Raw genomic sequence first — 140,266 nt, 5'->3', positions numbered from 1 at the left:
GAAGAAATTATAAAAGAATGGTAAATTATACAATATGGGTAGATCCAGCCCAAATATTTCAAGGTGTCTGAGCAAACTTCTCCTGTGGCTACCTTGAGAATAAAAATAGCCAGCACTGATTGAGTCATTCCAGGCATGAGTCTCAAGATAAATACATTACATGCAGGCACTCTGTGGCTCACCACCACTCCATGAGGTGGGCACTCTCAGTGTCCCATTTTGCAGAATGGAAAACTGAGGTCTGGATATCTTACAACCAATAAGTGGAACTTACTAAGGCTAGAGCATTTTAAGGATCAATATTGCTTATTGATCACAGAGGTTCAGAGACTGACAGTCACTTGCCCCTGGTCCCACACTAGTCCTCAGCAGAGCTAGGGTTCTGACCCCACCGTGTGCTTCACCTCTTTTCTCTAATTCCATCCAAATCCACACCAGCTTTGATCCAACTCAAGTTCCACTGAGCCAGCTTTAGAGAAATTGAATTTCCTTAATAGGTTTTCCTAGACAAATCACTTGAGAGCCAGGAAAACTCCAAGAGAGAATTAGGTGGATGTTAGGAGTCCTCCATTCTACCTCTGACAAGGCTGTGCGGACTTGGGCAAATCGCTGGCCGTCTCAGAGCCTCACGGTGGGGTCTGGCAAACAAAGGGGGTTGTACACCAGGACCCCCAATGTCCCTTCTGCAGCGGGACTCTGCCATTCTAAGATGCCCAGTCTCCTGCAGGCTTCTGCATTGGAGCCCAGCGTCTTAGGCTGATACAATAAAGACTGGAGACAAATCCCATTACAGACCACTCTGTGAGTCTCCACTTTGTCACTGACTGTTATGTGACCTTAAATAGGCATTCTCCCCTAATCTCCCAGGGCCTGGCCTCTCCTATTAGCAGCTGGAGACAAGGATATTTACCTGTAATAAACCTCTTTGAGCTCCTCAGATAAAGAGCTTTGCATTAACAAAGCTCAAAGCGGATTTTTTTATTTTTTTATTTTTTGAATGGACAAGCACATTGGCTTTGTTTTGTGTTTTTTGTGTTTCTTCTCCCCCTTACACTCCAGAGAAGTGCCAAGTTGTGTTTGCCCTCCAGATTCTCTCCGGGTTAATTCGTTTGTTTGCTTCTGGGTTTGAATAGGTCTTCTTTTCTAGACTGGATGCTCCCAAACTTTCTCAGTTCACGGTGACTTTAGGATCTCAGCCATTTTTTCATTATGTCTTTAACAATTCTGTTGATGAAGTCATGAGCCTCAAAAAAGTTAGTACTTGTGCCCTAACAAGTTTGAAGAAGATAATACAAACAAATTTAAAGAAAAAAGTATTATTTCATACTTAAGTAAGCCCAGCTTCTTACTTATGGGCTACGTGTGTCTGTTGGACACTGCGTGATTTCTCAAACCTCGGAATCAGATCGATGGCTGCTACTTTCATTTCATCTTCCACGTTGATTTTCGTGATAATACTTGGTTTTTTTAGAACACATCCACCCTCAAAAACCCAGCTTCTCAAAGACATGGAACTGTTGAAATGAATGTCGTGAGACAAGATGGGGTGATCTCATCCCACTCTGTTCCTCCTGCTAATTACAACTAAAATCTCTGGGAAAATGTACAGAAGGCAACTATCAAAAGATTCTCAAAGGTAGGGGAAGACAGAGGACTCATATATGTTCACAATTGGGTATTAGAGTAACTTACAGCCCGGAAACCTTGGGATGATGTTGGTACCCAAGAAAAACCTACTCTTGAGTCAATGGACTGGGGAGATGACAGCCCTGCAGGACAGATCGCTTTTGACTATACCTGCTCTAGTCTCAGTGAACACTCTGAAGGAAGCCCCATCCTCCCTTTTCCCACCAGGTGGAGAAGATGCAGAGATGAAAGGGAAGAGCCCTGGTGACCATCCTCATCCCACACCAGAGTGGAAGCTCTTCTTCCCCCTTCCTGTTAAACATTGTGGTGACTGTGGGTGACGCCCTGTTGGTTATCCCCGAATAATGGCAAAGATGTGATACATCATCCTCTCCCAACTAAAGTAAAGAGGAATGAGGATTACAAAGAGAAGGGAGTGGAAGAAAGGGATTCTTTAAATCTGTACGTAAATTCCTGGGCATATCCTCAAGTAATTCATGCGTGAAACTCACCAGAATCAACACACATACGCACTTTTAAGAACTAAACTATAGTGGGGAATACCACTCAGATTTCAGAATGGCTTCTAGGTAGCACAGAGGTGTGGCATACTAGAATGGTGTTGCAGAGGCTTTGAAAACTAGATTTATATTCAGACCAGAGCCCCTCTCCCCAAAGTGGACCAGAATGTACATTCTGAACCTCAGCATTTTGACTGCTTGCTAAAGTACAAGATATAAGTAGCAATCAGCGTCATAGGCAGCTCAAAATGTTTAAGATAAAGTACAGAATCACCTAGCATACCAAGAGCCAGAAAAATCTCAGCTCAAATGAGAAAGGACAGTCAAGAGATGGTAACAATAGGATGAGACAGATGCTGGAATTATCTGACAAGAATTTTAAAGCAGTCAGCATAAGACATGCTGCAACAAGCAGCTACAAACAACCTTGAAACAAAAGGAATCCGGATAGAAAGTCTCTGCAAAGAAAGAGAAAGTATAAAGAAGAACCAAAGGGAAATTTTGGAACCGAAAAACACACTAGCCCAAACAAAACAAAACAAAACAAGAAAGCCTTACGGGGTGGGCTCAACAGCAGAATGGAGAAGACAGAGGAAGGACTCAGTGGACCGGAAGATAAATCAATAGAAACTAGCCAATCTGAACAGAGAGGGAAATAGATTGGGAAAAAATTAAAAAGGAATAGAACTTCATGGACCTGTGAAATAACAGCAAGAACATCAACAAATCTAACATTTGTTTTACCAAAGTCCCAGAGGAGAGGAGTGTAGGGCTGAAAAAATACTTCAGAAAATAATGGACAAAAACTTCCCCAGTTTTGCAGAAGACATAAACCTACAAATTCAAGGAACGAAGTGAATACGATACAGAATAAACTCTAAAGAAATACAAACTGAGATGCATTGTAGTTAATTTTATGAAATCTAATGAGTTTTTTTTTAAGCAAATTAAAAGCAATCCAGGAGAAGTGATGCATTACCAATAGGGGGGTGACAATTCAAATGGTGGTGGATTTCTCATCAGAAATCATGGAGGCCAGAAGGAAGTGTCATATTGGTGAAGTGCTGGGGGAAAAAAACGTCAATTCCAAATTCTGTGTCCAGAGAAAATATCCTTCAAGAATGAAGGTTGAATAAGACCTTCTCAGATGAAGGAAAACTAAGAAAATGTGGCAGTGGCACATCTGCTCTGAAAGAATTGCTAAAAGAAGTTCTTTACATAGAAAAGAAACGACAGAAGGAAACTTGGAGCATCAGCAATGAAGAAATAGCAACGGAAATGGTAGCATCTGGAAACATATAATAGATTATTCTCCTCTGAGTTTTCAAAACTGTGTTCAATGATTGAAAGCAAAAATTATAGCAGAATCTACTGTGGTTGTCAATGTATATAGAGGTAATATCTACAAAAACTATATTGTAAAGGGAGAAAGTTAAAGGGACATAATTGGTAAGATTTTGATGTTCTGTGTTTATTGGAAGCAGTAAAATGTTCATACTAGTAGAGTATTAAACATACATATATATTATATAACAATATATTCACTTAATACATGAATATGACAGTAATATATGAATATATTAAATGAATATGTTATTAATATATTCACAATTATAACACATGTGAATATTGAATATTATATATGTATATGTGTATATATATAAATTCCTAGAGGAAACACTAAAAATTTACACAAAGAGATATACAAAAAATACTACAGATCAATTAAAGTAGAATGCAAAAAATGTTTAAGTCCTACAGGAAGATAAGAAAGGGAAAACACAGGAGTGAAAAACGCAATAAACAGAAAACAGTAAGATGACAGGCTTAAATCGTAATATATCAATAATTACATTAAGTGTAAATAGTCTAGATACATCCATTAAAAGATAAAGACTTAAAATACAATGGGATAGATTGACTAAAAGTAAAAAATGGCACAAGAAGTATCATGACAACGCTGATCGAGAAAAAGGAGGAGTGACTATGTTAATATTGGAGGAGGTAGACCTCAGAGCAAAATGAATGTAGTGCAATCTAACGTTAAAACTGTACTTCTCTGATGGATGCAGGTCATGTGGTATCCGACAAATTTTAAGCATCTCTGTATCTCCATCAAAAATTCAAAATACGTTGTGCAAACCTTGTGAATTCTATGAATCATCCCAGAAGTCCTTGAAACACAGTTTGGGAACCACAGTTCTAGACCCAAATAAGCTGCACAGTTTTTACTTATAAGCTGACTCTGTTGGTCTCCATTCCTGGGGAAGCATGAGGAGGAGGCTGAGGAGGTGGGGCACTAGAGTAGGTGGTCAGCTAGCAGGGCAGTGCTGGCGACACTTCCCAACATCTTCTTTCCCCTCTCCTCTGATGGATTACTCTGCTCCAGCCCCGGTGTCCTCCTTGCTGTCTTCAGATATGCCAGGCACGCTCGCATCTAGTGGCCTTTGCATTTGCTCCTCTCTCTGCCTAGAACGCTCTTCTCCTAAATATCGACATGGCTTATTCTCCAACCTCCTTAAGGTTTTGACTTAAAGCTCATCTACTAGTGAGGCTCTGCTTGACCCTCCTATTTTAAATTGCCGTGCACCCCTCTCCCAAGCTCTCCGTATGAGCTTCCCATTCTTTATTTTTTTTCCATAGCATTTATCACCCTGGGACAGTCAACATGCTTGCTTGCTTATTTGGTTAGTATTTCTCTCCTCCCACTAATGTAATATCCACCAAGGCAGAGATTTTTTAAATGTTCAGAATGGTGATTGAGCCTCAAGGAAGGTCTCTGGCTCATGTAATAATTCCACACTTGGATGGAAGATTAAGGGAAAGGGGGAGTATTGGAGATTAATGAGTGAGGGGAAGATGAAGTGGGACTCATTGTCTTCGATGACTTGCTTCCTTCCTACCATGATTGATAGTAATAATAATAACCACCCTTGATGGAGTGCAGACTAAGTGCTCAGCATTTTCCGTACACGATCATCAGTTCACCTCCCTCATCACTTTTCCTGCAGTGTACCTATCACCTAGCAGAGTGCCAGACACGGAGTGGGCACTCAATGCGTATCAGCTGGATGCGTGAAGGAATGAAAGGTCACAGTTTGGGATCATCAGATTGCTCTTAAGTAAGGAAGGCACTTTATATGCTATAATATTAACCACATCCCTAGAACATCTTCTTACCTAAAAAGGTGCTTTGACCATCACCTACATTTGTATGTGGCTGTGACTCCACCCTGGGATGTGTTCATTGTTATCAACACATGTGATGGAGAAAGGAACTGAAACAGAAGAAATGGGACTGACTTAAGGTTATGCAGCTTCTAAGGGAGAATCTGGAACTTATTCTAGCAAACCATTTCTTTTTAACAGAAAATGCAGCCTATTTTAAATGTTGACACCTGGCACATGAAAATATTTACAGAAAAATGCAACACCAAACAGTCATGCTGTATACAAAATAACCAATCCTTATGTATAGCAAGTGTTTAGAAGAGGCTCTCCTGTTGAAGGTTATATGAAGTGTGTCTATGTGAGTCTATGTTGAACTTCAATTGAAGAAAATTTTAAAAGCCCACATTTCAGGCCTCTTTTTTTTTTCTGATTGAACTGTAATTACATCCAATAAAATGCACAGATCTTAAGTTTACAGTTTGATGAATTCTGACAAATGTATACACCCGTGTAACTAACATCCCAATCAACGTTTAAATCATTGCCATTACCCTGCAAAGTTTCTTCACGTCTTTTTTCTGTGTGTCCACTCACTTCTGCTTCCCAAAGGCAACTACTATTCTGATTTCTATCTCCATAGGCTAGTTTGCCTGATCTTGAACTTCATACGAATAGAATCATATAGAAAGTCCTCTTTTGTGCTGACTTCTCTTGCTCAGTATATCATATTGTATGAATAGTATGTATTTGAATGGTTATACTGTGTTTTAGTGTGTGTGGATTTCTCGATATTTATCACAGTATTACTCAAGAGAAGTCAAAATGGACTTAATGGAAAATAATATTAAGTGAAGTGTAGTCCAGTTGGAGCCCACAGGGCATGGGCACCTGGGAAGTGTTGAATTCTGGCGTGGTGCTTAAGAGCGTGGAGCCAACGGTCACAGTTCCCTGGGTTCCTGGGTCTCTCCCACTCACAGGATGAGTGACTGAGTAGGAAAACTAAAGCCTCAGTTTTCTCGTTTGTAAAATGCATATGACTTTACTCATCCTCAGTGGATTGCTGTGAGAGTAAAATAATATATTTAAAACTTTGAATTCAGTGCTTGGCACAGACCAATGGCTTAATACAGGGTAGTTCTTATTGGATTCAGGATGGTCAGGAGGTTAAATTATTAAAATTTTCTTTTTAGCCTTAGCCCTGAAACCACGAGTACAACAACTACAGACTACAACTTTCTTGGCTACTTCTTCCTGCTTCCCTTGGGGATGACCTCATAGCACCGTCAGCTGGAAAGTCAGAGGAGCATTAGAGGGGGATGTTCGCTCCCATCCTTCTCAGGGGTAGAGAAGTGATCTTTTCCTTAATTGTAGGCATTATTTTCATACCCAAGCTGTGAATGAAGAAGATATGGGGGCATAATGTATTTTTCTCGTGTTATACTGTGTAGGTTAAATTTCTCACTCTATCTAGGAGCCGGAAATCCAGTCTCTACTCCCCTTTACATCAGAAATCTCTCTCTCAGTTTTTCTGATGCGTATCCTCACCTCTCCTGCCTTGCATCTGGAATAATGTAGAAGTCTTTCTGTCTCAATCTTTTTTTTTTGTCTATATATATTCTTGTTGAAGTATAATCAGTTGACAATGTTGTGTCAATTTCTGGTGTACAGCACCATGCTTCAGTCATACGTGAACATGCAGATATTCGTTTTCATATTCTTTTTCACCATAGGTTACTATAAGATATTGAATATAGTTCCCTATGCTATATAGTATGAATTTGCTGTTTATCTATTATATGTAAATATATATATTAGTTAGTATCTGCAAATCTCGACCTCCCAATTTATCCCTTCCCCACATGGTAACCATAAGTTTATCTTCTATGCCTGTGAGTCTGTTTCTGTTTTGTAAATAAGTTTGTTTGTCTTTTTGTTTTTTAGATTCCACATATAAGTGATTTCATATAGTATTTTTCTTTCTCTTGCTGGCTTACTTCACTTAGAATGACGATCTCCAGGTCCATCCATGTTGCTGCAAGTGGCATTATTTTATTATTTTTCATGGCCGAGTAGTATTCCATTGTATAAATATACCACAACTTCTTTATCCAGTCATCTGTTGATGTTAGTTTGCCCTCTGATCGTCCCTACTACAACCGTTTGGACTTGGTCCACATGCAAAACTCATTGGTTCCTTCCTCTACTGAGACTTGTTTTAGGGTCCCAGAAAGAGCCATCCCCCCATGTGGTATCCAAAACCTTTCAGAGGCTTTCTCTCTGGGCTCATCTCCCATCACTCTGCCCCTAGAACTTCAAACTTTGTTCCACTCTCCATCCCCATTGCTTCTTTCATCTCCTGACATGTCCTGTTTCCTCTGCCTAGAAGCCTTTCCCTCTTATCTGTTCAGCAAACTCCACTTCATCCGTCACAACCCTCCTTAGCTGTCACTTCTGTAAAGCTCTCCCCACTGTCTCCCTCTTCCGTCCTTCACTACTTCTCCACTACTGATGGTTCGGTTATTGTCACATTTGGTATGTCTGTATGTCTGCCTCTCCACTGGCATTAATAAGAGCTCATTTTGAGCAGTTACCATGGATCGGGAACTGGTCTAAGCACTTTATAATTTTGCTTCATTTATTCCTCACAATATCTCTTTGGATTGAATTGCTTTTATTATCATCCCCATTTCACAGATGTGAAGACTGAGTTAAGCCACTTCTCCAGGGCTCCATGACTTGGCAGTGAGCTCCCTGACTGGATAAATATAATAAATATTGGACACCCACCCTTACTGATGTTTGGAAGGTGGGAAGTCTTTAGACTTCTGTTATTATTTTCCCCCTTCTGTTTCTTTCTTGGCATGTTTGGAGGAAAGAGAGTGGCAAGGCTGGACAAACCACTTATGGCACATAACTCAAGTTTCAGTCTTCCTCGGCTGGCTCTGTGGCCAAAAGCTGAAATCCGAATTCTTGGTCTCAGCTCTTCTATCTATGTGCTGGTAGGACTGTAGATTTAGCCAAAAAAAAAAAAAAACCAAACAAACAAACAAACACACACAAAACATAGGATGCCCAATTAAATTTGAATTTTAGATAAACAACATGTAACTTTTTAGTGTAAGTATGTCCTCAGTATTGCAGCAGCCATATGTGTGCAAAAAATTATTCATTGTTTTTCTGAAACACAAATTAACAGGATGTCTCGTATTCTGTCTGGTGCCCCTACACCTGAGACAATGCCACCTCCCTGGCTGGGGTGTCCCAGGGGTCACTAAAGGGAAGGCGCCTACTCTCATTCTGCATCTGCTTTTTGCCAAGTGTTCAGCATTGTGTTCTACAGTCACTGACGTAATCTTCCTAATAACCTTGAGGGGGTGGGTACTAGCCGCCCCATTTTACAGATTTTTTTCTAAGTAGAAGTTACCATTTATTGGCTTCCTATTACATGCCTGTGAGACTGATAAAAGGTGGCTGCAAATTCTTTGATTGTCCTTCTTCCATTGTGAGGTAGGGGTATACGTCTCCTGCTGTCGAATCAGGAGAGACTGGTGGTATGTTCTTGCCTTGACCCATAGGTTACGGTGGAAGTGATGCTTCCCCTTCTGGTCTCTTGCAACATTAATTCTGGGGCAAACCCACCACCATATAAGGAGTCCAACTGCTCTACGCCACCATGTTGTAAGGAAGCCCGAGGCAAATGAAGAGGTCCTGGAGGATGAGATGCCATCTAGAAAAGTAAAAGTGTATGTGGGTGCAAAAGACATCTTGGAAGTGGATCCCTAGCTAACGCCACATAGGCCATAGGTGAAGTACCGCACTGAGCCTTTCCCAAATTCTTGCCCTGCTCGTCATATGCAAAATGAAGTGGCGGTTTGAAACCACTAAGTTCTGGAGTTATTCGTCATGTAGCAAGTGGATCATGCAGTAATTGGACCAAATTCGAGACTATCAAATAAGTTCTGGCCACACCACTTATTAGCTCTGTGACCTGGGTCTCAGTGTCTTCACCTGTAAAAATGGGGATGATTTCCAGTTTGTAAAAGAGGAAACTGGGGTTCTAAAAGGCTTCGTAACTTGCTCGAGATCACACAGGTAGCAAGAGCGTCTAGAAAAGCCATCCTGTGCCCAACTCCAAAGCTTGGCTACTATTTCTCCTTTCCCTTCCCGTTCACGTTCGCTTTGAAATCGAAGCCTCAGTTTCCCCATCTGTAAAACAGGGATGCTAACAGTACCTTCTTTATAGGATGTGTTTAAGAAACCACGTGAAGGGCTTAGTTCAGTGCCTGGCACATAGTAAGCACCCAGTAAACATTCACGGCTAGTATTATTCATTATCTGTCCTGCTGATGCTGACAGCAAACATCCGTCCTGTGCCTGCCTGCTTTCTCCAGGTCTCTAACTTGCGGGAAACCTCATCAGGAGGGCATCTTTAACTGAACAGTCCAGAGCACTGCCTTTTAATATTTAATGAATTCCCGAGGCTCTCGGAGAGCAACGTGAGAAATATCCTATAAAAATCTATTAGTGTTAATAAAATACCACCCAACAGGTTGGCCATTACCAGCAATTACAGTTTTCAAGCAGGTCAAAGAATCCTGGGATGATTTGTGCAGCTCCCCCTTTCCGCCCACCTTTCTTCATTCTCCGGGAAGCGTGTCTTATTTCTCTGTTTAAGGTGCTGGACCCTGGGCTGTCCTCTCTCCCAGTTCCAACCAGTGGATTCAAACACTAACGAGGTGTTTGTGTTCCCTGCTCATCCATCACAGATGTGTGAACTCCAAGCTCCAAATAATAGCTGAGAAATTCAGAGTTGGCTGCCAAAAAGGAGACCCTTTCAAAAGGAGCTCTGTCACCTTTTCTGGGCTTCTTAAGATCAAGGGAGGCAAAAGGGGAGGGTGGAAAGTGCTCCCTCCCAATGGGAGGAGAGACGAGAACTCATGACTCCCTGGTGATTAGTACACACCAGGACCCATAGTGGGTGCTTTCCTAGACATCCTTTCTAAAATCTTCACAATAAGATGGAACGGCTTTATGGGCTCATTTGCCAAATGAAAAAAAATAGAGGTTCAGAGAGGTGAAGCTACTTGCCCAAGGTCACACAGCTAGGCAAGGGTAGTGTCAGGATTGGAACCTAGGTTTTTAAGATCCCAAAGCCTCCAGTGGTCATTAATTAGAGGCGCCCTTCAGAATCACCTGGGGAGCGTTTTTGATATTTGTATGTCTGAGCACTTTGCCAGCCAGACCTACTGAGTCAGAAGCACTGGGGTAAGTGTCTGTAGCTTGAACCGGCTTCTCTGGCGATCCTGATGCAGCCCTGCACCGTGAGGACAGTTGAGCTGCACCGAGCAGGCTCTGTCCATTGTCTGAGCTTGCATCCTTCCTTTCTGACGCCTAGCTGCGTGTGCCCCGTGATCTGTTTCCTAAAGGACTCCTTCACCTGCTCTTCTAGGGAGCTGGTCCCAGAGAAGAAATACTGGTGAGGGGGCTTGGACTTCAGACAAGCCTGGTTTTGAACTCACTTTCATCACTTGCCAGCCACCTGGCCCACTGACTTCCTCCACCCAAGCCTGTTCCAACATCTGCAAAGTGAGGACATTGATGCCTGTAAGGGTGGTTGTGAGAAATGAATAAAATAATATAAAGTTTGTAAAGAACTTTCCGAATATTCCTGATGCATAAAAAGTGACTAAAACATAGTAGCTGTGGTAACCCCGTTGACCTGTGCACTTTCCTTTGGGTCTATCCTCTTCCTTAGGAGAAAAGACTGTGTTTCTTAATTCCTTTCTGATATCTGTCACCTGGAAAGCATGTGCTTGCTTTTAGCGGTCAAGCTGAGTCACGTTGGAGGTGTTTGCTGTGTGAGGAGATGAGTCTCCTGGCCTGGCTTTCCTCAGGCTCCTGCAGTGCCAGGATCAGATACCATGGGGCTGCACTGTGGTGCCCTCAAGGGTGGGCCTCCAGCCATTTACCAAATCCAGCCACACTTAGAACAACAGAACTGGAACAGACCACCTAAGTCATTTACTATTCCCCTCCTCCATCCCATTATACAGGTGAAGAAACTGAAGCCAGAAATGAAAACCCAGGTTCTATTTCCAATGGATGAATCCTGTGAATTTGCAATCAGTTGTTTCTGTCCTTCCTCCCTCTCTCTTTCCTCCCTTTCTTCCTCTCTGTCTCCCTGATTCCTTTCCCTCCCCTTGCTTCTTTTCTTTTACACATTATTCATTCATCACATTGTATTAATGGAAGCCCTACAATGTGCCGTGTTAGTATGCTGGTAAGGTCCTTTGGTTGCAAACTACATAACTCAGTTTCAGCTAGCTTAAGGAAAATAAAAGAAAGACATTTACTGAGATGACAGGGAGGTATCTTGGATGTCAACATACAGCTGGACAGCCAAGATTCAAGAAAGGAAGGGACAAGGGCAGCTCTGGGGTCTTCAGTAGGAGGGGTTCGTGATCCTTCATCCACCATGCTTCCATCAACAAGCCTGCCTCTCATCTTTTCAGTCACCAGTTTCCAAGAAAGACTCTGATTGGCTCAGCTTTAGACAGGTGCCAATCAGCTGTGATCAGATGAGCAGGGTCATGTGATGCATCACTTAGCATTATCTTAAATGTAATGTCAGATGTTTCTAGGGAGGAGAGAACTGCCAGGAGCCTGGCATTAACCTCAAAAGGTGCCCATAGACATATACTGGGCCACCGGGATTGTAATGAAAGTCTGCCTTCAGGCTGATGAGTATCTGGCATGAAGGACAACCACAAGGTTGAGTCTTCAGCAGCCATGGTCAGTCTTCATTCATCCAAGCATGAGCATTTGTAGTCCCCAAGATGCAAGGTCCTGGAAGTCCCTGAGTGTGATTCCAGCTCAAGAATGTGACTGCTGAGCCTGGCACGGGGCCTGGAGTGTAGTTGGTACTTGTATTAGTCAAAGCCAGCTAGGTTCTGCCTCACAAATACACTTACCCTTTGATCTCTGTATCTTAAATTGACAAAGACTTATTTTCCACACACACTTCCTGTCCAATGCAGTCATTCAGTGATCCATACAGTGACTCAGGGATCCATACAGTGACTCATGGATCCATATAGTGACTCAGGGATCGATACAGTGACTCAAGGATCCAAGCTGAAGGAGGTTCACCACGTGGAGTTCATTGATTTCTGCGGCAGGGCAAGGTTAGCTATGGAGTGCCATCCAGGGAATTTTCCTAGTGGTGACATCTACCCCTTCTTTGGTCACAACTAATCATAAGATTGTTCCTAACTGCAAAGAAGATAGAAAGCACAGACGCCTAAAGGAACACCAGCCACCAATGATAATAGTCATACCTGCCACAGGAGTAAACTAATATTTGCTCCATAAAAGACTGAAAGTAGTCTTTTAGTAGATATTCTTGAGCCTCTACTATGCCCCATGCATTGTGCAAAATGGATGATTTATCGACCATCTCTGTTCATTCTCACGGCAACCCTGTGAGTTGGCGTGGTCATGGATCCTGTTTTGCAGATCAGCAATTGGAGGCACAGAGAAGCTAAGTCGATTGCCCAAGTTTACACAGACAGAAGTAGAGAAGCGAGGCTTCAAACCCAGAGCCTGTCCTCTCAGTAGCAGGTTACACACCCCGCCTACTGGGCAGGCACACTGGCTGCTCACTGTACCGCAAGGCAGAATGTTGTGAGCACGAAAGAGACCAGGGAAGCAGGGCTAAGAAGAATAGAGGTGTTTTTCTTTTCCCCAAAGGGGATGATCATGGGATAAATTAGGGGAACAGTCAAGGTCTTTGAGCTGGATCTTGGGTTCTTACAGGAAGAACCCATCAAGCAGATAAAGAGAGATGTGTATCTCGTTTGAGAAGGTCCACTCCACCAGGTTAAGGCTTTGCCACGTTCACTGCTGCATCCTCAGTGCCTGGACAATGCCTGGCACTTCGTACGTGCTCATCAAACACTTGCTGTCAGTGAGCCAGAAATGAACTGAAATGAGCCATGGTACAGCGTAAGCTGTTCAGCCTGCAACTGTCAGTGAGAGAAGGGGGAGATCGAGCCCTGACTAAGAAGGGGGCAAGAAGATGTCTTTTGGGAAAAGGTGCAAGAATGGTGATCCCAGATTCTTGGGCTGGCGTCTTGCTGAGAAAACGGTGACCTGGAAGAAAGCAAGTCAGACAGCCCCCAGTGGCATCCTCTTCTGGAGGTGCAGGGTTTGGGGAGCACCCAGCTGTTTCTGATCATGAGTGAGCTGTGGGTCTGCCCCGTCAGCGTCCTCCTGTTCTGCGGAGACAAGAACAGATGAACGGAATGCGGAGGATGGACGTGAGCACATGTCATGCTTGCAAAGCAATTGCTGGAGGGTCACTGAGATGGGAGCCTGGAACTTTATCTCAGTTAAATCCCACGGAGTTTTCTCCGATTAAAAAAAAAAAAAAGGCTTTCTTTTCTTTAGAGGCTTGTTTTCTTAAAGTTTGCCTTCCCTGCTCATGACATTCTGTAATAATAGTAATAAAAAAAGGGAATGGTGGGGGCTATCTCCCATCCTCCTTTTTAAGGGGAATTTTACAACATCCTTCTAAAATGTGACCTGGTAATTGGGTCACTGGTCTTTGAGATTCTTCCCAGGAAAATCAGTTGTTGTAACGTTGGGGTCTTGGTGCACAGCCCTCTTTTGGCAGGTCTCTTACAGATGGTGTAGCAGATAACAAATGTGTTCAGAGCCCACACACACCATCTCTTGATTTCTCAGACTCACGAACCTTGTGGACCTGCGGTCCTTGAGGCTGTGGTTCCAACTGGATCATACCCAGGAGCCCACGAATGGGACACCGAACTTTGGTTTAAGCTATTCTTTTTTTGCCTGAAGGTTCTTTATTTTTTTCTGTCTCTACACATGTCACCTGATGGAATCATCACCCCCCTTCAACGTGTGCCTCCTCTGAACAGGTGCTTAACTAAAGGTGGGGGAACTGAGAACCTTGAACGTCAAGGTTCAAGCTGATTCTGTCACTTTAACCACAGAGGAGTCAGAGAGAGTAAGACAGAAACTTGATGGTGGTTTTCTCATGATGTCACCTGTCAGTCTTGGCCCTAAGTGCCAGCCACTGCTCTAAGTGCTTTATGCGGATAAGCTTACTTAGCGCGGGGTGACCAGATGGCCGAGCTACTGGGCCATGTTATACTCAGTGCCCCAGAACGGTTATCTGCAGGGTCACCTTTCACTCTCACAGTCTTCCTGGTTTACAAGATGAATTTCAGGTTCACCTGCTTGACTTCTCACAACCGCTCTGGGAGGCAGATACTGCTATCAGCCTCCTGTTACAAGGGAGGGAAGTAGGACTCAGAGAAGTGACATGACTAGCCTCAAGCCACACAGCTAGGACGAGGCAGAACTGGACTTGGAATCCAGACAGATTGAATCCCTGTCATTGAAGGGATTACAGAATGCTCTGTATCTCCAAGAATTAAAGAAGAGAGGGTGATGTGTCATTAAACACTGGGAAACATTTGGACACCCTGAAATGGCTCTACACAAGTCAGAGTGGGATTGGATCCTTTTATCAGTGCATTTAATATGTATTTTTGAGTGTGAAAGTGTGCCAGCGTGCAGGTGCTGGGTGCAGAGTCGTGAGTCTGCACACACCCACACACACACACACACACACACACACACGTTCTCTCTGCCCTCAGTGAGTATGAAGTCTGGTGGGGAAAACAGATGAGAGACCACACTGATTACCACCAGAGCTTTCTCCTATATTCCCATCTTGCTCTAAAACAGAGTCTCCAATTGGCCTCTGTTTTAGATATTTGGGGGCCTACAGAATAATGTTTTTTTAATTTAAAAAGAAATTTTGGCAACAGTAAAACCCGGGAAATTTCACATTTAAAAATTACCCACATTTTTCATTTCTCTTGGAAAAAAATTGGTGGATGTGATAACATCTGGCTCACCTTCTTCTATGGCAGGAATTGGTTGAATGAAGTAGCAGTTCCCCTCTTTGAATGAGAATTACACTCTAGAGCTTAGCAGAAGCTCCATCTGGGCCACATGAATTATTATGTCACCTTCCTGGTTCCTTAAAGCATTTGAGTTTATAATTCCTATTTACATGTAGCTTCTTCTTAAGTGTTCTTATGGGCTCTTTCTCTTTGTTTAGGTTTTCAGCATACTTATTTTCTATTTATTCTTAACCTGTTGAATTCTAGGTATTTCTTTCTTTTTTTTTTTTTAATAGCTCTGTGTATGCTGCAACTGCCACCATACGATGCCCCAGGCAGACATTGCTAATCGATCACAACTCTCCTGCCCCTTGAGCCCAAAGATGCCTCCACTGCTCATTTCTTTCCCTCTCAGCCCCAGGCAGCCACTACTAATCAATCAGAAATGGCATGTGCAATGAAACCCTTTTTTTTTTTTCTAACTTTGTATCCATTGAAACTCCTTAAAGGCTGAGATATATATTTTGTTCTTCTTTGCTTATTCCCTGCCCCTCAAGGCAGGTCTAATGCCGAGAATTCCCTGGTGCAGTGGGGGAATTAAGTGCTCCACAGCAGGCCATGTCTGAGCCCATCTGTCTGCCCACGGGGTCTCCTTACTGGGTTCTGGAAAAGGGGCCAAGTCTTCTGAAGGGAGGAGAAGCAAAAGAAGAAAACAGCTCCAGGAAAGTGTCCCTTCCTCCTTTTATTCCTCTTTCCCTTTTGCAAAAAGGGAGAAAAGGAAGAACGATTCTACCAGCCAGCCAAAAGCTCATTAATGCACTTGACCTTCTGAAAGGAAATTAATTCCAACTTCACACCTGCCGGCTGTGTTGCTCAGCTTTGTCAAAATGTTGGCATCATTAGAGAGGAGATGACATGGCTTGAGGGCACCAAGAGTCTGCCACCTCCCCACGCTGGGCTGAGTGAGTAGGAGCTGGCAGGAAGCATGCAGAGGCGCCGGCCCTGTCAGCTTTTCACTGTGGATTAAGCTCCCTTCTGTTGGCTCTGGAAATTGTTATCACTGTCGAGCTGCCCTGCTGATTCTTACCAGGCTCCCTGACAGCGCAGGCCCGCCGACCTGGGTCTTAGGCTGGAGGGACGGCAGACCATGCGTGTGCGTGCGCGTGTGCGTGTGAGAGAGGAACTGCAGGAGACTGTGTGTCCGCGTGTGTCTGTGTCAATGTATGAACATGGGTGTATAAGTGTGTGTGTGTGTGAGAACGTGAGCATCTGAGTGTGTGCGTGTGGGTGCAGGGCATAGGATGTGGGAGAATTTAGGACCCAGCCAGTGTGCAGATGCTGGGGTGTGTACACGTGCACACACGTGCGTGTTTGTGCAGGTGTGAGTGTGTGTGTGTGTGGATGTGTACTGATACACTCAGGTGGGGACCACAGAGGGTGTGCTTGCGTATCTGTGTACGTATATTCTGGTGGATGTAGGTGTCCTCTTGTGCATTTGTGGGTATGCGTGCTTTGCCAAGTGCATACACGCATACAACACAAGGGGACACGTGCCTGCGTGTTTAGAGTGTGGGTGTTCGTATATATATGTAAATAGTGCATGGAGATTGCAAGCCTAGACGTGTAATTGTGAACATCTGTGCACGTGTGACGGTGCGTACGTTTCTATGTGTACATGTCCACACTCACGAGTATTTGAGATTGTTTTCAGTGCTACTTGATCCGCCAAGAGTCTCAAGACATGTTGGGGCACAAGGAAATCATAGACTCCAAATTCCCTCCTCCTTTTTTAATGATGTTGATATTTGATATCGAAGAAAAATTAAGGTAATTATTGTGACAACTGCCAGAACTTTTTGGACTTCTGGACCCTTATTATTTGGATTTAAAATTATTATTTTGAAGTTTAAGAGAGTTGGAGGGAACATGATCTTTTCATTGTCTGGGGCCTAAGCTGGCCCCATTTATACATAGGCTGTATTACATGGTGCATGGAAGTGTGTGTGTGTGCGTGCACACGCGAACATCCATGTTTGTCTGGGTATTCATCTGAACAGTAACCACCTGTGTACATAATTCTCTGTGCACATTCTTGATCAACTTTCAGTTGAATTTGAAAAAAATACGCAGACCTTCATCTTGTATCAGGTACCATTTTAGGTGCTGGAGAGATAGAGAAAGAGAGAGAGAAAAAAACCCTGTTCCTGCCCTTGAAAAGTTTCCTCTTACTTGCCAATTCTAAATATTTGGTAGTAGATCCTCGTGGCTTTATGTGGAGTTGGATTCTGAGGATATGTCCAGGCTCATTGAAAAGCCATGATTGATTAGTGATGTCTGCCACAGACATGGGATGTGGGGCTTGTAGCAAGTATGTCATTTATTTGCCAGAATCAGCATATTACACCCAAGATGGCTCTTTGCAGTTCCAGGTTCAGTGTCCTTATTTTATAGCTGGGTAAACCGTGATAGAAAAGGAAAGGGAGTTGTGTAAGCAGGGCTGAGTTTAGAGTGAAGGAAGCAAGGTGCCTAGGGTGCAAAACGTTAAGGAGGCGCTTACTCTCAGATCTGTGTGAATGCCCCCCACCCTCACTTGCCTGATCCTGAGACTGAGTGCCTCCTTAAATTGTGTGCCCTAGGGACACAATTTGTTTCACCTTAATCTTGGCCCTGACTCAAAGTCACTTTTAAAAGAATCACCATACACCTTAGGTGGAGACAAAGAAAGTTCAGTGGCTTTATTTATTAGTGTTTGTCAGACTGAAATGAATAGAAATCAACTGAAGCTTAAGAAAAATGGGAATGGGGTGTCAAAGAACCCAAGGGCAGGGGTTTAAGTAGGGTGAAGAAAGTTCTAGAACTGGGACCCTGGAGAGAATTCTACCTCTGTTACTCACACTTACTTTCATTATTCTTTCTGAGCTGAATGGCTTTCCCTGCTCCACCAGTTACCAACTCTGTGCATTTGGGAAATTGTCTTGCTTTTTTCATCTATACAATAAGAATATTATTAATTACTTCCTTACCTCCTTACCGTATAAGGTTGTAAGGAGCAATGTAGGTAAACCATCCAAGTGGCTGACATAGAGATATTGTCACCACCACACCACAGCCATCACCATTGTCATCACCATCATTACACTGGTCTACATCATCTTCATCACCATTATCATCATCACCACCATCATCATCCAAATTCCATGGAAAAGCACTCTAATTTGCCCAGATTGGGCTCATTCTGATCTAATTAATCATGGCCGTGTTAGGTGTGGACCTTCTGGGATCCAGTCCCTGTTGATTGTTGGCAATTGGTGGTTAAGTGTGTGAGCAAGGCAGACACTCCCAGAGTTCTGAAGTATTCTCTGGTTTGGTTTTGATGGCACAGCACTGAGGAGAGTGGAGGGTTCTCTTCTGCTCTACTTTGATCTGTTCCTCAACCCACCCCCTCACCTGTTGAAGACCCCAACAAGGGTTCAGTCTGCTCTCAGCATGCCTGCCTAGCTGCAGGTTTTGAGGTTCGAGCCCACTCACTGAGAGCTGCAGTCTAAGGGGTGCCACTGAGCCCACTTGCATCCAGGTATAGGTAGGTTTTTGTGGCAGGGGTCGCAGGGGTGAAGGGACAGCAGGATCGGGGAAGGTCTGAAGCTTTGAGTATTGTTGAATCATGATGGAGGTGGGGGAAGAGGAGAAACCCAAAACCTCGGGTAGAATGAGGACCCAGGAGGGGAAGACGGCAACAGAATGTAGAAGGGAGCCTGGAATCCAGTGGCTTTGGCTGACGGTGAAAAAGAAGGAGAAAAAGGAGGGAGGAAGAGGAGGAGAAGGGGGCAGTGGAAGAGGAGGAGGAGAGGCGTGAAAAGGAAGCAGTAGCAGTAGCTGATGAAAAGAAAAGGGTGATGAAGCTGTGGCCAATGATGATACATCAGTGATGCTGACAATGATGAGGATGAGGATGGAGATGTTTCTGAGGGACTCTTGGCTCTGGGGAAGCCACGTTCTAATTAACACAGACTTCTGGAAATGGCCTCCTTTCCCCCATCCGGCTGTATGTATAATACACACCTGCCGTCTGCCCCATCGCCCAGTCCCCCCTCCCTCAAGAAGAAAAGAAAGGACACTGAGACCCTCCCCAGCAACAATTCCAGAGTTCTGGTTCAAAGGAGAGTGCTCGGGCTTGGAGAGCTCTGCCCTGCGGTGGAAAGGGGAGGGGGCTTAGGGGCAGCTGGTAAATCATTTACCCGTGTGGCTGGATGAAGGAAATTACTGATCCCCTATCACCCTCCCCTGGAGGTGGGGATGGGGCCCCCATGACATGGGCTTCCCAGGGCTGGAAGACATGGTAGCGGTTTTACTTCTAGTGCTGATATGAATAGATCTTGTTTCTTCCTTCGTCCAAGAAAGCCGTGGGGAAGATAACTAAAAACTAACTCCCACGGACTGAGGGACTCGTGTTTACCGGGTGCTCTGCACAGCTTTTCCGGAATGTATTATTCTCACAGGAACTCTATGAGAAAGTTGCTTTTATTGAACTGAAGCTAATGAAATCACTGACATTCAAACATCACTGAAGTGTGAAACTGGCACCTTCATAGGATTCAACCTATTGTTGTTATTATTATTGTTGTTGTTGTTGGAATCTCAGAGAGGTGAATTAACTGACCCCAGCTATCCAGCTCCAGTGTTAGGATAAGCCCCTTAGCACATCGGGAAGCTCGCATACCCTGGATGATGTTACCTCCCTGGTCTCCTCTCATAGCTCCTTCCCTCCCTCCCCTTCTCCAAGCCTCAGTTTCCTCACTTATCATGGAGGCTATAACAAAGAAACTGCCATTTCTTAAGCATTTAGTGTGTTACCGCACTGTGCCAAGCACTCTACCCCGTCGTCTGAATTTCTGCTCCCAGCCCCACTCCGATACAGGAGTTACTCAGTGCTGATGCCTGCACGGGTCTGAGCTCTGTGTCTGCACATAGTAGAAGCCCAGCTAATGTCGGCTTTTTTCTTGTGACCCTTCTTTCAGGAGCCACTGCATCTGAGCAGGAGGGCACAGTACATCCTGCCACCAGGAGTTAAGCCACCTTCCTCCTGGCCCAGGGAACACAGGCGAGGCAAGAAGAAAACCTTCCTGTGGCTCAGTCCTAGGGAACCAAAGGCAGGAGGGGAACTCCAGGCTTCCAGAAGTCGCGTTGGGAACCATCAGCACAGTCTCCCTTGCAGACACGGATGACCCCTCACGATGGGTGAGTCTGATGAGAGGTTACGCCAGGACCTCTGACTACAGCACGTGTGTCGGGGAGGGAAGGGAGGGGCCAGAAAGAAGCAAAGGCTTGTCATGCACAGTTGTGTTATTCTGATCGCTTTGTTCTCTTGTTCTTTGGTCAAGCAGTTCACTCACTAACCATTCATCGAGCAGGGATTGTTCGACGTGCATCCAGCCGCTTTTGATCTCGCCGTTTTGCACGTTTGTGTGTCTTTTGACTGTTTGAAGGCTGCTGCCTGGGACAGACCCCCGAGCAGCCACTCCTCCACCAGCAGCTAGTGGGGCTCCCTGCGTCCTGTCGGTGCTTGGACACTGACGGTTGAAAATGATCAGGTTGCACTGAGAAGGATGGTGTTGACCCCTGTGAGTTCCTGTCCAGGCGCATAGTAGGCACATTGAAAATGCTCCAAAAACCTTGGTCAGATGGAAGCAAATTGGTGCATAGATGTTCGCATTTAATTCCCAAGTCTGGCTGGGGTTTGGGGAGAGGAGAGCTAAGCTCTGTTTTTATTTGCTGTCGCTTTGGTTTGATTTTCACCGTATCGACTTCCCTGCAAGGGAAGGGGCCCCTCAGGTGAATGGCGAGGAACCCCAGATCAGGCCTGGCTTATATTCTCATAACTTTCTCATATTACCAGCTCTGGATACCACCGCACAGGCGGCCTCATTGTGTAAAGGTCCCCCAAGAATCCTGTGGACCCTGCAACCATCCTAACTCCCCCCAAAACAAATCCCCCAAGCATAACAGCCAGGCATTCTCTAAAGTGAGTGACCCCAAGCACACAAAAGGTGCACAAAAGGCAAAAAATAATAGCCCTCCTTCATTCTGCCGGAGGCCCGCGATGCAACGCCATAAAGCATTTGATTTAGGATATTAAATGCCGTTGGTGATGAGAACGTCGTGTAAGATTTGCTTTGCGACGTCTTGCTTCTCGAACTGTCATTAAAAATGATTTATAGGTGAGCCCCAGTCTCAGAAACAGCACGATTAGAATTGAGGGCTGGGGAGATCGGGTTTCCCCAGGCCGCCTTGCTGCGCTGTCCAGAGTCCCAGAGACCAAAAGCCTGTGAGAGAGACCGCAACCAAGTGTTTTTCAAAGTCAAGTGCGCGCGCGTGGAGGGAACACGTGTTCCCCGCCGAGGGGAAAACAATGAAGCCTTGTGGGACGTTGTAAACTGCTGGTTTCGAAAGGTGGATTCCAGAGGGCTGGGCTGGGGGAACGCTCCTTCAGCACAAGCCCACGGATTGAGGTTTCACCTAAGGCCAGATGTGGGCCGCTGGCCAAACCGGACTTGAAATGAGGTGTCGCTCTCAGATTTTTACATAATAAGGACATGAAGGTCTCATCTGTGTTTTCTCTTTATTGTGTGCCTGGCACTTGTCACAGCAACTCTAGGAATCACATGCTATTATTATTGTCATGTTATCGTTCCTATTTTACAGCTGAGAAAACTGAGGCTCAGAGCAGGGAAGTGTCTTACTCGTAGTTACACAGTTGGAGTGAGAGGATTTGTACCCAGGCAGCCACGCTCCAGAGCCCATCGGCTTAACTCACTGTCGCACGCTGAGTTGTAGCTTGTAACTTAAAGTGACTCCAGATACCCCTTCTGCTTCGTTTTGTCCATCTCTTCCCCCAAAAGTTGCCATTAACTTAGCACCAGCTATGGGCCACCCTCTTGGCTACTTGCTATATGTTATGCTTGAACCTCTTTATAACTCTGCCAAATTGGAGGTGTACTGTACTGTGTTCAACAGAACATCAGGGCATAAAGTCACACAGCTAATAAGTGGCCAAGCAGGGAATAAAATCAGGTCAGCCCGATTCCAGAGACAACCTGCTTGCCACGAGTCACCCGGTTCTGCAAAACGAGACGCAAGCATCCTTTTGGGATCTGAGAGTAAGCATGATTCTTATAGATCAGAGTCTGCTGGAAATCATGGAAGCATTTAGAAGTTAGGGTGGGTTGGGGGTTGGGGAATACTCTGGAGTCTGACTACTTTGGGGTCTGGATTGCCTCTGCCGGTTGGACCAAAAAGGGTGAGCTGCGCTGGATGAGCTGGTGGTCTGAGGACTGCAGCCTCTATTTTATAATGATTGCTGTTATTGTTGTTGTTGCTATGGTATGGTTGCTATGGTATGGTTAGAGCAGTTTTCCCTTTATAGAAGTCTTCATAAATGTTTGCTGGATGAGCTGAACTGACAGAGATGATGAAAGAAGGAAATGTTTGAAACAAAGGAAGTGAAAAAGAGGAGAAAAACAATTCATCTGAAAGTGCAGATCAGAGAAATAGCCACAGACTTGTTTTGTGTCATCTCTATCGTGTTTGTATCAGTCACAATAAATTTGATTGTGCTGCAGTAACAAACAGCCCCCCACATATTTTAGGAGCATAAATAACAAACATTCCTTTTTTGCTCTTCCAACGTGTTCATCCTGTTTCTGCTGGTGGGATCCGTGGGGGTTACTTTGCTCATTTGTTATTATAATAACTCGAGAACCAAGGCAGAGTCCTTATCTCTTTTTGTGCTTCCATTGTAATTGAGGAAATGAGGAGAGTCTGAGGGGATGGTGTGCTGACTTTTACAGTTTCTACCTGGAGGTGATGTGTGTCACCTCTGCTGACATTCATGGGCCAAAGTGAGTCACGTGGCCATGACTACCTTCAGTGGAGACAAGGAAAGTGCATGTCCATCTCGTTCCTGGGCAGGGGCGGCTCTAGACATATTTGGTAAATAACACCCGTGAAAACGACAGTGTTTACCTAGTTTTTAACTAATTGCAAACACGTTGTAACCAAATATTTTGTATGAATTTAGAGATCTAACTTCTCTGCACAGAACTGGAAGATCTGGTAGCACCAGCCCGACGGGGCCAAGCAGTACTGGCCCTTTAGAAGAGGCGTACACTCTTGATTTTGCCGCTGGCCCCGCCTGGCCCGCTTCGCTCATTCTGGTTAGGTGCCTGGCTCCGGGGAGCATTTGGTGTGCAGACGTCTGGTTTGGAAGGATGAAAGTAGCCGCCCGAACTTGCTCCAGCCAGCATTTTGTTTCCATCACCAGATGCACTTGTAGTCTGTTCCCGTCCCAGAGACGAGTAACGCTAATACCCCAGAAGTGCCTCGCGGCAGCCCGGGGCTCAGGCCCACTGGCCGCCACACTCCGGCTTGTTGGCAGCAGTGGGAGTCCACAAACCCATGAAGGGAGTATTTAAGGGGTGCTGAAGTTGGGGAAGGAAGGGAAAGCGTGCAGGAGGAGTGGCAGAGCCCCCCCCCCCCGCCACTGGTGAGGGTGTGCCGGGCTACTGGGAGCTAAGGCCGGCGGCTGCTTTTCCTGGAATCTCCTATTTCATTTGAGCTGCCACCACATTTTGCAGAGGAGGAGACTGAGACTCAGAGATGTAAAATGACTTTGTAAAATGACTTACCAGAGCCGTAACTGGAAAACAGCAGAGTCTGTGTTTAAACCAGGGTCTGCTGCAACTCTTGTTCCTACCGAGGGCCACGCTGGCCCTCGGACGCCAGCTGTTTACCTGGGTGTTGGGCATGGGGCCAAGTGCTTACGGGAAGGAGATAAGCTCCAGTTCATGGTCTTTGCCTTCTTTTCAGCCAAATTCCACTTTACAAGTCTAAGGGTTCAGTGACTCCATTTATGTAGTATTTGATTTACAGGTGGTAGTGGGTTGAATGGTGGACCCCCCAAAGGGTACGTCCCCATCTTAACCCTCAGAACCTGTGAGTGGGACTTCACTCGGGAAAAGGGTCTTTATGGATGTGATTAGGTTAAAGAGCTCTAGACGGAGTCGTCCTGGGTTACCCAGCTGGGCCCTGACCCCAAAGACAAGCATCCTTGCAAGAGACAGAAGAGGACAGACACAGAGGAAGGTGGAGGCAGAGACCAGAGTTTTGCAGCCACGGGCCAAGGAAGCCAGCACCGCCGGGAGCTGGGGAGACAAGCAGGCGCTCTCCTCGAGAGTTTGGAGGCAGTGCAGCCCTGCTGGCACCTTGACCTTGGGCTGCTTCTGGCCTCCAGACTATGAGAAAAGACATTCCTGCTGTTTTTCAGCCACCGAAATGTGTGGTAATTTGTAACAGCAGCCCCAGGAAGCTAATAAGATAGGCTCGTATCACAGATGTGAGGAAGTTGTGTGTTTGGGGCATTGGCTTTGTATGAGTTGGAACCGTCATAGCTTCAGTCCTTTGCCCACCTCCTTAGCTGTCCCTCGCCCCACGCTCACCCGTGTTCTGATGTCCTGTGCCTCCATCCAAGGCCAGGCCCCACGGTCAAGTGACCTCGTCGGGAACTCGGTACCTGCTACCACGAAGCCCTTCCCAGCCTTCCCCTCCACAGTCTGCCCACACTCCCGCCCAGGATCAGCGCTCCATTAGAAGTCTAGCACCGGGCCAAAGTATAAGATACAAGCGAAATCCAAGGAAGTCTGTAAGCGGGAATTGCTTCAAATCCCAGCTCTGCCACTCGGCTGCATCTTGGTCTCCTCTTCTGTAAAATGGGCCCATTGTTAACTTCATAGGGTTGAGATGAGGCATCTGTGGGCCGGTGAATGTAAAGCTCTGAGCAGAGGGCTGGCGTTCAATACATGCTAGCAATTATTGCTATTATGGGACCAATTTGAGAAATACAATTATTGGAAAGCTACATTAACTCATCCGACTCAATTTAGTTTAATAAACTCTGCCGTGATGCTGAGGGGATATGGAGCGAGGTGGAATGCTGCATGTGCTCTGGAAGAAATGGCCAAGATGTTCATCATAAAGTAATTATGCTGGGTTAAACGGTGCTGCTTAAGGAAGGACCGGAGCCTTGCCAAAATACCCAAATGGCCTGTTTGGGGGTGGAAATCTGGGTTAGAGTCCAGTTGAGTGAAAAAGAAAAAGGCCACATCTTAGACTAAGCCCCATAAGAACCATGTAGAGAATAAAAGTACTTCCATATTTCTGTTCAACAAACCAGATGGCAAGAAATGTTAAATCAAACCTATTAGGGGAAGACAGAAGAAACACATTTAAATGACTGTTTTCATCTACGTGCAGCATGACATTGATGAAAATGTGAATTATAGTCGCTAAAAGGAAGACCTTTCACCAAGAGATGTCTTTGGTTACATGGTTCAGCATTCTTTTTTTGGTGCAATGCTAGAAGAAAGTGCATGTGACTTGTTAGTGTCTTGATCAATCTTTGAAAATTAATGGCCGGATCAAAGGCTGTCAAAAGGCCCTTTTCTCCTCTTGGCCTGGAAAAGAAATTTATTAATTTGCACATCACGTCAGTTCCCAGCATTCCGGCTGCCAGCTACCATTCTCCCGCAGAAAAAGAATTCTCCAGAATGACCACAAGTGTGAGCATCACTGTCATGTCTCGTTGGGTTGGGTTGGTTTGTTTCCGGCGGTACATGTCCAAGATGTGTAATAGAGATTTAGTGCCTTCTCATTAATAAACCCAGCCTTCAGCATGTGGCAGTTTCAGTTCTCGCCATCCTGGGAGCTATCCAAAGATGCCTTCCACTCTTCTGATTGGTTCCCATCGACCCTCCAGCTCGTTAGCCTGAGTCCCGCCTCTCTCCTCCCCAGGCCCTTCATCCCTCTTCCTCTCCACAGTCTGGGACAAACTCTCTAGAGAAATCCTGTTGTCAGGCCCTGCAATCACCGGTCTCCTCAAGCAGAGTTCTGCCTGAAATGATGGGATGTGTTTTTCATTTGAAATGAGCCCACATCTGGGACTCACTTAACTTGATTTGGGAAGTCCTGTGTTTCTGATCCAAAAACACACACACACACACACACACACACACACACACAAAATTTTTCGGGGGAGGCGGCGGTGCAAGGGAAAAGCCTGATTTTTTGTTTTTTTCCCTTCTCGGTGTGGATTGATTCGTCTTCCATTAGATTTAGCTTAGAAGGAAGAAAAGACGAGAGGAAGAGAGGAAAACAATGAACACTGAGTCAACTCGGCACCCTGACTGCCTTCCCCTGCTGGCTGATGAGGCTCTGTGTATGTGGACTGATTGAATTATTCCCCTTCCACTGAAAGGGAGAAGGCAAGGATGGAATCCTCTTCCTGATTGCTGTCCCTTTGGGTTTCCTGCCCAGAAAAAAAAAAAAAAAAAAAAAAAAGGTGCAGGATGAAGGGAAGGCTATTAGAAACCACAAAGAATCAAAATCAACGTGTGTATTTGGCTGGCCTGAATTACCAGGATATATACTCGGAACTTCATTCCATCCTACTGCAGAGCCCTGGAGGTACAGAAAAATATGTAATGAGTCCTGTCGTCCTAACTCATCTGTTTCCCAGGATGTGTAGACGGTGTGCTCAATACAAGAAAATCCAAATGTAAAACTCAGATAGATATGTGTGGGGTGACATACAGAGATGATTATTCACATTATAAAAAATTCACTTTCCCCACAGGAATGCACTATAACTTTAAAAAAAAATTAGCTAAATCTTCCACTTAAATTTTCACCTAATTTACAAAAAATGTGAGTGATACGAATTTTTTCACTATCATTTTTTTAAATAGCTGAACTTTCTACTTGTATTTTCATTTACTTTTCCAAAAATGAGTGACACATGTTCTTTTAATACAGTTTTTAAAAGAGCTAAACCCACTACTTAAAAATCTTAATCTAATTTCCCCCCCCAAATGCAGAGTTTTTAAAGAAATTTAAGGTGGAGATGCATCTGTGATTCACAGCAACTGAGTCTAACCTTTGATTAAGAATAAAATAACATGGAAATAGCAAATGTGTGAGAAAAAGGAAACACCCACATGCTTTGGGGTATAATCTGCCTGAGTTGTGATGGTCAGTCCCCGTCACTCTCCAGCAAGTCATAGATAACTTTTGAGTATGAAGTTTATGGATTGCTATTGCATAAATCAGGATTTACATTTTTATTATGATTACATAAGCAGGATGGAGAGGGGAGAGCTGGAGGCACACTTTAGACTCTGGCATCAGCCATCCCTGGATTCAGATCACAGTTCCACCAGTGACCACCTCTGTGATCTTGAAAAAGTAAACCGGTCTCATACGTAATAATAACGTCTTACTTTATGGGGCCCTTCCAAGGGTTAAATGAGCTAAGAAACTTAACACAATAACTGTGGCTTGATACATTTTTAAAAATGATTATTTCAGAATCAGGATTATGATTAAATATGGTGAAATAAAATAATGTATTTAAGCATTTAGTAGAATTCCTGGAACCCAATAAATATTCAATACTTTTTAAGGACCTAGCCAAAGAAATAATCAACCCAGACATTCCTGAGTACATTTAATGGAAAACAAGGGTTACATCAGCTGAAACAAGCCTGTAATTAGGACAGGAAATAGCAACGTTTAAGCTCCTTCACTGGGAGAACTGAATTTGATTTTTGTGGCAGAACCAAAATTTCAAACGGAGTTAGATCAGCTTTGGAAAGAAAGTCAGCCAGTCACCATGCCCTCAGGACTCTTCAAATGTTACTGAAGAGTGCTTTGAGCTAACATTCCTTAAGTGCTTAATGTATATCAGGCTGTGGTTCTAAGCTCCTGACATGTGTTAACTCAGTTAAAGTTCACCAGAGCCCTATGAGGCAGGCATTGTTATGGGCCCATTTTACAGATGAGAACACCGGTAGCATAAAGAAGTTCAGGTACTTGTCTGAGACCACACACTTAGCAGAGCTGGAACGGACCCAGGAGCCTGCATTTCACTATGACCTTTTCTTCCTCCCCCGTATCTTCTCTGTGTTAGATTCTGGCCGAGGAAAGACTATCTAAAGATGAAAATGCAGATACCATAAACTGGCATTCTAAGGCAACTGAAGATGGAAAAAGAGAACTTTTTGTTTAATATCTTGGAGAACTCTTTTACTAAGAAGTGAACCTTTGAGATGAGTTTGAGGAACTTGAAGTAAGTTGGTGGAAGGGCATTCCTGGCAGAGGGAACAGTCTTAGCAGAGGAAACAAAAAGGACACGGATGCTTCCAAGAAAGAGGAAGGAGGCTGCTGTGGGTGGAGGGAAGAGAAGAGGGAAGATGGTAGCCAGAGGGAACTCTGGTTCTCAGACCACCCTCTGCAGGACTTTGAACTCACACTTGCATTCGCCATGTGGTCCGTGTTCTGAAGCCCAAAGTCTCCCTCTGGCTGATGAAGACATTACCATCTCCTATGACAAACTCCCACCACTGCAGACCAGCTCCTCAGCGCACGGACCTGCCTGGTACAGGGAGGCTTGTTGCCTCCCGGGGTCCGGAGACACATGCTCGTGTGACCAAGGGACCTGCTGGTTCCCTCAAAATCCTGCATTCTTTCTCCAGTCCCTCCGCAGGACTTTCCCCAGCCCCTGCAAATCTTCTCAGACTGCTAAGGATGAGGAAAAAGGAGTGGTGGGAGACAGCAGTTCTTGCCTTTTTTTTGCTTCAATTTTCAAGAGATACCAAGATGGGAAAACGTGCCTCTGATTATGACTCCTCTGTGCTTCCTAAAAGCTTCTTTCTGAACTTTCAAGTCTCCTCAAGTTTCAAGTCCTTTCTTTTTCTTTCCCCTGTTCTTTTTTCCTCTATTTAAACTAATCTAAAAAAGCTATAAAAAGCCTCTGACACTATAAATCCCCCTGTAAACCTTGGTTTTATAGGTTTAATTGCCCCTTTTTACAATGCTGCGTGCCTGGGTCCTGAAACACTTCAGTTTTGCAGGACAAGTTCAAATTCATAGCGAGAGTCTGGGCCACCCCATGATGGGGTTTTGAACTCTGGGAGCCCACGAGGCAAGTGGTTCTGGCCTCAGCTGAACCGTTTTTTTTTTTTTTTTTTTCAGGCAGCTCCAAGTTGCCAAAGGGAGGCTTGTTCCTAAGTCAGAAAGTTGCCACATCCTTAGAGAATGCCAAGTCCTCAGAAGTCCCCTGAAGGCCCAGAGTTTGTTCTCGTTGGAGAGAACTCCTATAAAAGCAACATCAATACCAAGGCAATATTTACTAAAGCAATCACCATATATCAAGCGCTAGTAATTGTGCAAATGGCATTTTATGAGGGTGATCCTTACTACAGCTCTGTCAGTTGGGACCACCATTACCGCGTGTATTTAGGCTCAGAGATGGAAGTTATTTGCCTGAGCTCACACAGTAGGACCAGGACTCCATTGAGAAGAGGGGGGCGCTTACCTTAGATGCAAAATGTAAGCAGCACGCAAAACCTCAGTAATCAAGACAAGTAAGAGTTTAATGCAATCGTTTGGCAAAATGAAATGGACAAGCTGTGTCCTGTAGGCTGCCCACCTGACTTTGTCAATAAAGTTTTATTGGAACCAGGGCCAGGATAGGGGTGAGTCAAGCGAGGCTGAGTTGTACACAGGCAGGGTTGAAGCCTGTCTTTACTGAAACTTTTGAAATTGTTTTTATTGTGGACTCTTGGCATCCGTTTTGATTTTTGAAATACTGCGTTAAAATATTATTTCTCCCAATTATGGTGGGGTTTTTTTCCCCCACCCCAGGTTAAATTTCACACCCAGGGTGAGTGCATCACTTGCTTTACCCTAGTCCTGGCCCTGTTACACAGTGAGGAGCGCTGATCCCAGGGCAGCAGTCTGTCCATCCAGCTGACTTCCAAGGTGATTAGGTACTGTGGCCAGGATGCCACAGTTTCTCGCAAGGGTAGTCACCGCGGCTTTGTGCAGAGGTGACGAGTTGGGTCAGGTTTTCTCTACAGATGTGCGCTACGCAGGCCAGAGAAGGGCAGTGCCTGGAGCACGTTTCCTCAGGAATGCCCAGTGGCCTGAATTGTAATCACCTTGACAGTCCCTTGTAACACTGAGTGCTCATCAGTGCCTTTGGTGGTGAAGAGGGGAGTGGGAAGACCCTCAGGGAAAGCTTTCTCATCTCACACATTGATGGGGTCCACCTTTCAGTTTTCTCTCTGCATTTGCTTCCCCTCTGTCATTAATTGTATCCCAGGTAGGAGCCAGGGGCCTTGCATTTCACTTCTCGAATGGCTCTTGAGTTCTCCTGGCCTCATCTGTTGGCATCTCTCTTCCAACCATGCAGGTCCTTCTCTGGTTCCTCTATGTGGCACCCCTTCCTGCCCCTGGACCTTTGCACAGACCATTTCCTTGACCTCAAATACCGCCATCACCTGGCTCCCTCTCCCTCACGTTTCTGTTCATGCATCTCTCCTTCAGGAAGGCCTTCCTTAAAGACGCCCCACTGCACCCCAGACAGAGACCCCCCTTCCAGCCCCTACAACCTCTCCCTGGCTGCCCTGTGCACATGGATATCGATTTACTTCATTATTTTAATATTTCGTTGAATTTCTGCATTTCCTACCAGCCATTAAGCTCCAGGTGGCAGGTCCGGGGTCAGGCTTGTCCATCACCTCGAGGGCGATGCCCACCACGGACCTGGTACCCAGCAAGAACTCAGCACACGTTACTTAACCAAACAAGTGACTCTCTAGCCTCTGATGCTGCTCTTAACCTCCCGGAGCCGAAGGGATCCCACATGTAGAACAAGGGCCATTTGATTTCAAAGGGGCCTCTGATGTCCTAGGGTGAGTCTGCGATACCATCTGGGGCCCAGATAGGACACACCGCATTGGAGTTTGTCCAAGGCCTGGGGCTCCCATGGCTCCTGTGAGATGAGATGCATTCTTACTGACCACTGAGCCAGGGAAATGGAGACCGGTCTGGTCTTTTCATCTCCGCTCAGAGATCGGAATCTCCGACAATACCAGAGGTTATCCACCCTCCCTGATTAGTCGGCCTCAGACCTGGGGGCCGAGGGAACAGCTTGAATATTACCCAAACCCACGGAGGTTTCCCCGAGAAGTCACTTTTCCAACTCAGAGCCTGATGCTGCTTTAGGAAAGAGGATGATGTCATTGTTAGGAGTTAAAGGCATCGAACGATAATCACTGACATACACAAGTGGTTGGAAATAAACTAAGACTCCTTGTGTTTGACAACATTTCAGGATGGAGTCGCCCAGGCTGGGAAACTTCTGTGTGGACTGAAGGTTCACAAAGACTTAATAGCGAAGCCAGGCTTGTGAGTAGTGGAGCTCAGGACCCGACAACATTGGGTGGAGGGTTTCTGCGTTGGGCCTGGGTCCCCCACTGCTGTCCTCCCGCCCTGTTGGAATCTCAGGGGAAAAAACCAAACACACCCCCCCCAAACACTTTTTCTTGGTGTGGGAGGAGGGAGATAACTAATGAGGGCTGAGGTCTCACCCAGATCTTTTTGAAAGCCTTGGTCAAGACTTTTCCCTTCCGTGGGCTTTTTCCACACTGGCAAGGCCCGTGAGCTGCTTTGAAGGTTTAAGGGGGACATTGTACAGTATTTCTTTGTCAGTTAGACAAAGACAGTGTTTCTTCCTTGACCTTTACAGATGAGGCATCATTCTAACCATACTCTGAGATTTGTTCTCATGCCAGGAGACTGACCTGGGGGTACCTTTTGAATACCGTTTGGGAGTTCCCCATTGCCTCCCCTCCAGAAGAAAGTCAAAGTGTCCTGGGGCCCAGTGAGTGGGTGCTCGAAGTCGGCAGCCTCGGGCTGAGTTCTGGGTGTCCTGCTTGCTGGCCTGCATTGGGTTACTTATGTCTGAGAGTCTGTCTCTTCCACTGTCCTGCAGGCATGGTGACGAGAGCTGTGCCTCCATCCTGATGTCTGCCGTGCGCCTTAGGGGGGCTGCTGTAGGTCAGGGCCTGGCCCCCAGTTCACTGATTCACACACGTCCGTCACTGTGACTGCTGTTTTCCACTGTCTGGTTCTTATTTTCATGCTCCGCTACTATTTTCTCCCCTTCCTGCCCCAAACCCCCATGCCCACTCCCTTCCCCCCCCCCCCGTGACTCCCTTCCTAGCTGAGAACTGCAGCCTGTTCACAGAGTGCCTCTCCCCGCTCTGTACACCCTTCCTATCTTTTCAAAGGCCGGGGCTGAGATCACTGCGGGGAACATGCAAAAATGGCACTTACTCAAGCACCTGGCATGTATTAGGAGCTTAATAAATGGTTTGCTGAAACTGTTGACTCAGAATTAAATGCCTTAAAAGAAATCTGTAGCTATAAAAGGTTGCATTTCCTGTGTCTTCCCACAGCAAAACCTCTATTTTGGAAATTCCGTGATTGAAGGTTTGTTTCTTTGGGAGAAGCAAACATGGGATGAAATGCAGATGCTGGTTTGTGCTTGATGACTAATGCTGCAGAATGCGTTGAGCTGCCTTTAGTCATTTGCACCTTCCTGTGAGTTAGTTACTCCTTTCCTACTTACAAGGAGCTGAGGTTGAACTTTCAGATTGTGGGATGTGTGGTCGAGGGAGATGAGGCCAGAAAGAACTGAGAACTTGGTGAGGTGAGAGGGAGAGAAATCAGGAGACCATACAAATGTGGTGAAAGAGGATGTAGACAAGGCCCATCTTTTCCCACTTCACAATATGGCTAAGACTTAACTCGTGTGTTTGTCGAATGAATAACTGATTACTTTCAAACTTATCCTTTACTGTCTCTTCAGTTTTGTTCTCTCTAGAACTTTGTGGCTAGATTTTTCACTTATGTCAACAGGTATGTTCCTAGGTTTTCTATAAGGTTGTCCAAATTCTAGTTACCTCCAAATTTCTCCATCAGATCTAGGCCCTCAAAGAGCAAGGGAGACCGTGTGTCTTATTTACTGTGCTGAACTCAGCCTGTCACACAGTGACTGTCATATATACAGTTGACACTCACTCAGTATTTGTTGAATTCAACCTGTTCTGCCACCAACTTCTGCTGGAGTTTTCTGCTTTAAAGCTCGGGTCCCCTCCTGCATGCCACCCCTACACCAGAACCACCAAATTAGCTCTCCTCATTGGCTGCATCTTAGGTCTAGAATTTTTCGGCTTAAAAGTGAACGGTGCTTCTCAACATGTGTTTTCTGCAATGTCTTCGGAAACCTCTGCTTGCTTTTGTGAACAATCACTTTGGTTCTACAAATGATTTCATGAGTCCGGGCTCCTTCGTTATTTGATATTTGATCTGACTTGCTCCGTGAGTTTATGGTTTATGGGGAGTTTGCATCCAGTTTCTTTCCTTTCAAGAGCAAGAATAGAGAGAGAGATTGGAGAGTGATCATGGAAGCAGTTTCTGTGGGAATTCTTTTCTCGCTGCCCAGATCTAAATGGGGTCCACTTTCCCACTCACTCACTGCCTCCCCCTTTTCTTTTGGACTTTGTATGAGTTCTTTTTCCTGCAAAGCCCTGAATACCTGACAGGTGAGGGATTGGCGGGATGAGGTGGGATTTTGGTCAGGCCGCGGGTGGGGAACCGGGTGGCTACCACCTTGGAATATATTCATTCATTCACTTTATTCAAGAAACACTTTTGGAGCATCCATTCCTGGCCAGGACCTGGACTGGGTTCTAGGGACCCAGTGAATGGGGGACTGGGTGAAACCCCTGTTCTCCCAGAGCTTACTGCCTGTGGGGTGGGGGATTCAGGCAGTTGAACAAGCAATGACAGTACACCACGACAAATGGGATAACTCAGGATCTTAGAGAGGACCTAATATACTGAGTTTCCCTGGGGGCCACAAATCGTGCACAATACTTTTTGTATGTATGCGTGTATGTACGTATGTATGTATTTTATGGAAATGTAGTTGATTTATAATGCATAGTACTTTTTACAATTTCTGTGACTTACATTTTCTCATCTGCCAAATGGGGATCACCATAGGGCTTGTTCCATAACAAGTGAAGAGTGAGAGTTTTCATTGTTAAAGCACTTAGAACAGTGCCTGGCACCTTAACCCCATTTATATATGACACATCCCCATTTTACAGATGAAGAAACTGAGGCTCAGAGCACTTAGATTTGTTGGCCTTGCATCCTGAAGGCGTCTAAGCACCGAGGAGCAATCTGGGAGATTGCCGAGACCTGCCTTCACATGATACAAGCTGAGAGAATTCGTTAGGCTCACAGTTTGTGACCTCAGATCTAATTTCCTCAGATCAGGCTTGTGGAAAACTTCTACAGAACACACTTTTCAGGAACTATGGAAAAAAGTCAGATCTAGTCCAAGGGGGGAAAAATAACTCTATGCAAGCTAATTTCAACCCCAGCTATATTTTTTTGTTTTTCTTTCCCCCCTTCTTGTGAGCTCTCTTAACTCGGAAAAACCAGAAAACTCATTTACTAAGAATAGATTTTCTTCTGATTTCTGGATGCAAGGTAGGTAGAAAACAGGAGAGAAATAAATGATTCAGAGCCCCCACACGCCATCATTGGGCCTGTGGTTTGGGGCGGATTTAACAGCTCTGAGTGAGACCTCAGACTCCTGCTTGCAGTTTGGCGAGACCACAAGTGCAATTTATCTGAAAACTCGGGACGAATCCTCCTCGTCCTACAGCCAACTGGGACCCCAGCAATGGAAATGCTGAGAACCGGCCTGATCTCCCAGCCCTTCCAGTCACGCTTGCCGGGCCACGAAGAGCAAACAGGAAAATAAAGACTCTGATGCCTTCCATTTCCGGGTGACCCCTTCTGCTCTCAAAGCAAAACAAAAGAATGAAACGAAACCAACTCGATTCTCTTATGGTATAGAAGCTCTGATTCCGAATAATGAAATATGGGGTGAAAATAAATAGCCAACATAGGGGAGGGGCTGTTATTAGGCAAAATATTACATCCATATGGCCAAATATTAGACTACCATTGAACTGATGTTTTTTTTTAAAAATGCTTCTGGTATAATGTTATCTTATTTTATTTTTTTAATGGCAGAAACTTGGGTGAGGTCAATCACATAAAAAATATAGAGCGCGAGGGGGAGAAATGACCAGAGGGAAATACTCCCAGTCAGTCACTGCAGAGCATTTGCCTTGGGGTGGGATGAGTCTTTGGTGATTGCTTTATTTATCACCAACCAACTTCACTGCACAGCTCTTCTCCCAGCACACATATGCTGGGAGTAAATCCCTGTAGTCATAGCATCATTCTGATTCTTCGCAGTCTGTCTAATGACAGCTGACCTCTGAGACGGGGCCAGGGAAGAAGGAACTTGCTGGGAAGCCTCCCCTTTTATCTTTCCCACAGAATGACGTATCTGATGCAAATTAGCATGAGTTACGTTATCATAGCAGTAGTTCCCAGAATACTTTTTACAGCACATGAATTCTGGGAGATGTTCCCTCCAAAGGAACAACCCATTTGGGACTCTGGCCAGCACTGGGACTGCCTGCCATTTCCCACTCTTGAAGGTTCACCAGGTACCTTGGTGATTAAAGGCTCTGACAAGTCCTGCATTAAAGCTGTTGAGATCAATTTTTCACAAACTCTGTGATCACACATTCTGTTATTTCCTGTAATCCCCATGATCCTCTCATGGGACTAGAGTTCCAGAGAATGGCAATGGCAAATAACCTGTGTTAGATGGCAGAAATGACCGCACTCTTTCCCTTTCCCAGAGCCCACGCTCTTTGTGGTGTGACGGCAGCATTTCCCATCGAGCCCTGGGGAGGGTTTCCCCATCCTTGAACCGAAGCTGCTCTTGTGATTTCTTTTTGACTTGGCCAGTGAGATAGGAGGGTGGCAGTTCTGGGCCTTGGCTTCAAGGGGCCTTGCTTTCATTCTCGCTTAGAAGGCTACCAGCATCATGAAAATGAACTTGAGCTGTCCTGCTGGAAGTAAAAGACCGCCTGAAAGGCTGGCAAGGAAGTCCCATCAGAGGCTCCCTTGGATCAGTCGTCACCCAGCCAGCCTGGCAGCTGGCTACAAACACATCTGTGAGTCCTGCAAAGACCAGAAGTGCTGCCCGTTGAACTCCAGCCCAAAAGCTGGATGGAAGAGTCACAAACTAAATAAATGGTGGTTTTGGTAGCCACTGAGTCCGAGGGTAGCTTGTCACGCAGCAAAAGCTGACCTGTACACACTCTACAATAGGGATCACCTTGAATTAAGAAATTTACATTTTTTTAGCAGTAAACAGTCTGCAACTTTTAGGACTCAGATAACGATTCTGATACACATGTGTGTTTCAGTCAGTCTGAGATGGAGAATCTACTCTCGAAGACACAGTCAGGGGGTTGGGGCCATATCTATGCTTTTTCCAGAAAAAAAAAAAAAAAAGTAACCCCTGCTTCCTACTTCTGCGTGCCTACAGGGCTGTCTTCCCAATTCTCGTCTCATTCAATGGGCTGCTTTTTCACTTCCAGCTTCGTGAGTTCCTGCAAACCAGCCCCCTGTCTCCCCAGAAGGCAAAGTCACTTTGCTTCACCTGTATGAAGCAAATGGGGAATGGGGAAAGGGAGCAAGAATAGATGACAGTGAGGATTTGCCAAGGGCAGGGGCTGAGGCTGGAGCTAAGGATGGGAAAGGAGGCTATCCAGAGCTGTGGGAAGCTGGAGTGAGCAAGACAGTTGCAGAGCGAACTGGAAAGGAAGTATGTTAACAGGCAAAGAAACTCACGAATGAACTGGTTGTTGATGGAGTCAGTCTTGCACGCAGCCCTGCCATCTTGTAAAAAGGCTTTTATTTGTCCTTTCTTTGTGAGAGCCCTGGGAAGTGATCATTAAAGGAACAGACCCGAGGCAGTCGTGCAGATCTTGGGGGGGGTGGGGGGGGTGGGGGGTGAGCCTGTGCGCGCCCCTGCCTGGCCTCTCTCTGGCACCCACCCCCACTTTTACAAGAGCCAACTGGGTTGCAAGGTTAAAGCCAGAGGGGACCAATTGGTGTTGTGGGGCTTTTTATACAAAGTGCAAAGGATCAAAGTAATTAGCAAAGGGCTAGAGACCAGGCCTGTTAGAGAAAGAAGCCAGCCACCCAGAGCCTTCCACGAGCCCGGCTGGTCTTTCCCAGGTCTGCTGTTAATGTCTCCATGCAGCGCGGGGAAGCAGTGCATCTCAGCCCAGCAGGGTGCTGGAAGGGCTCCTTTGGAACCAGGCAGGAAGTGAACCCAGAAGGCGCCAAGTCTGAGCCAGGAGAGCTTTGCGGGGTGATCTCTAGGTAGCCTAAAAGGAAGGTGTGAGCCTTGAGTGAGAGCTTCTTGAGGAGTCTGTCTGAGACATTTCATTGCTTCCTTCCGATGGAAACTTGCATGGCCAGAGCCAGGCTGGCTGTGGGAGCGCTTCCAAAGCTTATCAGCTGTAATAACGGCCGGGCAAGACTTACCAAGCAGGGCATTGTGCACAGAATTATTTTAAGTGGCCCATAAACAGGATTAGAAATTATACAGACTCACTCAGCAAATAGCTCCCTCCCTTCTTTTTCTTCCTCCTTCCCTCCTACCATCTTCTCTTCCTCCCTCCCTCCTTCCCTCTCTGATTCAGCGAAGAAGAACGTCTCTGGTGCTAGTATGCTGTGGGAAACAGAATAATGGGCCCAAAGATGTCCACACTTGTGACTGTGTTACCTTGCCTGGCAAAAGGGACTTTTAATCTAATCTCTCATGCATCCTTAAAATCCAAGAATTTGCAAGTGGAGTAGTTTACTTGTATGGTGAGCTACACAGTTACCTTTTAAAGAAATGTGTATAATTAAAACAAGTTAATGTAAAGAAAAAAAAATCCAAGAACTTGCTTTGGCTGCTGAGAACCAGAAAGGTGGCGAGTGACCTGTGGCCAGTCCTGAGAGAGGAGGACATGTGTGAGGACCGGACAGAGGCCTCCTGGAAGTACGTGTGGTCCCCAGCTGGCAACCAGCAAAGAAATGGAGACCTCAGTCCTCCAACCACGTGGAACTGAATTTTGCCAACACCCAAAAGAACAACGAAGTGATTCTCCCCAGATTCTTCAGCAAAGAACTGAGCCCTGCCCCACCCGAGACTTCCGATCTGCAGATTGTAATGTAACAGTTTTAATTGACACGTATTCCATTTTTTACAAATAAAACAAAAAAGAGAGCAAAAGTGAGAGTGAGTGAGAAAGGCCTTCCCCACTCAAAAGCTTTGGGCAAGTTATAATATCCAGGTAGGATTTAGTACCACCGTAGGGTGGTCATTGGTTTTTTTGTTTTTGTTTTTTTTCCTCTAGGTTTTATTTCTATTTGTGGCAAGTGGTAATCGTTTCCTCTTTATGGTTCTAATTTCAGTTTTCCTCTTTTGGAGCAAATTTATTTAAGTAAAGAAAAATAAATCAAGTTTAAAAAATATTAGCAAGTAATAATGTGGATTTTATGAATTGACAAATGGCATTTAAATATCTAAAATTTGGGAAATGCCAGTCCAGAGTCTTCCAAGTCCCTTGGGGGTTCGGAAAACTGACAGGCCACTCTGCATGTGATTTGCATGTGATTTGCATTCACTATACTGACCCACACAAGGGCCAGTGAGAAGCAGGGCAAGGTGGCCTTGGTGTTCTTTCAGTGGCTTTGCTCAGTGATGACTTCTTTCTCAGCTGGCCCTTGGTATTAGGACAAGAAGGAAAAAAGTGTTCAAAGCAGCCAAGCAGGTAAGACCTTGTAGCATGGATTAACAACCAGGCTTTGGCTTTGAATCTTGGCTCTGCCCCTCAAAACTGTGTGACTTGGGTCAAATACCTTGACCTCTCTGAGCCTCAGTTTCCTGAAGAAAAAAAAAAAAAAAAAGAACCAATGAGAAAGCCCTTGTTGGAATGAAGTGAGGACTAAACAGGGTGTTTTTTTGTAAAGAGCCCAGTTCATAACGTGTAGTAAACAATACCATCCATTATGATTACTCTTAGCTGCCCTGCCGGCGGCTAGCCCGTCCGCTTGTTGCTTGGGATCTCTGCCTCTGGCGTTGGAGGCCTGCCCTGAGGGTGTTCTGGGCAAGGCTGGGGCAGACAGTCTCCAGGTCCGCCAGGCCTGGGCTGGTCTCTGTCACCCTGACATACAGAGAAAGGCCGAGAGGAAGGAATCTCGCAGAGCGTAGAAGGCTGGGTGGCCAAGCCCATCTGCAGATGCTCTCCCCCCTCTGCACACAGGCTCTGGCCCATCTCGGGGCGGGGGGCTGAAGAGAAAACATGCCCCAGCTGGGAACAGAGCGATGGAAGGCTTCTCAGCCCCGACCAGGGAGGTGGCATGGTGGGGTGGTTGTGCCTGGGAGAGACCGGCGGGGGGCTGGGGTTGGGGAAAGAGGGCACAGAAATAAAGGGCCTCTTTCCATCTCTGCTGCTTGGGTTGTGCTTTGAAAAAGTGTGGCTTTTGGGATCAAACAGGCTTAGGTTGGAATCCTGCCTCTGCCCGCTGTGTGGCTTTGGACAAGTTGCTTACCCTCTCTGATCATAACCATTACTAACATTTATTAAACCTGACTTTGTGGTAGGCTCTATTCTAAGCACTTCACAAGCATTGAAAAATTTGATCTTCACAACCAGCCACTGAGGTGGGGATGAGTATTGTCATCATTTTCCAGATGAAAAGGCACAGAGAGGTTCTGCGGCTGGACCAGAGGCACACAGCTGACACATGGCAGAGCCATCAATCCAAGGCAGTCTGGATTCTGAGTCTATACTTTGCTGGTCTTTAGTATTTTTCAGGTTTAGTATTTTAAAGACTTTTATATTTGCGATAGCCTGCTTAAAGGCTGTTTTCTGAACCTGATTTTTCAGATTCCAACTGTCGTCAGACCCTGAGGTCATGCAAGCGTACTCGCTCTGTGATACAGCTCAGGGATCCTGACTTGACAGCCAGAGAGCTTTTCTTTCTCTTTCTCTTCTTTCTGTCCTCATTTTTCCCCCTTCCTTTCTTCTCTCCCTCCCTTCCTCTCTTCCTCTGTTCATTCAGCCAGCACACACTTACTCAGTGCCTACTGCATACCAGATATCGTGCATGCATTATGTTCCTCCTGTCGCTCCCTCTTGCCCTGTCCCATGCCCTGGTCATTGGCATGCTCTGTCACCCCCTCGCCCCCACCCCTGGGCTCAGGGGGCCAAGCCGTCCCCAGACCAGAACTCCAGGCAGACAAAACTGCTGGCAGAGTTTCCCCTTCCTTTGTGACCCTGTCAGCAAGCCTCAGACCTGCTGAGAGCCGCCTTCTCAGCTGAATTAGTGGCAGAAGCAGCCGCTGCTTCAAGGAGGCCTTGCTGAGCCCCACCCTGGCCCCGGACAGCCGCCAGACTTCTGGGGGTCTCAGCTAAAAGGGCAGACCCCACCCAGGCAGGGCTCCTGGGCTTACATGCTGTCTTAAAAGAAATCCATTAGACGTGGAGCCAAGGAGGAGGCTGGAGGAGGGGGTACTGAGCCCCAGACAGCGGGGTGGGAGGGGGTGGAGCCATTCCCAGGGCAGGTTTTGCCAATAAACCTCTGAGAGGGAAGAGGGCCCCGCATTTGGGGCCTGCTCAGCGGAGGGTGGTGGCCGAAAGCCCGAGACAGCCTATAGATGGCTCCGGCTCCTGGGGACATGGTGGTGGTGTTGTCTGCATTGTCCTCTATCCCCTCCCCTTCCCCTGTGTACCCGGCGGTGCTCTTTCCCATGTGCAACCGTGACTTTGTGCTTCCAGGCCCTTCCTTTCAAAAGGAAAACCATTAGTGAGTTTGAGGGCACTTTGGAGGGTGTGATGGTTGAATTGCAGCTCAACTGCCTAATTCAGTAATGGACTTTGGGTTTGTTAATTTCTCTGAGCCTCAGTTTTTGCGTCTGTAAAATGGGCATGCTGACAGCCTTCCGTTCACTGCTAAGTGCCTTCGAAGAGGAGTCTGTGCTCCATTTTTTGGCCTCCGCATGCTGCCCTCAATCCTTACCTTCCTTGAGTCTGGTCTCTCCAGACCACTTCATCCTCGTGTATACTGACATTCTTCAGGTCTTACTCACTTTTTTTTCTTTTTAATCACTTGCTTCTCCCATGATAACCCACATGCTATCTCCTGATGCCTGTGTTTCTGTTTTTGAGCCTCTCTCCTTCCTCCCCCTGCCATCTATACATCTATTCTCCCTGCCTTCTTGTCTTAGCAGAAGTTATTCTTTCCACCTGGAAATCCTCCCTTTATGAATCGCTGCCCACCTAGATTCAAAATCCTGCTTGGCCTTCCAGCCCCTTGATGATGAAATGATCTTTTCTTCAAGAAGCTCCCTTTGGTCCTGTCCCCTCTGTGGTTCCGTGGCATCTCTGAGTACCTGCTGGTAACAGTCACGGCAGTGACCACACCCCCAGGAGAGCAGTGGCTTCACTGGTGATCTGACCTTTTACTTTTAAAAGTTTCTTTTACTCTTTGTGCCTCAGTTTTCCTAATCCATACACTAGAGATGGTAACAGTTACTATGGTTACAGGGTCATTTCACGGAGACTGATACAATGTTTGCAGATTGCTAAGGTCAGTGCTTGGCTCATAGTCAGCACTCAGTAAGATATCAGATAATCCATTTCTCTTTTCTTCCTTTTTCTTGTTTCTGATAACCTGGTGCAGGCAGACCTCAGAAATATTGCAGGTTTAGTCCCAGACCATTGCAATAAAGTGAAACTTCCAATAATGAGTCAGACCCAAGTTTTTTTGGTTTCCCAGTTTATATAAAAGTTACGCTTACACTATAGATACGGTAGTCTATGAAATATTCAGTCGCATTATCTCTAAAAAACAACGTACCTGAATTTAAAAAATCATTTCTTGCTAAAAAATGCTAAACATTACTGGAGCCTTTGGTGAGTCATAATCTTTTTGCAATAGTTATGTCAGAGATCACTGATCACCCTAACAAAAACAGTCATAATGAAAAAGTTTGAAATATTGCAATTACCAAAATCTGACACAGAGACATGAAGTGAGCAAATACTGTTGAAAAAGTGACACCGAGAGATTTGCTCGATGAAGGATTGCCACAAAACTACGATTTGTGAAAAATACAGCATCTGGGGAGGGGAGCAAAGTGAGGCGCTGTAAAGCGAGGCCTGCCTGTATGTTTATAGCTGTCAGTGCCTAGGTAGCTGAAGGCTCCTTGAAGGCCGAGTCTGTGTCTGGCTATTCTAGGTGGCCCATCACAGTGCCTTGCCCAGAATAGTTGCTTAGCAAATATATACTGAAAATCTGTTTTGACTCATTGCACTGGAAAATAAAAGTGAACTTGGTTTCCTCAGGAGAGAAGGATGAGATATAGCTGTAGCATGAAGGCTGTAAGTTAGACTCGGAAAAGAACTTCCAGGGACGGTAGAGAAAGAGTGATTTTATTTTTTCCAAAGGAAATGTCCTGCTTTTCCCTAGAGTTCTCTGCGTACACACTCGACGAGGCATAAATTTAGGTCTGTTCGGAGACTAGGGGTGGTACTGAGAACAGAGACCCCCGATGGCCTTGCTCACTCCTGAGATCCTTCTGAGACTCCTGGTGAAGGCAGACAGCTCTCCTGCCTGCTCCTTTCCACTATTTTTCTTTGCAGCTGTCTCTGCATTTCAGAGTTCACGTCTCTGCCAGGGACTCTATTTTGGGATTTGTGGGAACGGGCTGGTTTCGGCAACTAGGAAGCTCTGGAAATCTCAGTGAGCTTGTTCCCCTGGGCCTCCCAGCCTGCTCCGAGGGCAGGAGAGATTCACGGAGGCTGCCCCGGGGTTCAGTGTCCCAGACATGTGCAGACTGGAGGACAGGGTGCCCTTTTCCAGCCAACTCCGGCAGCGGGGGGCAACCCGCATCTCTGCTGGAATCAGCCGACTCCCAGGCTGGCTGCCCTCAGGGCCAAGGAGCGGCTGCGGGGGCAGCAGTCCCCCTGCAAGCCTGCAGACTCTGAGCTGGCCTTCTGTGACCGCTGCCGCCTAATTCCCACCACATCCTCGGTCTCTTTCCACACGGAGAGAACTAGCAGGTGGGGAGGGAGCCCAGCTCAGACACTCAGCGTAGCACGTGGGCCAGCGGCCTTAGGGTCGTGTGTCTGCGTGTCCGCACGCAGGTGGGCGTGAGGGTTGGTGGGTCTGGGCGTCCGTGTGGACATTGGGAGAGCTGTACTCGCCATGGTGCGTGGCCGTGTGCGCGCGTGGCTGTGCTGTGGACGGGCATATCTATGTTTTCACGGAGATGAGCACGAGTCCTTTGATCTGTGTGGTATTTGTGTCTGTTTCCATCAGTCTGGGGGCTGTTATCTTTAAACCTTTACTTCCCTGGATTTGCATAATGCTTGTTCATTGTTTATAAAATCCAGAAATCAGAGAGAAGCAATATATATCTGTATAAAAGCTAGAAATCAGAGACACAACCTTTACACATATATACTTGGTTACATATAATATAATAACATAGTATCATAGTATATAATACCACATGTAATAATACACTTGTATCTAATTCACATATATGGACTATATTATTTTATGGATGTAATGATGCATGGACCTATCACCCAGAGATAACCGCTGTTAATCTACTGTGTATTTTTCTCTAGTCTTTTCCCATTCAAACAGGTGTCCTAAAATATAAGCTTCACGAGAGCAAGAATGGTTTAGGTATTAGCCACCACCATGAACTCTGTACCCGGCAAATACACGAACACATACCCGCGTGTATGCGTGTATATGTATATCTGCAGATATATAATGTATTATTTGAGTGACTGAATAATGACATGACATCAGTACATATTACAAACGAATGCTTGAATGTATTTCAAAATATCGAAAGTAAATTTATCAGAGTGGGAGTACAAATTTTCAAAGTAAGAAATTTACCACAGAAGAGCCATAAATTACACACAGTTCTGTACTTTTTTCCCCCTCGCTATATCAATTATAAACCCTCCCTCTGTCTTCAGATAACAGCTCCAGTCTCAAACACTCACTGGCACTGGCTGCAGAGTATTCCACTGTATGGGCAAACCGTGGATCATCTGACCTATCCCCCACTGGCGAACATGCAGATCCTTTTTGTCCATCGCAAACAAAACTGTCATATGCATCCTTTTAGCCAAAGTTGTATGCATGTTTCTTTGCCTGAAGGAAGAGAAGGAATAAATAAGCCAAAGGGTAATTCACATTTTGTTGGCTTCAGCCACCATTTGTGTTTGCACACAATAGGTGCTCAATAAATTGTTGAATGAATGCACTGGTGACCAATCGATCGTCAGTCCAGCTCTAGAACAATGGGCACCCACACATTGAGAATCTCCCTCCTTCTAGCTGTGGAAATCTCAAAGGAAGTCACAGGGCTTAGGAAAGAAGATGTGGAATAGAATGCCCCACTGAGGACCACCTTCTGCTGATGCTGAGAAGAGAGTCAGTCTCTGAGAGCATGTTCCCTCCCCAGGCACCTGGCTCCATCAGTGCACGAAGACGAGGAAGGGGGACTCCAGGTGTGACGTCCTGGCTCCCACTGCCATCCATCAAAGGCTTCCTAATGAACTAATAGCCCTAATGTGTGAACATTGATTTCTGGGGTGACGCCAAAGCCAAGGTGATTTACATTCAACTTCCCATCGGTGATGCACCATTGATCTCCACGGGCACTCAAATATTTATTAGGAAGAGCAGGACTGGAAGGGTCCTGACTGGGGGAAATGACTAAGTGACCCGTGGGTGGGAGATTCAGGAAACGAAGCATCTTGCCTGAGGAGGAAAATCTCAGGAAGAAGTTAAAGGCAGTCCAGGGACCTCCTGGAGCCTGGAAACCACGCTGGGCTCCAGGCCAGAGAGGGGGAGGCCAACCCAACCCTTGAATGTGTCCCCTTGTCCTTGGAGATGCCTCCCCAGACCCCCCAGCTGAGACAGCCCTAGTCACTTTGTGTCACACCACACTGCTGGCTCCCTCTTTTTTACGTTATTGAGTTTTGATGTCTATATGGTAAAATCCACGCATTTAAAGTGCACTGCTGAGTGGGTTTTGGTACTGGCCCCAGCCACCTCACCACAACCGCAGTAGGAATATCAAATAGTTCCCTCACCCTGAGCTACCCCCCCCATCCCCCAGGCTCCAGGCAACTGCCAGTCTGCTGTCTGTGAAGAGAGTTTTGCTTTTTCTAGAATTCCATATAAATGGAGTCGTGCAGTGCATCCACCTCTTGTGTTTGCCTTTCAGCGTGATGTTTTCGAGATGCATCTGTGTGGTTGGGGGTTGGGGTCGGGGTCGGGGTTCGGGTTGGTCACGTGTTTGTTCCATGTTGTGGCTGAGTGGCGTGGTGTGGTGTGACTTTATACAACCTCTTTATCTGTTCGCCAGCTCTTGGACGTTCGGGTGGCTCTCAGTTTGGGGCTTCTCTGAACAAAGCTGCTGTGAACACCTGTGTGCAGGTTGGTCTTGGTATGGATGTACGCTTTCATTTCTCTTGGATGGAGACTTAGGGCGGGGCTGCTGGGGCGTACGGTACGTGTACCTTTCAAGGGAACTGCCAAATTGTTTTCTAAAGTGACTGTCCCGTTTTTACCTTCCTGTCTGCCACGCATGACAGTCTCAACCGCTGTGTCCTCGTCAATGCTGAATATCCCCCCATTTCATTCTCTGCAGAGTACTTATCGGATTTACTTTTCTCTATTATGTGTGTAGGTGGGACACTGAACCCACCCCCCTGCTGGAAACTGTCCTTGGCTTCCCATCTCCTCCACCTTCAGGCCAGACTCCTGAAACTGCTTGTAGGGTTTCCTGACCTTGTTCTTAACCCCCGTCCTGTCCCATCTCCCAGCCTTCCTCCCTTCCCCTGTGGAATGTTCACTTGTCTGAATTGTTTTTCTTTTAGTTGAAGTTTAGTCAGTTACAGTGTGTCAGTTTCTGGTGCACAGCACAGTGTCCCAGTCGTGCGTACACACACGTATATTCGTTTCCATATTCCTTTTCATTAAAGGTCATTACAAGATATTGAATATAGTTCCCTGTGCTATACAGAGGAAATTTGTTTTTTAAAATCTGTTTTTATATATAGTGGCTAACATTTACAAATCTCAAACTCCCAAATTTATCCCTTCCCACCCCCTTTCCCCTGGTAACCGTAAGATTTTTTTTTTTCACTATGTCTGCAAGTTTGTTTTTGTTTTGTGGATGAGTTCATTAGACGATCTGGAAAGGGAGAAATAATGATATTCAAAGTAACAATCATAGTAATTTCAAACATTTATTGAGCCCCTACTGTATACCAGAAACTACTCTAAGTATTTGCACATGTAGATGAAAGAAATAATAAAACAAACAAACAGTAACTCTCATTTACTGGGTGCTGCGCACTCTGCATATATTCTCTCATTTTGCTGTGGATTAAGTACCATGACTGACCCATTTTATGAATTAGGAAAGTGAGGCACAGAGAGGTGAAGATATTTACTCAGGAACACTCAGCTCACAAGTGAAAGAGTTGAACTTCGCACCCAGCTCTGGCTGAATCCAAAGCCTGCCTGTGGTATCTTTAGGGAATTCATGGGCTCCGGCAGTGGAGGTTCTTTGGAGGGTGAGATGAGGGTGTATACTCTCATGAGTGCCATTGGTGGAGGACTGGCATTTTGCTAGAGATGGCTTACTGGTCACCTCCTGGTAGCCCAGCAGGTACACCCACTGTCCTCACGTTACAGGTGAGGTCAGCACTGCTGAGAGGGTGATGTGTGCTGCCCAAGGTCACAGACCCAGTAGTGGCAGCGTCAGAATGTGAACCCTGGGCTGATTCTCCATCTCTTTTTCGCTCCCACTTCCTACCATGACCAAAGGCTTCCAGCTAATGGACCGTCCCTGTCCCGTCCTGCCCTCCGGGCCTCACCACTCTTCAGAAGGAAGCCAAGTCAGCCCCCTCAGAGCCCATTATGGAAGGACACAGCCCATCTGCATTCAGGCCAATGACCCCCTAAGTCCCATCAGCCCTCCCTGAAAGGTTGGCCACCCCACACCAGGCTCCTGCCCCCCAGGTGCATTCACGCACGGGTTGGGGGGCTGCACACAAACGCACCTGCGAATCCACACACTCCTCACACACCCCTACATAATGCACCTGTATGTGCGTGGGCACTCATGTTCACGTTTCCCCACAGCACAGCTTTGGGTGCACATTACAGACGCATCTCCAATCTGATGCAGCTCATACACGAATCTGCTCCCACAGGCAATGGAATGTGGCATAAACACCCAGCTCATCTACCTACAGACTTATCCAAACACTTTCACAGTCATGCAAACTTACACACATATTTCCTACATAGACATACATACCTGCACATGTGTCCACATGTATAAAACATCACTGCACACCCTCACTGGTGCCATATGTATGTGTAAACACCCACACACCCCCGACAGAGAGAAAGATGTTCACATACGTATCGTCACCCGTGCACACCTGCACACATCTGCACTCAGATGCACAGGCACGCTGGGCCCATGCAGAGAGACAGGCATCTCCTCTGGGCTGGGCCCATGCAGAGAGACAGGACAACATACATACACAGCCCTGCACACAGAGACAGGTGTAAAATGCACACATTTCTGGCAGCATGGACCCCACACCCAGACACTTGCACACACGTCCACACTCATATGCACATGTGAACACGCATGTCTAAATACGTCTTGACACATGTGCATTGCCAGGCATGGCTATCCGTGTGAAGCCACACGTCACACGGGTGTGCCCATATGAAATGGACACGTATCTCCTCCAAACACACACGGCTGTGTCGTGTTATGTCCCCTTCCCTTAGCTGGCCTTGAATTCTGGAATTTTTCAATTTGGTTGGAAAACCCAGCATCTTTGTGGACCTAATCGTCTCCCGATACGTGGTCCCTGTGAAACTCTCATCCCCTGCTTGGGATAGCCTAGCTAAGTGTCCCCTCATGACACCTCATTTTTTTGAAAACCCTCGATACTGTCTGGAGACAAGTGGAAGGCCCTGGCGTACCTGCTGGAGATCCAACAGGACCCGAGCCGGGTGAGATCTGGAGGGTGTTGGCATCCATTCAGTAGCCTCTAGTGAGATGGATAAATGTTTATTTATTTTCATAAAAAAAACCACACCTCCTTTCAGGGCTGTTTCTCCCCAGTCAGAAATTCTCTCTCCCTCTCTGCCCTCGCTCTGCGCCTTATCTGTACTCTGCGCTTTGAAGCCCAGCTGCTTTGCCTTGTTTTAGAGTCTTCTGGAGACTCTGAGCTCCCAGCGGGTGGACAACACGGCTTGGTTTTCCCCGTAACTGAGGTTGCACTTGTAGGTGTTCGGTAAAGCAAACTGAAACGCCTGCTGTTCTGATGCTGTAACGGACGAGCCTGGATTGGTGACCACGTGTCAGTCAGCCCTTAAACGAGCAGGCTGGCCGACCAGCGCCTTCCGGGAGATGGTCAGTTAACCATATTCCGCCGACCCTGAGGCACCACTGGCCGTAGATTACTTCCTGTCCCACTAAGGAAAGAGGAACAACGCCGTCACTCAGCTCTGACTCGTGCCTCCTCCATCACTCAGCATTCTTATTTCAGACTCATCGAAAGAGCTCTTTTAGACTTATTTTGACATGTCTTTTCATCACATATCACTCGGGCACAAACTGAAGAAGGGAGATCTCTAAGCAAAATAAATTGATTTGGGCTTTCCTACGACTTTTCCAATTCCGAGGCCAAGTCTTCCGGATCACTCTTTAAATCAGAGCTGCTGACATTCTAATTTTTCTTAGGGTTCAATCCTTGATGGGCACAGCGGGGGCGTGGGTGTTGCAGCACGTCTTAAGAAAGCGCTTCTCCATTAGTTCTAGTCTTTTCCTCCACGGTTCTGACACCCATCCTGCAAGTCTGGATGACAGTTCTTTCTTAATCTTACCAGAAGGCGCCAAAGGAGAACTCTCAGACCACCACCAGGGCACATGCTGGATTCCAGCTGCCTGTCTTCCTGCAGGTCTGCCTCTGTAGACGGGGAGAGGACTGTCTAATCTGCTGTCTTTGGCACATCACAGTGGCTCAAACTAGAAAACGTGCCGAGGACAAGATAAGGGAAGTGGTGGAGAGTTTTGGAACTCTACCACGCATTCTGAGAGGTTCCCTGGGCTGGTGGACGCAGGGAGAGAGGAAAACATCGGTGTTCTGGAATAGCAGTCAAATACCCAGATTCTGCTTAGCTGCAGCCTGAGCTACCCTCCTTTTGCAGCATGTGTCTGCGTGAGGACAGGTGACTGCGTCTCAATTTGTTTGTCTGTTTGAGGGATGGAGATATGTCCACGTCATAGGCATGTCCTGAGGGTCAGCTATGCTTTTATTTCCTTTTTTTTATCTGACAGATGCTCACTCCATCACCTACTAAAACCCAGGTACAAGAGATATAGGGATGAACAAAAAGACGGAGTGTGTCCCAGCATAGGACATAGCAACCAAGACAAGGTCCCAGCCCTTAGTGGGCATCAGAATCCCCTAGGGAGATTAGGCAAAATCCTGGTGCCGGGGCCCCGCCCTCCAGAGTCTGAAGTAATTGGCAGGCAGTGGGACCCACTTGGGGGCATGTGTGACAAGGCTCAGGTGGCCCTGCGATGCCTCAGGGTTTAGGATCATGATGCGTAGCTCGTGCATGCAAGATGCTTTAAAAAACACACAATGTCATTGTTATCTTTTGCTTCCCAACATTCATCCCTTAATCCCCCCCACCAAAATTCCCGCACCCATAACAAGTCAGTGAAAAACAGATTCAGGACAGGATGCTGTTCGTTAAAAGGGCTAGGATTTGAAACCGGGTTTGTCTCCCATCTCTCTCATCTCCCTTGCCTTCCCTTCCCTGCCTTTCCCAATGAAATATTGCAAGCAAATAAAATTATAGAGAAAAACATAAGGGCGCTGTGTATCCGACACCCAGAAATTGCAAGTTGATCATTCATTCATTCAACAAATATTTATTAAGCTCCTTCTGTGCACGAGGCTCTGTGCTTGGCATTGAGGGTAAAGCAGTCACCCAAACAGACAGCGCCGGCTTCGCGGAACTTCCACTTTATCGTATTTGCGTTACGTTTTTCTCCCCTAAGAACGACATCATTACTAACATAGTATAAACCCCCTATGTAGCTCTGGCTTCTCCCATTTCTCTCCCTCCCCGTTGGGACATAAACATAACCCTAATTTCTGCAGTTACTTCCCGGCATTTATCTCACATTTATTCGCTGACACCGTGTATAATGTTGCTCTGTATGTTTTAGAACTTTTCATACACGATGCCCTTATCTATATATATGCGTGTGTATATGTATCTCCTTCGTCAACAACTTTTCAAACTGTTCTGTCCTCCACGCGTCCGCGTGGATACACACAGCCCTGTTGCTCCACTGTCGGGCGGGATTTTTTCCCACGATGCCACGGTGATGAAGGTAGCCATTCTCTTCGTGACGGACACCCGGGTTGCGCACACGTTTTCCGCCCTGGAGCCGATGCTGCAGCGGGCACCTCCGTCTGTGTCTGCGGGCACACGTGCGTGAGAGCCTTGCGCGTATATTCTCAGGAGTGTGATTGCTGAGTTACCCAATGTTGGTACTTCACATGGCGGTTCTAAAGGGCTCTCCAAATTGAGCTTTCGGGTAGCAGAGCCCGACACCCTCTGTTGTTCAACTACATTTGGTTTTCAACCTCTGCCAAGCAGATGCGTACGGAAAGCCACCTCTCCTTTGGGTTCCCGCGGACACTTACTTAACTATCGGTGAGAACGGACATCGTTACGCGTATTTATTGGCTATTTGGATTCCTTTTTGCTGTGAAATGCCTGTTCGGGTCCTTGTTCCGTATTTAAAAATCAGTCTGGTTATTCTTGGGTCTGAGCTCTTTACCTGTGCACCCAGCCAGCTTCTCCAGCTCAGAAAAACAAACAAAAAAAACGCATTTGATAAAGGGAGTTGGAGGCATCGGCCCGCTTCCTCCGAGGGCTGAGAAATCAGCCCTTATTGAGTGGCTTCTATCACTCATCTGATTAAAGGTACCACTTACTTCCAAATGCTCAGAGCCGGGGCTGGGAGCCATTCATAAAACTCATATTGAACGATCAGCTTTCACAAAGTTTGCCTTAATGTTTCTGCGTGGTATTGATCTGTGGGGGGAACTATAAAAATTGACACCAGAATAAACTTTGAAAGACGGCTCTCGCTCAGCTGAACTGGGATCAATGCAGATCGACCGGGGCGGGGAGGGAGGGGAAGAAACAGCCCCTTCTCCATTAGCTGGTCCCCGCTTGACCAGCAAAACTCTTCTGCGTCTTTCTTGGCCGCGCTTAGGGATGCAGACGCAGACGCGGTGGTGTTCAGGGTAAGTGCTCAGAGAGAGGAGAAACTCCTCATCCTGGGATGAGAAACTCCTCTGTTCTTAGTTATCAGCGCCTGAGGAATTTGATTTTCTTTTCGAAGTCACTTTGCCCCGCCCGCCGGGATGTGAGTGATGGGCGGAGGAGTCCTGGCGCGGGAGTGGGGCAAGCGGATACTGAGCACCTGCGGTGCCCCAGGTGTCCGGACTGGGGACTTCGCAAACACTTGGGAGGCAGCGTTGGGGTGGCTCCACTAATAAGTAGCTGGTGACAGGCAAGTGACTCAACCTTCCTGAACTTCTATTTCCTCCTGTAAAATGCAGCGCATTTGACACCTACCTTACAGGACTGTCTTCCAGTTTCAAGCACAGGGCGCCTAAAGCAGACTCTCAGCCTCTTGTGAAGTGTTCCCTACTATCTCAGGCAGTCCTAACAGCAGCCCTGCCATTTGAACCCCAAAGTAGACTAGAGCTCAGAGAGGTTAAGTGATTTTCCCAAAATCACACAGCTAGTAAGTGACAGGATTTGAACTCAGGGCTCCCTGACTCCTGTCTCTGCTCTCTCCCTGAGCGCACACTCTATCACTGTCAGTCTGGGGGATGGGCAGGGAGCAGGACAGCTGTCGATCAAAGACACGATAGCTCCCATGGTATGCATGAACTGTGGGTGACTAGAGGTCACAGTTAACGCTCCTTCCTGCACTCTGTCACCCTGGGATGATCATTATTAGCCAACCCCGGGAGCATCACCTCCAAGTAACCTCAAATAGAGGACGCTGCCTTTGCAAACACTCGGAAGTAGACTGGGGGTAGCTGGGCGTTGCTGGGGTGCATTGTGGGAAGTCGGGGTGGAGAGATGAAGGTGTCCTACCCACTGATTCATTCCAGGAGTACTTACTGGGGCCCTACTGTGTGTCCAGCACTGGGCTAGGAACCAAGGAAATAATGTGGAACATCGCTGCTGTGATGAGATGCATACGTATGTGGGCACAGAGTAAATGATAAACTATGACAGAGGACCACGCAGAAGGAACATGGACACCCAGGAGAGGGCTCCCCAACCTGGTCTCCGAACTCCAGGGAGACTTTCCCGGAACAAGGGACACCTCCGTTGAAATCAGAACCACCCACAGAACATCTCAAAATGCAGACTCCCAGGCACTTCCTCTAAAGATTCTGGCCCAGGATGTGGAGGGTGGGGAGAACGAACCTATCCCAGGTGACAGCCAGGTTTGGCAACGTCTAGGCTAGATGACTTCTTAAGATATCTTTCTCAGCCCTGGTTGCGTGTTAAAATCACTGGGATGCTCTGAGGACATTCCAGCGGCTGGGTCCTTCTCCAGATCAAGTGAACCAGAATTGGGGAGTGGGGGCGGGAATCAGCAGTTTTTTAAGGTCCTCAGTTGATTCTGATTCAAAGAGAAGGTTGGGTTGGGAGCCGTTGCTTTACGAGGCAAATGCAATGTTTGGACAAGGGAGTATGTTGGGGAAAAGTCAGGCTGCCTTGAGTTTTCCTTGGGTAAGAGGGTTAATAGCGTGTATTGATGTATACCAGCCCCTTTCCAACCCGTAAGCGAGTTCACTTAATCTTTACAACATCGGAGCACTGACGTTCATTCCCGTTGCCTAGATGAGGCCATCGAGACTCAGAGAGGTTGAGTTACAGCTCCGAGTCACACAGCAGAGGCTAATCCCACCCAGGGTATCCCCTCGACATGTCCCCAGACGTGTGTGGCCGCAGAGGCTGTAAGAACATCCTGGAGCAAGTGAGAAGTGGGCAGTGGCTTCAGCAAACATATTTCTGGGCCACTGGCCAAGTATGGCAGTGAATAGGTTGCTCTGGAAATACGGGGTGTCTTAGAGGAGGCCGGGGGGGTTGTCCAGGAGGGAGCTTCCTGGGTGCTAATGGATGCCGCAGGAGCTGGAGGAAAAAACCCCATGATAAGAAGAGGCATTTATTATCTGTCTCTCACACCAGTAAATTTATGACTGGTTCCAGTCCTAAGACTTCAAAACACAGCACAAAACCAGCGGAGGCCGCTCCCCCTCACCCCGTCTCCTTTTTATTTACCCATCGATCGATCGATCGATCGATCGATCTCCTTTATCTTGCGTCTGTGAAGTTTGCTTTCTTCAAATACCTTTCTTTGGTGGAAGCAAGTCCATTGCCAGGAGAGAAAACTTCTCTCAGGCTGGCTGTCACTTCTCGGGGAGAGACAGGAGCTGAAAGCTCCTCCTACCCCACGCTGTAAATAACTTCCCTCCCTCCCCAACCCACAAATCGCTCCAGAGTTTTGGGATAAATGGTAATTGCTGTGCTCTCCCCCATGGGCATAGCTGAGGGTGTATGCATGTGCGTGTGTGTGTTTCATTTAATTTTTTTTTAAGCCTTGTAAAAAGCACCTCGTGCTCCACCCTCTTACTCCCAAACACTTTTCTGAAGGGATTACCACGCTCTGCCTCTGGAGTCGGGGGCTCAGAAAGGCACTCACGGTAGCTCTGAGATTTACTGTGGCTCCAGGGTGCTGAGAGACATGCCAGCTCAGTTCAGGACCAGAGGGATGTTTTTCTGTTGTTTTGTTTTGGGAACAGAAACGTGGACGCTCTCAATACCTTTGTTCTGCCCGTCTCCCCTCCCCTGGCTCTGTCCTGGGTTCTTCCTCTTCAGGTTGCTCCGGAGAGCCCCCGGGCTTGTCCCCTCCTCTCACTCCACGTCCCTCTTCCCTCTAATCCAGCTTCCATGCCGGCCACCCCTGGAATGACCTTTCTGAGCCTCTGATCTGATCATCATCGAATACGAATCATTATTTCTGGTTCCTGCCTTAAAACCTCCCAGTGTCTCCTTGTCTTTGGTTTCCTCGTCTAAGCAGATCTGGAGACAGGGATCTGGATGCAGGTAGTTTCTCTGAGAGATGCTAGCAGGAAAGCGAAGTGGAGGAGTAGAACAGGGAGCCCCAGGAGGGAGGGGAGGTAACAGCGTGTGTGAAAGTGCGGGCTACTCCTGCGGGCACCCGGGGCGCGGTCCCCCGGGGAGTTGAGGAGATCTGCGTAGAGCACGCCTCATGCAGCTGAATTTCCCCACTGGAGGAGACGGCATTTATTCACTGGTAGATTTCTCCCATCCTCTGTTTAGCGTCGCCTCCAAGGGTGTTCACTTCTCTGCCTTCCTAGGCTGAGCCTGTGCATGGCTGGGCAAGCCTTCTGCAGCTTTGGAAAATGCAAAGCAGAGACAAGGCGATGCCTGATGGACGTGGGGCGCTGACATCAGATCTCGGGGATGCGGGGTAGGGTGTGACAGGCTTCCGCCACGCCTCCTGTCACTCTCAGGATAAATCCCAAAGTCCTCAGCATGACTCAGAGCATCTCCAAGACGTGACCTCGTCCGATGCTTCCAGCCTCATTTCTTTCTCTGTCCCTGTCTCCCATCGAGCACCTTCCACTCCAGCTGCACTGGACTCTCGCTGCAGCCCTGGATGGTTGTAGCCATGGCAAGCCCCCGTGTCTGCCTGGACTGCGCTCTCTGTCTGGAATGACCTTCCCAATCAGTCCTCCTTGAGGACAGTTCCCCTTGTGTCTGGACTCAGCTTTAGCATCGTCTCCTCCAGGAAGCCCTTTCTGACCTCCGGGTAGAAGTGTCTGCCTCTCCTCCGAGCTTCCCCCACTAGACACTGTCCACACTTGTATCATAGGAATTATTCATTTTAAATATACACCTGTGCCTACTCGTCTGTCTCCTCCACCAGAGTCGAAGCCCTGGGGACGGGGTTCGTGCTCTATGCATCATTACCCGGTAGGTACTCGGTAAATGCTGCAGACGGGGAGGGACTGCAATGAGCTGTCTTGTATCAAAGGCTCCTTTGGTGGGGTCTTGTCTTTCCCAGCTTGGACACCAGTCCTTTACCCGTGGTCTCAGTCCCCCTCACACCTGGGTGACAGATTACAAGGGGGTGCAGTGGCAAATGCAGAGTTTGGGGTCAGAAGACCTGGGTTCCAGGACTTTCTGGAACGAGAACTTGCTCCCTGTTGGCTCTGTGACCTGGAACACGTCCTTCCACTTTGCGTCTCTCTGAGGGCGTCAGGCTTGACCATCGGCCCCCCATGCCGTTCCCTCTGCTCCCGCAGGGGAAAACAGCGGCTGCATGCTGTGCTGGGCGTTTTCTTGGTCCCACCTGTGCTCTGTGCTCTGCGAGGCTGACCTGCACGGTCCGCACTGATGGACCTCCATGCCCTGTGGGTTCTGGGCAGGCTCAGCCAATGGAGAACACTGGCGAGAAACCAGAAAGAGGGAGAGAGCCAGGTCAGGGTGTCGGGCGCCCCGCTCCCTCCCTGCAGGGTTGCTGTGGGTTGGCTGTGTCTCTTGTTCAAGGACCGTGGCTCCTATTAACAGCCCTCTCCCAGATGCTCACTGTCTCTGTGTTTGGATAACCTCTCCCTCCTCTCACCTCTTCTGGCCCAAGAGTGTTAACAGCTCCCACTTCGCCAGCCTCACGGTACTGCACCATCCCTTGTGGCCGCCGAAACCATCCCCATGCCTCTGCACCTAGTCCTGCACTTGCCTGTCCTTGAATTACCCGGGTTAGGAGTACCATCTCCTTCCAGCCAGCATCCCAGCTGGTGGTCCAGGTGGTGACTATGTGTTATGGAGAACTGACACACAAGATGATCACTCGCTGTCACAAGGACCACCCAGGCCCATTCTAGCTGAAATAGTCTTGGAGACTAAGCTCATCAGGGCGTGGGATGGAGCATGAAGGCAACGCAGTGCAGAGCAGGGTGGTGTGCCCGCTGGGGGCGCAGGTCTAGGGTCGGATGAATCTGCATTCGAACCCAGCTGCACCGCAGAGAACCAGTCCCCACATCTGCATCGTGGGGATGAGCATCGAATCTCCCTTGCGCTGTCGCAGTGAGAGTGAAGCCTGCACGTAAAGCATTCGGCACTGAGCTGGCCCATATCATTGCGGGACATACAGGGTTACCGTTCTGCTCACAGTGCCCACTGGCCACATTATGGCTGCCAATCTGCTTTGTGTGGCTTTGTCCACTCTCCCCAGTTTCAATGCCACAAAGGTAAGGTTTATGCTTTTTCTATTTCTGTCTCCCTCCCAGCGCCTAGCTCCAGGCTGGGCAGAAGGAGACTTTCATGATAAGTGGAAGAAAACCAATATGCACTGACCTCCTACCCGAGAATCAGGTATGATTCTCATTTTGAAGATAAATTAATAGGGACTTGAGTGGTGAGTGAATTTGACCAAGGTCACACAGCGTGGACTTAGAACTTCTTTGACCCAAGTGACTCCCACACTCACATGTGCTTTTTCACCCTGAGCCACTTCCTGATGGTTTGACCCAGAAGAGAAAATACCAGCCAAGAGCTAGTGATAATGTTTTACCGGCTGCAGAGAGGTGATGGGAAAAGGCACGTGGTAAGGTTGTGGCAGTATGAAGGAGAAGAAACATCCTTATGGTCAGGACAAAGGCACCGTTGACAGGTGCTTCTGTCAGGTTACTTGACTGCAAGCAACAGAAACCTATTCCGCTAACATACGTGGAAATGGCATCATTGGAAGAGTATCGCGTAGCCAGATGTCGGAAGGGACGGGGAAGTTGTCTGAGTAGCAGGAAGTGATAGACAGTCCCTCCCAGGAACTGCTTTCAGGGTGAATAAACCGCTAATCTTTGGCCTGAGAGTAACTCTGCTTCAGATTCAGATTCCAAAGAGAGAATGTCTGATTCTCTTACCTTGAGTCACATGGCCCCTTGGCCAAGGACAGGCGGTGACGGATGGACTGTCCCATTGAGACTGCATGTAATGGGAGTAGGTGGGGGTGGTTCCCAGAAGGGGAAATCAGAATGCTAAGAGCAGAAGGGAAAAGAAATAGATACAAGTTGGCCAAAGCAGGGACGCCCGCTGCAGTGACGATATGGGCTGTGTTTTCACAACAGAGGACACTGACTGGAGCTCTCCGTGGGTCAGGCAGGGCTGCTCTGTACGGTGGTACAGGCTGCATCCCGTTCGGGGAGAGCTAAGTCTCTGCCGTCTCTGCCGTCTCTGCCAGCCGGATGGCTGTACCTACCCAGAGGAAGGGGTGTCTTTATGTGCAAAACCACACCAGGCACTTCGTGTAAATCATCATACGTAATCCTCTTAACAACCCTGAAAGGTGGCCGTGGTGGATGAAAGATGGCGACAGACGGTGCCTCGCCAGTGCTCTCCATTGGCTCAGCCTGCCCGTCCTCCTGTTGTGGAGACAGTCAAGTCCTTGGGAAGTGGGCCACATGCTACTTGCGTTATTGAGAAGAAAAGCCTGTTTCCCCTCCTCGTTAATCTGGAATGGCCTCAATGACTTGCTGGCCGATCAAATACGGTGGAAGTAATGTCCTAGGATTTCCGAGGCTAGGTCATAAGAATCCTTGCTACTTTTTTTTTCCTGGATTTCTTGGAGCCCTGAGCCACCATATATGAAGTCCAACCACCATATTCTGTTGGTTATTTGCAGAGGTCAGGTTCAGGAGAACAAATGAAGACATGACCTCTTAATGGGACACGTGTCGTAAAGGGTTTACCATCACCTTCAGGCTACCAAAATGTTGACTGAATACATTCAACAAATATTTATTTGTGAGCATCTGCTTTGTACCAGACACTAGTCTAGGTGCTGGGGGATAGAGTGATGAACAAACCAGAAAAGCTTTCTGCTTCCATGAAGCCTGCATCCTAGTGAGAGTCTGCACTTTGGCTTGAATACACGGGTTCATGTCCTGGAGAGGAAAAGTGAGAATGTCAAGTCTCTTAACTTCCAACCTGATGCCTGTGTCCCCTTAAAAAATAATCTCACTGTGACATTAAGGTTGGATTCGTCCTTTCTGAGTCCATTCCTTAATCACTCATCATCGATATTCATCCTCGAGGCGACACTGGAGGAATTCTGCAGCAGCAAGAGGCAGCTTTTGCGTGCCCTGCTTTCCCTGAGATGCTAGCACATTGGAGGGGTTTGGGAACTAGATGCTGCCTGGAGCTCTTGCGGTTGACTCAGCCCTCACTCCCTGCACCCCACCATCGGCTCTGAGTCTAGGAACTTGACCCATGGGACTGACAAAGAAGGAGGACTTACGGGAGAACAAGGAAGCGGGGTTTGCATCATCGTGACTCAGACCAGCCGGTGTCCACACTGGAGCTGGGCTGCGAGCTTCAGAGTTGGGATGAGAAGCACTGAGCCTGAGGGCTGGGCCTGGGTGGCACTGAGGAATTTCACACGTGGTGGGGCCAACCTGGGTTCTGTTCTGGAATAACACCCGCAAGCAGCAGGGTAAACCGCTGAGTCATGGAGCTAATCTGCGCTCTCGGAGATGAGCAAAGTCCTGACTCCAGCACCATCAGAGAGGTTATATGGCAAAGTCAACAGTTTCAGCAGGGAGCAGAAAGGAGCAGAAGGCTGAATCACCCAGGCCGTCGCCTTCCCCTGGCCTGACTCAGGCGTAAAGGATTAAGTGTGCTATTTTGGGGAGCTCCTAAGAGCTCCCTCGGAGAGCTTCCAGCAGAGGTGTGTGGGTTCCCATTAACTCCCTCACACACCTTCCCAGCTAGAACCCATTTATTTTTCATTTCCATTATTGGGCAACCAACCCATTACTATTTATTGAGCTCTGACTCTGAGGCATTTTCTATCCATCACCTAGATTTATTTTTTTTCTCAGAAGGTGCTCTGCAGCACACTAATGTTCAAGCATGCCTCACAGGCAGCTGCGATGGGGACTTCTTTGCAGATTTTTCATCACCAAATATAAGATACACTTGGGAAACAGTTAAATTTTTCTTCGACATAGCAGTTTTAGATCCTTTCGTATGCTACTACACATTGCAGATCTCCAACAGGGGTTTAGAATGTTAGCCTTTCCCGACTCATTTGGGCCCTGGGACTCCCTTTTGAAAAAAAAAAAAGGGATTGTTATTAGACAAAATGGCTTTGAGAAATGCTGTCCTTGAATTACCAATTCTGAACGATGCTTTCGGAGTATGAGTGTAAGGAATTAACCAGAGAGCTCGTTAAAAATGCAAGTTCCCACCCCAGGTGTTCTAGTTGAATTATGTCTTCGAGGAAATATTTATTTAATAAACATCGCTGGTGATTCTGATGTGGCTGCTCCATGGCACCCACTTTAGGAAACGCTGCTTTAGAGCAGGTTAGAGTTGGAAGGCACGTTAAGTTGAAGCCCTTATTTTATAGATGGGCAGCTGAAGCTCCAAGAAGTGACTTGTCACGCACTGAGGTTTGAGTAAAGGCAGAGTTGGGTGTGAACTTCCAGCTAAGAAAAAAAAAATCTCCCCGTCACCTAATAAGACTCGCAGTGCCTCACGTGCATCAGGGATTTCTATAAATAATAGCGAGATTAAGTATTAAGTGTTAAGGTGTGGTCATTCATGGACGGATACGGACTGGACAGGTGAATGAATCAGTGAATGTATCTCCCTTATCCTAGTCCCTTATGCCTCTCCTGATGCAATCCAAGAGCGTCAAACGTATTTCGGTTGGTTCCTCTTACAGCAAAGAAAAGTGAGGTCCAGAGAAGTTAAGTAATTTGCTCAAGGTCACACAGCAAGTTCATGGTAGAGTCATAGTGATAAGTTATTCTGATTCCAGATTCCAACCCTGATTCCAGGATTGTCATTCCAACCTTGGATTCTAGAGTCAGAGGTAGATTTGCTTGTCCGCTCTGCTACTTATTAACTGTTCAACATCAATCAGGTCTCATGACCTCTCTGAGCTTCAGGGGTAGAATGAAGATAAGAGGCACTTGCTTTGCCACTTTGCAGACAGGATTAAGTGGGGTACGTATACTTGTGGCATGGTGCCCAGCCGTGTGGTAAGCACTTTATAAAGATTAACTACTACCAGTAATAATACTGGTCACCTTGCCTAGTATCTGAAAGAGAAGACCACTGTGGGTTGTGAAGGACAATGAATCCCTTTTGTTGAATAACAGTGTAATAGTCATGAGCGCATGGGGTTTGGCTTTCCTTGTCCGTGCAGTTGAGTCTGTCTCAGATGCCAGAGCCCCAGAGCTGGAATGGGCTTTGGAATTTGCCTAATCCAACATCCAGCCCTCAGCATAGACCCCCTCTGAGAAAGCCTGGTGGCCCTGTCTACTTCCATTTACCATCTCCACTGACTGAACTCACTGGCTCCTGAGGAAGCCCAGTCCTTTCTAGAAAAATAGCAGTCATCTTCAGTGCCGTGTGTCCCAAAGTCTTGTCCAAGTACCACTACTTCCAGAAAATGCTCCTCAAGAAAGGAGTTTGACATGCCCTCATCTTCCCCTTCCTTAGGGATATTTGTAACGCCCGCCGCCCTGTCAAAGGCTCTGAGAAGTCCTGCAGTTGGAAGAAGAAAAAAAAAAAAGTTGGGTCTTTGTTGAACCCAAGACTCTCCAAACTCATTTGGCCAAAAACAAAGCAAAACAAAACAACAAAACAAACAAACAAAAACCCCTCTTGACTGCCTTGTTGAGCTTTTGTTTTTTCCCTGTGGAATCACCTTGGGGACTTTGGTGTTAGACCGTTTTCTCATCTAGTAGTTCATAAGTGATTTTTTTTGCCATCGTGCTGAAATGACATTAGTCTAGATTCCTTTGCGTGCCAGTAGTGCTGCTGTCCCTTTAGAAAAGAGACGTTTTCCAACCTGCAGCGCTGGCTGGAGGCAGTAGGCACAGTTTACAGCTGACACCTGTCCAGTCGGCCTGCGTCTGTGCCGTTGTTAGATATTTTGAATGTCACTTCTGCTGACCACTCCCTATTTCTCGACTGTCCTGTCTCGAAACCCATCACTGTCCTTCTCCCAGTGCCGAAGCCCAGCTCTTCTCTAGGGGACCCTCTACGCAGCTCAGACCCTGTCCTAGCCGTCAGCTGGCTTCTCATATTAGTCCGTGACTTCAGTATCTCTCCTCTGTCCCCAGAAAATGTGCCTGAAGGGAGAGGATGGTGATGAGCCGCGAGTTCCAGCACAGTGCTGGGGTTCTGAAATTGCTGTTTGACCTTGAGATTCAAACACACACACACACACACACACACACACACACACACACACACACACACACACCTCCCAGGCTCCCCCAAAGCAGACACCCAACCATCGCCTCTTCCCCATTGCAGGGTCCCCCTTCCCTCCAGGAGGCGAGTCCACGGAGAGGACTTCCAGAACCCTCTCTCGGGGAGGGGAGGAAGGTTAAAAGTGTACGTGGGGCATTCTTTCTGGCTCCGCTCAGAAGCCGTCAGGGCAAAGGGAGTGGGGTTTCTGGTTTCAAAGGGAGCCCGAGCAAAGCTACTTCTTTTAGCTGCAGCCCCTCTTAGGGAAGTGGAGAGCTTTTTTCCCCCTTCTGCAAGCAGGGTCATAAATCATGAGCGTTCCTCTGGTTCTGTGAGTGGGGGTGGGATTAAGGTTGTTTGGCTGGATTTGTCTGAGTGTGTGTCTTTTGGTCTTCATCGCCCTCCCCCCGCATAAACATCACCTTGCACGCTCTCATCCTCTAGAGGACACACCGAAGGCAGCGCGTTAAATATTTAGAACAGGAAACCACCTTCCGCGGCTGGAGGGGAAAAGCCATCTCAGGAGAGGCGCTTCTGGGGGCCTCCTGTCTCTGTCCTGACCTCACAAAGGAGAAGGCACTCTTCGTTTTGATACCCAGGTGTCACCCCAAACTCTTCCTGAGAAAACCGGGAGGCTTGGCATGTCAGCCAGTGAGGACTTGGCTGGGAAAGTGTTTCTCCTTGGAGCAAGGTTTTGTAGGCCAGGGATAATCGATAAAATACATTTTTAATAGCCTTTTTCTTGTGAGTAAGGTGGTTATGTGGCTCAGCGAAGGGAGAAAAACATGGGAGGAGGAAGAAGTCTGCCAAACCAGCCGGAGCACCTCTCACATCCAGGTGCCTGTTTGTGCTGAAATGCAGTCCCACTGCTGGTAGTCTCTGTACAGAACCTTCTACGGCTCCCTACTGCCTAGGGGAGAAAAGTCAAGTTACCACCTAGGGAATAGAAGACCCTTCAGAACTTGGCTCAAGCATTTTTTTTTTGAATCTCCTGCTTGTCCTTTCTTTCATCCACAGCTCTGATCTCATCAAAACTCTCATCTCTCTTTTTATCATCCATGTATGTCACATTCCACTGCTGTCTGTGCCTAGGAGGATATTAGCTCCACCTCTCCTCTATATCCCTGGAAGGGTCCAGCTTGACTTATTAATTAAGAATGTTTTAACAGTAGATAGCAGTAACCTGCAGGGAGGATACATTGGCTTATGTAACTGGGAAGTCAAGAAACACATGGACTTCAAGTAAGGCTTGATCCAGCAGCTCAAACAACAGCAAAGAGGGCCCAGTTTCCCTTCCTCTGTGTGTCAGACATCACGTGACAACCCCTTGGTAATCTTAGATCTCCCATAGACTAGCTGTAGTTAATTCTAGACCTCACATCTTCAGCCCATACCATCCAGGAGAAAAGAGGCTCTCTGTAGATAGCTCTTATACAAATCTTGGGAGTCAATCTTTTAATGACCTCTTTTAATCTTGTATCCATCTCTGCACCATTAGCTGGGACTTGCAGAATCATATCTGTTTGCCTCTGTACATGTCATTTCCTCTGGATAGAATACTTCTCCTTGAAAAACTCCTATTTATCCGTCAAAACCTGGGCCAAATGTCCCATATCTCTGTTAAGCTTCCCACTCCATTCCCACCTCTCTTTAGTGAGTTAGCAACTTACTTTGCTATGTTGCCAATGCACTCTGTTTCTTTTTCTTTGTGCACATAATACATTGCCTTATTGTCACATACAGAAGGAGGTGAATCCTTCTAGGATACCGACCACGCTGGATGCGTATCAGTAGCCTGTATGTTGACTCATGTACTGCTGGGCACACAGAAAGTCTAGAAATATCTGTTGAATGAGTGCATGTGCACTGTGTGTGGACATCCGCTGTCATCACACCTGGGTTCTGAGTCATCCAGCAAGACAGAGGCCCTTGAACCCTCAGAATTGGGTTTTTTTTTTAATTTTACAGTTATTTCATTTAAATATCTTTCCCGGCTTACAGAACACTTTCATATTTACAGTCTCATTAATAAAGGCAAAAGGGAACATAAAGGTATTAATGTTCACAAGTGCTGCTTCAGCTTTTGGAGTCCTGGGAATTTTTAGTAAAGACTTGATTAGCTTGAGAAAGCTACGTGGGCGGGTTGTACTCTTCATCTATAGGACCGTCCTGCCCCAAAGTGAAACCCATTAATTAACTTAAGCCTCTAACCTTGGTCAAGCGTCCTAACCAGCAGCCCCTGGCACCAAAGAAGAAGAGCAGGAGGTCAGTCCCAGGAAGGCCTTCTCCTGGTGCCGCCTCTACAGGTCCCTTACTCTATAAAACACCCTGAATGTTTCTGCAAGACTCCGCAGAGCAGAGCACGACATAAGTTCCTTGTTGAAACTTCCAAAATTCCTCTAGAAGAGAAAGTGCAGAATGAGTTTTGACTTGAAGTTTGATCAGGTCTTAAGCAAAGAGATGATACCGCTGACCAGCACCCCACTTTCGAAAAAACAAAACAAAACCACACACTGCTCAAGGACCATCTCCAGGATATACCCAGTCCTGAGAGACTAATCCAAGGCTGGTTTGAAAAATGGACAGAACGTAGGTCAGACGCTTAGCAGTGCACACAGGTGGGCCACATAATGGGGTAACTTAAGGTGAGTTTCATACAGGAGCCACCTGTAAAGGTGTGACGGAGTAGAGGGAAGCAGTTCCAACCTGGAGGAAAGCCAGAGGGGGAGATCCGAGTAGACGGAAGCAGAGGCTTTGGAAGAGGGGGACGGACCAACCCCAGCAGCCTGGCAGGGAGGAAACCAGGGAATGAATCCCTGACCCCCTTCTTCTCCTGCAGTGCCTCCCACCGCTCGGCGTCAACCGGACTCCAGGAAGCGAGGGGGGCGCTGATGGGGTCCATGGCGGTCAGCCTCCCGAGACAAAGAGGAGGAAGGGGAGTGGAGGGAAAACACGGGAGGCAGCCATAGTGTGGGATCAGGCAGGTCCTGGCAAATGAAGCAGTGGCTAGCAGGGGCCCTGCGGGGTTTCTACATTCTGCTAAACTGGCCTCATTTCTTCTCTTTGGATCTCGGGGGAGATGGCAGACTGTCCACTTTGATTTCTGACGAGCTGGTGGATGGGTTTTCATAACGTGTTTTGGAGAAAGATGGGTCGCGGCTACCTGTCTGAACCGACCCCAGGCTTCCTTGTGGGTTGAATAACGCGAAGGCAATGGCAATGACCAAAGAGTCGGAAACAGTCGGGAGGGTGATTGTGAATCTGGACCATGGGGGCCTTGCCTGCTCACCAGGGTATCAGTGAATTGGTTAAAACCAGAATACACTTTGTTGTATCTCCTGGGGCCCAACAGTTGGAAGAACTAGCTGGCAGTTTGGAAAACAGACCAGGATAGCAAACAGACGAAAGGATGAACTGAGTTAAGTGGCCTACGTTGAGCGAAGTTTGTTGCTCAGAATGTCAGGTGCAAAAGCCCAAGGTCAGGGGTAGCGTTCAGGGGTGCAAGCAAGTGGGCCAGGTAAAGGGGACGAGGGCCCAGTTGGTGTGGGTGTGAAGTAACGTGCAAGGAGGGCGCGTGGGGGTCTACAAGCCCCGGGGGGCTGTTAACGGACGTACCAAGAGGCAGGAAGTAAACAGAGGTGATGCGGGAGAGAGACAAAGATCGCTGCCTGTTCAGGGCTTGGGGAGGAGCATAAAATTCACCCTGTAGGTGACTGGGATTCACGCAAGGATTTTTAGCAGACAAGTGAATGGACCAGATTATTTATTTATTCCCTCATGCGTGTATGTGTGTGTTTGTTTAGTTAGTTCAACATAATCAGTTGCATGGTTTGGTTTTATAGCCTCAAAATTTTGTCATGAGAATCTTCAAACATACAGAAAAGTTGGAGTAAGTCTACAGTGAGCATCTGGGTACCCCCTGCCTAGACGCTACAGCTGACGCATTGCTACACGAGCTTCACACATCTGTCCACATTTCTGTACCTTTAGTCCTCCACCCATCCAGCTTTTTTTTTTTTTTTTGATGCACTTCGATATAAGTTGCAAACCTTGGTAAGCTGTTCCCCTAAACCCATCAGCTTTCCTAGCCTAAACCACAGCTCATACTTGGTCAGCACAAGTTTGGTTTTCCGTAGGAAATCACTGCACGTCACAGCTGGTGAACAAATCCAAACACGGAATCTGAGTCCAGACCCAGGGCTCTCAAATGCATCATCGCACGGCATCTAGATGGAGCCACCCGAGTGTTTTAAGTCAAGGACTGAGCTCAGAGGTGATGGATGGATTATGGGATGGAGCCTTAATAAACGAATGAGACATCCATGCAGGCACATGGGCAGGTACCTGCCCAAGGTGGCATGAAACCAAGACCATGGAGAAATGATGCTCAGATGTGAGCGATCAAGTTTTTCCATCAACCCACTGGCCCAGGTCTTGGACCTTCTGATTCGTAACAGTGGACTTGGAGGGATCTTTGAGGACAATCGAGCTTTTGGATGCCCTGTCCCTCCTAGTCTTCCGTAGGTCCGTGACCGGCCCAGGGCACTTGCTTTGGGAGAGAATGAGCAGGGCTCTGAGTCATAGGTCAGAGCTAACACACTTCCTGAACATGCTGAAGAAAATGAGATAAACTCTGGGGAATGTTCGTCCCAGAAACATGACAAAACCACAGTGGAAGATATGAGGACAGAGTGTTAACACTTGGGGTTGGAGTTCTTACGCTTTCGTGTCTGGCTGCATGATCAAACCCCACTCATTCGTGCGTGTTTGGAAAATGCTCATTTCCTTTTATGTTGGCCCAGATTCCTCACGTCACTGGGGGCTCTCCCTGGGACTCACGGGAGTTTAGACAGGGCTCCGATCAAAAGATCTCTTCACAATAAATTAGGCTACTTCATCTGCCGTCATCAGCCATCAGTACATGATTAACTGGAAACAGCAGGATTCTAGTCAATGAATAAAGATCAGCTAATTGGGAAAAAAAAGCAATTAGTTAATTCTTGAATTAGTATTCTCTTTGGCTATCAATTATCAATGCTAATTTTTTTTTTTTTTGGTGGGGGTTTGTACTTTCTGATCCAGGGTAAAACTGTCTTACCCAATGATAAAATAAGACTGTATCTGAATGTCCACGGGCACCTTTGCGTCACGTAGATGCAGACTCAACAAAACGTTAAAGACTAAACCTTTGTAGTCAACATGTGAATTCTCGCTGAAACGTGGGAGGGATCAAAAGAAGAATTTCAAGGAAAAATTTCATTTGTTTTCTTCTGAGCCTGGCCTTCATAGGAGAATGCAATTTGGCTAATGGAGTTTGTGTTTTTTTCATTAAATTACACAGACATTTAAAAGATCTCTAAAACAATAGAAATGTTCCAAGGAGTTAATTACTCTTGGAGTTGCCATCCTCGCTCTGTTAAGCAAAGCCCCATAGAGTCTCTCCGGTATGAGTAAGAAAAATGAAGGCGAACACTTTTATCATTATAGGAGCTGTGACTTGGGCCTTTGAAACATTCCTGGAACAGTATGTTTGGAAGGTTCTCAGGAGAACATCTTGCTTAACATTCTTATTTTGGAGAATATTTCTTATTTCTGAAACACAAGCACACTGAAGTGATTAGATTTTATTTTCTCCAAGAAGGAACCTATATGATGCGGGTAGGAAGAACACATGGAAGAGGTACCAGCGGCCCTCCATCATTTCTTCATTCCTTTATTCCACATATTCTGTATATTCTGAGGTCCTACTGAGTGCCGTGGACCCTGTAGGTGAGAGCTTCTCCCCGGAGTGAGGGAGCAGAGCTCCATCATGCTTGTGAAGTCAGGGACATCTGATACCAAAATAGTCTGGGGTCTGGGAGGAATGCAGCCTGTTTACCATGAAAACTTAAGATGAGCTGTGAGGCATCCTTGAGTTGAATTAGGCAATGACTAAGCGAGCGTTCCTGGCTCCTGGGTGTTTAAGCCAGTGGTTTGATCTAGGACAGAGTTTCCTCATCTCTGCCCTGCAAAAGTCTAATTTGATGAGTCATTAATAGACATTTACTAGATGTTGCAAAAGCACAAATGTCCCACGGCCAAATCAGTCTGGAACTCCTGCACAGCGTGTCTCCTTTCTGGCGATATTCAGTGCACGTTAGTGTATGAAAGCCCCTAAGAAGTCCTGCAATAAAAACGTCTGTTTAAGCTGGTTAAGCCAAGAGTTCTCAGACGGTATGTGAATACACACACACACACACACACACACACACACACACACACCCCACGCTGCATCCACAAGCCTTTTTATTTTTCCCTGTTTTCCTTCCAGAGAATGCAATTAGGTATTATGCTGAACTGAATATACCAGCAACCAGTGAACTTGGCCAGAAAAAAATCAAACACAGCAATTCAGGCATTTCTGAGCACAGATTCTTTTGCTTCCATTGGTATTCCACGGGGTGTCTGCCTTCAAAACGTAGCAGAGGTGCGGCTGTCTGGCATCATGGATGGTGCCTCCCGGTTATGGGAGGCTTGACTTCTGTCTAGCTGATGCCTAGCTCTTTCGGAGTCCTCTGAAGGGGAGGGCAAAATCCAGGATAGTGAAATTCAAGATAAGTTGTGGGAGATCTATAACCGGGAAGCCGATAACAGCTCACATTTATGGAGTACTTACTGCATGCCTGGCCCTAAGTATTTCACGTGTATTGAACCACTTTGTAAAACAGTCTGATGAGCTGGATGGGCATTACTATTATCTCTGTGTTAGGGAGGGGGAAACTGAGTCTCAGAGAGATTAAAGCCACTTGCCTAGGTCCCTCAGGAAGCGAGCAGACAGGCTAGACTTGAAATCCGCCAGTCTGGCCCCAGAGTGTATGTTTTTAATTCCTTTCTGTTCGGCCTCACTTTTATAGCAATCACTAATCGTTCTGAGGGCTCACTATGTGTCAGGCACTGTGTGTTAAGCACTTGATAAGCGCTGTCTCGTGTGTACACCTGGTGTGATGAAAATATTGTTATCTGTTTCACAAATAATGGCATTGAGTTAGGGCGAGGTTTAGCCACTTGTCCAAAGTTGTGTAGCTAAGTGAGCGGTGGCGCCAGGATTCAAACTCCAGTCTAGCACACTGTGGAGTCCACATTCTTAATTGAACCGTGAAAGCAAAAGAGAATAAAATGATGGACATCTTCAGGAAGGCAGGTTCTGAATTATTACAAGAAACACCTTTCAAATAGTCAGGGTTGTCCAACAATGCGAGTCCTGAATGCTGAGATGGCAGTTGTCTGTGGCTTGGCAGTGCTGAAGCAGAGGAGGGGCGACTGTCTGCGTGGCTTGTTGCATTGGAGTCCCTATTCCAGGAGAGAAAGTTACTTGGACTCCTTCAACCTAAGATCCTATTACCATGTGAGCATCTTTGTTAGCATGAAGGATGAGAGGATCTCTGGTCATCAGAGATTGGGAGTGTAGTAGAAGACGGCACACACTTTCTGGATCCATGGGCACTGTTTGGTATTGTAAATGGTTACCTTACTTATTCATGCATGTAATAACTAATATTTACTGAGCACCTTCTGTGTGTCAAGCTCTGTGCTAGGCACCAGTGAAGATCTTACAGAGTTCACAATTTGTGATGGAGTCTGAATTTTAAAACTGAAACAAGTAAACAAATAAACAAACCATTGGCAAATGACATGAAAGTTACAAAGAAAGAAACCAGAATCCAGTGATGGAGAACAGCAGGGTGTGGGGGAAAGCATCCTGCTCCGGATCGGCTGGCCAGGAAAAGACTCTTCAAAGAAGTGACATTTAAAGCTCAGGTTTGAGTTATGAGAAGGGAACAGCCACAGGAGGGTCTGGAAGAAGAGCATCTGTAGACAAGGGAAGATCCTGGGTGCAGGAAAAGTTTGATCAAGCAGCTGACCAGAGACCGAGGTTGGAATCACGGAAGAGGAACATTCTTGTGGGGGTGGTGAAGTGGTAGTTTGTACACCAGACAAAGCAGTTTATGCCGGCTGCAGCAGGAAGCCATTCAAGGCTTTTAGAGAATGAAGGTAATGCTGTCTGATTTAGGATTTTAGAATACTCCTATGGCTACTGAGTGGAGAAAGGATGAAAAGGGGGCAAGATTAGAAACAAGATTAGGAAGGAGGATGTGGCAGTCAGCTAAAGGGGACATGATGGTGGTGGCTTATAACAAAGTAATAGTGGCAGGAAGACAGAGACACAGGAATGTGTGACACATATATTTGTTATATATTAGAGGTAGAGCCACGAGGACCTGTTGATGGGTTGGAGGAATCTGGACTAGATTCCTGGGGAGGAAAAAAAGCAAGAGAGAGAGGATAACCTCCAGGCTTCCGACTGGATGACAGTCTTGTTCACTAGGATGGAGGCAAACTCTCTGGTGGATATATTGGCCTATAATTGCCAGTCCTTTTGACTTGATTGCCAAATTGTTGGCCCTGAGAGTGTTGAGAGGAGCAGCACTGATATATTTGTAGTAGCTGAATCTGAAGGAACACAGGCCAAGGACGGTCTACCAAGCTCTCGGGAATAGCAAAAGGCTCACGACCATCGGGGGTCCGTCGTCATCCCCGTACCCGAGACAACTTAACACACACACACATACTCCCAAAACGTCAGGGCTCTGTCAATTACCGATGGTAAACCACATGCTGGAGCTCGACCAATCCCAGGCTCCCACAAAAGCCAACAATTAAAAGGTGTACCCTCAGCAGATGACCAGCCACTCTGGAGACCCTGGTCTCCCTGGGGGTTGTCTAACAGCTTTTCAAGAGTACGCCCCAGCTCAAGCTCCCTGAAAACCTGGCCCCGGCCCTAGGAAGTACTTCAATAATGAATGATCACCAATGAACAGCCAGCGATTTGCTGGAAATTATGAGCAATAAATAATTGAGAGGGAGGGAGGCTGACCAGCGGTACCCTTGTCTCCTGCTGATTCTCCTTAATGCATTTCCTTGATGCAACTCCCAGCAGTGTAGGGTGCGGACAGCAACGCGTCCATCGGAAGATGCTGACCAGCAAGCTGGGGGAGTTATAAATATATGGGCCTCTCCACATTTTACTACGGGGTAACAGCAGGCAGCGGCTAGCAAGGATGTGGCTTGGCTACCCCTGTTCTACCCTCCAGGGACCCCACTTGCTGTGGTGTGACACACAGCTGTCCCCAGAAGGCAGCCAGCCTCTGAGAGTCTTGAGATGGGCTGCGGGTTGAAAACCTACGCAAGTTTCAGGAGAGGTGAAAGGGGTTGAGTCATCATCCGTGAAAAGGAACTGAAGGAACTTTTGAGATTAGTCAGTTTCCCCCATCGTGAAGAACCCAAGCAGCTTTTTTTTCCTCCATCAGGACTCAATCCTGCCAATATCGGCACGGTTCTCGCCACTTCTTACAGTTTCTGCTGCTCTGATCTGGAGCTAGCCACGGCCATCTCCCCGTGTTACTGCAGTAGCCTCAAATAGTGCTTTCTCCTCCAGTGTAGTCTTAACGGAACAGCCCACGAGGCCCTGTTAATGACTAGATCGCACCCTGTCTCATCTGCACAAAGCTCTCCAGTGGCTTCCTTCAGCGTAAAACTGCTTCCCGACCTGGGCGCCGTGTGAGTGCTCTGGCACCACGTCCTGTGCTTCTCTCCACTCCCCGCTCTGTTCCCAGCGCCCCGGGCTCCCCGCCGTGTCCTCGCCCACGGCAGACACGCTCCCACCTGCGTCACTGTGCTTGCTGGTCCTTCTTCCTGAAAGGCTCTTCCCTGAGACATCAGCGTGGTATTCTACATCACTTCAGTCGGGTGTTTGTCCAAACGTCCCCTTCCCCGAGAGGCCTGGTAACACTGAATTCTTGTCTGCCTACCTACGTGCTGTACCCCGGTAGCCAGCTTCCTTTGGGGTTTTATTTTTCCATCGGCGTATGCTGTCACCTGTATTCGTTTTCTATGAGTGCCCTAACAAATTACCGTAAGTGCAGCAGCTCAAACAACACAAGTGTATCACCTTGCAGTTCTGTGGTTCAGAAGGCCGACGCAGGTCTCGGGGGGGTATAGTCGAGGCGTCAGCAAGACTCTAGAGGAGAATCCATCCGCTTGTCTTTTCCAGGTTCTAGAGACCGCCCAAATTCCTCGTGGCCCCTTCTCCATCTTCAAAGCAGTCTTCCGTCTCTGCCCATTCTCTGGGAATCACATTTGCCTCCAGACTCTCTTTTCCTGCCTCCCTCTTCTGCTTTTAAGGACCCTTGTCGATACACTGGGCCCCATCCGGAGAATCCAGCCAGAATCATCACCCTAGTGTAAGATCAGCTGCTGAGCAAATGCAATTCCACCTGCAGCCTTAATTCACCTTTGCCATGTAGCTTAACATAGTCACAGGTTCCAAGGATTAGGATGTGGACATCCCTGGGGGCTATGCGTGTCCAATCTGATCATTCACTGTGATGACTGCCTCTGCCAACTGGAACGTAAGCTGCAGGAGGGCAGGGCTTTTGCATCAAGTTGGTTCATTGCTGCGTCCTCACCAGGCATCTACCATGGTACCTGGCACATGGCGATCACTCAAAATATACTTGGTTTTTTTTTTTTTTAACAAATGCATGAACACATGGTGCTCTCGGAGCATTCTCCACCCTTCTCCACCCACCTTCAGGTCCTGGGAGGCTGGTCTGTACAGTACTGTGTGCCTGCTCTCCCCTGTCTGGAATGTTCTCTTGCCTGTCCTGTAAGTTTTTCCACTCTCAGTCATTCTTAACACCTGACACTTTGACACCCTTTGGTGAACTTTCCCAGTTCTCCCAGGAAGAATGAGAACTACCCTCCCCTGTACCTGCTCACAGTGCCGCTGGCGTCCTGGAACCGTGTCTGTCTCCTCCTCTAGTACGCCCTATGAAGACTGCAAAGTCTTTGGGTTTTTTTTTTTTTAATCTTTGTATTCTTGTATCAAGCATATAGTAAGTATCTGATCATTTTTTATCTAATACATTTATCTATTTTAGTGGAAAGGGACTCTCGATTTTAGAATTCAGTAGTGACTGCGGCGTGAGGCTCTAGAGACAGAGTGCATATTGCACTTTGGAAAATAATAATACTAAAATTGCTCTGAGTGCTTAGTGCTTGCCAGGAACCGTGTCGAGTATTTTACATGCATTATCTTATTTGATTCTTAAGACAAAGCTATTCTGATGTCAGAGTCCATATTCTTCAAGTGGGGCTAAAATTCCATGGACAGTTGGGATCAGAAATAAGTCGTGGTATGGCAGCTAGAGAGAGAGGATGTGAGTTCTAACACATACATTTATATGGTCATGTCTAAATACAGAGAGAGAGGGAGAAAGAGAGACAGATGAGAGGGAGAGAGGGAGGGGGAGACAGAGCAGGTTTAAATGCCACAGCATAACAGAAGTAAGAAAATAGTGGGTGAAGCAGAAGGCGAGAAGTAATGGGTGTCCCCCAGCTCAATGCGATATTTCAGATGTTCCTTTGGTGGCAATTATGCCCAGCACAGCCTAACCTGGGCATTGATTTCTGGGCCGAAACTTGATCGAGGCTAATAGAATGAGACTGATGCTCGGGAATTATGAACTTGACTTTAAAGTCAGAGACTGACTCGGGAACTCTGGACATACTGGCAAGTTCAGCAGAGGAAATCTTTTGAGGTGGGGCGGCTGCTGTAAATCCTAAAATAACCTGGGAATATTTGGTTCGTGTCCAGGAAAACTCTTTTTGTAGGACTTTTTAACTTTTAACCCCAAGGGGTGAGGGGATTGCTAGGAAGTGGGGACCTTGTCCTGACACCCCACCTGAAGCAGAGCAAACCACTCTTACATGTTCACCGTGACTGTTCACATTCACCCTTTACGGGGGACAGATTCCATGCTAGGATGAAGGGTTTGAAACCTCTTCATTTGTCAGAGGTGGGGGTTGACAATCAGAGAGGAGACGGGTGTAAGACATCTCTGTCTGCCCTCGTCCCCCCAATCCAGGGTCCTCTCTTCCCCACCAGCTTTGTGCCCTGAGAAACATCCTTGTGGGAACCGCATCAGTAACCCCACCTACCCCACGCCTTCTGGTTTCTGGCTGGATTTGGCCAGTGGGAGCACTCGCAGGTCAGAGAGAGCTGGGTGGAGGAAGGAGAGGATGGCTGGAGTGTTTAGTCCCCCTGCTCCCTTCCTGTGGGGTCAGTGCAGGCCTCTGATCCCTCCACCAAAGGGCACAGGTCCTGTTGGGTGACCCTCTCAGTGCAGTCATCTGACTCCAGGTAATACACCTGCTCCCTCATCTTAGCCCCTCAGGTCTGGGCCTGGCAATGTGCCCCCACCCCCACCAGCTCCCTGCGGGGATTCTGCCCCATCCTTTGCTCTGTTCCCTATAGCCTGCCCTTTGCAAACAGGCTCTTCATTAAATTCTCCCCAGATTATCCTGACTTGAGTGTGTTCTTTGCATTTTGCCAGGACCCTGAGACATGTCATGTGACTTGCCCAAGATCACATGAGAGAATCAGGCAAGAACTCCAGTCCCTCTGCCCTCATAGGCAAGTAGCCCTTTGGTCAAGAGGGTCCCAGTGGACACTGCCTCTCTTTCTGGTGGGAGCAGTTTGGGGGAGGGGGCTCTGACATCAGCCAGGCTAGAGAGACAGAGGTGAGAGGATCCCATGGATCATGCCAGGATGATACAGTGTCTACCTTGAGCCATCTTGGAAAAGAAGAATGAGAAATGTAAGTGTCCAGGACCCTCCACCAGCCCCAGGACCTGGGAAGACCTCAGTTCCCCCAAAAGTCAACAGACAAAATATCAGTTAATACTTGCAGAGTGCACACTGGATTCTGTGCTCTGTACAGACGTGAAACAATCAGATCTTCTTAACAGTCCCGCAAGGAAGTGAATCACTTGAAGTAGAAAGCAACACTGATTGTAACACATCCTGTATCCGGAGATTTTTTTTAGATGAGTATATCAACATCAAATACAATAGATAATATTTCCATTTTGCTAATGGGGCATTGCCTCCTCCTCCTTGTCATTAACGTGATTACAGTGATCTGTATTATTACCGCCATCGGTATTATTTTTATACCCAGACCACGCATCACAGTCTCACAGAACCCCCCAGGAAGGACAGGTGCCTCCATGAGGTCTGCTCCGGGCAGGTGCAAGTCACACCTGACCCCGTTCTTAAGAGGTCGCTTCATGCATGAGTGTGGCTTCCGGGCCACAGCACGTACTTAGTAACCATGTCTCCACTGGATGAAGGGAGGGAGGGTTGAGTGAATCTGTGAGATCACGGCTTTTGGGATGCCGAGGCCAGCTCCAGCATCCTCAGTTTAGCTGTCTGACTTCAAGTTCCTCATCTGTAAAAAGGGGGATAGCAGCGGTCTCCCATGATGGTTGTGTCACATGTAAAGTGATCGACTCAGCGCCTGGTAGTGAGTCCTCCCAAAGTACCGGTTCCCCATTCTCCTCTGTTTCTGGTTAAGAAAGCCATCAGGGCTGACTGAACAGGAGGACCAAGTTCACTGCCTCTGGATGCTTCCCCCAGGGCCACTGCCTGTGAGCCCCATGAATGCGGCCCCAGGTGGTGGTGGCTGAGAAGGGGGGGCACGGGGTGAAGTTTAAGGAGATTCATGACCTTGGCTGTCCTCTGCGGTCTGATTTATGGGGCAGTGCCGTCGCTTGGATGAGATGTAGACGCTGTGAATGAAAGAACTGTAGAAAACCTTAATCCCCAAATGGCAGAAAGAGATACTCTCAGGTCCGGGATGTATTTGATCAAATATATCAAGTGGGGCATGATTTTCCCACAAGGAATCCAATCAGCTGTCAGGCCTCTGCTGGTCTTTCTAAAGTAGGAATGAAATATTTTCCCACTTAGCCAACAAAATCCTTGGCTGAGTTTGCTCAAAAAAAAAAAATCTGGACTCAGGCTATTACAGTCCCGTCATTGAACCAAGGCCAGCACAGAGGGTAAGAGGCCGGGGGAAGGGGCACTGGAGGAAGAACCCCCCACCTCAGAGAACAAATAGCCAGGCTCCTTAGGGCTGGTGAAAGGGGGCTTGGGCAGAGCCTCGATGTATAGGCTTCTGGGAGGCCAGGCTGGGAACATGGAAGAGAAGTTGCCATTTGCCTCTCGTCTTAGGTGAGGCTGGCAGCTGAGCTGTTTAAGGGCTCCTGGGAGCAGAGGGGAAGCAGCTCTGCTGGCAGAACCGACCCTGTTCCATCGCTTCCCCGGGTCTGCGCTCCTGGCCGTGGGGCTGGCAGACCTGTTAAACATCCAGGGAGGATAATGGGCTTCCCAGAAGCGGGAGGTGGCTGGGATTCAAGGCTGTCTGATGGAGCAGGGCTGGGGGAGACATTCTGACTCCCTCATTCTCAGACCTGCCTCTGTTGACCCCACCTCTTAGACCAGCTCCTCTTGAAAGTCTTTGCCTCTGGGGAAATAATTCCTTGAACCCCACCCCCACCCCGCCTTGGTCTTCCTTGGGCACTTCCTTCACAGAAGGCAGGATGGGAACTGAGAGTCTAGATGCAGAACAGACGGTAGCGTCTTCTCAGCATCCAGGCTGCGGGTTCTTTTGCCGCACCAGCGTTCTGAACTTTAGCGCATAGTAGGTCTAGCTGTGGTGGCTTCCTACGTGTCCCGGGCCTTCCAAGCTTGACTCCTGCTGCCGTAGGATGTCCAGCCGCTTTCTGTTTGGTGAACATGAGCCCATCCTAAGAGCCAGTGGAAAGGTCAGCTCCACCGTGAAGTCTGATGCGGCTCTATCCCCCAGCCGCCCAGGGGCGTTCTGCACACCCTCTTACTTTTCCTGGTTTGTACGCTGTTTCTCGTTGTGCCCATTCCCACTAAAGCGGGGGTGCTGTGGGCTCAATTGTATCTCCCCCAAATTCATATGTTGAAATCCTAACCCCAGTCCTTCAGAATGTGAGAGTATTTGGACATAGGATCTTTAAAGAGGTAATTAAGGTAAAATGAGGCCGTCGAGGTAGGCCTTACTCCAATGTGACTGGTGTCCTTATAGGAAGAGGAAATTAGGACACAGAGGCATGTCAGCCTTGCAGCCTCCAGGACTCGGAGAGAGCAACCCTTGGCGTGGCAGCCCGAGCGGGCCAATTCAAGGAGTTCAGCAAACTTTTTTTTTTTTTTTTTTTTTGGTTAAGGACCCAGAAAGCAAAAATTTTAGCCCTCCAACCACACGGTGTCTGTTGAAACTGCTCAGCTCTGCCACTGTAGTGTGAAAGCTCACGGTCACGCCTGGGTTCCCACGAAACTTACTTACTAAACAGGCAGCTGGTTGGCGCTGGCCCGCAGGCAGCAGCTGGCTGACCCTGGAGGGAGATGAAGGCTCCAGGAGGCCAGGGTTAACCACCGCTTCATTTTGAGTCTGTTCCTAAAGGTGGAGTGTAGGGCTGGGCACCCAGTAGGTGTTCAGCTGATTTTTTTTAATCAACTCAAAAAGTTTATGTATTGAAAAAATGATACAAGTTGCAAAAGCAGGACAAAGAGTTCCGTGTTCCCTTCACTGTGTCCGTTTCACCCATGACATCGCATTGGTGCAATCAATGCACAGCAGCTAGTCTATAGATCTTAAAGCCAGAAAACTCTGCTCTGCCTGTTTCCAGCTGTGTTTCCCTGGGCACGTCACTTAACTCCTCTGATCCTCAATTTCCTCATCAGTAAGATTGTACTGAGGATAGAACCTATCGTTGGGCAGCAAGAACTGAGAAAATACATACCAGGAAGTTCGCACAGCATTCAGGACTTTGTAACTGCTCAGTAAATACAAAGATGAAAAGTATTAAGTGTTTCCCTTTCACTATTTCTCTGGTGTTTCCAGACCCAAACCCCTCATTCTGGGGCGTAGACATCTGTCTTCCAGGTGACCCTTGGAGAGATCAGCTCAAAACTTTCCCTAGGGACACCCCCTGCAATGGGGGCAGAAGAACCGCCTTGTTATGGGAGCATCTCTAGGGCTCTCCGGTGAGGATGAGCAGGGGAGAAGGGGATGGTTTCAAAGAGCATGAGGTCAGAGGAGGACCACAAAATGTACTTGACATCACATTTTGTAACAGGCCTATTGAAAATAAACTGCAACTTCATTCATGCATTGACAGCGAAGAGAGGGTCCAACCCAGAGGCGTTCCTTTCGCGAATACAATCCAGTGGTTACTATTTCTCACCGCTCGATCCGGCCATCCCCTCCCTCCTAGAAAGGCTTGGATGAGGCCAGTGATAAAAATGGCAGAAAGGAGAAAGCCCCAAACCCTGAGCTGGGAAAGAGAAGTGAATAGTGGCTAACTCCACAGAGCGGGAGGAAGAGCTCCAGCAGGAGCACAGGCGGGCTCAGCTCCACCTGACAGGTCGCTTGGACCAGGCTTTTCAGAAGACGATGACAACGGTGATGAGGAAAGAAGGAGTTAACGTTTAAGTCGCCCTGTTTTCAGGCGTGGTGTTCTGAGGGCTTTATGTTTATATCTGTTCACTTACATGAACGGACTCTCTGTAGTTCGCCAAGGGAAGAATTATCGTTTCTTTTCATTTCACAAATGCGCAAAATATGGCAAAGAGAGGTTAAGTGACTTGCCCAAAGCCACACAGCCAATACAAGGCAGGGCTGGGATTTGAACCCAGGCCCCGGCTCTGTAGTCTGTGTTCAGCCACCAAAGCCACCCCGTGGCTCCGCCTCATCAAATAGTCCTGCCAGTGGATGTGGGAAAGTTCCCACAGTTGTTCCTCTAGCCCAGGAGTGAGCAAAGTTTCTATAAAGGGCCAGGTTTACTTTCTGTAAATCTGACTATGTGGACAAGAGGCCAAGCTGAGCGTATGCTGTAGGTACACAGAAAAAACAAGTTTCCACCATGATTTTATTGACACTTTTCAATTAATAGTACTGACTGAGAGCATTTTTTGGAATACAGGCCTGATAATGAGAAAAATGGGTCTTTTCTGGGGGTTCACTTGGCATAAATGGGGAACAACATTCGTGTTTCCTACCACCATGGGAGAACCATGGCCTCATTCTACAAAGCTTTCCCTTCCTCCTCTGAAACATTGTTCCTCCCTCCTGGGAACTCAGCAGAACACGCAGCCGGTGGGGTTTCTCTCTGGCACCCCTCTACCTCCATCCTAGGGTCAGGGGACTTCTTATATGGGGCAGCAGTTTGGATCGAGACATTGGGCTAAGACTTCCTGGGTCTTGGAATTCTAGGTGGCCTGGCCGTTAGCTGTGTGACCGTTGACGACTTACTTCACCCATCTAGAACAGAGGCGGTTGACCAGCGCTGAGTTTTGTCCCCCAGGGGATGGTTGGAGATCTTTCTGGTTGTCACAACTTGGGGCCGGGGAGACTGCCGGCATGTAATGGGAGAAGACCTACAGTGCACAGGACGGCCCCCTACAGCCGAGAGTTACAGCCCCAAGTGTCAGAAACCCCATTCTAGAAGCTTCCGCTTCCTCACCTCTAAGTTGGGCTGTGCCACCTAACTCTACAGGAAGATTAAATGAGCTGCAATAAATGCAAAGCCACAGAGCGAGGCAAGCCAGGTTGTAAAGCACACGTGGTAAATAGTATTCTTTTTCCGATTTGTACTCAAAGATTGAAAAACCTAAGACCATTCTGGGAGGTGGAATCGGGCTGCTCTCGTCCAGGGCTGGAGCGGGGGCTCCCGGAGGGAAGAGCGATTTTGTTATTGTCTGTCCTCCAGGCCACCCCTCCCTCCCCCTACCCCCTCAGCCAAGCTCCGAGACTGGATGCAAAAGCCATTATTAAAAAATGAACATGAGTTGTTTTTTCCCCTTTTTGATCAAATAATCCAGTTTGCTGCCTCAGACAAATCATTATTCATATGGAACCTGCCCGCGGCGCCCCTGAGGAGGAAGGCCAAATTGATTTAACATCTAATCCAGTTTGTACCTTCTGCTAACCCCGGCGGTATGCTAACTGCACCCTCGGAGGGTGGGGAGGGGGGCTGGGGGGCAGAGAGAGGCGGCAGGAGCTGAGCCGAGGCGCAGCTCTAAGAGCAGCTCTGTGCAGAAGCGAGACGGAGACACAGCGGGTCCTTGCGGCACCCACCCTCCTGCCTTGGCCTTTCTCATCCCCGGAGCTAGCCTTCCTCCTCCCGTCAGCTTGTGAGAGTAACAGCGACGCCACGCACACGAGAGCAGCCCGGTCTGTGCTGAGTGAAGTCCCTGACAGCACCCCGGGCAGGAGACAAGGCAGGCGCATATTCCAGCTGGAGGAGCTGCAGCTCAGAGAGGTTGAAGACCCTGCACAGGAAGTTCGAGGGCCAGGACTCAGAGTCATTTTGGCTGGCTCCCAAAGCTGTAGCTAGTACATCAGCAGGCTCCTGGTGCAGGGAAGTGTTTAGAGGAATTCTATAGTTTTTTCCCAAAAGGTCACCCAAGTAATACTCCTGGCACATTTGTGTTGCCGGTGGGTGGTGGTTGCAGGGTTATCACCCCAACTCTGAATGTCCTGCTCCTCACTACTAAGTCCATCCGTCCTCTCCCTGGGCTTCAGGGTGGAGGTGGGGGATGTAAAAACAGCTTCAGACAGCCTCTGGATGGGACAGTGGCCCCCTAGGGTACCTGGCAGGGTCTTCTGGCTCCGTATCGAGGTCGAGGGGATAATGGGGATGGACAAATGGCTGGCTGTGTCCCTCCTTTATACAGTGGTACATCCTAGGACATTACTCTGAACCAATATATGGCAGATTCAGGACTCAACTCCAGGTCAGTCTGGCTCCAAGCCGGGGTGTTCTTTCTTTTGGGCGGCACCGTGCCCCTTCCCTGGTGTTTTATACCCTCTTCTGCTCCCTGTGGAAGCTTCCTCTTGGGAGGTGGTGTTGTGCCTGAGGTGGGTGCTTCTGAGAAACAGGTGGGGAGGAGAGGGGTAGGCAGGGGTGTCTCTGCCCTAGGTCAAGTATAAAGAGGGGGGTGGGGAGGAGAGGAAGTTGGTGGGAAAGAGACAGAGACAGAAGGAGAGAGTGAGAAAGAGAGAGAAGGAGCGGGAGAGAGAGAGAGGGGAAGAGGAGGGGAGAGGCAAGGACAGGAGGGGAGAGAGGGTGCCATGTATTCATAAGGACTTTGAGAGAAGGGCCGTTGCAGCTATGCTAGGAGTCCAGGCATCAGAGGGACTCAGGAATGGTTTGCTCCTGGCTTTGTCCGGCCCAGCAGAGCTCTGATGATGAGGGTCCATGGCTGAGGCAGCATCATTTGGCACTTCGAGGGGCTGGCAGCTTTGGGAGGATCAAGAAACAGTCCTGACAGAGAATTAGCATCTTTGCATTGGATTCTGACCTCCTGATGGTGGGAGACCCAGGCCTTGGAGGCAGCCCCTCACTGGCAGGTCATCTTCCTGGGAAAACAGATTATTCTTCATGAGCACCTGTGAGGCGCCCTCTCGGGGTTCCAGAACATCTGCAAGAAACTAAACATGGGGACCCCAAGCTGTGCAGGCAGGAACCGGTGGATGGTGGCATTTGAGAATCAGCGTCAGGGGAAGGAATCTCCCTAAGCGCTTCTTAGTCAAACATCGGGCCCCCATCTAGGGAGCTGTGCCGGATGCACTTAATCCCCACCAGCGGGGTGTTGTTATCACCCCCGTTTTGTGGGACGAGAAGTGGAGGTGGGACTCATGGCACCGCTTAGTGGCAGAGCTGGGACTGGAACCCTTGCAGCCTGGCCGCCCTAGGTGCTCTGATCCCGGCGCTCCGCGCTCCGGCTGCACGCATCACCTTACGGGGCTGGGAGGCGTGGGTTATCGCGTCTTTCCTGCAGGATCTAAAGCCCTGGAAGGACTTGCACCAAGGTAGCAATGGCATCCTTGGAGGGTGCAGGTTCTCTGCCTGACTGCACACAGCAGGATGTGTGTCTGCGTTTCTGTGTGTGTGGTTGTGTGTCTGTGTGCGTGTGCGTGTGCATGTGCCTTTGTAGGCTTTTGTGTTTGTGTTTCTCTGTGTATTTTTATGTGAGTCTGTTTTGTGTTTCTGTATGTGTACGTGTGTGTTTGCGTCTGTGTTGGTGTTTATATGGGTGTTTCTGTGTGTATGTCTTTTGTTTGCATGTCTATATGTGTTTGTGTGTGTGTTTCTGGGTGTGCTTCTTTCTGCAGTAGGGTGTGTGAATGTCTGTGTGCGTGTGTTTGTGTCTTAGCACTTGAAGGCTGGAGGACAGAGAAGAGGGTTAGCACAGGAGAGAGACTTGCCGAAACAGCATCCCCAACACGCAGGTGACCGATGGAGGGAGACCGAGAGAGTACAGCATCCATCCTTGCTGAGAACGGCAGCTTGGTCCTGGCTCCCGGCCCTGGTCCTCTTGGGTGTGGGCGTGGCGGCCCAGGCTCCTTTCTCGTCCCCCTCGCAGCAGCCCCTCCCTGTGGCCTCGTCACCACCGGTGCCCGCGTCCACCTTACTGGGTGATGCTGGTGGCCAGTGCCTTCTCCTCGCCCCGCCTGCTGCTGCTCCTCCACCCAGAGCTGCCCGTCCTCACAGCACAGGGCTGCATCCGCAGCCCCACAGTCTGTGGGGACAGTGTCTCCCGGCCTGTGACATTTGTGACCTCCCTGAACAGCCTGTGTCGCTCGCTCCAAGCCTCTCACCCCTGCCCAGGTTCCAAGCCTGTACCTTCCTGTGGGCCCTTGGATAATTCCCACAGGAGACTCACACTGCAGACCCAGAGGTCTGGTGACACTGGGGGCCAGGAGGGGGCTGGGACATGGCATATGGAGTGTGTCCCTTGGGCTCTGGGTGACAGATCCCCTGACACCAGCCTGAGTCTTGTAGCAAAATCCACCAGCTCTGGGACGTCATCACCATCGATTCAGGAAGCAGATGGGCTCTCTGACCCCTGACACGGCCCAGAGCACAGGCTCCGAGGAGGGGACAGAGTGGGGCTAGCAGACTAACACTCCGAGCCTGGGGCATTTTGCAAAGAAAGCAAGAACCACTTGCAGTGAGATATTTCTCCATCTGCCTTGGGGGAGGGACCCACGGGACTGGAAGGTCCCTGGCAGGGTCCAAATGAGACACAAGGCTGTCCCCTCTGCGTGTGACGTCACTGGCTGCACAGCTGCTGACCCGAGCTGGAGGGAGCGGTCTCTGGACAAAAACAGACAGGAACAGGCCACCGCCGGCCTGCGAGCCCACTGGGGCTAGAGTCAGAGCCAGTCACCGGGGGTCTGTGCTGCCTGGACCTGGGCTCATCCCGAAGCCGACCCCAAGACTGGGATTTGGGGCCAAGTAGTTTCTTTGGGAGGTGAGCCCAGGAAGCAGTGATGAGTGAGGGGGGCAGAGGCAGAAAGGGAGGAAAACCAACAGAAGGGGCATCCTGGAGCAGGGGACCTCGAGAGGCCCCTGGAAGACTGCGCGGAGCTCGGCCAGCCCAGGGCATGGGCCGCAGCGCTCACCCTCCAGTTCCCGCCCATCGCGGGCACTTCTAGGGGGCTGAGCAGGTGTCAGTGAAATGCACAGAGGCAGGCCCTAGAGGGAAGATGCCATCACACAGGGGGGGTTGCCCTTGAAGCGACAGGTGGCCTCGCTGTGGCCAAGGGGACACGGGAGGACACTGATTGGGTCTGCTACGTGGATGAACGGTGCCACCGTCAGCAGGTCCTCCCCCGTCTGTTGCCCTGGTTTCTGTCCTCTGACACAATCAGCTTGTCTTCTTGCTTGTCCCTGTGACTGCAGCATCCGAGCCTCAGCTCAGGGAGAACTCTCCATTCCTTCCCTTCCCACGATCCCCCTCTAGGGTAGGACTCTGCACCCCTGCTCTGCTGGCATCTGGGGTTGGCAGAGTCTTTGTAGGGGGCATCCTGTGCACTGTAGGAGGTTGAGCAGAGTCCGAGACCCCTACCACTACATGCCAGGAGCACCCGCCCCCAGTTGTGACAACCAAAAAAGTCCCAGACATTGCCCAGTGTCCCCTGCATGGCAAAATCGCCCCCAGTTGAGAACTGTCACCTTGCATTGTCTTCTTGAAAGCAACACATGACTCTCTCTACTTACTGCGCTGTTCATCCATCCACTGGTTTTCCGTCTGCAGCCCCGTCTACTCAGTGCGTCGCCCCATGAGAGCTGGTCTTTCTCTATCTTGTTGCACCAGGTTTCTTTTCTCCCCAAATCCCGCTCGGCCCAGAGGAGGCCTTGGATAGAGAGCTGCTGCAGTAAGTCCAGTTGTCCCTATTAGTGAGGCGGCTCTATTGGTCCCTTTGGTTTTCGGGTTGTTTGAAGGTTGGAGTGAAACTCCACTTGACCTTGGCCACTGTGGAATCGAGTTGCCCAAGTCCATTCCTCTGTCTTAGTGGGTAGAATCTTGCCAACCAGGTGGGACTTTGATGGACACCAGAGAAGCCTGCAGGGTCTGGGGATAGCTTTGGGGAACACCAGTCAGTGCTGACAGCAGGGGGTTGGGAGCGGAGGTGTAGACGGTGGGTGAAGTCAGTTGAGATCACACCCTGGAAGCTCTCATTGTTGAAGAAATTATCAGATGACAGCTTGTTTTCTTTGAATTGTATCTTTCTTCTAAAAGCAGATCTCAGAGAAAAAGAACGGAGGAAGGGAAGAAGAGAAGGAGGGAGGGAAGGGGGAGTTAATTTAGATGGTGTGAAATCTCTTGTTCCCTTTTTTTTTTTTTTTGACGTATTTTAAAACATAATTTTTAAAATGGGCTTTAGAATATATAATTTTATCACCTGGCTTATGATGAAATATACTGTGAACATCATGAACCTATTCCAGGGTGTAGATGCCCATCTTCTCGTGTCTCATTACGGAAAGAGCAAGAGAGCTCTCCGGGGTCCTTTTTATAAGGGCACTAATCTCATTCATGGGGGACTTCAGCCTCATGACCTAAATACCTTCCAAAAGCCCCCATCTTGTAATACCGTCACGTTGAGGGTTAGGATTTCAACATGTGGGTTTTGGAGGGACACAAAACATTCGGTCCACGGTGCATAGTTGTAGCTGATACTTGCCTGGAGGTATGCTAGCAGCTTCAAATGCCTTATTTCGTTTAATTCTCACATGAACGTTACATACTTGGTAAGATTATTTCTCTCTACAGTTGAAGACTCAAAAATTCAGAGATCATAAGTAACTTCTCCACAGATTGAATGAATGACTGAAGGTATGAATGAATTCAAGAGGTGTGCCCGTGGCAGCTCTGATGACCTATTGTTTCACTTACATCAGGGGTCAATGAACGCTTCCTACCAAGAGCAGATAAAGAGTAAATATTTTAGGCTTCTGGTGGGACTTATATCACCATTTAAAAAGTAATCAATTAAAAATGTAAAAACCAGTCTTAGCTTGCTGGCTGTACAGAAACAGGCAGCAGGCTGGATGTGACTCAGGCCCCTAGTCCACCCACCCCCTGCAGCGTGGAGGTAGAGGAATGTCTGATGACCAGAGGTATGCAGTTGAGACATGGAAGGAGAGGTGGGTGTTGGAGAAGGGGTGGGGGAAAGGCGGGCTTAGCTTCCTTTTATGTGCTGGGGCCGGTTCTGCTCCCTGTGAACTGTTCGCTACTGATGCTCCACGCCGCCCAGAGCTTCTGACGTTCTGACTTAGAACCAGACAAGCAGCCAGGTGGGGACCATGACCGAGGTGGCTTTGAGTCCCAGTGCCTCGCATCCTGTGTGTGTTGGGAGCCGTGTCAGGCATTTTGGCGGGGCGTTGTCACCACCATGCCGGCAAACCCAGTTGCAAATTCAATCCGTTGGCAACTTTCTTTCTCTTTTGACGCTTCATGCCCCCCCACCCCGGTCCACTCTTTGAAAACTGATGCTCTGGGGTTAAAACAAAGCAGGATACATTTACAAATAAACACAACACGGGAGCCCAGACCCATGAGGATGCTAACCATGCTCACGAAGAGGCCCTCCGGAGACCAGGGGCCCCGGAGATAGGGGAACGTCAGACCAGGGCGGTGCCGCTTCTCTGACTATCCAAATCCCGCAGCAGCACCCATGGCAGGTGGAGGCTAAATGCAGCTTCCCCGATTTCCCACCTCTGGAGAATCCAGAGCTAGCCAGCTCTGGGAGGGCAGGCCTCCTGGCTTGTTTTGACGTCGATGGAGTCACAGGGCAGACAGAGATCTCTCATCACTGCAGCTCCTGGGTGAGGTGGTCATTTAGGAGAATGGTGTTCTTTCTGCTTTCTCTTGGGACATCCTGATATAATGAAAAGCGACTGGGCAGAGTGTCCGAAGGCCTGGCTCTTGGCGCCAGCCTAATTCCCGACTTCAGTGTGACCTTGGGGCAGTCACCAGAGCTGCCTTCTCCTCGCTCTTCTCATTTGTAAAGTGGGAACGAGCACCAGCTCGCGCTGGGTGCTGCTTCCAGGCGGCAAACTGCCGTTACAGCTTTGTGGATTTTTATTGGCACAAACCCTCCGCTGGGTTTTGGATGGAGGTGAGGTTCAGCTCAAGGCTGGAGTGGTTTAAAGCCTGCTGAGGGCCATGCAACTAAGGGTTGGCAGAGATGGGGAGGCAGTTCTGGGGTTTCTGACTCCAGCTCCAGTGTCCTTTCCACCGCAAGAAGAGTGATCCCTGTAAGCTCTCTTGCCTGCCGATGCTGTGTGGAGTTTCAAAAGCACGTGCGAGCAGGCCGAGTGGTGCAGAGCTAAGCCACGGCCAAGGCTGTTGCACTAGACAGACGGCATAGTGGTGGACAGAGGCAGGTGAGGAGCTGGGAGTGGACTTTGCAGCCTCCTTGCCTTGGTTCAAATTTAGGCTCTCAAATGATAAGCTGGGTGAGCTTGGAGAAGTGAATTAACTTCTCTGTGCATCAGCTTCAATATCTAGAAAAGATGATAATAGCAGCCTGCCTTCCAGGCTTGTGGTCAGGGTTAAACGAACCTCGTGCGAAGCCAGGCACGAGGCCTCCCATCGGTATCGCCGTCACTCATGCTCTTGCTGTTCGGTATCAAGTGGAGATTTCTTCAGTGACTGACCCTGCGGAGGCCAGGACTAGATGTCACTGCTCTAGCAAAGAATGCAGAGAAGGATTTAGACTGCAGATCCCCCAGTGCTAACCTCCTCCCCCCGGAAGCCCCAAAGGCTTGACACCTTTTACAGGCCCTAACACTCTCACCACCAGAATCCAACAAACAAAAAACTCACAGATGCTAACAAGCAGCTGACCTGGAGGGAAGGCCCAACTCACCCCCAGCAAACGCTGAGCATCTACGGAACCACTTTTTCATTACAAGGAAAAGTTCTTTTATTCTTTTCTTTTTAATATAATGCCATTGCATCATATTTAAGAATGATTTTCTTCCTGTTGACTCATACTGCAAAAGAACTTGGCATCTTAGGCCCTCCAGGTTTTTCTCCAAAGAGCAAGAAGGTAGAAAAGGGAATGAAAAAGTAAGTGCCCGGCTGAGTGCAGTCGGCTTCCATCACCAGTCCACGCAGGCTGAAAGTCTCACCAGGGGCCAGCGGGAGAGGAGGCAGTAGAGGGGTCTGCCTTGTCTGAAAATGATGGCCGCCCACCCAGCAACCCCACTGCCTGCACGTCGCACCCTGTACCACATCCTTACATCATCCTGTACCAGATGGGCCTGGGTTTGGGGAACTACACTGGGCTTTTGATTTATTCCAAGTCATTTCCTGTGATACATTTTCACTTCCAGGGGATTGATTTCTTGGGGGAGATCAATGATCGAGTAGCCCTACTAAGGCTGAGAGGGGCTTGCGGGCAGGAGAATGGAAGGAGTCTGCGTAAACCAATCCAGCAACTGTCCTGCCAAGTACAAAAGAGGAGAAGTAGAAGCAACCTAAATGCCCAACAAGGGGGGATCGTTTTAGTCAGTGTGCTCCAGTATGTGCTCTGAACGGTTTCACTGGAAGTCTTATGCAATAAGATCCTAAGTTGGTACATAGATAAATAAATCATAAAGTTTTGTGTTCAGCTATGTATGGGAAATACTAATACGTCTGTCCTAGCTTGGCTGCACGTGGGATTTCCATGCTAATGTGTCAGCCACTCACTGGCCTGCTTGCCTTCAGATCCATTCCCCACCCTTCCTCTCCTCTGCTCTATACTGGAGGGAACTGGTCCCTACAAACTACATTTCTCAGTCTCCTTTGCTACATTTCCCAGCTTCCCTTGGTTTCTAGCTAGTTTCAGCCACTGGAGGCACCAGTGAAATACTAGAGTGTGAGAATAAGGGAGGGGCCGGGGTGTTTCTCCCCCGACCTGCCACACTCTGGCAGGCGTCTCGCTGAGGTAGTGGCTTTGTCTTCTCCTTGATTGCAGCTCCCACCGACAGCCTCTCCCTCCATGGTCCCAGTCCCCCCCGGGCAGTCCCTGCTCTGGTTCTGGATCTGACTCTTGATAGCTGAGCCGTGACTTGCTGCTGACAGGGAAAGGTGATGTAGAAGAGGAGAAAAAATTCACTCCATCGGCCCCAGGGCATTGTGAGTGACAGTGGAAAGAGACAGTGGAGAAGGAAGTAACCAGAATAGGAGCATTCAGAGGGGAGAAGGAAGATCAAGGGAAGAGGGATGTCCAGCCCTATTGCAAGTTGGGTTCCCTGCGACAAAGACGGAGCTGGAGCTCAGCGTGAGGATATTTATTACGGAGTTCCTTTAGAATCAGCACCTGTGGAAGGCAGGGGTGGGAGCAGGATCGGGCAGAGGGAAGCACTGAGCTGTGATGCAGTCCCTGCATAGGTCTCAGCTGACCCCATGAGAAGATGGGAATCCTGGGCCTTTGTACTCCCAGTTGACCAGCGGTTGGTTGCAGGTGACCCTGGAGGGAAGCATGACCTTGGGCGGGCAGGCAGTTCATTTTTTCAGTCCTTTGACTACTGGAGGGATAAACCCTGAATTCCTGAAGGGAACCTGAGCAGCTCATCGTTGTTCCCCAAAGGCATTATTCCCACTGGGGATTCTAGGAAGAGATGCTTCTGGGGCTACCCAGGACCAGCTGGGGAAAAAGCTACATCTAGGCCGACTCCGTGACCAGTAGAATTGGGCTAATGTAGACCAAGAGGTGTTCCTGGCTCCAGGGTGGAGAGACTGGGACCAAAGCACTTGAGGGCAAAGAACACAGATGAATCGTGAGCCTGTGGAGTGGGCAGCACTGCCTGCTGGCGAGGGGAGGGTGGGGAGTGGGCGAATGCAGACTCATGAGGTCTGCAGTGAGGCCACGTCTAGGGACCAGGAGCTGACCCAGTCCCAGATCACGCTAGGGCTGGCGGCAGGCTTCGGATCTCAAGGTAAGCAGGGCGCGCAGCAAGCAAGTCGTCCTAGGCCAGCCTGGGCCTTTGACTTTCTTTTCCGCCAGGAAGTCCTGTGAGCCACACCCGCCTGCCTCCTCAGCGAGACCACCTTGGAATGGAAACGGGAAGGGAGAGATGGAGTATTCTACTTTCCAAGGAACTGAACGCTACCTGAGGAATTAGTACGGGGAGAGGCATCTTAGTAACAGACAAAACAGAAATGCTGAATTTCAGTGTCAGCTAAGTTTGTGGCTCTTCTAAAAGATCTAGCTTTGATGAGTAGGCCAAATGCTACGTGAATGACCCAGGGTCAGGGACTGGCTGCTAGTGAAAGAAAACTCCCAGTTATTAGTGGCTTTAAAAGGAAAGGGTGAGATTCAGAAGAACGGGTATGGGCATTCTGATGTCGGGACCTCATTCATGGGTCATCTCTGTTCCAGAGAAGGACAAAGAAGGGGCCAAGACCATGCGTCAGCTGTCTTTTAAGGGTAGGTCCTGGAAGCTACTGCAGGGCACTTTCTTTACACCGCAATGGCCAGAACTTAGTTGTATGGCCATATCTAGCTGCAGAGGGAGCTGGAAAATGATATTTATGCTAGGAAGTTGTGTGCTAGGTACAACTCGTAATACAGAGCTATTCAGGAAGATGAAAATGGGTATTGGAAGCAGCTAGCACCTCCTGCTACAGTACCTAGAGCGTGTCTAACTTAATCCTCACAATAATTCTAAAATGTGGGTTATTCGCATTATATAGATAAGCAAATGGGACCCAGAAGCACCAAGGCTGCATAGTTACCATCAATAGCACCAGTTTTCAGCCCTCTCTCTCAGGGTCTCTCCCAGCTACAGGTAGGATATTCTGCTTGTTGGGGGTAAATTTTTCCATTTCTCTGGGGTTTCAAAAACAATATGTAGGCAAGACAGCCAGCTCGTCCTGGCCGCCCCTGCTCCTTCTCCAGAGCAGTCGCCGCTTTGTAAGACCTCTGAGCTCTGTTTGTTGTGCAATTACCATGGGTTAAGGGGGCCCTCTATGACATTTTCATAGGAGGACGGAGCAGGCACAAGTCCTCACCCTTTCCCAGGTTCTTTGTCATTTCCTCTACCTTTAAAGGAAAATTGCATAATGGCCATCATTTAGGCACCTTCCCAAAGTACTTAAACTACTTTAATGCAAAAGGGCCATGTGAGGAAATAGCCCCAGATGTCACACGCCAAGTTACAAAGAGAAGAAGAGGACTCCGAGCCCCCTGTGTTGAGGTCCCTTGGCTGAACAGTGCCACATGGGCACATGACTTGTGGTTATTACCCATCCTCCAAAACCTGTAGCCAACTCAAACAGCATCAAAGGCATTAATGAGACTTGGCCCCATTAGGCTCACGTGAACACTTGTACTGAGTCTTCAAAGCCTCTGTTAAAAAAAATCTACATGTGCATGTGTAAGCATATGTGTGCATATTTTATGAGAATTGGAGCCATTAAGAGTGACTAACCACACACTTTTACATCTGCCCTCCCAACCCCCCTTAGGGCTGCTCTGGGGCCAGGAATGGTCCAAAGGGAAAGGCTTTGGTCTAAACTAGAGGTGGAGTGCTACAAAGTCAGGGATGTCACTTGTTGAGCGACAAGCCAACATCTGTCTGCTGGTTTTATAGGATGAGCACTCACTGTGCTTTCTTTGGTAATGGCTTCTCATTTTTCACTGGGGGACTCACCCTGCCTTGCTCTCAGTCTGTGTGCCTTGGGCAAGGTGGACTCTCTTCGCTTGAGTCTCCCCCCAGTTACAGTGCTTGATTCAAGGAAGGGCAGAGGACCTGAGTTAGTGCAGTGAGATTTAGTCCCAGGACTTTTGCTACAACGACAGGGAAAGGGGGTCCTGCTGGCGTCTCATCGTATCTCCCTTAGTAGGGATTGTGGCCCTTCTTGCTGACAGCTCCTACTTCAGGGGCTGGAGACCCTCCTCTGCGGGTTTTCTCTAGTGCTGTCAGCCCCGGCACAGGGAGAACAGAGGTGCTGGAGGTAATGCCCCTGGGAGCAGCCCTCAGCCAACCACGGGCAGGGGTCGGAGAATCAGTGCCGCGGCTCCCTCATCCCTAGAATGGGACACGTGTTCTGGTCTATCCCCAGTGGGGTGTGGACTGAATTATCTCCCAGAGGTCTCAGTGGCACTGAACGTCAATTGTCCACAGTGATAGCCTGCTCATGATTGCGCCTTCCCTCCCTTCCCTATTCCTCCACCAGAGTGCATTTAGCCACTTTCCAAATAAACCACCTGCACTTAAATCCTACCTCAGAATCTGATTCTGAGAGAGAGACCCACGTTGGCACGATCAGGCAAGGGTCTGCCTCAGAATTCAGGCAACACAGAAGATTTAGTGCAGAGAAAGAGAGGGAATGAGATACACATTCTTGACGGCATCATGTTAGGCATCTGGATCCAGCAGTGCCTGAAGGTTGCATTTCCCTCCGATTTGCCCTAAGACCAAGTATGTAAGAGCCAGGGTTCCAAGGTCTTTGTTGTGGCTCTTTTCATGTTTCCTTTCCGTGCTTTCCTATATGGCCCCAAATATCCATTCCCACTCTCCTTACATCAGTTCATGTGGCCCAGTGATAGGAATTCATTCCAAGGGCTACTGGAACTTGCCTTAACTGAGAGATGGTTAGAGCCGTCAGGGCGGCAGACAGTTCAAATCCCTCACTGCAATTTCATGCAAATAACCTTCTGGCAGCTTCCTTTTCACTGCTGTGCTCTTGTCTGCCAGCCAGTCTCAGGCCTGGGCATTCCCCAGGAGATGTTAACTCATCTCCCTTATCTGCTTGACTGACTGTCATCTTGACGCATCACTGAGCTGGTGACGAAGCTCTTAATTAGTACATGTCTCCAGGCCTCACGTTTTGCCACCTCTCCTACTATTTGCCCTCCCTGCGCCTCTCTCGTCTCTGTTTCTTTGACTTTCCACCCCTCAGTTTACCATCTTCTTCCCAAATCACATGCTTTCTTAGCTGGAGTCACGCAGGCCTGGGTTTGAAGCACAGCTTGGCCATTTCAGACCCGGCTCGCCGCAAATAACTTCCGTTCTCCAGATTCTGGGTTTTACGTCTGAAATGGAGATAACAGGACATTGTACGTTGCCATGCTGTATCTTAATCATAATCTGGTGCTTCACAGAACCTGAGCAGAACGGTGGCTGACACAGTCATCATTATTAATATAAAGTCTATATTGTAACTGTAATTATTAGCGTCCATGATGGTGGCAGAGCCCACTTGGCTATTTAGGTAGCTCTGACGTGACTCGGTGGAAGATCTGAGTAAAAGATGTGTGAGGAAAAGATAACCACCAGCTTTGTGCAATTATCTATTCAAAAACTAATTATTTATCCTCCTGTTGTGTGCCCGACACCAATCTAGGAACTGAGGACACAGCAGTGACCATGACAGACGAGGTCCCTGGCCCCACAGAATTTTGAGGCAGTGTGAACAAAATGATAGACAGAGAAACCATGAAGCATGTAAATACTGACCATATCGGGTAATGATCAGCTCTAAGAAGGAAGACTCTGCAGGGTAGGGAAGAAGGTGATGGAGAGATAGGTGGAGATGTGACTTAAGTAAGTGGTCAGGAAAGGTCTTTCTGATCAGATGACATTTGAGCAGAGACCTGTAGGAAGCAAGTGAGTGGCTGTGTGGATATCTGGGGGGAAGAGCATTCCTGGCAGAGGGAACAGCAAGTGCAAGAGCCCTGAGGTTGAAGGGGAAGAAGCAGGAGGCGAGTGGAGCTGAGGCTGTCTGGGGAAGGGCTCTCACACAGCACAGTATGCACTGCAGGGTAAGTGCACAGTTCACTGGTTTTAGGGTCAATCTCAGAACCCTGCTTGAAGCACTGCACTGGAAGAACAGTTCTCAATATTATATGACTTAGAGATCCCAGCTAGTGGGCCTTCCAGGGAGGGACTTCCAGAGGTGGAAGTCACACCCTTGGCATGTGCTAGAAATGGTTCTTGTCAAGACAGAAGGCCCTGGAACCCCAGCCACATGGCCTGGCCGCAGGTGTATTAGGCAGAGCTTTGGAATGATTTCCTCCCCGTGGCTTCCCTGGGACTAAATGCCGATGAATCCCAGGGCTCAGTCTCTGGGTTGCATCATTTGTGACGTCTGGGGCCAGAGTGCCCAATTAGCAGCCCGCTGCTGCCCAGATGTTTGGGGGACACAGGAAGACAGAGGGGTCAGCAGCTTGGGTGGCTTTCCTGGAGGACAGCCCTTCTCTCTGCGGGCTCGGCAGGCACAGGCCATGGCTGGCCTCAGAGTAACTGCTTTCATCCTTCCAGAAGCCAGGAAGTTCCTGAAGACAAAAGATGTGTAGAAAAGGATAATTGGATAGAATGTGTCCCTGCCTCGTGTTCATTCTCATTTGTTGAGCGTGCCAAGGAGCTCGGGCTCCAGAATCATAGGAATGTGCTCCGTTGTATCCAGAGTGTGGCTAGGCAGCTGCGTCCCTATGTGATGTCAAATGGGGACTCCTGAGCATGTCTTCACACAGTGACCGAGCCAAGTGTCTTGAGTACCTGCAAAGTGCCGGCCGCTGTGCTGAGTTCTTTACATACAGGATTTCCTTGAATGTCTACCAGAGACCTGTGAACGGGGAGGGGGGACCACTGTCATGATGCCTCCTTTCTGCAGAGAAGGGTGCTGAGGCCCAGAGAGGTTAGGTCACATATTGCTGAAAGGTGAAATCAGGACTTGAATTTAAGTGGTCCAAATCCAGAGCCCATCCCCCTTAAATATGCCAACACTGCTCCCCAGTCTCTCTTTGTCCCAGGGATCGGTAAACTTTTTACATAAATGGCCAAAAAATTTATTGTTTTTGGCTTTGCCAACCATGCTGTCACTGTCCTAGCTACTCGACTCTGAGGTTGTAGTGCAAAAGCAGCCATAGACAATGTGTAGATGGATGTGTGTGGTTGTGTTCTAATACAACTTTGTTTACAAAAATAGGCAGAAGGCTGGGTCTGGCCCATGCGCCATAGTTTGCCAACTCCTGATCCAGATGGTCATCCACTGTCACGCACAGTGCCTTGCATGGGGCTTTTTGTGGCACCCTTCATTGGTTCTAGGGCTGACTCAGCGTCTCAACCACATCCTCTAGGGCCCAGATTGATTTCACATTTTGCTCAACCATCCTTTGCGATACTGGTTTTCTATGCTCATACTTGTTGCCTCATGGTCACAAGATGGCTGCAGCTGCTTCAGGTATAATATCTGCAAACTGCAGGAAGCAGGGGCAGGAGCCACAAAGGCATTTCATGAGTTCCCCCCACCCCCCTCCCCACCCTAATGGAGAAGGAAGCCTCCTATCTGCACCTGGCTGCCTCTTTCATTGGTCAGTACTGAGTTCCAGGGTCACCCCAAAATTAGTCACTGGAAAGCAGGGAGCATGAACATATTACACTCATCCCTGAGGCTCAGGGAGGGTCCCACATGCCCTCCAAATCTAGGGAGCACCAACCATTACAAAATCAGATTATGTTGACACAGAAGAAGGGCACAAAATCAGGGGGTAGGTAACAATGTCTACTGCACTCAACAATGAATGTTTTTAGGAGCGATTCAGAGTGGGGGTCAAACCTGCAGAAGCTTCACAAACACCTTAGAACTTGTGCTAAGCCTCTGAGGTATGAGGTGTGGTGAGAGCCAGGAGCTGAGACCAGTTAGGAGCCTGTCACTCACTCTTAATACCCAGCTTCAGAGGGGCAGGCGTCAGCCCCAGAGCTGAGGTAGGAGGGGTACCCGGGGAGGAGGAGGTGAAGAGACAGGTGTGAAAGGGAAGGAGGATTTAGCAAACAGGTCCGGCCCCCTCCCCAGCTCAAGCAGTGAGATTCCTGTGGTTTCAGAGCACTGGGATCTGCCACATTGAAACCACAGAGGATGACTGAGGCTTTTCAGAGCTCACCCCCAAAGTCACTCTGGGCCATGGATCGGCCAGACTTTGAATTACCTAAACCCCACATCTAAACTAAGTCTTCTGCTGCATAAAACTGCGTGTGGAGAAATCAGAAGTGCCTGTGAGCTTAAATTAAGCCTCTGGTGTTAGTTCCTTGTCCTGGGATAGGAGCATCAGACCCGTTTCAAGGAATGGGAGGCCAAAAGTGAGACATTTGTTTGTCTGTTTAAAGGTGTTTTGAGGTCTTTAGATGAGAAAAACTTAAGAGATGTAAGTTAAATACTTGCTATTCATTATTCATTCATTCATTCAATAGCCATCGACTGAAGGCCTACTATGTGCCAGGAACTGTTCTACTTGGTAGAGATTCAGCAGAGAAAAAAAAATAGATAAAAACTTCATTCCTTGTGAAGCCTGCTTTCTGGCGGGAGAGACAGGCAGAAAGGTAAATCAGAGAACTTCATAGCTCTTCCTTTGACTGAGGCATTTTACTCCCCTTAACCTATGTCCCACTTGTAAACTAGTTTCCTCTTACTCACTGTGCATCGTGGGCCAGGCTGTGATGGTTCATTGGATGCATCATCTGGGCCACAGCGCCTGGATATTGGGTCAAAGATTAATCTAGGTGTTTCTGTGAGGGTAATATTTGAATGAAATGAGTATTTTAATCAGTGCACGTAGAGGAAAGCACATTACTCTCTACAGTGTGGGTGAGCCTCATCTAAGCAGTTGAAGGCCTTAACAGAACAAAGACTAACCTCCCCCAAGCAAGAAGGAATTCTGCTAGCAGATAACCTTTGGACTTGACTGTAACATCAGCTCTTCCCTTGGCCTCCAGATTGCCAACTCATCTTTTTGGACTTACTAGCCTCCATTATCCTGTGAGCCAGTTCCTTAAAATCAATCTCTCTTGCTCTCTCTGTATGTATGTGTGTGTGTACGTGTATGTATGTATGTTTGTGTGTGTATATATATATATATATGCATATATATGCATGTACAAAGATCCCTCCTCCTGACCCTCTGGGAAAGATCCCTGGCTCCAAGGTCCAGGCTGAACAGGAATTCAGTAAGTCAAAAACTGCTCTCATCTGCTTTGGAGAAACAGTCCTGTGGTGAGCATCTCCTAGAGTTATGCACTGGGACATGCTTTATCTAATTTGGTGGTGAAAATTGTAGCCCTAGCAGTGGTACTGCCTGGGTTCAAATCCTAGTTTCCCCACCTAACTGGCTGTGTGATTCTGGCCAACTTTCTCAACCACTCAGAGCTTTTGTTTCCATGCGGTGACTCTAATAATAAATATCCACCTGTCAAGAGATCTGATGAAGCTTAAATACACTAACACACGTGAAGCTCTAGGTGCAGTTCCTGGCAGAAATGTCAGCGCTTGAGGAACATCAGCCCTTGTTTTAGAGGCAGCAGGGATGGGGCCAGGTTTCACAGTGCGTGAAGTTAATGCGGCATTTATGTATACGTGTGTACGTTGGGGGAAGCGCTATTTAAGGCAAATAAAGAACGAAGGAGGCTGGGGGGGTCGTTGTAATGGGGGCCCTGAAGCCCAAGGTCTATGGCTTCCAGCCATTTGCTGTAGCAGTAAAATTTCTTCTTCATCATCTCCGAGTCCCCAGAGAAGTAAATGTCTTATAATAGTGCTTCTTTAATTTCCAAATCCCACTTGGTTATTTTCCTGACAGTGGAAAATCTCAGGGGATTAGGCCACGTGTCTTGCAGTGATGTGATGCTTAGAGAACAAAATTACTGTAAGCACCTTCTCCAAAATGGGGCAGCTGGGGCCTCCTCTTTCTGGGCCCCCAGAGCGAACAGCACCTCTGATCTCCTTTCTCAACCCCCAGGGTTCTCCCCACTCAGGAATTAGGCTTAAAAAATCATTCTTGAAGGGACGGGGTTGGGCTGGGGGCTGGTGGTTGTGCATAGGGTTGGAATTTTTTTTTTAAAGCTGCTTTCAATTTTGTAATATTGTTCTCTTTGGCAACAGAGGTGTGTCCGTCTTAACTGAGTTATCGACAGGGAGTGAGGCAGAGGGAAAAAAAAAAACTTTGGATCCCTTGTGCAAATGATGATTTATAGTTACATGTGATAACTCCCACTTCTTGGCCTTGTCACCCCTCCCTTCTTATTTGATCCTCGCCAGTGCGGTGACATAAACTAGGCTGGCTTTAGTCCTGTATCATGGATGGTGACTGGGGTCCCCAAGGCTTGGGGGCTTCCTCAGGTACCACAGAGGGAGAAGTGGAGCAGAGTCCAGAGCTTGTAATGCCTCATCTTGTGCATTTTCCATTAAATCACAGAGATCCTTGGGATGGCTGGGTATTTCCCCTTATGTTTTACAGATGAGAAAGCTGAGTCCCAGAAAAGTGAAATGACTTATCTAAGATCATTTCAGGTATCACCACCATCACCAGCATGATTACTTGAGTTATAATAACAATAGCAACAAAAACAATAATACCTGTGGGCTCTGTGTTGGGCACTGTCTACTTGCTGTATATTTATTTTTATTGAGGTATAGGTGAGTTAAAATAGTATATAAATTTCAGGTGTACAACACAGTGATTCATAATTTTTCAAGGTGATACTCCTTTCATAGTTATAATAGAATACTGGCTATTTTCCCTGTGCTGTGTATATATCCTTGTAGCTAATTTATTTTATATTTAGTAGTTTGTACGATCTACTTGCTGCTAAGTGTAAACGAGTTTATTCCTTACAAGAGTTCTGTGAGACAGATATTAACATGATTCCCATTTCACAGATAAAGAAAGTGAGGCACAGAGAAGTAAAGTTACTTGCTAGTTAAGTGGCAGAGCCAGGATTCAAACCCAGGCAGTCTGACTCTGGAACAGCCTCTTAGCCCCTCCAGGAAGCTGGCAGATACTAAGCTGGTAAAGGAAGAGTCAGGGTCTCCAGATCTCCAGCCCAGGATCTTTCCCATCACCTCTCAAGGCTCACCTTCTCCTTCTCCCTCCTGCTACATGCTCTGGGCCCATCTGAGCTCCTTCCCTGCCTGTCTGCCCAGCTCACCTCTTGCTAAATGAGCGCCCATTTTGCTAGGAGAATATGTTCCTGGCCCGAGGCTTAATATCCAACTCCACTTTCATTAGCTGTTTGACCTTAGATGAGCTGCTAAACCTCTCTGGACCTTGGCGCCTTTGTCTATAAAACGAAGATGGGGTGGTAACTGGCTTTTTCGGTATTGTCAGAATCACAGCAGAGGAAGTGGATAAAGCCACTACTTCAGCACCAGGCATGGAGAAATAGTTCATTATGTACTCATCCCATCAAAGATCCAGGAGGGAGGGCTTTCAGAGTGAGGATGGGTATCAGTTTGCTTGTTACACAGCATAACTAAGCTATCTCCACGTCTTAGGGGCACACACATGCTGTGGCCACCATGGGTCAGCTTCAGCTCAGCTCTACACCATTTTTATTCTGGACTCAGGCTGAAGGAGCAGGCTTTATCTGGGACAGTCTCAATCTTGTGGCAAAGGGAATAATAGACAGGCAGTGATGGACCACTCAGGAGCTCGTAAAGCTTGTGCTCAGAAGTGGAATGCATCACTTCCACTCAAATTTCACTGGCCAAAGAAAGCCACATGGACTCACTGGGGGCAGGCATTTATAATTCTCCCATATGGAGGGGCCCTTTGTTAAATATATTTGGTCCTCTTCCTGATGGGATCTTTCTTAATGTTAACTCTACCACACTGGGAATTGAATGGGTGCAGTGAAGGACTGATGGGTGCCGCATGGAAGAATCTACAAGAGCAAAGACAGGGTAGGTGAATGTCACACAGAATCAGGGAGCAGTGGGACCAGTCTGGCTGGAGGAGAAGGTTCACGTAGAGCTATGTGACTGTGAGTCAGAGACAACTCCTGACAGTGGGCGTACTGGGCAGTGACTGAAGGCTAGGACAGTGGGGACACGTCTTAACTACAGCACAGTTTACTGCATCTGGAAAAGATCAGCAGTCAAGTTCCCTTAGGCTGGATATCATGGGCCCCTGGGGTTAAACTCATTCATGGCTCTCCATTCCTCTTGAGTGTTCTGCAAATTGAATTATTCCATTATCACCTTCCAAGAATTTTACGGCAGGCTTGTGTTTTCACGTATTGCTTTCGTGAGTTTTGCCTTATCTTCATTCCACCAATAGGATTGCTTAACATCAGTCATTTAAAGGTATTTGCTTGTATAACTTGGATTTACGTTTTGTGTCGGTCTGCTAGGGCTGCTGTAACAAAGCTCCACCCACTGCGTGGCTTAAATGTGAATTTACGTTCTCATGGTCCTGGAGGCTGGGACCCAAGATCAAGGTGGCAGCACGGTTGGTTTCTCCTGAGCCTCCCTTCTGGGCTCCTAGCGGGCTCTCTTGTCCCCGTGTCCTTACATGGTCTTCCTTCAAGATGGGTCTGTGTTCTAACCTCCACTGCTCATGAGGACACCAAGGATACTGGATTAGGGCCCAGCCTAAAGACCTCATTTTAAACTTGCCAGCCTCTTTGAAGACACTATTTCCAAATACATTTACATTCTGAGGTACTCAGGGTTAAGACATCAACATGTGAATTTGGGGGGAATTCAGTTCAGCCCATAACATGTCCCAGATAAATATCAAATCATAATCATATCACAATAACAGTATCACCACCCTCATTTGACACATTAGAACCACCCAGAGCAGGGCATGGCACACCGTGGGTGTTCAGTATTCGTTGCATACCAGATAGGATGATAGGGAATAATTGTCTTGATTGTACTTATTTTACTAACATTCTAAGTAGCTGCTTGTTAAACGCTCTGAGGCTGAAGCTCCTCTCCTGTTGGCAGGAGGGAAGTCACAAGTTCTCGAGGAGCATTAAAGTCATATTAGTCACTGAGATTCCTGCTCTACTCAAATAGAAGGACTGAAAGAGAATAACTCCCTGTATGTGATTCAGTGTTATTTTATTACCTCCTAAAAACCTTCCCCATCCCACTGGTGGTTTGTGTTCTACACCCAAGGAATCATCGGTCTGTCCGCAGGGACAAAGCCACACTCTTACTGGAACACAGTCTTCCTGAACTCTCTCCCCCTTCATCCACTGCTTATACTCCATCGGGCTCAAGCATGACAAGTCATCCCATCCTTCTCCAACTCTTCATAGATCCCTCTACCCTGCTAGCCTGGTGAACTCCTCTTCATCCCTTAGGACCCATCAAAAGATGCCCCTGGAAGATAGGTCCATTGAGGAAGTAGAACACAAGCTATCATTTGTAGTACAATTCCACCTTAAAGGGAAAAAACTACAAATATATTTCTGGAAACCATACATACTAACATATTAAAAAAGCAAAAAGAAAATAAATCACTATGTCCCCATCACTTATCTGTGGTTTCTGACATTTTGACAGCCAACATGAATTCTTCTGTAATCGTAATAAAAAGGTAGTTTTGATGTTTGAAAAGAGCAAGTGTCTTCATGTTCTCTTTTGGGAACTCTTCTTGAGTCTTATCCTGCTCCGTAAGATACATGCGCACCCCCACACACATGCCCTAGGCAGGCAAAGACAGTCGCACTTTGCTAACTTTGCATTTTGCACATAACTCTGTTGTTTCATTAATCACGTTGTTTTGAAATTATCTGTTTACTTATCTCTTTCCCACCCTAATCTGAAGACTGGATCCTGGAACCACGATTCCTGAGATTAATTCTGGACCTACCACTTCACCCATTTGTTCATGGACTATTAACCATTCACCCTAGATCAGGCACCATCCTCGGCCACCTGGATGCACTTGTGTTCAGACCAGACAATGGCCCATGTCTTCATGGTTGGCGAGACACTGGCGGGCAGCTCCAAGACAGTAACCCATGAGTATAACACACTAGCAAACTCAATAGTATGTTAGAAGGTCTACGTGCTGTGCAAAGATGACACTGCAGAGCACGGTAAGAGGGCCTGAGAGTGCGGGAGGAGGTGTGAGATGGGATGGGCGTGGTCGGTCTGGGCACTGGAGAGAAGACAACTTGTGAGTAAGAACTTGTATGAAGTGGGGGTGTTACCCACGCAGCTCACTGGTGGTGGGGCACTGCCGGGGGCAGGGAAGAGTCAGTGCAAAAGCACAAAAGCAGGGGTCTGCCTGGTGCTATGGCCTGAAGTGTGATCCCCAAATCCATACATTGAAGCCCTAACCCCCAGTGTGACCGTATGTGGAGACAAGGCCTTTAAGGAAGTAATTGTTCCAATGAGGTCATAAGAATGGACCCGGATCCCATAGTCCTTATAAGAAGAGAAAAAGACACCAGCAGTGTGTCCACGCAGAGGGCAGGCCTCGGGCGGGCACCTGACAAGGGAGCCATCTACCAGCCAGGAAGAGAGGCTTCACCAGAAACCAATCCTGACGGGACCTTGACCTTGGACTTCCAGCCACCAGAACTGTGAGAAAACACATTTCTGTTGTTTAAGTCTCCTAGCCCGTGGTCCCTTGTTTTGCAGCCCGAGCAGACTAACGCATCTGGTATTTTGGGAAAAGGGGAAGGAAGCTGGTGTAACCTGGGGCAGATTGGGTGATGAGGTTAGAGAGGTGCCTCCGCAGAGGACCTGATAAGCTGGGGGAGCAGGTCCTCCAGGACCTTGTGGGTTGTTGTACAGATTTTGCTTTCACTCAGAGGGAAGTGGGGAGCCAGGATAGGGTTTTGAGCTGACAAGTGACACACTCAGAACAATACTTCAACAACACTGACTGCTTGGAATAACACAAATTGTGGGAAGATCAGTTGGAGGAGAATGAAATCATGCAGGGGGGAAATGAGAGTGGCTTGGGCCAGCATGGAGGAGAGAGCAGTTGTCAGGTTGACAGCGTGTAATGGATGGAGTGAGGGGGGTGAGAGAGAAAGGGATGACTCTGAGGTTTACGAGATGAGCGGCTGGAGAGCGGCAGCTGCTGACAACTGAGATGGGAGGGGACGTGGGGTGATGAGTGGATGCCAGGAACACTTAAACATCCTTGCCCAGGGGAGCCCCCCACCACAAAGAATAATCCAGCCCCAATGTCGATAGTCCTGAGGTTGAGAAACCCTCGTGAGGTGGGTGAAGCAGGGTTGGGCTGGGAGCAAGACGTGTATCATAGGGAAGATCAACCATTCTGTGTTGGACACGGCCCCTTCCCTTATTGGTTCTCTGTATGCTGGTTTGTGAGGTTAGGATGTCATTTTACCTCTCTGGGCCTCAGTGTTCTCATCTATAAAATGGGGACAAAAGTTCTACTACCTTGCAGGGGTTTTGTGGAGTATAAAGGGAAAGCAATTGGAATGGTGCCTAACACGGAGGAAGTACTCAAGACATTTTAGCCACAATCATTGGAGGGGAGAATGTGCCTTATTCTTGGTGTAGCTCTAGCACTGAGAACAAGGCCAGACACATAGTAAGTACTCAGCAGAGGCTTATCAACTGACCCAGCAAAGTGGTCACAGGGTTTCTGTCTGACTCTGTATGGGTTTTCCCCAGGGCCCACTCAAGCTGGAAGTTAAAGGTGAACGTTGAAAGTCAGGTTTGTCAGCTCATTTCCCTGGAGCCTGGATAAGGAGAAGCCAAGTGAAGTTTCTGCTGAAACCTACTAGCAGGAAAGCCTGGGCCAAGTGTGACCCAACCCACACTGTCAGTTTAGACAGGCATTCTGAGAGCCTCCTGCTGGCTCTGTCTGAAGCCTGGGCTTTTTTTTTTTTTTTTTACTTCATTACTTTACTGGTTTTGTAGTTTACAATTCAAGTGGCTTTACATGTCAGATTTTGTTAACTTATTAACAGACAAATGTTTTTTTAGGTCCTACCAAGAAAGAGAGCATGTGTTCTTTTGATCAAGCCATATGCAGTGTTGAACTGTCTCACGCAACTGGAGCTCATCCATTTGCTTCTGTGCCGTGACCTGTGAGAGCTTCTCCCGGAGCCTGTGGTAGATGGTTTCACAGACCTCCTGTCCCTTCACCCTGTAAACCACAGGGACGCGTGTATCACGCGCATGTACCAGGCTTCAGCTTGCCGGCGTGCAACTATGTGTCAGGGACGGGGGACGGCATTTCCTCATAAGCTAAGCAGATCCCTTCCATTCCCAAGGCCCGTGTGTTAGGATGACTTCAGCTGTAGGCAACAAAGTCAACTTAAACTTGATGCCCAGTGTTGGAATGTTCACATACAGATGCATCTATGAGATATAAAATCTGGCCTAGCAAGTCACTCAGAAGAAGAGCAACCCCAGTATTGGTTCATCCAGTTGTTCACCAAATCATCAGAAGCCCTGATGTCACTCACTCTTGTGCTCTTACAGTCAGCACATCACTGGGGCACACAGGTACTCAAAGAAAGTTTGTTCAAAGACTGAGAAAACAAAGAGTAGATTTGATTCTGGCTCAAGTGCTCCCCTGTACTTGCAAGATGGTGGCCAGAGGGGTGCCAAGATGGCAGAGTAGAAGGACACACAGCTCCCCCTCTCCCACGAATGCACTGAGAATTACATATATAGAGCCATTAATTTGCACAGAACTCCTACTGACCTTTGGCAGAATATCTTTTACTTTGAAATAGAAGAAGATTCTGCTGCCTACAAGAGACCCACTTTAGGGGAAGGACACACACAGACTGAAAGTGAGAGGATGGAAAAAGATATTTCATGCAAATGGCAATGATGAGCAAGCAGGAGTAGCAATACTCATATTAGACAAAACAGACTTTAAAACAAAGACCATAAATAGAGGTAAAGAAGGATACCATATAATGATCAAAGGAGCAGTGCAAGGTGAGGCTATTACACTTGTTAACATATATGCAGCACCTAAATATATAAAACAAATACTAACAGACATAAAGGGAGAAATTGTTGGGAACACAATGATAGTAGGAGACTTTGATACCCCACTAACATCACTGGACAGGTCTTCCTGACAGAAAATCAATAAGGCAATGGAGATACTAAATGACACAAGAACAGTTGGACTTGGTTTATATTTTTAGGACATTACACCCCCCAAAATCAGAATATGCATTCTTTTCAAGGGCTCATGGAACATCCTCTAGGATAGACCACATACTCAGGCACAAAAGAAGCCTCAAAAAATTTAAGAGGATAGAAATTATTCCAAGCATCTTTTCTGACTACAATGGCGTGAAACTAGAAATCAACCACAGAAAAACAAATGAGAAAAAAATGACAGTATAGAGACTAAACAACACACTACTGAAAAAAACCAATGGGTCAACGATGAGATCAAAGAAGAAATTAAAAACTACTTTGAGACAAATGACAATGAAAACACAACCACACAAAATCTATGGAATGCAGCAAAAGCAGTCCTAAGAGGGAAGGACATAGTGATACAGGCCTTCATCAAAAAACAAGAACATTCTCAAATAAACAACATAACCTACCATCTAAAAGAGCTAGAAAAAGAACAAACAAAACCTAAAAGTCAGCAGAAGGAAAAATGTAATAAAGATCAGGGAGGAAATAAATAAAATAGAGATTTAAAAAAAAGAAAAAAATCAATCAAACCAAGAGCTGGGTTTTTTTAAAAGAGTAAACAAAATCAACAAACCTCTGGCCAGGCTCACCAAGAAGAAAAGAGGACACAAATAAATAAAATAAGAAAGGAGAATGAAGAAATTACAACCAATACCACAGAAATTAAAAAAAAAAAACAAAACCATGAGAATACTATGAACAAATATATGGCAACAAATTGGACAACCTAGAAGAAATAACCAAGTTTCTAGAAATATATAGTCTGCCAAGACTGAATCAGAAGAAGAAGAAATAGATCACTTGAATAGACTGATCCCTAGAAGTGAAATCAAATCAGCAATAAAAAGCCTCCCTGCAAACGGAAGTCCAGGACCAGATGGCTTCACTGGAGAATTCTACCAAACATACAAAGAGAGAACTCATACCGATCCTTCTCAAACTCTTCCAAAAGACTGAAGGAGGGAATACCCCAAAACTCACTCTATGATGCTGTCATCACCCTGATACCAAAACCAGACAAAGACAATGCCAGAAAAAGAAAATTGCAGGTATCATTGATGAACAATGCAAAAACTCTCAACAAAATATTAGCAGAGTCCAACAACATATGAAAAAAAGATCATACATCATGATCAAGTTGGATTCATCCAGGGACACAAGGATGATTCAACATAAGCAAGTCGATAAATGTGATACACCACATCAACAAAACAAAGGACAAAAATCATATGATCATCTCAATAGATGCAGAAAGAGCACTGGATAAAATTCAACACCCATTTATGATAAAAATTCTCACCAAAGTGCATATAGAGGGAACATATCTCAACATAAAAGCTATTTATGACAAACCTACAGCCAGCATAATACTGAACAGAGAAAAGTTGAAAGCCTTCCCACTAAAATCTGGAACAAGACAACATAGTCTTGGAAGTCCTAGCCATTACAATCAGGCAAAAGAAATAAAAAGGATCCAAACTGGAAGGGAAGAGGTAAAATTGTCACTATATGCAGGTGACATGATACTACATATAGAAAACCCTAAAAGCTCCACACAAAAACTACTAGAGCTGATAAAATAATTCAGCAAGGTAGCAGGATACAAGATTAACATACAGAAATCAGTCACACTTCTTTGCACGAACAATGAACTATCAGAAAAGGAAAGAAACAATCCCATTTAAAATCACATCCAAAAAAATAAAATACTTAGGAATAAATCTGACTAAGGCAGTGAAAGACATATGCAGAGAACTACAAAACACTGATTAAGGAAATTAAAGATGACTTAAAGAAATGGAAAGATATCCAATGCTCTTAGATTAGGAGAATTAAAATGGCCATACTACCCAAAGCAGTCTACAGATTTAATGTGATCCCTATCAAATTACTCAGGACTTCACAGAACTAGAACAAATAATCCTAAAATTTATATAGAATCACAAAAGACCCAGAATTGTAAAAGCAGTACTGAAGGAAAAGAATGAAGCTGGAGGAATAATCCTCCCAGACTTTAAACAATACCATAGAGCTACAGTATCAAAACAAGTGTAGTATTGGGACAAAAACAGACATACGGATCAATGGAACAGAATAGAGAGCCCAGTAATAAACCCACAGACTTACAGTCAATTAATCTTCAACAAAGGAGGCAAGAACATACAATGGAGAAAAGACAGTCTCTTCAGCAAGTGGTGTTGGGAAAACGGGACAGCAGCATGGAAGTCAATGAAGCTAGAACAGTCCTTCACACCATACACAAAAATAAACTGAAAATGGCTTAAAGACTTATGAGACAAGACAATATTAACCTCCTAGAAGAAAACATAGGCAAGACATTCTCTAACATAAATCTCAGCAATGTTCTCCTAGGGCAGTCTACCCAGGCAATAGAAATAAGAGCAAAAATACACAAATGGGACCTAATTAAACTTACAAACTTTTGCACAGCAAAAGAAACCATAAGCAAAACAACATGACAACCTATAGAATGGGAGAAAATATTTGCAAATGATGCAACTGACAAAGGCTTAATTTCCAGAATATATGAACAGCTCATACAACTTAATAACAAAAAACAAACAACCCAATCCAAAAATGGACAGAGGACATAAGCAATTCACCAACGAAGACATACAAATGGGCAATAAGCACATGAAAAAAATGCTCAATATCACTGAATATCAGAGAAATGCAAATCAATACCACAATGAAGTATCACCTCACGCCAGTCAGAATGGCCATCATTCAAGAGTCCAAAATGATAATTTCTGGAAAAAGTATGGAGAAAAGGGAACCCTCCTACACTATTGGTAGGAATGCATTCTGGTGCAGCCATTATGGAAAACAGAATGGAGACTCCTCAAAAAACTAAAAATAGACTTACCATATGGTCCAGCAGTCCCACTCCTGGGCATATATCCAGAAGGAACTCTTAATTCGAAAAGATGCATGCTCCCCAATATTCATAGCAGCACTGTTTACAATACCCAGCACACAGAAACAACCTAAATGTCTGTCCATCAACAGATGACTGGATATAGAAGTTGTGGTATATATATATATATATACACACATACATACACACAATGGAATACTACTCAGCCATAAAAAATAAAAATGCCATTTGCAGCTATATGGATGGACCTCTAGAGATCATCATTCTAATGAAGCCAGAGAAAGAAAGAAAATTACCGTATATCACTCATATGTGGAATATAAAAGAAAGAAAAAAAGAAGACACTAATGAACTTATCTATGAAACAGAAACAGACTTACAGACATAGTAAACTAACCTGTGATTACTGGCAGGGAAGAGGGTGGGAAGGGATAAATTGGGAGTTCAAGAATTGCTAATATTTACTATATATAAAATAGGTTTTAAAAAACCAAATTTCTTCTGTATAGCACAGGAAACTGTACTCAATATCTTATAGTAACATATAAGGAAAAAAATATGAAAATGAACAGATGTATGTATACGTATGACTGGGACATTATGCTGTACATCAGAAATTGACACATTGTAACTGACTATACTTCAATTTAAAAAACAAACAAACAAAAACCATGGTGGCCATACTCCTGGGCATCCCATCTGGACACAATTATGTCCAGGTAAAACAAAGATTATTTTTTCCTGTGTTTGGGATTTTCTCATATTTTTGTATTAAAGTATTTCATATAAACAAATACAGATATATACATCCATATGTGATTTTACTGAATTATATGTAATTCATATATTATATATATATATTAGGTTTAAAGAATAGCAAAATTAATGTTCATATAACTAATCAATGTAATAAACAGGGCTTAATTAAACTACTGACTCTTTCTGTCCACCTCCAATCACATTTCTTTCCCTTCCCACTTGCCTCCAGAGAGCTAATCATTAATCTATTAATCATTGCTTCATTATTATCCTTTCTTTGAACACCCAAGACTCTACCTCATGTTTTATTGGCTAGAACAGGGTCACATGCTTTCCATTAATCAATCACAGGCAAGAGACTGACTTGAGCAAATCGAGATGTCTAGTCTCTTAATCTTAGAGAAAAATGATCAAGTTCCAAAGACTGTCATAAATGTTAAATCAGAACACATGTTCCTGTACCATGGTGTTGAGTTACTCAATCAAAATTAGTAGCTGTTTCTTCCAATGTGTAGGCCAGATTACACCTCCAACTGCCATCCCATAATACACACACATACATATACGCAGGTATACACAATAGTCCTGAGTATATATGTCCCTCCTGAGTACCCAGGTCTGGTTCTTTACCCTCATTCTGTTGACAATGATTTGTCTACAGATGCTACATGCCAGACACTTAGCTGCCCAGAATATAATGATGATAAAAACAAACACAAAAACACAAACCTGCCCAGGCAGAACAGATATCATTCAAAGACTTATACCAAAAAAACACAAAACCATGATTCTAATAGACCCCATTAAGGTGAGTTATGTGCTGTGAAGATGCACAGTGGGGACTCTGTGGAGGGCCCCCAACCCTGGAAAGTGACTGAAATGGGACCAGGAGGAAGAACATACATCAGCTGGGTGGTGACTGTGCTGACCTGGTCCTGGCCCACAGGCTGCATGAGAGCTGACCATTTGATTTTCAGGAATTTTGCAAGCTGTGTATTAAGCGCAGTCATTATTAAGAGTTAACTTATATATCCACTCCTGGGAATGTATCCAAAAAACCCAGAAACACTAATTTGAAAAGATACATGCACCCTAATGTTCATAGCAGCATTATTTACAATAGCCAAGATATGGAAGCAAACTAAGTTCATCAACAGACGAATGGCTATGAAGATATGGTGTACACACACACACACACACACAGGAATACTACTCAGCCATAAAAAAGAACATGTTGCCATTTGCAGCAACACAGATGGACCTGGAGGGCATTATGCTAAGAAAAATAAGTCAGAGAAAGATAAATACCATATGATATTACTTATATATAGAATCTAAAAAATACAAGCTAGTGAATATAACAAAAAAGCAGCAGACTCAGATCTAGAGAACAAACTAGTGGTTACCAGTTGGGGAGGGGGAAGCAGGCAGGGGCAGTATAGGGGTGGTGGGAGTAAAAGGTACAAGCTATTAGTTAAAAAATAAGGTACAAGGATACACTGCAACATGGGGAATATAGCCAATATTTTATAGTAACTATAAATGGAGTAGGACCTTTAAAAACTGAATCACTGTATTGTACACCTGTAACTTATACAATATCAGACAGCAGTTATACTTCAATAAATTTTTTTTCAAAAGGAAAGAAAGAAAAAAGAATTTATATCAACATAAAATTAATTATGTGCTATTAAAAAAGCAATACACTCTCAAAACTCATCACTTCCTAATTATCTTACTGCATGGGACTGTTCTCTGTGCGCTCAGGGTTATTGATGACTGTTAATTGAAGCTGTACGGTGGAAATACTCTAGTGATGTGCTGCAGTCCTATTCCCGACTCTGTGTTCAGTGACTTCATGTTAATAGTTTGAAACCGAGTATTTGCACCACAGAAGTTGGCAGATGCTACAGATCAGGTTTGGGTTTTTTTCCCCCTCCTCCAGAGAGCCAGTGGTTAAACATTTACCAGCACACCCCTGGGCAAAGGGAGGTTGAGGAAGAACATTCCAGACAGTAGGAACAGCTTGTGGAGAGACCCATGGTGAAGGATAACATGCCATATTTGAGAAATTGAAATAAGGCCATAAAGAGTATGAAGAGACTCTACCTCGAAGAGTTTTGTGGACTAAATAGAATAACCTGTGTAAATATCCACTTGACACAGTCACTACCGTGTACTAAGTCTTCAGCGGTGAGAGTTAGACTCTTGTAAGTGTTATCAGTGCCCAGTTTCTTCAAATGGTAGCTCTCTGTGTTTTAGGCCCAGGGGATTAAGCAGCAGGGAGGCAGCTACTCCTGGCTGTACCTCCAGAATCCATCCCCACCCCTTCTTCCTCGGCTAAACAAAACTTACCTAGTGCTCAGCACAGCAAGGGGCGCAGTTAAAGGTATTTGTGACCTCAGGGTCCAAGGAATGAGGGACAGCTAGGCACTCAGTGCTGACCAATGTGAGATAAACTGAGGGCCCCTGGAAAAGCTTCTCGTTAGCCCCCACTTCCTGACGTTCCCTCTCTACCTGGAATAAAGACCTACGTGTCAGAAGGCACGAAAGGTATTTTGCAGCCAGGGGGTTGCAAGCATGAAAACGAATGGAGGAGAAGAAAAACACGGAAGATGCTGGATCGCTGATACTAACAGGAACAGGAGCTGCCCTCCTCTGGACTTTGTGCACATTACCTTTGAAATCCCCTATCAATTTAAGCCACAGAGGTTTGATGTTCTGTTACTTGCAGCTGAACTCATTCCTCTCTGATGCAAATGCATTTTCCAGCCATATCATATAATAAGCAATGTGGCTACAAGAGGCCCGTCAGAAGACTCCAGAAACTTGCTACAGAAAGATTGGGCAAGGACCAACAGGATCAGCACCACATGAGAATTTGTTTACAAGGGAGGAGTCAGGACTCACCCCCAATCTCCTAATCAAAGTCACTTTTTAACAAGGTCTTCAGATAGTTCTCCCATGACCACTAAAATTTAAGAAGCATTTTATTAGAAGATTCTCACAAAACAGAGCCTCTCAACTTTTGGTTGGAGAACTCCTGCCTGAAGATGCCCTAAGGGTGATAAGCCACAACTACCTGTGGAAGCAGTTTTTTTTTTTTTTTTTTTTTTTTGATGCTCTGCTGGACCCCATCCCGACCTCCTAAGACAATCAGCATTTGCTCTGAGCAGCCATCCAAAGTGATTGCAAGGTTACCCAACACGCAGAAATGAAGCCTAAACACGCATCCTTTGATAAACACACTCAGGCCCTTAAAAGTTCAAACTCTGCATTGGGTCCTGACCTCTGAAATATTTATACACAGTGATGCACCTTCCAGATAGCATCTCCTGGAATCTGCTTAGCAGCCAGGCTGCAACTGGGAGGGAGTTAATAAATGCTCTGGTTGTCTATAATTCAGCAGGAAAGCTTTTGCTGAGCCCCCAGACACAGCTAAGAATAGCCAGGTTCCTTCTCGTCTTTGAGAGCTCCGAGATCAGAAATATGTTTCCCGCTCCTCTCCTTCCCCCTCTGGACTACATACTAGAAGCTCTCAAAGTTGGTGCCATCCTGGCCGATGCCCAAGAAATACCCTTGTTTGCTGGAATGGATTCAGCCCTTGGCTCATTTCTTCCTTGTACTGCTCCTTGCCAGACTAGTTCAATCTTGGGTCATCCCTGTTTGGGTTTCTTGATTAACTTCAAGTCTCCCAGGGAAAGGAAGAGACAGAATGCTTTGTTAGAGCAGTAAGGCCATGGGCCAAGCCAGCCTCAGCTGGTTTTCTCTCTCTGAGAAGACTCTTTTGAATAACCACCCTCCTTCCTCTACGCAGAGAGGTCCACTCTTCTCCCCCAGCTGGGGAGCTGGATCTCCCCACCGGCCCCCAGACCAAAGGAGAATCTGGAGGGAAGGAGCTTGAAACCAAAATCAAATCCCAGCTTGGTCTCTCACCTGCTGTGTGGCCAGGAGCGAGTGAGCTGCAGTGTCCTTGTCTGTGACAAGGGAACTATGATACCCACCCACTAGAACACAAGTCCTTAGAGGGCGGCCATTTTGCTTGTGCTGGCCACTCTTCTGTCTCTAGAACCTAGAGCCATGCCTGGCCTGTTGAAGTGAAATGTTTTGGGGGATAATCAATCCTCATAGTAATCCTATGAGGTAGGTTCTATAATGCTTCCCATATTGCAGTGTCAAAACTGAGACTGAGAATGGTTACATCCTCTGTCCAAGGTCACCTGGGCCTGGATGGGCCTGTGAGGTTAGAACACAGAGCTGTCTGTCTCTAGAGCCTGTGCCCACCATCCAGCTACAGATATTAGACCCTTGAACCTGTGGCCATACGTACAATTTCATGGTCCTCGGGAGGTCAGTGGCGCTGGCTCCCTCTTCCTCTTGACCTCTTATAGTGTACCCCCTCCCGACCCTGCTTTCTCCCCATCCCCACCCTTCCCCAAATGCTACTTCCCACTGGAGAACAACATCAGAAAGGGGGAGAAAAAGCTCCCTTGGCTTGGCCTCCTCAGGCCCCGCTGGCTGGTAGAAAGCAGACTTTCAAACCCAAGGGAGCGTGGAAAGGGGGCATATCCACCTCTAGGATGCTGTCATGACACAGGGCTCTTCTGCGTGAGACCTCAGCCTTCTCTTTATTCTCTTTTTTCAACCTCGACTTTTCCATCACTGGTGACTTGTGGCCACGTGTCAGCATACCACAATCTTTCTAAAAGTGTGATCTGTAGACTAGCTGCTCGTTAGAATTCAGAGTCCCGGGTCCTGCCCCAACGTACTGAATCTGAGTCTCTGGGGTGGGGCCCTAGAGTGTGACTTTCTGACAACTTCCCTCAGTGATCCTCAGATGCACCAAAGTCTGGAAGTCCCTGACACAGAACCTTGGGAAGTGAGAAGAAGGGAAGCCATTGGGACATGCATCTTCTCTTGCCCTCGGACAGTGGGTGCCCCTGGTTCTCAGGCCTTTTGACTCTGGATTCAGATCAGGACTTCGGACTTGGACTGAATTACACTCTTAGCTTTCCTAGGTCTCTATGTGCAGAGAGCAGATAGTGGGAGGTCCCGGCTTCCACAGTCGTGTGAACCAACTTCTATAATAAATCTCCTATGTGTGTATCTATCTATCTGTTATATACCACCTCCTATTGGTTCTGTTTCTTGGAAGAACCCTGACTGGTGTACACACACACACACACACTCACAAGTTTACATTGCTATCTCACCCTAACTCTTCTATCCATTTTCCCGAGTTCTTTCAAAACAGTATTATCTGTTTTCCTTGGTGGCTCCGGGCGTGTCCCTGAACCTCTCCGAGCCTCTGGAGCTATAAACTTGGGATAATAACCCTGCTTTATCTTCCCCAGGAGGCGGTGAGATAATTGAGGGGCGGCCACTTTCTTTGAAAAGACTCAAGGGTTGTACAAACATCACGGGTTTTTACGATCATTCTCGCCACAGCTTCCGGGCCCCCCGAGACGCCCGTGCCAAGGTGTTCCAAGCCCCTCTAGTGCTCATGCACGAGCCCATTCCACAGCTGGGCAGGCTGACTCGCTCTGACCTCTGGCAACATGACAGGGTGAACGAAGGGCATAACCAGTTGAAGACATCAAATAAGATTCCTGGTGCCTGCCCATGGACTCTAAAGTTTTGCATGTAAATGAACACGCCTTTGTGGAGGGAACAAAGGGAAGTGGGCTGGAAGGGTCCAGGACCTTTGCTCCCAGAAGCTCTGAGTACTGCTTCTTCCTGAAAGGTACTGTGAGGCTTCTAGGCATTAATAAGATCAAGTGACCTCATGCTAATTGGCCCAGGATTCCAGACTGAGATCCTGCTGGATCTTGGAAAATGTTGGGTCAACCTTCTCCATCAATTCAGAGACAATGTCTGTTGCTTTACATGCCACATGCCCAAAGCATTGCCCAGAGACCTGTCACACAGTAGGTGCTCAAATGTTTGTTGAAAAAATGAATAAGCAATTAAACCCATGAATGAACAAAAGAATCAATGTCTCCTGGGGACACCAGTCAATATGTGCCTTATATGTCCCCATTTCACACCTGCTGCCAACATGAACACAATCCTATAGTCTTTCCCTAGAAATCCAGATGCAGTCCAATCCTTGTGACAGCCACTTCCAATCATTCATTTGTCAACTGTCAATTAAGGTCCTCAACTGTGCCAGGCACTGTGCTGGGTACTGTGGAGCCAGATAACATGCAAAATCTCTACCCTCCAGCTCCTTACATTCTACTGGCATTGGCAGAAGCAAGGAAACCTATGTGCCACGTGGGTCTTCCTGGAGTAACCAGAGGAGGGATCCTGTCAGAGATACTTTGTCTCCAGGGGTCAACCATTGCTTTTCTTATCTGTACAGTGGTCACACTCTGTCCACACCCCGGGTCTGAGCATCTGATCGATTGCTGAGTCCTGTTGTGTTTACGTCCTAATAATATTTTATTCTGGTTGCCTTCCCTCATTGCCACTCCCGAATCCAGAACACCATCAGTGCTCACTGGGCAGCTGCCGCAGCCCCTGCTCCTGCCATCCTTCCCTCGTTATCCTCCCAATGGCTTGAGCACAGCACCCTGACTTGGGGGACAACTGACAAACACTGCATCGTGTTTTTGTTTTGACAGCCGAGGACCGATACAAGGTAGCCCAGCACTGGCATTTCTGCAGTTGTGACCGAAACAGGATGTACAGAAGCTAAACACACAAGCTCCGGATTCAGATTTCCAACGTCAAATGTTGGTCTTTGCCACTCACCCCTTGTGCGTTCTTAAACTTAACCTTAACCTTAACCTTAACCTCTCTGCACCTCAGTGTCCTTACCTGCAAAATAGATAAAATTTTTATTTACCTTACAGGCTCATGGCAAAGTTTATTCCCATTAATATATGGAAAAGGTTTACAACAGTGTGAAGCATGACGCAGTGAGCGCTCTATAAGTGTTATCCATTATTGATGTTTTCATCTGGCAAAGTGTTGTGAGGGCAATTAAGTAAGACAAAGTACATTACTTGAGGTACATTGCACTCTTGCTTCTGAACAAATATATTTGTTATTTTCCCTGGTCAGACCATGTAGCACTTTTGAACAAATTACGCACATGCAGAACATTTTTGAGTACTCCTGGGCACGCTAGGCAAACTCCATAGAGACATCCTTCCTCCGCCGCCAAGTGCATTCTCGTCCCATCTCTATCACCAAACTAACACGTACCCCTAGAGCTCCCTCTTGTTAATCACAAGATGTTGCTCCATGCTTACCCACCCCAAGCTTGCCAAGATGTTTAAGTTCCTTCTCTCTGTTCACAAGCATCTTCGCCCTCTGACAATTCTCCCTGCGGTGGGAGAAGACGCGTGGATGCTGGTCTCCACCTGCGACTGCTGGCTGATAAATTCTGGTACCTCTCCCGCCTCCCCCACCACCACTTTTTCCTCTTTGACTATTCCCAAGCCCTCTGTCACTGTCTGTTAGATTTTCACTGCAGGAAAAAAAAATTACTTCCTAAAATGTTCAAAAGTCCTTCCTTGGTTTGTTATTAAAGCAATTATCTAGCATAACACACTGAAATTGCAAAAGGTATTCTAATGGGAAACAAATGCTCCAGACAAACGACCGACCGGACTCAGAATCTTTGTTGAAAAATGAGAGGAAGGCGATTAGTGGGGAAAGGCAAGGGAGGAAAGATTTTCCACCTGGCCTTGGACAGTACATCAAACGGCCGTCAAAAGGATGCTATTTATAATCATTATTGCTCTGTCTTTGGAGCCCTGTTGGTCCAACTGTGCCTCTTGCCTGTTTCTGTCTTCCCTACTCGATCCCCTCTACCCACCTCTGCCTGCAACCCAGTTCATGTGGCTGCCATCTTTCAGGGCTCAGTCACAGGGGGCCATGTCCTGGGAAAGTTTGCATGGTTTGAGGTCCTTGTGCAATCAAGACAGGCTCCTATGTGTCTTCATGCAGACCCTACCATCTTTATAAATTCATTCAACTTTTCAATAGGTAACTGCCAACAACAAAACTCAACATCTCGAAGATACGCTGAACTGCACATATGTCCAATGGAAATGCTAATTTTCTGGGGATGGGGGCTGGAGTAGAATGAATACCCCGGGGGAAAAAAAAGCCAAGAAGAAGATACAGCCATTCCACAAACATTGATCAGGCACTGACAATGTGTGTGTTGCTGTACGTAGCACTGGGAAGCTATCGTGAAAATGATATCTTCAAGTGTTGATGCTAGTGTAGAAGGTAGATTTAATCTGGGGCCAACTCCTGTTGATTGGCCAGTACTACCTGGAACCATAACTTGCAAAGATTCTGAGCTTGGAAGGAAATAACTCTGTGATTAATTAGTGATGCCTGCCAAGGACACAAAGGGAGCAATGGCAGCACTCTGCATATATGACAAAGTTTGTTTAGCGCTGCCCTTCTCAAACTTCACTGTACGTGCAAGTTAACTGGGACCTTGCTGAACTGCAGGTTCTAATTCAGGAGAGTCTACATTTCTCCCAGGGGAATGCTTATGCTTCTGGCCTATGGGTCTCACTTTGAGTAGCAAGTGTTTAGTGGAACCTTCCAATGAAACCACCACTTTCCCAGACCTGTCATTCCCATGGTGAAATAACTCTGTCTAAATCATTGTACTGGAGAACAAGCGATTCCAGGGTATATTCTGAAAGAGCCATTCAGCATCTGGTCTCTGAGGTTCCCGAAATTGAAGGCAGTGGTTCAGCCAGCTCAGATCTTGAACAGGTGGCTTCCATTGATTGGCTGAGAGCAAATGAAGGCTCCCAGAGGGTTAGAGCCTTAGCTCGGAGCCCCAACCAGAAGTTCAGATGTTTTGCCAAGTCAGTTCCGAGGCTTCCACATGTCTCTGGAGGCCTCCCAGGCACTCAGTCTAAAGCTCCAGAAGGTTCCATTCCCGGGTGAGCCTTTGGGCAATACCGCCTCCCCAACGGCTGCACAGATGATCACTTCAAAGGTCTTCTTTCTTGTGGTATTTTACTGCCTCTGACCTTGGCAAGGAACCATCAGCCCAGAGGCGTATGAAAGTGAAAAAGAAAAGAGAAAACATGGTTCATCAACTCCCCAAATCCTAGCCAAGCAAACTTTGCCAAAGCGCTTTGCTTAGGCTAAGTCTGAGTTTGGATGAAGGTCCAATGAGAACTTAAGAGAGTCAGTTAACCCTTGATTTAGCTCCACACTTGAATCCTACTGAAGAGCAAAAGGCACCCACCAGGTAGGTGGTGTGGTATTTAAAATATTCCAATTGCTCAAAGAAAATCTCCTATCCATGCAGTGAGAGGAGTGACACAGTGTACAGATCTGTTCTGGGTGACCAGAGATATGTCTCTGCTGAGCAGGGGTGGATGGAGATGAATTTGAGAGCAGAGGACATGCAAATCAAACTTTTAGGGGTGGAGATTCTGCTTCACTGCTTATCTGCTACATCTCACGCTCTTTCCTGCCCGTGTGCTGCTGTCCAGCTGGCCTGCCCATCTTTCTGTTCCTCTAGGCTCATTCCTACCCCAGTGCCTTTGCAGCTGCTATGCCTTCTGCTTGGAAGGATCTTCCACAACCATATGGCTGCTTCCCTCTCATCATCTGAGTTACACCTCACATTACACCTCTTCAGAGAGGTCTTAACTGATCATCCTGTCTGAAGGAGCCCTCTGGCCATGTTTATCACATTGTTCAAAATCAGTTTGTTCCCTAGCACTTATCTCTATCTGAAATCAAACTGTAGTTTTAAAAATCTGTTTATAGGTTAGTTGTCTGTATATCCTTCTAGAATATAAGCCCCGTGAGGGCAGAAATTTGTCTTCTGCTCTCTAGTGTATTTCCACATACTTCAAAGAGTTCCTGACACATAGAAATTACTCAATATATATATTTATTATTTCTGTGGAATAAATGATCCCTCTGGCCACAGAGTTTGGCTCAGGGATGGTCATGTGGTTAAGGCAAGGCCAGTAAGAGTGTTTCAGGACAGTTTCTCTGGAGTTAATGGGAAGGGAAGTCACTTTCCATGGATCAAACTAGAGAAGGATGTGGGTGTTGAGCTGTTGGCAGCCATCTCATCTGCTGGGTGGAGAAAGCCTGTCTAAGCTATGGATTCAGCACTGACAGCAAACGGTGAGCCTTTCCTGAACCCAGGAGGTGATCTGGATCTGTGTTAAGTCCTCCTCTACCACTTCTTGGCTAGGGAACCCTGTCACGGGTTGGATGCTGGTTCCCCTGCAAAATATGTCCACCAAGAATCTGTAAATGTGACATTTGGTCAAAGGTCTTTGCAGATGTAATTAAATTAGGGATCTTGAGATGACATCACCCTGGATTCTCCAGGTGGGCCCTAAATTCAATGACAAGTCCCCTTACAAGCAAAAGTCAAAAGGAGATTTGAGAAACACAGAGGAAAAGGTGATGTGAAGACAGGGGCAGAGACTGGAGAGATGTAGCCATGAGCCGAGGGACGCCTGGAGCCCTGAGAGGCTGGAAGAGGCCAGGGACAGACTCTCCCCTACAGCCTGCAGATGATGCCCTGCCGACAGCCCGATTGTGACCCAGTGATGCTGATTTCAGACTTCCGGCCTCCAAACCTGTGAGAAAACAAATTTCTGCTGCTGCAAATCTCCAAGCTTGTGGTAAACTGTTAAGAGTCGTCACAGGAGACGAACACAGACCTCCATCCCCTTCTCAGCCTCGGTCTCCTTTTCGGGAAAATCAGAATCATCATCCCTGCCCTGTTTTCATCAAATGATGTCAAATTCAGCTGGACTCAAATCCCAGCTCACTCACTCGCTGTGGGATCGCAGGCAGCCATTGTTTTCTCCAAGCCACAGTTCTTTATGAAATGAGTGCATTTCCAGTGTTCTCTCCATAGACTTGTTAGAGAATTCAGTGAAGTCATGCATCTTAAGTTCTTTGTCTGGTGCTTGGCACATAGTTAATGTTCAATAAATGACTAGACTATTTTAGATGAAAGCACGTTTGCATTTGCTTGCACTGGTGTTGCCCTCTTGAAGGTGTCATTGTCACAGAAAATCCTTGAATTATTATTTCAGGAACGGTCCTACATGCCAACGAACAGTGCATTGCAGTGCGTTGTCATTTTCAGATCAGTGGTTTCTGAACTTGATCATTAGCTGCCAAGGCGGCTGATGAAGAATTATTCAGAGATATGGTTAAACACACAGGTTACAGGATTCCACCAGATAGTCCTTAATTGAGAATTCTGGAAGTAGGACCAGGAACCTGGATTTCAAATCAGCAGAGCTACAAGTGGGACCCACTCCTTTTTTTTTTTTTAATTTTTTAAATCGAAGTTTAGTTGATTTACAATGTTGTGTTCATTTCTGGTGTACAGCATAGTGATTCGGTTATACAGATACACACATTCTTTTCCATTATAGATTATTACAAGATATCAAATGTAGTTCCCTGTGCTATACAGTAGGACCTTGCTGTTCATCTGTTGTATATATAGTAGTTTGGGGCCCACTCTTTTCGATCATTATTTCTATTATTATTCCTTGGAAGACAGCTGCTGAAAATATGCCAGATACGACCGACTCCCAGAAGCTGTGCCGGGGTCTCCCCGTTCCCTCCTAGCTTCTAGGCCAGCGGACTGTGGGATCGGCTGGAGACAGCCTCTCCCCGCGGGCGGGTCCCCCCGGGACCATGTCCGGGCAGTCGGTGAGCCCTTCATCAGCCCTGTGATGTGTGTTCCTTGTTGGGCGAGGGATAAACAGCACAAAGGGCAATGGAATCCAGAAATCTCAGGCATGCTGTCTGGTTCCTTCATCCCAGTTGTGGAACCACAGCCGGGATTCGGAACCTCAGCCAGAGACACAAGCCACCCCATCTGCCTCCTGAAGGCCGTTTGCTGGAAGGAGAGACCATGTTTGGAAAAGGCCTGTAGCCATCAACTGTGTTATCATCTTCTTCCTTTCGTTTTCTACATGGAAGAGGCAAAAACTTGAAGTTAAAAGGCCCTGCTCGCTCACAGCCTTGGATGCACGGGTCACTGGGATGCTGGAAACCCCGAGCGGCTCCCAAAGGCAGACTGTTTGGAAAGGGAACTGCTCCCTGAATTCAAAGTCTGCCTCCGTGTCGTAGACATTTGTTCGTTTTCTGGCTACTCAGAGCTGAATGAAGAAGAGCATAAAACTTTTCTGGTACCCATGTCTCTACTAATAGAGAACAACTAAAGGAACACTGAGCAGGCCTCCTGTCTCAGGAACAACAAAGTTTTCATACTCTCAGCCTGCGTCACTCATTTGCATGCCAGATCCCTGGAAAGTTTTGACTTTGTAAAACCTGTTTGACTGTGCTCCAGGCACTGGGGCCTGAAGGAGGCCTGTCAGGCCTCAGTCTCAGGATGGGATTAACTGCACGGGCTCTGGTGCCGTCTGACTGACTTCAAATCATAGCTCCATCACTTTTGGGAGAACCGCACCTCAGCTTTCCCAGTCTGTAAAATGGGCACAGCAGTACAACCTCTGACTCTGGATTATTGTAAGAAATAAGTCTGCCCAGAAAAGCATCTTGAAAAGGGCCAGCCCCACACACAGTAAGTTCTCAGTGTGTATTAGCTGGTAGTATTATCTTGCAAAGTTTTCCTCATGTCTCTGAGGCTACAATGGAGCTAATTCTCCCCGATTCACAGGCAGGTGGCCAGGCATAGATGGGATGGTACATGTTCAGTGCATAACACGGCACCTGGGACATATCACAGGGGTTCTGTCAAAGTCAAGTGCCTGTTTTCCTGTGAGTGGGTGTAAGTTTCACTTGCAAACACTTTTTTCAAGGAGCAGTGGGTGTCCCTGCGTTACCAGCTAACAGAAGATAAAAGAATCTCCATCCCTGGGGAGAAAGACACTCCACTCCATCAATGATTCAGGGTAGCCGTCTGGCCGTGATGGTCGGAGGAATACAAGACAGAATAAAATCTGGAGCAAACCCAGCAATCTGGAGCCTCGGGCCACACTTTCCATGCCAGCCGCTGTCCCCCTGAGGCTGCAGGGACATGGTAAGATGTCGTCCCCAGGTGCCAGATCGCAGTTCTCTCTGGAGGTGGGTCTGTTAGCACTATGTCCTTGTTCTGTCTTAACAGGCTGTCCTCACCTGCTCCAGCGATGATTGAATGCTTCAAACCTCTGAGACGGGGGTGGGGGGGGCACACATGGCAGGAGGACACAGAACTAGACACCAGCAATGGGTTTAAGGAAGGGGAAAGTCTGTTCTGCTCATTTCAAGAGTTTCTTTGGTTTCTTTAGGACCCTGTGCCAATGACTGGCTGAGAAATGGAAGTGTTTAGAGCATTTCCAGGGCAGAAAGAAGGTGTTTCTATGAGTAATTCTGCAACTGATTCTTTCTGCTTATGGAGCACCTGTTACTGATCACTGGGAATACAGCTGTCAATCAAACAGACAAGCATCCTGCCCTCTTGGAGGTGACACTCCACGGGGATGCAGGGATTGGGCAGAAGAATGATGACAGATGAAATGGCATTTGTTACCCCTTCGTGTCCTAGCTTTCCTCTAATCAGAGGCCCTGAGTGGAGGGTCAGCTGATGGTTGCGTGAGTTGTGTACTGCACACCCTCAGGGCGTACAAATCACACTGCAGGCTGTCAATGTGACACCACCATGCCCAGAGTCATTCAGTGCCTAGCCTGTTTGACCATAAGCATAGCTCTGGAGAATGGGGATGGGTGATTGTGTTGGGTCCTACTTAGATGGAGACAAAATGTAGCAAGTAGGGGAAAAAAAAAAATAACAAAAGATGTAACTTGTGGGCCCTACTCTCCTGCTTGTGTTGGTCTCAGTATTTCACAACTGCAGGAACGGCGTCCATCACCTACCAGGAAGGAACGACACATTAGACTGTGTGTTATTAGGTTTTTAAAATAAATCACAGTCAGCACATTCACGGATCCAACCAACCTAGGATTGAAAACACTCAAAAAAAAAATTTTCAGAAAGTTCCAAAGAGCAGAACTTGAATTTGCCAAGCACCAGCGACTATTCACGTAGTATTTATGTTGTATGCGGTATTGTAAGTAATCTAGAGGTGATTTAAAGTCTACGGGAGGATGTAGGTTATTTGCAAATATTACACCATTCTATATAAGGGATTTGAGCATCCTCAGATTTTGGTATTTCCAGCGGTCTTGGAACCAATCCCCCCCTGGATACCAAGGGATGATTATACCTCATGCAAGGCCAGTATATCAGTTATGAAAGTGTTAGGTGCTCTCTGAAGTAAATCCCAACATCTTAGTGGCTCTACACCCTACAAACTTTTTTCTCACTCAGGCAGGAATTCAACCAGGTATCCTGGCCATTTTTTATCCACCTAGACTCCTTTCATGTTGTAGCTTTTCCATGCCTTGGGGCCTCATCACACTCCGAATTTATGCAACAGAATATTTTCTCAAGAGAACAAGAAAGCAGATGGCAGCACAAATGCTTAGACGAGCCTTGTACTGGAAATGATGCGCATTGACTCTGCTCACATTCCATTGGCCAGACCTCAGTCACATGGCCTTGTCTTACAGAAAGGGAGGCAGGCAAATGTAGTCCGGCTGCGTACCCAGGAAGAAGAGGACACACATCATAGTCTCTGCCTCAGCTGGTTTCATTATTCCCATTTTCCAGATTCAAAACAGAGGTTCAGAGATGTTAAGTGAGTTGCCCAGCGTCACATAGAGAACAGGAATTGGGAATCAAAACCCCATGATTAAGCAACCAAGAAGATTCTTTTATTAACTGAGGACATTACTAAAGGAAATACTGAAATTGAGAAAAGTGGTTTTTCACTCATGCCCTTCGGTCTTACTATGAATTCTCCAAGGAACAATACTTCTTAGTCTGTGTCCTCTCTCTCAATACATCTCTCTCTCTGAAATTATCCCCACACTCTTACATCCATTCCAAATGTCATTTCCTTCACGAAGCAGAAAGCCTCATCTGATACACGAATAAATCCTTCTGCATTTGCCTTATCCTCCAAATCTTTAAAAAGGAGGGTGTGCATTTCACTTGTCCCTGGATTTGGTAACATCCAGCACCGTGGCTGACACCCAGAGGAGACTCAGAGACTCTCCTTGGTTTGAGGTCATAACAAGCAGAAAGCTTTTTGAACCTGTCTGACTTATCTGTGTATTTGTCAAAAGCCCACGACACTGAATGATGATTCTAAATTCTAACATTTAAAAAATGGTTCCCGGTCTTATGTATCAATGTAGCGTTAAGTTGGGTTGTAACAGTGTTCAAACTAACAGCAGTCTACATGAAGCAGAACTGTATTTCTCTTTCCCATATAAACCCAAGGGTAAGAGGTCCAGAGCTAATCTGAGGCTTCTGCATCGCCATGTCCCCAGAGGCCCAGGCTCCTTTCGGAGTTTTGCTAGGCCGTCCCGAGGCTGTGGCCCGTGCTTTCATAGTCCAAGTTGGCTGCCACGGTGGCAGTTAGTGTATTCAAGAGAAAGAGACAAAAAAAATAAAAAAGGAAAACAAGCAGATGAATAAAACAAACAAGATCTGATCCAGCTGTTTTTTTTGGAAAAGTTCTTAAAGCCTATTGGCCAAAACTTAGACTAATGGCCAAGCCTAACACCCAGAGAAGCTGCAGTCTTGATTCTTGCTGTCTAGATGTCTGAAATGGTGTATATGTACTCTTGGTTGGGGGGAGCGGGGTTGTTGGGAGGTGATTCGAGTAGATGGAAATGAGAATGGAAGCTGGAGGAAAGGTGCAGCCTTTCAACACCTGCTGAGCCGGCTTTAATAACAGGTGCCACGCACTCCTGCCAGCTGTCTCCCCTGACTCTTCTTAGGGCAGGAGACCTCCCGTGTCTCCACGCTTTTTACTCTCACGACCTCCTCCGGTGCACTCACCCAAACTCCAGGCATGAAGTTTCTAATCTAAATAATTGAATCTTCAGACCTCTTACTTGGGTGAGATTTTACTAGCGTAGGGTGCCCCTCAGCCCCGTGAGCTGCCTCTTGTCCTTCCTGCCTCCATATGAGAAGAAGATGAAGAGTCAGTCTCTGGGGGGTGACCTGAAAAAAAGTCTCTTCTTTTTTTTTTTCTTTTCTGATTCCACTTTATCCAAAATGAGGAAGCAAGTCCGGCTGGAACTTGTTACCAGGGTCTAGACGCGGGAAGCACACTGATGTCCCAGCGTGGCTCTAGCTCAGCGGTAGAGCGCATTGCTTAGCATGCTTGAAGTCCTGGGTTCAATCCCCAGTACCTCCATTAAAAAAAAAAAAAAAAAAGGAAGCTCACTGGTGTCCCAAGCCCAAGTAGGGCTCTACCAGAGAACTCAGCGCTCGGTGTCACCGAGTCTTGGCCGGGTCACCCGTCAGTATCAGCTGTCAGTAAAGCAGCGCCCTCCTTCCTGCTCGTCTGAACAGCTGCCTCTGTCGGGAACCTCCTTGGGAGGAGAGGCAAATGGCAATGCGTCGTGAGCTCAGGCCGAGCACCGTTCACGCACCGTGGAAACCTCACTCCTACCTCCAATAAGCACCTGCGGGCCAGAAGGCGCCGTGTGGTACAGCATCCGTCTCCAAGTCCCCACGCACTCGTTGCTGTCTCCGTTTTCCCACCGAGGAACCAGACACAGAAAGGCAGACTCTTCCTCAAGTTCACGACGCTTGGAAGGGGCAGGGCCAGAGCCCCAAAGCCAGTCTCCTGACCACCCCCCCGCAACTGCTTTAACCCCCGGAGACAGGATACATCGTATTCTCTAGTCTCCCCTTTTCCCCTTGCTTCCTCCTCTTTCTGCAGTTATGTATTTTTACTTTTACATTTCATTTTCTCTCTCTTCATTGTTCTTGTTTTTCTCGTTCTTTTTTTTTTTTTTTTTTTAATAGTCCGACTGAATTCTTAGCAGAATAAACAAATTTGCATTCCTGCACAATGGTCTGCGGACGTTCTTGTCTCTGCCCCACCGGACATTTAGTTCTTTAACTCTGTGACTGGGTCTTCATTTGTGCAGCCTCGGCACCTCTTCGCAGCCTTCGTGCATTGCTGGTCCTTAATCTATGTCGGAGGACAAAATTCAGTCCCATGTCCTCCCTCTTCAAGGCATGCCGGCAAACTGGAATTCCATTTCCTGGTGGGACAGGCACTGGCCTCTTGAGCAATCTCTGGCTGGACAAGGATGGGTTTTCTTTGATCTTTCTGGGTGATCTTGAGCGAGTAATGAAGCCAAGCTGGGCCAGCAGATTCTGGCAGCATCTGGGTCCATGATCCCATGTGGTATTTGGTACATGACTGCAAAGGAACTCTGTCCACCACGCCTGGGCCTGTCACTTCATGATGGGCAACTGAGTTTCCATAATACCTCAGGCCCTGCCACCTCACACCATCCCTCACGTGGATGGTCTCGAGTCATTGTCTTCTCTGGTGTTTGGCTTGGGTGGCTTGAAATAACCAGTCTGTTGAATATTGTTCAGTAAGTCCTTAACATGTGTTAGCTCATTGACTTTCACAGTAACCCCATGGGCTGGACACTAATATTATCCACATGTTACAAAGGAGAAAACTGTCACACGTGACTGGGAGGGTTAGCTTTCTCAAGGTCACACAGTGGTAGAGCTGGGCCTCAAATCCAAGTATTCTGGCTCTGGGGTCCGTCCTCTGAAGCACGCCACTGTATGAAGATAAGCAAAACGTGGCAGCTGCAGGGGGATGACGCACCCGCCCCTGCTTAGCAGACCTCCTGGTGATTAGAGCTGACCACACGGAAGGCACAAATGGCCAAGTTCAGGGGCGCAGTTCTGTGCGACTTTGAAACAATACAGGGTGAGAAGCTGGTTGTCCACTGTTGTGTTCTGAGTTAGGCACACTTGGGTCTGATTTCTTTCTCTGTCTGTTACTGGATAGAGTAACTTTCAAGCTACCTGTCCCCCTTCTAATGACCACCTGCATGGAGTCCTTCACCCCAGTGATTCACCCTCAGAAGCCATGTTGTATAAGATGAGTCCATCCACTGCCAACCCCTGATGTTTGATCGGAGTTAAACACTTGACTAAAGCTAAGCCAATAAAACGTCTTGCCCAGGAATCTGGACTAGGGGCTGAGAGAGAGAGAGAGACACTATTATCTCACTGTCTTAATCTATATATAAGAGTTTGGTGGAGGTCATCCTTGATCACTATATGGATGGAGAAAAGAGAACCATGAAGCTAAGAGAGAAGAGAAAAAAATGTAAATCACATTTTTGAGCTCCTCATTCTCACCCTTTCCCCAGACCCACCTGCATCCTTGCCTTTGGGGGATGATGTAGAACTTTATTTTTCCCTTAAGGTAGCTTCTGGATTCCATTACTGGAAACTTCAAAGACGCATGCTCTGTTCCCTCCACCTGGAACGTAAATTTCCCAACTTTCTGCCCCTGCTGGCTCTTTCTTTAGCTCATCTTTTAAAATGTTGTCTTTCATTCACCATCTACATGGAATTCTTGGTACACCAGTAAGGGTGTAACAATATTTAATAAGTGAACGACTAAGTGAAATTCTGACTTAATACCTTCGATGAGCCTCAGTTTCCCTGACCGTGAAATGAAAGACGAGAAGGGTAACTCACAAGGTGGCTGTGAAGATGAAAGAAAAGATGTGCAGGGTACCTGGCATACAGGAGGCAGTGGGTGAATGGCGTCCACTCTGGGCAGGGGTGGTGCAGGCAACCACAGCCAGCATGTCCCATCATATAGGTATCTGATTTCTGCTTCAGGTAACATCCCCTTTCTATGTTTTGACTCAAACCCCCAGTGGGGCGAGACTGTGGAAAAGGAGTAATCTGAAATTAGATTTGCCACTACGATTCCCAAATCAGAATCCATTTTCACTTAATGTGTCTCTGTGCCCTGAGCGGTGCAGCTGTGCTGGGGATTAAAGGAGGAGGACAGATCTGTCTTCTAAAGAAGGGAGAATTTCCTGTACTGCTCTGTCAGGGATATTTGCTTTCCCACCATTTGTCTGGGTTGGATCCCCGATTTCCCCTCACACTGGCCCCTCCCTCACAAAAACCAGAGATCACGTTAAGCATCACCTCCTGGGACTGAGAAGAGAGGCAGACACACATTAATGTCGAGATCTCCAGGGTGCATCGAGAATAAATAAAATTCCTCCCTTCCCACTGCCCACGCCATACTCCAGGGATGCCCAGTATCTACTTGTCAGCTGTGCCAGCAGGTCTGGGAGATGACACCATGGAAGAAGACACAGCAGGGCCATGTAACAAAGCATTGGTGGGGGAGGTGAAGGCCCATCGCACAACAGATAACGAGTCTGCAGCCCCCGTCTCTCGGATATCCCCTCTGAAAGCCTCACCCACCCTGTTTCACAATAATCTTAACCCAACTGTGTAAATTCAAAAATAAATAAATAAATAAATAAGTTCCCACAGCTTGTAAAAGACTGGTACAAAGTGGGCCATTAAAATAATTGTGGCGATTTGCAAACTTTAAAAAAATGGAGGTGGCTTTCAAATAAACCACGTTGTGTAAGTCACCGATACGTCAGATGTTGGTGGAAACCATATAAGTGAACTCGTATCATGAGTGTATACCCCATGTTCTTTTCCAACCAGCTTGTTTTCTTCTCTCGTGGGTGATGAGAGCTGAATCTTATGGTACAGTGGAAAAGGCACTGGACTGGAGTTAAATAGTAGCATGGTATATAATTCGGGCAAGTAACTTTTATTTAGGATTTAGGTGACCCAGCTAGAAAAGGTGGTAACTGGACTGGAGGTAGGAGAGTGTCTGACTGGCTCACGGGTCATAACTTTCAACTGTCCTACCCAAAGCAGACATCACTAACTGATCCTTTCATTCTTTCCTGTTTAGCCCAGATATGGTCTCAGAGTCCATTTCAACCCACAGTTTCAGGGAGCCACCACCAGTTGATCAGATATAAACTTTGGGAAGAAACTCTGTCATTCCTACACCAGATGATCTCAAAGTCCTTCATGCTGTGCAAACACCGTATTCACATAGGGCAACTGCTCACGTCCCCACCACTCTAAGTTTGTAACGGAACTTTTTACTTTCATACCTCCAGGCACACCCTCTGTAAGATGCCTTCAAAAGAGTATCACTAGGAGTTAAGATTTCCAAATAAGAAACTACACTCGAGTTTAAAAAAAAAATTGGTTGACTCCTTTATCCCATAAAAACTTCAGAAGGACACGGGGGAATTAATGGAGATGACCTCAAAGTGATCCAGAGATGCTTCTGGATGATCCGTAAGATCTACCAAGAATCAGAACACAGGGAAGGTTGGTTCGCTGGCCTCCTACATGAGGTTTCTTCGGAGACCCAAGCTCAGTCCTGCCCGCTTGGTAGGGATTCATTTTCCCTTCAGATTACAGCTGATGAAGGCATTTGTCTACCTCTCAGAAGTCCTCAGGAGGAGCATGTGAAATTGTGGCTAGGTCTCAGAAGGTTTTTGCACCACGCCATAGCAGTGATGGTAAGTCCATCCAGGACCTGGCTCACCTAGGGAGGCTGGCATATGGCAGAGTGACGTCCCCCTAAAGCAATTCCACTTTGGTCAAAGAGCAGTTCTGGTCCAGCTGAGAAAAGAATATGGGTCTGACCGCCACTGATGTGCTGATGTTATTGGGCATAGCTGTTCCTGGCCTCAGGACACAGCTCTGAGTTTTTCGTCCACCAACCTCAGTGTCAAAGGCAATAAAACTATGATCTCCTAGAAAGATGGTGTCTGGAACTACTCTTTCAGGACCCAGGCCATGAAACTCACAGTAGCGTATCGAGTTTCTATGGTGCAGAATCTTCTCTGGTTTGGGCAAATGCCCCCACAAGGTAGGGGTGTCAGAATAAGGCTCAACGTAGTGACAGAAGCAGGTTTTTTGGCTGAAGTGGGGGAAAAGATACTGAATTCTGCTTGCTTTCACTTTTGTCTGATGTACACATACGTCTCAGAGCAATGCTAACTGAGATACTGCACATCAGGCACTTAGCACAGGGTCTGGCGGGTAGACGGAGCTCAGTAATAGGAGGTATTGAGTGGATAATTACAACAGCATCACAAGCGGCTCCCTGGTCCTCTCTCTGCTCTAAGCAAGAGTGATGATGATGATGACGATACTGATGCTGATGGAGGTAAGTGTAATAATGGTTTTCCCACTCCTGCGTGCCAAGTAAGCTCGTCCACATTACCTCACTCGATCCTTTTAGTGTCTATAAATATTATTATGCCAATTTAACAGTTGTGGACGATGAGGCTCTCAGAGGTTAACTTGCTAAAATCTTGACAGCTAGCGACTGTAGGAGCCACAGTTTGAATCCCACCCCCTTCTCTTAATCGCCGTCCCTCATTCACTCGCCCAGTTAGGATTCATTGAGGACCTCCCAACTGTAGTCTACGTGCACTGTTTCTGATTCTGAGGACACAGCTGGGAACAAGACGGAGAAGATCCCAGCTTGTATGAAACTTACAGTTTAGTCGAGGAAGACAGACAATAAAAAAGGGAAAAGCAAACTTGATGATTCCAGATAGCAGTCAGGACTGTAAAGAAGGAGCAGAGTGAAATGTGATATGGAGTAATGGAGGGGGGGAGGGAGGAAGAGCACCTCAATTGAGTGCTAAGGAAGGGCCCTCAGAGGAGGACATATTGAGATCTAAACATAGGAAGTTGTTCTCATTTAAGGATCTCAGAGCAAATTCCTACCGGGGATGTGCAAAGGCCCTGAGGCAGGAGTGACCTTGCCATATTTAGGGAAAATCAAGGCAACCAGAGTGGCTGGAGATGATAGGAGTGATTGTTCCAGCAACAGATGAGCCTGAAGAGGTGAGCAGAGGTCAGTTCACGAAACCATCCTTAGCACTTGACGCAAACTTGGCTCGTATGAGATGGTCAATGAATAGTGTCGGGTGGGTAGTTTCTTTTCATTAAAACTGGTTCCTGACCAGATGTCTTTTCTTTTTACCATAAGGAATGCTTCTCCATATTTCCTCCTAGTCAAAACGCAGTTTGAATGAGGAAAATTCAAGAAATAATTCATGGTTAAGCAGAAAGGACTGGAAAGAACTTTCCAAGCTGGACTCGACTGACCTTACACATGCAACAAATGTTTCTTAAGTGCCTACTCAGTTCCTGCCCTGGGATACTGGGACTCCTTGTTTCCACTTGGAAGGTAACCGTGGGCCTGTTATTCCTCAGAGATAAGGAAGCTGAGTCCTCTCCCTGAGTCACCCTGGACTCAGGCAAGAAGTTCAAAGCTCTAAATGGATTGTAAACATACAAGAGTCACAAGTCCTCAGAGTCACAAGGTTAGCAGAAGGGAAGGTCAGTGTGAGAGTTCTCGGACATGGATTTAAATCCTGAGTCTGCCACTTTCTAGTTAAATATCCCAGGTCAGCTGCTTCAGCTCCCTGAACCTCAATTTCCTCATCTGTATTATGGGGATAATAATAATACCTTGCTCATGCGAGGACACGTGCACTCTTAATGTATGTGTCATAATCCTCCCTGTACTGACGCAGACTATTGATAAGATAGAAATTATGGCTATTAATTATTATTATTTAGATAATTTTGACTCATAAAAAAGCAACTTGTCCTCAGAAGCACAGCCAGAGTGGGATATCAAAGGATGAGCATTGCATTAGAAGCCGTGAATCCAAGCTTCTGGTTCCAGCCCCAACCCTGACTGGCTGCGTTATCTTGGGCAGGTCATTTCCCCGAGCTGGGCTCTGAGCACCATGGTTTGCATCTCAGCTCAGAAGTGACAGGTTCCTTTACCTCTAGAGCAGAGCATCAAGGCACAGAAAGGCTAGGCTCCCCAAACCTGTGGTGCCCTTCCTGGGGGGGCCCACATCCACACAGTCACCTCAACACCTTGATCCTGTGTGTACTGACACAAACACTGCTTCCTCGAGGGGATGACTGTGTCAGGACAAGCTTTCCTCTGCCCCAAGGGGTCAGCCTCACTTCTGAAAATCAAGCAGCTGACCGAGCCCGGGTCCAAGCACCATGGGCGTCAGAGTGCGGAGCAAAGCACCCGCTCGCATTCCTCGATGATTATGTCCAGTGATGAATGAACCAGCCTCTCGACAGGGAGGAAGATCCTACAGGTTGGGGGGTTCTTCCTAGCAATGTGTTTTATTTGACAGCCTAAGGCAACGAGTTCACAGAGAGGAAGGGGAGAGCGGAGGAAGGGAAGGGAAAGAAAGGTTATTTAAGCACAAGAAGCATCTGCCAAAAACATGTAAAACTGTCACAACAGGAGATCACATAAGTAGGCTGAGGGGGAAAAAAAAGGTAATCAAAGACTTAAAAGTCCTAGGGAGTTACTGAAGCCAGGAAACATGTACTTTGTCTGTCTTGGCACTTGGGTGCTTTAATTGTTACTGAATCCCCTTGGCACATCATATAAGTACTCAAGAATCATTTGTGAAATGAATGAATGACAGGATAACATCACTGCTGGCTAGAGCCACCAGTGAAGGCGTTACAGGTTAAATGGGTTGTGGGAGATGGGGAGGATTTGGACTGCCAGAGGAGGGAAGCAATTCAGGAAGAACGGCAGCTTTCACGAAGATCCTCGTGAGAGACTGGGCCTGGCTTGGTGTGCTGGGAGATGCACTGGTCAGACAAGGCTGGGCTGTGCCAAAGTCAATCTCCCTGGAATCCCAGGGACTCCATGTAATGAAGGTTGATTTCTTACTCAGATGGTATGCTCAGTGCAGGCTGTCAAGGGGCTCTGCTCCGCACAGTCATCCAGGACCCAGGCTGAGGGCAGCACTGATACCTGTTAGCTGCATTATTTGCAGCGTGAGTTCTTTAGGGTCACCAGACTAGGGGAAGGAGGTCTCAAGGAGAACTCACACGTACTTTTTCTGAGTGCTTTCTCATGGAAGGGGCACATGGCCCCCCTGGGCACATCCCATCGGGCAGCACTGGGGGCCTGGCTCCATCCGTTTGTTGCACGGACATAAAATATGAGAAGAAATAAACCTTTGTTGTTGTGAGGCCACGGGATTGGGGGCACTTCTCACTGCAGCAGAACTTAACCTAAACTCACATGGCACACCATTAGTGCCTCCCTCCTGAGACAACACTGATACGAATGCCAAGAGCTAACTTCCTGGATCTTCCAAAGGTGACACGTCGCTAGTGTCGATGTGGGTGCCTTTGTCCCCTTTCTCTCCCGCAAGCTAGACCCATGTTGAGCTCCAGGAAGAATAAGGAGATGATCCTTCAGCCTACATGGTGTCACATCTCATAACCTAGGACCTAAGTCAGAACTGTCTGTACCCAGCAGATCGCAAAGCCTTAGTGAAACCACTTCCTGCAGCTTTTGCCTCTGTTCCTCTGCCCCAAGGATGCAGAACTAGATTCTAAGGTTCTCTCTTCTGAGAAATAGGCTTTCTGCCATCTTTGCCCTTCTTTCATCTTTTCCCTGTGATGTTCCACTTCCTCCTCAAATTTCCCTTTCTCTCATGCAAACCAAGACAAGCAAAATCACCCCTGTGGGCTTCGGGCCCTAACACTTTACCAGACACTCCCAGATCCATCTGAGTCCCAGATCAGTAAGACAAGATACGACCTCTCTCTCCTTCAAGGGCACCCCAGAGCTCTTTTTCCAGATATTTCCATGGGGAGCACCCTGGCTTTCTTTGGTAAGATTCCTTTATCAAGGAGATGGAGGCCTCCCCTCTCATCCTTTATAAGTAGCAACCTCCTTGCCCAGTTGAGCCCATTCCACTCCTTTATTTTTATTTTTCTTCTTAGCATTTACCATCATCTGATACATTATTCATTTGCTTACACTCTGTGTCCTCCCCTAGACTGTGTTTATGCATGTTTATTCCTCCAGGACCGGCGTCTAGAACAGCGCTAGGTATATAGCATGTGTGCAGTAGATATTTTTTGAAGAAAAAGAATGAAAGCCCCATAGGTTTAAAATAATATTACTGAATGGAGCCTTGGGTTTTCCAAGTGGACCCTGTGAAGATCCACCCCATGTGGAGAGATTATTAGTCCTACTGACAGGTCATTTGGGATGCGCTGATTTTATTTGCTGTGTCAAGGAGGGGCTGGAGGTAAGATTTTATTTGCAAACCAGGTTTAACTTAAGAAGAATTTGGAAATCACTGATACAGGCCAAGTCACACATTTAGGTGGATGTGAAAACTGAGGTCTAGCAAGGGGAGGACTGTTTATCAGATCGCTCAGCCAGTCAGTGATGGTGTCAGGCCCAGAACACAGCTCATTCACTGATTTACTTTGCGTTGTTGGCATGTAAAGATTAGGCCAGACGCCTTCATCAGATGCTGCTTCTTCCATGACCTATGAGTCAGAACGCTGATATGAAACTGAGTTCAGCGACAGGAACAGTTCCTTGCTCAGACATCCTCCTCTGTGCAACCAAGGTGGAAAATTCCAAGATCTCACCCTTCCAAGCTGGAAAAGTTCATTAACCTGCCTGATTGTGTGCACATGTGTGTGTCTTTATATGACCTCTGAGTACTGTAGATGGCAGAATCCATCCAGTCGTGACCAGCTCTTATTAGATAGCCAGGTACGTGTAGTTTGGGTCCTCATATCAACAGAGGTATCTGTCCTCTGCTACAAATAAGAACCACCCCGTGGAGATTTATTACCTCACAGAAGAGGAACTGGGGAAGGGAAACTCCAGGGCTGATGGGTTCAGTGGTTCAATGACATTACCAAACATCTAGGTGCTATTTCTCTCTCCCTGCTGTCATTTCTCAACGTGTTTATCTTGGTCAGGCCTCCTTATGGCCCCAAGGTAGCTCCCAGCTCATGAAGATGTCATAAACAGAGGCAGAAAAGGGACCATCTCCTTCCCTGTGTCTCCTTTCAGGAGCCAGAAACCAGCCCCTAGAGGCCTTTCCCTGGAGTTCTCTCCACAAGCCCAGGCTGGACCCAATTTGCGTGACTCATGTCCCTGAAGGACATGGCTGCCGGAGGGAAGGTAAACAGAGTCCTGCTGGTGTGATGATTAGTTCTATGTGTCAGCTTGGCTAAGCCCTAGTCCAGGGTAGTCACTCAAACCATGTGTTGCTATAAAGGTTTTGGGGTTTTTTTTTTTTTGCATTCTTTTTTTTTTTTTTAACGGAAGTACAGTCAGTTGACAATGTTATGTCAATTTCTGGTGTACAGCATGTTTCAGTCATCTATATACATACATATATTCCTTTTCATATTCTTTTTCATTATAGGTTACTACAAGATATTGAATACAGTTCCCTGTGCTATATACTTCTGCCTCAAGACTGTAGCATCAGCTCGTGTCCTTGAGTTCCCAGGCTTCCAGTCTGCCCTAGAGATTTGGGACCTGATAGGCATACTCAAATATATGTGTGTGTAAATATAAGAGATAGATGGATAGGTGGATGGATGGATAGAAAGATAGATAGACTCTGTTCCCTCTCTAGTAGATCCCTCACTAGTACAGCCAGCTAGAAAGAAATTGGGTAATGGCTACTGGGTAGAGTCAACATTCTTTTTTTTTTAAACCAAAAGATGGGGTTTGCAAGAATATGCCATTTATCCGTTTATGTATTCACTTTTTCCACAAGTTCTTTGAGCATTCACTCTTACATTTACTCATCAATATTTTGAGTCCCTTCTAGGTACTTGAGAGATACGACTGAACACAACAGACAAAAAAATCCTGGCTATTTTAAATTACTGCAATTAACACCCTCTGACAGACACTTTCATGTCATCCTAGAATTGACCTTTGTAGCACTGACCACAGTGCATTTATATAGTTATTTTGTGATGGAAAAAAATGCATGTGTGGCTCTACCACTGGACCTTAAGTTTTGCTTTGGAGTTAAAAAACAAATATTGAGAGGCATAAGGAGAATTCAGTAGTAGATGTGGCAGACTTCTAGTGCTCACACGTCCCCAGCTCTCCTCTCCCTCCTAAGCCCCTGGGAAGATGATGTTTTTAAATCCTCCAGAATTACAGGTGGGGCCTTATGACTAGTTACAGCCAATGGTCTATGAAGGCAAATGATGTGTGCCACTTCTAGGCTGAGGCTTATAAAAGCTCGCATGACTTGTGTTTGTCTGTCTCTCTGATGTGTGCCACCCAGGGAGCCATGCATCAAATACCATCACCTTTGGGGCTTAGGATTTTGACATATGAATTTGGGGAGGGACACAAACATTCAGATCATAGCAATGACTCTTTCTACCTCAGGAGCAATTCCCAGAGAGGGCTGATAATGCCCGCTGATTACCAGCCGTGACACAGAGGCTCCTGCCAGACAGCTCTCTCATCATTCACTCAGCTTTTCACTGAGCTCCTACTATGTGCAAGGTATTTACTAGGTGGTGACTATATGGATGTGAACACTGACCTCAGAGTTTGGGAAGGTAGATGCCCAAACAGGCAACTGCAATATACACAAGGTTTTAAAGACATATCTGTGCTGCTAACAATAACAACAACTATTACAGTAAGTGGTACAGCGTAATGAGGGCTTACTCTATGCGAGGCACTCATTTTAGGTTTCACGTGCATTCCTTTACTCCGTCCTCACAACAAACCTGTGAGGCAAGTACTACAAGGATTCCCATCGCACAGGTCAGGAAAGCAAGGCTCAGAGAACAAAACGATCTGCCCCAGTTAAAAAGCTAGAAAGTCCAGGCTGGGATTCACAACGCATCTTCCGTCTTTAAAGCTCCTGCTGCAGATGACTACCTAGCACTGCCCTCTACTACGTGCCTAGTACCGGCCCCGGACCATGGTGGGCGCCCTCAGTAAGGAATGGCTGGCTGGATAAGCAACTGCTGCAATGAAGTGAGCACAGGAGCTCCGGGAGGCCAGCCGAGGGGCATCATGGGAGCAGTCTAGGCCAGTGGTTCTCAAAGTGCGGCCCCAGACCAGAAGCAGCGGTACAGCCTGGGAAATTGCTGGACATGCCAATTGTCAGTCCTCCAATCCAGGCCCACTGATGCAGGAATTCTGAGAATGGAGCCCAGGAATCTGTATTTGAACAAGCCTTCTGGGCAATTCTGATACACCACACTGCTCTAGGACCTTGCGTCTCAACGTGCAGTCAGTGAACCATCGTCATTGCCTGGGAGCAAATGAGCAATGCAGGCGCTCAGATCCCACCCCCAACCTACTGAATCAGAATCTGCATTTGAACAACATCCCCGGGATTCTTTTGCAAGTTAAAGGTTGAGAAGCACTGTTCCATCCAGACCAGTGGTGTTAAAATTGAGCTGCTCCTTGGAATCCCCTGGAGAGTTTTAAAAATTACTGCTGCGTGGGTCCTGCCTCTGGAGATTCTAGCTTACTTGGTCCGGGTGTGGCCTGGACGTCAGAATTTTTAAGACTCCCCAGATGATTGTAATGTGCACGGAAGTTTGAGAGTCACCAGCATCCAGGACTCTAAGAAGGTTTCCCAGAGGAGGTGGCATTTAAGCCCAGCCCTGCCCCCCAGGTTGGGTGTGGCCCCGAGATGGACAGAAAAAGCTGGAGTGTTTTGGGTGCAGCTGCCTCCACTGTCTCTACCTGTCTTCAGTCAAAGAGGGAGGCCTCCCAAATCAGGGGTTGTCAATCCACCCCCTGTCAACAGCCTCAGATTCACGAATATGCTCCAGGCAAGGGTTCAGAGGCAGGGCAGAACGAGGGAGAGGTTTTATTACATAAAGCCTGCATTCTCTGCGCTTTGCATTAATTAATTTCAAAGTAGGCTGAGTGATCGGGGAGGTTTGGGGCAACAACACAGGTAATAAAAAGACTTTCGAAAAGTCCCTCCTTTCTTCTTGGCTTGCCTCCCACCCAACCCACCCAATCAGGATCAGAGAAAAAGTCCAGCCTGGAAGCATCAAGCCTTTGCAGAGAAACAAACAGAGCTAGTGAAAGCGAGGTAGTCAGCAGGGCCAGAGACAGAGGATACAGGGAGCTGGGAGGGGGTGGTGGAGAGGGCAGAGGTGAGGAGGATGCCGAGGGAATGGTGACTTGAGAAAGAAGGGTCTAGATTCTTCTGAGTTGGCCTTCTCGGCTCCAACCCTGGAACTGTTTCCGTTGCACCCACTTCCCCACCTCCTCCTCTCATCTCCTGTGACTAATGATTTTGACCCTTTCCCAACCCGATCTGCAATATCTCAGGGCTCTGTCACGGTCAGCTTCCGGCCATCCGTAGGTCAGATGACTCCGCGCACAGGAGCGCCAGGCTTGCCGCAGCCAAAAGGCAACAGGACGTGGCCCAAGGCAGGTTCCCCCAGATACCCTCGGGACCCAATTTTTGCTCTCTTTCCTGCCTTTTCCTCTCCCCGATCTTTTTGTCATTAATTATCTTCACTGTTGATTCTTCTCTTGCTCTTTTGGGCCTCTCTATTCCAGGCACAAGCCGAGGGGGGATATAAAGCCATGATAAAGTGACAAAGAGATTTTTAGTTCCATTACCAGAATGGGTTCATCACAGGATGACGACTTCCCAAGAGACGTCCCCGGAAAGAGTATTTTCTCAGAACAAATAGGGAGCCATCACCCCAAGTGCTCTTGGAGTTCCTCTTGTGTGGGGAATGGCCTTTGGAAATGTCTAAATGGACATTTCAAAGCCAAGTACAAAATGCATTGTGATTGCTGTTCACTCATTTTTTTTTTTAATTCATGTTTGCGTCTTAATTGTTGGACCCAAAATGAGTGTAACAAAGTGAATTACCCGTATTATTCTCAATGCTTATCCCTGAATAATATTCGACTCTTGCCCTAAGGTAAAAGCTACCTTCCAAGTTTGCGCATCTGGCCACCAAGAAAGAAACTGTCCCCCTAAAATTTAAGAAAAAATCTGAAGTATATACTCCTCTTCCCCCACCCCCAACCCCCAAAAAAGAACTTCTAAAAATACTCTGAATAATGACAGCATCTTTGGGAGACGTGTCCGGCCTCTGAAAGAGAACTTCTGGCAAAGCCACACTGTTTTGAAGGGACGCTCTCTAAAATCACAACCTGAAAAAAAGCGTTGAGGGTTTTCTTAGTCACGATTCAAGAACTCAGTCCCAATTCCTCTTTTATCTACACAGTAGTATCTGGGACCATCCCAGCTTTTAGCAACTCAGATTTTCCAGGCATCTTTCCTCCTCAGGATAAGCAACAACAGGAACAAGCACATACTTGACTCAATATCATAGGATGTGGTATTCTCCTCTGTTTTGTTTTTCCTCTTTGACTACTCTCCACTCCTACCTTGAAAGGCAAGACTATTTTCACGTCACGTTACATCAATTCAACAACTATTTTCTGCATGCAGGGCTCTGTCTCACATGGTGTGTGGGAATCCCTGGCCACCTGAGATGTGCTTTCTTCCTCAGTTTCCTCTAGAGTGCCAAAGAGAGAAGTGGGTGAGGGCTGCCCATGACGCTGTGTTGAGAAGGATTCTGAGGTCCAGATTCAGTGGGACCATACACACGTGACTTCCTTCTCCTTACACTTAATAGACACGGAAATATTTTGAATGAATACATACAAAAAAGAAAGAGAAATGCATCCGTAAGTGACAAGACCCACCACTGGGGAAAGAGGAAATGAATCACATCGTGTCCGTGGATGCAAGTGAATTTTTAGAGTCATCTTCTTCCCAGATGGCTGCCGAAAACTCTCCATTCCTATTTCCATCCAGTGTTAAAAGTCACAGTGTCGGCGGGATCCCCACTGAAACTGTTTATTTTGAAGAGTATTTTGCCCCGTTCTGCTGCACCAGAATGGCCACACATGGACATCTAGGAAAGACTAAAATAAAGAATTGCCCCAGCATGAAGGAAAATAAGAGATACAGGAAAACTAAATGTAGCAGGTAATTCTGAACTGGATCCTTTGGCTACAAACACATCACTGGGTGGAACTTGAATGGGATTTGAGAGCCATACGGTAATAGTGTTACCAATGTTAGTTTCCTGATATTGATGGTCATAATTTGGCTATGACGGGAAATGCCTTTGATTTTAGGAAATAAACATAAAATAGTCAGGGCTTAAAAAAAAAAATCTGCCTCGTCCACAAATGTAAATAACATCTTCCCCCGTTGCTCCCAATATGAAGATAAAATTTACCTCCATCAAATATACCCAGAGTTTCCTAATAAACACTCTGGGCAAGGGAAAAAAGGAAAGAAAACAGAATTATGTAGGAGAGCTGAATGAATATATTTAGGTACAGCTTGATGTTCTCTGTGGCTGGTGCGAAGGACAAACTTTCCAACTCCCATGAAATATGCTTTAAAAGGAAAGGTTACTTTTTAGATGGCCATCAAACTTCGCAGCAGAAGAATGGACTTCGAATATTATGAGGTCTTAGGTCTGATAATATTATGAGTGGTCACATCCTGGGACAGTCATGGAGATTTCATGGCTTTTACCCTAGAAGAGGAAGAATTCCAGGCACGTTTCTAAACTAGTATCTTACCACGAAATACACCTGTCATTCCTAATTCTTTGAAAAATGTGCTTTAAAAAAAAAAAACCAAAAAAAAAAAAAAAAAAAAAAAAAACCTCAATGGAAGAAATGTTTTCAAATCATAGTTCTCAGGGTCAGGTTTGTGTAAGAAAGTTTTGGTGAACAAGTAACTGAACAGATGCCGGAAAACCCAAGACTTTCATTTGAGGAGAGGAGAGGGATTTATTAGACCGCTAGATTAAAATTCCTGTATTTAAGACATATTTCACAAACACTTAATGGGGTTTTCCCACCCGTTAAGAGCAAACCAAGGGCACAGTGTTCCATTTTAATAGGGGCAGTAACTTCACTTCATTTATAGACTAAACTGACAGAAAAAAAAAAAAATACAAGGGTAGCTCTGGCCAGAGAAAACATGACTTAATGCAAGTACTCGGGCAACATATTAGAAATAAAGGTCTGTCTGTAGCCTCAGTAATTTCTTTTCCTTTTTCTACTTTTGGGAGGGGGTGGTGATTTGGAAGAAGAAAAAAATCCTGTGGTTGGTATCCAATGAAGTTAACACTTCTGGGGCAAGACCTCTATTACATGCAAACATCATGAATTATAATTACAGAACAACCTATTTACACATGGAGGAACACAGGGTCAAACAGAAAACCCTGCCAAGAATCTCAGCTTTTGCCTGGGAAATATTGGCAACTGGCATAAAGCAAATGGTCTTGGAATGGGGCAAAGCCAGGAGGGGCAGAGAGATCTAGTTTTAAATACATGTGATGTTTAGCAAACACACATAAAGAGTCATCACGGAGAATCATGGAGGTTTATCCTTTTGATAAACTGGCCTCAAAAGAGGAAGAGATATCCCCACATCTGTCTCATAGAATTACCGACACTTAAACTGCTGATGTGGGTGTAAGGCGGGTATGACACATTTTCAGGAAAATTTGGAAAGACTCACATTAAAACCTTAAAAAATATCAGTGCCCATCTCTAGCAGTTCATCCTAAGGAAATAATTAAACAATATTCCAAAATGCTATGTACATTTACATGCGAGAATGTTTACTGTAGAGCTGTCTGCAAGTGTAAAATATTGGAAAGGGCCTAAATATTCATTGATAGGAAACTGGTTAAATCAATTAAAGTAAATCCACAGAGGAGATACCATATAGCCTTTCAGAAGGGTCAAATTTATTTATATGTGTTGACACAGATGTCTCCAATGTATCAAGTTTAAATGGCAGGATATTAAGAAATGCAAAGTATGATCTGACGTTTTGTTAAAAAAAAAAAAGAATGTATATGTACGTCTATTAAAAAAAGAACAGACTAGTATTCACAGGACTACTAAACACAGTTATGCTTGGTGGGCAGAATAACTAAAAA

The 140,266-nt window shown here is 47.0% G+C and overlaps 1 long non-coding RNA gene across 2 annotated transcripts; it reads left to right on the top strand.

Annotated features, from left to right (window-relative positions):
* Positions 1-20,276: 20,276 nt before the first annotated feature.
* Positions 20,277-124,494, top strand: LOC116660914. 2 transcript variants are annotated; one of them, XR_004316561.1, is made up of 3 exons: positions 20,277-20,491; positions 102,609-102,737; positions 120,267-124,494. It is a non-coding gene; the product is annotated as an uncharacterized LOC116660914 (long non-coding RNA). The 2 variants fall into 2 exon arrangements; XR_004316562.1 differs by lacking the exon at positions 120,267-124,494 and adding an exon at positions 114,084-115,712.
* The last annotated feature ends 15,772 nt before the right edge of the window (positions 124,495-140,266 follow it).

This window comes from Camelus ferus, chromosome 32 (assembly GCF_009834535.1).
Source record: "Camelus ferus isolate YT-003-E chromosome 32, BCGSAC_Cfer_1.0, whole genome shotgun sequence".
Classification (NCBI taxonomy): Eukaryota; Metazoa; Chordata; class Mammalia; order Artiodactyla; family Camelidae; genus Camelus; species Camelus ferus.
This window is presented reverse-complemented; position numbering and strand designations above follow the sequence as displayed.